At 39.2% G+C, this 144179-nt stretch overlaps 1 protein-coding gene across 1 annotated transcript; it reads left to right on the top strand.

The window, feature by feature from the left end:
• The first annotated feature begins 26212 nt into the window (after window positions 1-26212).
• LRIG3 (leucine rich repeats and immunoglobulin like domains 3) lies at window positions 26213-73349 on the top strand. Its single transcript, XM_038379284.2, has 19 exons — window positions 26213-26614; window positions 33365-33436; window positions 33647-33721; window positions 49064-49198; window positions 49898-50041; window positions 52051-52194; window positions 52495-52638; window positions 53050-53193; window positions 54983-55063; window positions 55817-55888; window positions 56250-56321; window positions 59147-59310; window positions 64723-65043; window positions 65718-65999; window positions 67413-67865; window positions 68100-68258; window positions 69591-69734; window positions 69817-70107; window positions 72629-73349. The coding sequence occupies exons 1-19, from the start codon at window positions 26403-26405 to the stop codon at window positions 72874-72876; spliced, it is 3357 nt and encodes a 1118-aa protein (XP_038235212.1). The 5' UTR covers window positions 26213-26402; the 3' UTR covers window positions 72877-73349.
• Window positions 73350-144179: the final 70830 nt, after the last annotated feature.

Below are 144179 nucleotides of genomic sequence, written 5' to 3' on the forward strand. Positions count from 1 at the left end.
CTACAATTAGAGAAACTTAAGTGTCTTTATCTATCTATCTATCTATCTATCTATCTATCTCGGATATGTATTTCTGAAAGAAAAATCAGTCCAAACTCTTTGAAATTACTATCAGTATAGCAAATAAGAAGCATTGAAAGGGTGGAAAGATATTAGAAAGGGAAGGGTTTCTTCAATTAGTATAATTTGGGCTATGAAATTTGGAAGGTGTTTTATATGGGTTTTTGTGGATTTTAGCTGGGCTGCCAAGGTATACTGCATTAATTTTAAGTCTATACAGCACTGCATGGAGTAAATGATTGGGTTTGTTGGCTTTCCAAATTCTGATATGATAGGTGTTTCAATAATTTAAAGATTATATTGATGATAATTAATAATAAATTTTGATGGCAAAGGATCACAAAGGATTTTACAAAGATTAATTAGTGAAACCTCACAACACCTGTATGAGGCAGCAGCAGCTGCTGCTGAAAATAAAAATAGTAAATAATGATGATAAAAATGATAAACATAATAAAGGTTCTGTTTTATAGGTAAATATGGTCCATATTTTATGGATGGGGAAACAAAACTCCAGAGAGGCTGTATGATTCACCTACACTTCCAGAGGAAGTCAATAGCAGAGCCAGGTATAGAACCTCCAAACCCTGGAGCCAAATTTTCAAAAGTGCACAGCATCCACTATTCCCTTTGTTCTCCTTCAAATAGGTGCCTAAATGGGAGTGTTGAATGAAGAGCTCTTCTTGAAAATCTGGCCTCTGACTTCAGGGCTTAATTTGTGCTAGGGCTTGCCAGGGCTGAGTCCTGGCACCTCTGGGCTTGCTGTATCAGTTATGAATGTAAAATAATTGCTTAAGCCCTGACACCTCTTTCATTACAAATTAAGCACTGTCTGACTCCCACTCCCATTGGTTAGCCCCTAACCAAGGCTTCCTCTGAGTTGTATACCACAGTGTGCATTAATATATAGCTTACTAAACTGACAATACATTATACTAACTAAATATGGCTGCAAAGTTGCAGTTTCTTTTTGCCAGACTGCTAGTGATTTTTGTTCCATTTTATGTGGGTTCTTCTGTGTATTTAACTTTGAGAGAGAGATTCAAATGCATCCTGGAATTCTAAGCAAAACTCAGTTGAAACCACCAAGTTTCACTTGGTTTAATGTTAAATCCATGCAAAGCATGATATGTGATTTTCATGCAAAGCATCCGATGAAGTGAGCTGTAGCTCACGAAAGCTTATGCTCTAATAAATTAGGTAGTCTCTAAGGTGCCACAAGTACTCCTTTTCTTCATGCAAAGCAGTTAATGATGTCACTCATACCTAGGTTTGTGAAGTTTAGAGAAGTTTCTAACAAACTTAGCCCAAGATTTAAATAGGTGAGTTCAGACCTAGGCATGAAATTTTGATTGTATTGATCCCACATAATTGATGGTAGTAATGGACAAGGGTAAGATACTCATACTGATTCTCTTAAACCCATCAGCAGCTACTGGCATCATTGACCGTGATCATTACAGTTGGCTCACCTATGGCTTCTTGACAGAATAGACTGAATATCAGATTTGTTCTTTCCTCTCAGAAAGTTCATTACTCCAAACCCTGAGCTCATTCCAGCAGACCATGCTCTATTACCTCTCATTTTAAATACTAAATACACACTCAAATGTATTATAGGTGTATTAGATATATATTGTACAATACACACATATTACTCACCAATGTCAAAGATGTTGCAGAAAATTACTTTAGGATTGTTTAGGGAGATTATAAAAAATTGTATTAGAAATGTTTCTTGTATTTCTGTCCCTGTAAAGCCTGATGCCAGAGGGCATGATACAATGCCCTTTGAAATCAATGGGAATTTTTCCACTGACTTTTGTGATGTTTGGAATCAGCTTGGTTACCATGAGTTCAACTGTACAGGTCTCAGAAGAGATACATTAAAACTAATAAAACAAAACTGACCTTAAAATTATATGCTGACCATACGTAAAAATGTCAGGCACTGCTAGATCTCTAAATTAGTGATGGACCCACTGAAAAGGAAAGACTCTCTCCTTTCCAATGATATAAATATCCTGTCTTTTGGCTCAGAATGATTCTGAGATGTTAGTCTTTGAACTCAGACTTTCAGTGGGAGAAGGGTATCCCTGACAAATTTATTTTATGTACTGTAATGAACGCTTTATTTGGTTTACTTAAAATATTATAAATGGACAGAAAGTAGTTAGTTGTCATTGCAAGTAAGATATTTAATGTAGTGGATAAAGGAGTCATAGTAATGTACTTTACAGATCTGTTTTTAGTCCATTCCTGTTTTCTGTTTTACTTAATGAATAACACCAGGTACATCTGAATCCTTTGGTTCATCTTTATGCACATGAAAGGCATATATAGATAGAAAGCTGGGAGGATACATGAAATTATAGATGAGCTTCAGAGGGACTTTGATAGTGTACAGACATGGCTTCCTTTTAATCATCTGGACAATCATCCACTTGTTTGTAAAAAGAAAAAAACTAGAATTTTTTGGCACAAGATTTAAGTTGGCTGGTATTAAATTGCTGCTGTAGATCAAGTCCCTCAATGGTTACCCCTTTGACTAGAGTATCTAATTTTAAATATTTAAGTTTCCATGTATATGAGAATTTGTGCTAAGAGAGGCACATTGAAACATTAATTTATATAAATGAAGTTGGGGTAAAATGAGGTGTGTTTTATTATTTGAAGACTTGTTACACTTTACCTCTCAGGAAAAGTTTAATACCATAATTACTGTTTCCTCTGATTAAATAAGGTGATACAATCTATGTGGTAATATGATCATCATAAACAGATATGGCTGCCCTATTATTTGCTCAGTAAACTCTGCTGGTTTATATTTCAATGTTCAACAAATATCATTGTGCTTTTCACAATGTCTCAGGATGAATGAACATGGGAATGAAACATTTATTTTCCATGGATACTATTTCTACAAAGTCTCAGGCAATATGAAATGTTAGATACTTAGAGTATTTGACATTTTATCTCTCAGTATGTATTTGAGGTCTTACAGAACTAGTATCAGGAAGAGAAAGCATCAACGAGAAGTGTTCTGTTACATATTCTGTACCCCATGAATGGAAAGAAAATCATCTTGAAATTAATTTAAGAAATAATGTTTGCTAGTTTACGTTTTTTAAAAGGGAATGAGTTACCAGTCAAGAAAATGTTCTATATTTGGAAGTTCAATGAACTCAAAAGAAAAACATGGTAAAAGCTGTCAAAAAGCTTAGCTCCCACCTAAGGCACCACAATGAAGTGGCTCAGTACTCAGCACCTCGCAGTTCTCATTGTTGTCCAAAAGAGCTGCTGGACGGTGAACTCCTTTGACATATATATAAGGGTCTCCATGGGCCCTAGCAAATTAATTACTTTTAAACTTTTCTCCTGATGTTAGAGCACACTAAAAATATGTGTTGAGGACAAAGGACAAATCCAGCTTGCCTTACTTACACAAGAATCCCCATTGACTATTTGTGTGAATAAGAACAGCATGCTTTGGCCTTGGAAGAGTTTGTGACAAACCCTGAAGTCCTTACTCAGAGCTTAATTGGGACTGGGTCGGCAGAAACTAAAGAAACTCCATGTGTACAAAATATATCAGCCTGCAAGTTGACAAACTTGAGTGGACTTCACTAGTTTTGCTTGTGTAGGAATGTCAAGAATTGGCCATTTTTGTAATTTGCTAAGGGAAAGCTGCTCTACCATGGACACAAATGCATAGGTGATTAATACTTACACTGCAGCATAATATGTACAGTACATATAACTAGTGTCTTAGTAGGCTTTACCTTCAAAAATTAACCACGAGGGTATGTTCTTAGTAAAAGGTAAATCAGTATCACATGATAATATTATGAGCTGAGTGAAACTTTAATGTGAGTTGAGTTAAAACCTTGTTGAAATTAATGGGTGTGAATGTCCCCTTCAGTAACATAACTGTAAGGATAAATGAATCACAAGCACCCACCTAAGACACCTAAGGGTTATGTGAACCCACCCAGGAATTGTGGAGGGATTTTTGCTGAGTATTGTTTGGGGCAGGGGTCAAAACTCAGAACCACACAGAGACAATCTGAAGGAATACAAGCAAAAGCCTGTAAACCAGGTGTGGACCTGAAGAGAGAGTGCTTTTGTGGCTGGGCTGGCTAAAGAGGCTTGGAGCTGTACGCTAAGAAACTACTCCTTTTGCTTAGGTTCCTCCTGAGTTCACAGAAGCATTACTTTGTACATTCCTAGTAAATAACCAAGATTGCATTAAAGAAAATACAAGACTCTGTCACCAATTTCTACTTCCATCTGGAACATCCTCAAGCTCCTACCTTTGACTAGCTGCTCTGGTCAAAAGGGGCAATGGTAATGACAGAGAGAGACAGCAGCCCTGCTGCAGAAGATGGATAGTAACGTGAGCAAGGGTGTCTGATGAAATCATTTTAAAGACAATTTGGAAATGTTTCAGGCTAACATTTTTAGAAAATGGTTCAACTTCTTGGCCCCACTCCATACCATAGAAAATTGCCCCAACAGTATGATTAGCTCTACTTGATATAGAGCTAACCACTCTCAGGATCTAGGGAGTGTAAAGCTGCTCTTAAGCCATTTATGCCTTCCCCTTATGTCCTGCCCCAAGCACAGACTGGTCAGTGCTGAGGATCAGCCCGACTTTGCCTGGCCAGTGGGGACCACTGTTTTTATTTTATTTTTGCAGAAGGCTCCCTTGTGTTGCCCTTAGGGAAGTTGATTGGAAAGTGACACAAGATTCTCTCAGCTTAGAAAGATGTCTTCTCAGTTCTCCCAGCTTCTCCTTCCCAGACATCTCAGGACTGTTCTTAGAAGCCACATTTGGATTGCTAAACATATCCCATTTTAGATTATTGACGCTACTAAGTGAATCAAAGACAAATTTGACACAACCATTGAAGACTCAGAGAGGAATAAAAAATATCTGACCTACAATACAATGTTAAACTGAATGGCAGAAAGGTCATGATTCACTTCATTTGTTTGAAAATATGATTTTGGTCCAATGCAGAAACTTGGATTTACAGAGTAACCTGTGTGTGTACAGTATATAATGTTGTACAATGGCTAGCTGAAACATTAAGTTAGGAATATGGTGCTGAATTCTGTCTTGGATGCTTATGCATAATTTCAACTCAGGTCAGTGGGAGCAACAAGGGCGCATCGGAGGGCTGCAGTCAGCCAACTGAAGGAAAAAAAAGAAGTAAAGAAAACTAGAAAATAGCTAATAAAAAGGCAACTGCTCATGAAGATTGTAGGGAGGGACTTCTAAATAGGTAATTCATATGTTTCCTCCACAATACTATTTTTTTTCTAAATCACTTTCTCTTCAAGAGTAATTTAACCCTCTTCATTCTAATCAAGGGAAAAGTAAAAGTTTATTGATAGAAATGATTGAGCTGTAGTACCATAGGATGCTCTTTGTCATTGCTACCAATGGCTCTTTTGTGTTCACTGATGTGTTGTTTGAGTTGCTGATTAGTTTTACTTAACTAGCCCACATGGGGTATTTGGTATATGCAGAACATTATTTGCACAGTATGTAATACAATCTATAATGCAGTAGATTTTCCAGATGGTAGTTGGTGAAAATTATTCATTTTAATATCACTGCTCTGAGGGACAACACACCAAAAGTCTAGATTCACACAAGGATAACTTAAGAGCAAAATAACAACATTGACTTTGAGTCTTTCCCTCTTCCAGCCTGTGGAATTACTGTATATTTACACTGAGTTTCATTCTAAACTGAGCGCAGACTTTGCCCTGATGTATGGTTTAGATCATGTCCCCTAGATTCATACACAGAGGGAACTCTCTACACACATATTTTCCACAAGGAAGAGTTAGGGAGAGTCAGCCATCTCGGTGGTACTACCCTCAAGTCCTGCTGGTGCCTCTCCATGGGTACCTCAGAGAAAAGCGTGAAGTTAGAGTCTTCACAGGCTTGTGCTTGGATACATTGTTGCTCCACCAATGAATATATCTCCAGACTTTCCTATCTTTCCTGTGGAACAGCCACCTTCCCTTCCTCCCGCCGCCCCCCCCCCTTCCATCCCCCACACTCTTATGGCCAGGGGACTGTTTACACTTGCATTTTGGGGGAAATCTTTCACCGTTGGGTGCAACTTTACAAGTGGCCACTCCCATGGTGGGAGTGCTAATGTAGGGGACTGCGGAAGACTTTGTTACGGCCTAGCTAGGGAACTTCCGCTTTCTCGCGCTGATAGGTTATTGTAGGACATAGAAACCCAGCTAGACCGGGCGGTCAGCCGGTTACAACTGCTTCGCATGGCCCTTTGCCAGGTAGCGGAAAACCCCTTTTGGAAAGTACCTAATTCTATATTCATGAGCTGTTTCTGTGTAGTGCGTATTAATGCTGGCTGTTTGCCCCTCCATCAGACTCCGTCCCAGGCAGAGCTCCGGTGTGCTGGGTTCCTCGCCTCCGTGACTGCAATGCTTGGAGTCCCCGTTGAGAGTGTGTCACTAACCTTCAGTAAAGCCAATAACACACAGCTGTGTGTAACCCTCGTTTTTTCAGAGTACTCCTGCCAGGCCTGTGGTGCTTCGAACACCTTGGCCCAAAGAGCTAACCTATACTGGCCACCAGTGCTTTTACCGCCATGTTATTTAGACGTACTAGGATGGTGGTAAAGATGTTGGCAATCAGTGTACCATTGCTATAGCTGGTGGGAGTGGCAAACAGAGGGGAGAATTGCCAAAAATTGCCCTTGCAGATGCAACTGTGTGGGTAATACTGAATACTATGATGCATGATATCAGCCAACAGGTCATAAAATTACATGACCATGCCAGAAGGAGACAGGCAAGGGATATCTTTTAAAATATATACTAAAAAGCACTGAATCTCATCATACAAATTGCAGGAAAGGACTCACCTAAACACCCATTTTATTGAAGAGAGAAGTTACCTAATCCTAATCAAACTAGGTCTGCTTCTAACACTACATGGACACATGAAAAGCTGCATATACTTCAACCAGAGCCATTAGCTTCTTATAAAAACATCTTTATCACAGTTCTGCTTCATTTTGGACTTAACTCATACAAGAAAATGGAGCTGAAAGTACAGAGCTGGAGCAAAGTTACATTCTAATTGCACAAAAGAAAAGACCAGAAAAAAATTTTTTTTCCATTCTCCTATATGTGGACTTTAGAAATCTGGAAAGTGAAAACACTCATGGAAATTTAAACAACTAGACAACTTGGGCAGTTTAAATCCTTAGAGATTACTGTTCAGGGAAAAGTATTTCCACATATTTCCAGGATCAGAAATTGCTCCTTTATTAAACAAGTTCAAATTTCATCTCAGCATTTCTAAACTTAAACAATTGGTCTAAAGTGTTGTTTCCCAGAGAGGAAGACAACTGACAATATGCTTTGTCAGAATAACTCATTTTACAAAAAATGAAACAAAACAAGCAAAATAAAAGAAAATAATATCCATGAAAGCACAGGCTGCATCAACTCTGCCTAACAAAGCAACAGCCACTCTTGCCTAAGAAACTTAAAAGTGTGATGCTTAGAAAATAGAACCATAACTGCTACATATGGTAGTTCCATGTACCATAGCATGGGTGAATCTGCCAGCCTCCTATGGAATTACAAAATGCTTTGGATGATACCAAAAGACATGCAGTTCACAGTACTTGGTTTCTCCCAAGCAGCTCATGGGAGCACTTTATATTTCAGAAAGAGATGGGCAAGAAATACATAATTATGTAAGAGGTAATGTATTGCTGATCACTCTTGAAACAGTGGGAAAGATTTTACCAAATAATGGGATTCATCTGGGGGAGAGGGAGGCTGCCTGACCCACTTTTGAAAAGCAATATAAATTATTTTTGCCAAGGGCCAAATTCTTATTCCTTGCACATCCAAATTGTAATGTCTCCAGCTGGTTTCTTGTCTCTTTTACTAACCACAAAGGTCAATTGGCAGAATCATGGATGGGAGCCTTATTGCTTTCAAGGCTTCTTCTTGTGTGAAAAAACTGAATTCTTAGCAGGAGGCTGTTTTATTTCTGGTCTTGCTCTCAGCTTATTGGTTTTGATGGCATATGAAACTCTGAGGCTACTATAGATGCAGATGATCTCCTTTATGAAGTAAAATAATTTATTAATATTACTGATTCATTTTTTTGGATTACAGTAGCACCTACATGCCCCATTGAGATCAAGGTTACGTGTAGTACATGCATGTAAGAGATAAGCCCTGCCTCAAAGAGTTTACCGCCTAAACAGACAAGGGTGGGACAAATTATCACCCATGGGGCATTGAGGCATGCAGAGATTAAGAGGCTTGCCCAACGTCACACAGGAAGTCTGTGGAAAAGCTAGACATTGAACCTTGCTGTTGAATCACAGGTCTCCTGACTTCCTGTCCAGTTCTTTAACCAAAAGACCATTTCTTGAAGTAAGAAGTGCTGTGTTCCAGGGTTGAATGGAGGCAGTGATATGCCAAGTGATTCATAATCCAGAAATTCTGCAGGTCATGACTTTGCTGGCCTCATACGGGTGTAGAGATAGGTTCCATTTGCCTTCTTCATGCCAGTGCCATGCTTTTGTATAAACTTTTGCACCTCCTGAATACTTTTTACTTCACTGAATACTCACTGAGTTTTCCCTTTTAAATAATTTTGTAAATATAGCTTCTAATGCACAAAGGTTTGTTCTAGAAAATATATTCTTAAACCCATTTTTGCTTAAGAATACATCATCCTCTCCATCTGCATAAGTGGAGGACCCTCCCCCAGTGCACTGAATCTTCCCTAGGTTGTGTAGCAGTGATGCAGAATCCATAGCGTTCTCTCTCCTTGCCCTGACACTGTCATGGAGCCCTGTGTGATGCTGGGATGCATGGGATTTGGGGGGTGAAAGAAAGGGGACCATCTTCTCTCTGTAGCATCTTTCCCTGCTGAGACCACACAGATTTTCCAATTGGAAATCCAAGCAAGAGTTAATGCTGCTTCAAGTTGATGCTTTAGGCAAGATTAACTCCCTCTGGGGCCCTAAATGATTATTACTGAATAGCTGCCAGGGCACTCAGCATGTGGCAGCCAGCTTGTGAAAGATGAAAAGGAGTACCCGTGGCACCTTAGAGACTAACAAATTTATTAGAGCATAAGCTTTCGTGAGCTACAACTCACTTCATCGGATGCATTTGGTGGAAAAAGCAGAGGAGAGATTTTCCACCAAATGCATCCGATGAAGTGAGCTGTAGCTCACGAAAGCTTATGCTCTAATAAATTTGTTAGTCTCTAAGGTGCCAAGGGTACTCCTTTTCTTTTTGCGAATACAGACTAACACGGCTGCTACTCTGAAACTTGTGAAAGATGGAGCTGTTAGGCTGGAGAGGCTGAGCAGGGCAGTGTGAGGGGCTGATCCTCCAAACTGGATACAATCCTCACTCCTTGTTGTGCAATGATGAATCCCGAACTACCTGCCTGAGTTTCCTTATTTTAAAAAGTTTCATTTTTATTAATCTTAGGGAAAAAAGATTTTTAGGAGCGACCTCCCAAATCACCAATCTAACCAACTTCCAGGCAGCACCATTGGTCTCAGTTCAGAAATCTTTCTCATTAGTTATATGCAGGTATCAGCCACAGTATTAGTTATTAATTAAGTATTATTTTTTTATGTATTTATTTTGGAGAGGCTATAATTAAACCTGCAACCATTACAAAGCCCTTTTATTAGCCCCCTTTGGCTTGGCCAGAAAATTACCACATTTATTCTGCAAGCAAAAAGCAATGTTTAATTTACTGAATTTCAGCTCAGGAACAACATAGGCAGTTATTATTCTTGTTTTAATAGAAAGAGAGAAACAATGTATTTGATGAAGAAAATATTTAACGCAGACACTATTAGTTACAAAATGTTATGTTCAGTATTGCAAGATAGTTTCAACAAATTCCCTGTGGAATCTCTGGCTCTAAAGGACTTTATTTAGCGCCCCTCCCTTTCCCCACCCCCTAACAAGCTCCCCCCACACAGACCATTATACAGGCATGGAATGCTGCTGAAGTCAACGGGTCTCTGCCTACACAGAGCTCATCACAGGATTAGGACCTCAGGATTTATTCTCTATTTTTTGGACAGTTATTTTCCTTTCATATTAATAGGGTATATGCTCATGAAACAGAGAGAATAGGCCTTATGTAATTTGCACTGAAGTATCTGAAAGTCACTTACCGGAATCCATGGTAGTATTTGATGGTTTATTATGGCTGCTTCTACTACCAAAAATCTGTGTGTTCTTTTCACATTATTTAAACTTAAAATATTGAATGTGCCAGTTCTTTTCTATTTCAATGTTAGGCACTTTTTGTGATGTCGTGGTGGTGACCATAACACCAAATGAACCCATTCCTTGGTGATTTCTTACTATCTCACTCACGCATAGGATGGCCCTTTTACAGGAATTTTTTTCCCCAATATGTCTTTCTTGGGTTTTTCTTCAAAATTTGGCAGAGCTAATCACCTGCAGCCCTAAAGTGATCATTTTGCAACTTGTAGCAGCCTCCTTCTCTCTTTCTACTGGTTATATTTTGCTTCTATCCTGGAAAAGTCAAATTTTCTCCATTTTACAATGTCAGAAGCCAATCAAATAAATGACAAGATTTTTGTTTCGTACATGTTTTTCTTTATCCTTCTTTTGACTTCAATTTAAACATTTTTCCATACTTAATTTCTTCATTGTATTTTCCTGCCAATTTTTGTACATAAACTTATTCTAAAGTCATTTAAAATAAAATTACATCTAATGAAAACTATTTAAAGAAAAAGTTGTGCCTAGGAAATAAGCATCTTGAAACTCCTTAACCCGTTTCTTGTTTGTCTAGTTACAACACATCTTTATTCTTTCAAGGAAATAAAGGTGCAAACATCTCAGTACACTAAATGCTTTTCACTATGTCAAGCTGCAGGAGTAAACAGACTTGTAAGCTGTCAGCAGACAGTCTGAAAAAGTAATTACCCAGGGGTTCTTTAAAAGAATTAGTACCCTGTAACATGCTGATTAATTGGCTTTTAACTAGTGAATCTCCTTGAGTGGGTCTTTCCAAGTGAATGGAAATTAAGAAACACATTTCATTGCTATTTGATGTATGATAAAGGCATTTGAAAATCAGTTGTGTGAGATATGCAAAGTGCATTTAAGTGCACAGATGTACAAATAGAATTTAATTGGGGGGAGAAGAAAGTGCTGCCTAAAGCTACAGAAACTGACAGTTTGGAGCTGCCCAGTTGCACATTTAATTTAGGGTCTAATTTCACTTTTACTGAATTCAGTAACAAAATTCCTGTTGATTCCAAGGAAAGCACAATTGGGAGCTTAATGTCCCCAGACTATACACACAACAGATTTTCAACAAATGCTGGGAGATGTTTTGTACTTGCACTTGTATGCTTATATCCTGCCCTACCCACTCAATAATGGCCTTAGTACAAATTGCTGAGCAACTTCAATCCTCTTGACTCCATAAGATAGGGGGACATTGACCTGAATCTTCAAAGGAACTTAGGCATTGCAACACTGAGCATTGCAATGCCTAACTTTAAGCACTTAAGGTTGTCCACACTTAAAATGCTACAGTGGCACAGGTTGCACTGCTGCACCTGCGTGCCACTGTAGTGCTTCAATGTAGATACTAATTATATCACAGGAAGGGGTTCTCCCATTAGCACAGGTAATCCACCTCCCCAAAGGGAGGTGGCTAAATAAAAGGAAGAATTCTTCTGTTGATCTCACGCTGCCTAAACGGGCTCTTCGGTCATCTTCAATATGCTGCTCAGGGGGATGAATTTTTCACACCCTGGGTCGACATAGTTATGCTGACCTAATTTTCTAGTGTAGTTCAGGCCTCAGAAAATCGCTAGAACAGCAATGGGGTTCATAAAGCCTGAGTTAGGTGCCTAGACTTCATATGCAATGCCTGGGGACAGAAAGGAACCTTAGAATGGGTTCCACAAAAGTCAGCATGCTAGACAGGGAGCCGCCTAAACTAGCCAGAGGGAGATGTCAATTACAGGAGTGTGTCCTAAGTCCAGCCCCTCTTACAGAGGTTGGTGCATCCGCCGGGGCTCATAGACTCATACTCTGCTTGCAATCCACAGCTGGGAACCCCTCTCCTGGAGTCAGGCCGCTTAGGCACCTTCACCATTTCTTGTGAGAATGGGTAGGCACCTGCCTCCCCCCACACCACCAGAGGAGACAGCCTCCCTTATAACTAGCCTTATAACTATAAGGATTAGATTTTTTTTATCAGTAAATGTCAGTAAACATCAATTTCACCATACACCCACAAACCACTGAAAAAGCATTTCCATCAGTGATAATCAATATTTACAGATAGGCAAAGTAAGAAAAATGCAGCTTGAGAATTTAGAGTCAAAATCCCATGATTTAAACTTTTGAATTGGGTTTGTTATAAATGGACTAGCAAATGAATAGTAAAACCAGGTATGATTTGTTGATTTAAGGATATTTACTTTCTATATTTTGATGTGTGATGCTGACTATTTGTGTTTGAATGGTTTATAAAGCTTTAACTTTTTGAATCTCAGCAGCTGTCATTAAATGATTGTCTCACCTACCCCCTCAAATTACCTGCATCAGTGAAAATTTAAATTGATAAAAATCTGAAAAAAATGCTTTACATGGATATTATCCGTTGAAATTATTAAAAATTAAATTACTTCACTCTATAACCTTTGGCCCAGTGTTTAGGAAACTCACCCAAGATGTGGGAGGCCCTAGTTTTACTTCCCCCCCTCCACCTGATAAGAATATATTTCAAAAGGGGTTCGCTACCTTTCAGGTGATTTCCCTGATCACCTGCACTGCTCCCTCTAAGCCGGGCGCGTGGGCGCGCGCACATAGATCTGAAATCCCGCGCACATGGTGAAACACCCGTGCGCACTCCCAGCTTTGGCGGCGGCTTTTCTTTTCTTTTCTTTTTTTTTTTTGCTTCGGCGGCGGCACAGAAGAATTTTTTTGCTCTCACGGCCTGTTAAAAATTAGCGGGAACATTGATCACCAGGCTATACAGTGATTCCCACTCTCTCTCTGCCCAATTACAACTGCTTGTACATTATGTCTGGGTCCTTAATTTTTAACTGCAATCTTCTTTTAAAGTTGCTTTTCTAAAAGCAAATAATTTAGCACCCATGGGGACAAATCCTGAGTCCATTAAATTCATCTTGTAAAACTCCCATTATCCCCTTAACTGAAGCTTAAATTTTTAGATGTGAGGGAATAGCACATTATTAATAATTATTTGTATTATCATAGCACTTAGGACACCTAATCCTGGACCAGGACCCTACTGTGCTAGGCGATGTACAGACAGAACAAAAAGACTGTCCCTGCCCCCAAAAAGCTTATAATAAAAGTGTGAGATAAGAGACAACAGCTGGATACAGGCAGACTGACCTGGGAGTACAAGGGAACAATGAGACACTGCGGGTCAGCATGATAGGCTGTGGTCTCAGCACCCCAGCAGCATAACTGTTGTCAAGTTTTTGTAGGCATCATAGCAAAGGCGAGTTTTAAGGAGAGTTCTGAAGGAGGATAACGAGTTAGTTTTGCAAGTGTTTATGTAGAGCTTCTCCCAGGTGTGAGGGGCAGCATGGGAGAAAGCTTGAAAGTGTTTGAAAATTTAACAAGTGGGCAATGAAGGCTGACACCATGGGCTGATCGGAGGCAGGACTTGACCTGTATAAACAGGAGAATTTCAAGTAGGAGTAGGGAGATTATATTACCTCTATATTTGGAACTGATGTGACCACTGCTGGAATACTGTGTCCAGTTCTGGTGTTCACAATTCGAGAAAGGTGTTGATCAATTGGAGAAGGTCCAGAGAAGAGCCATGAGAATATTAAAGGATTTGAAAACATGCCTTATAGTGATAGACTCCAGCAGCTGAATCTGTTTACTTTAATAAAGGGAAGACTTGGTCATATTCTATAAGGAATTACATGGGAAACAAACATTTGATAGTGGACTCTTCAATCTAGCAGACAAAGATATAACAGGATCCAATGGCTGAAAGTTGAAGTTAAACAAATTCAGACTGGAAATAACACTGTTAACAGTGAGGGTAATCTTCTTCTTACTGGTTTCAGAGTAGCAGCCGTGTTAGTCTGTATTCGCAAAAAGAAAAGGAGTACTTGTGGCACCTTAGAGACTAACAAATTTATTAGAGCATAAGCATCCGATGAAGTGAGCTGTAGCTCACGAAAGCTTATGCTCTAATAAATTTGTTAGTCTCTAAGGTGCCACAAGTACTCCTTTTCCTTCTTCTTACTGTATGTGCAATGTGCCTCAGGTGGCACATGACCAGAATTCATCACCAAATTTGGTCAGCTGGTTGGATTCTTAGTTTCCCGGGCTCTGGCTGGGTACTGATGGGGAGAGCATGCCCCTAGTGAGGATAAGTAACCATTGGAACAACTTACAAATGGTGATATAGATTTTTCCATCAATGGACATTTTAAAATCAAGATTGGATGTTTTTCTAAAAGATATGCGGTAGTTCAAACAGGAATTAATTGAGGCAAGGCCTATGGCCTATGTTATTCAGGAACTCAAACTAGATGACCACAGAGGTCCCTTCTGGCTTCATAGATTCCTCCATGAATCTATTAATCATTAATGCTGCAAATATACATAGCTGGATGGAAAGATTTTCAAACTTCACATAATTCCAGAAAAATATCATTGTATTAGAGCACTGTGAGCCAAATGCGAACTGCATGACTCTGGACAAATGTCTACAAACAGTGTAAGATGATCTTGACACGAATGCCTGGATTATTTCACTCTCTAGGCATGTTTAATTGGGTTGGGAAGCACTGTTAGCAGTGCCTTCATTGTTAACCAGGTTTAAGTCACACTTCTAGTTATAATGGCTCTCGCAAGGTTCTCCAGGCTAGTTTAGTTGGATCGACTGAATCAATATTTTCAGTATTTTCAAAAGTCTGTACATGTAGACCCCAGTTCAGCAAACATCCTTATTCAGAAAAGATGCTTAACTTTAAGCATGTGCTGAACTCCCATTGAACTAAGTAGACATATATCATGTGCCTAAATGCTCTTCTGAATGGCAATGTGCCTAAGTGCTTTCCTGAATCAGCACTTTATATCATAATCTATTACAGCTCTGAGGGACTCATTGTTTGTAGGCCGCTAAATAATGGTAAAGAGTCCTTGTTTGCATTTACACAAAAGTCAGTAATGGCTTCTATTCAATTTGTCACCTCTGCAAACCTTTCTAAGAATGTATTGCAATGTCATAAGTATACATGTAAGTCAAAAAACATCTGTTTAAAAAACCAATAAAATAGAATCTAGCAGGAATACTTAAAAGTCTAAACCACCACTTCATCCTTACCTCATGCCATTTTCCTCCTCTTTTTTAAGCAATGGTGTGATGAGTTCAAAGGCAGAGTCAGAGCCTACATTTTTAGCCTTAACTCTGAATGCCCTTGTTTTGTTGGTTTTAGTCAGGTGGTTATTTTAACATATTTCTATGGTTTAATTTTATACAGCTATATAAAATATATTTATTTATTTGTAATGTAAGGGATTATTTCCTATATTATCTGAAATATAGAAAAGGCTCACTTTGTTTTGTGATTCTATTTTTAAATTCTATTATATAACTAGAAAGATGCAATTCTAAGGGTTCAACATGACCCTTGGGAGAATTATAATCTCTGTGGAACACACTGCTCATAGCTGCAGTGAAATATCCATCACTGAAAATCTCAGCACTTTTAATTCCATCTCAATGACATCACTGGGGTAGCTGAAATATTACTCACATGTGGGAAGCAAAAAGAAAAGGAGTACTTGTGGCACCTTAGAGACTTAACAAATTTATTTGAGCATAAGCTTTCGTGAGCTACAGCTCACTTCATTGGATGCATCCGATGAAGTGAGCTGTAGCTCACAAAAGCTTATGCTCAAATAAATTTGTTAGTCTTTAAGGTGCCACAAGTACTCCTTTTCTTTTTGCGAATACAGACTAACACGGCTGCTACTCTGAAACATGTGGGAAGCAGTGACTGTATATGTGAAATTATCAAAATGACTCACTCAAAGAAAAACTCTACTAAAGACAAATCTAGAAAGAATTACTTTGTGTTTATCATTAGCGGGTTTTTTTTAAAAAGCTCAGAGTGAAAAATATTAGGATGAAGTTGCTTATATTTTTTGGATATTTAAAACAAGATGCAATTCTTCAAAAGTTTTAAAGGCCACAATCCGCAAAAGTAGTTAGGCACCTACGGGTACACTTTACGGCTACACTGCACACTCCTTATGGTGGTGTGTAGAGTATATACACTGCACGCCCCGCTGCTGCAGGTATAAGAGCAGTGTAGATGGTGAGGCACTGCTTAAGTGAGTAAAGACACACATGAACTCTGTGGGTATGTACCCAACGTGGCTGTCTACATGCTCAATAAGTGCCTCCTTTGTCTACATTGCCATTTTTAGCAGGGAAGACTCCCACCGCCAGAGTCTTTCCCTGCCACAGGGTGCTATCGGAGCTCTTCCCCACCGCAGGAAACGCTCCAGTAGTGGGGAAAGGCTTTGGCAGCAGGAAAAGGTTCTGGCAGCTCCCCTCTGTTGGAACCTTTCCCCACTGCCTCCCTCCACCAGAGTCTTTCACTGACACATGTACTGTGTAGCTAAAGACCACATTGTGGACACAGCCTGTTTTTCACTGCAGCATGTAGCTACACATACAATACTCCCCACTGCAAGTGGTGTACAGTGTAGACATAGCCTAAATCTCAGGTGTAGGTGCTTATGTCACGGGCGTAGCCTAAAGTGGGCTTGGGTGGACCATGACCCACTCAATTAGAATCCAGTCTCACCCAATTTTCATTCACTCCTGCACTCCCTGCCTGCTGCCCATTACTCTTCCCCATGTGTCCACTGCCAGGCAGAAAGGAAGGCATGCCTGGTTCCCTCCCATATGCAGCCAGAGCTGGGCTGCTAGGGCTCCCATCCCAGCTCCGACCTCTCCTCTTGGCAGACACACCTGGCCAGGCTTATGGCAGCTCCAGAATGCAGATGGCAGGGAAGATGCAGAACAAGGGCAGAAAGGGGAGGTGTTTCCTACTCCAGATACCTCGACAATTCCTACACCCAACTCACAGGTGAGTCCTGCCCACAGGCCTGTGCATAGGGAAGGTGCAGTATTTGCTTAGCTGTGAAACGCAGGGTGCAGCCCAGCCACAGCTTTAGTTTCCAACTCCAACCCATCCAGACTTGTCTTGTGGATGGGTCTTTCCCCGTCCACCATAAGTTGGGGCCCACCCAAATTTCTACTTCCAGGTACACCACTGGCCTAAGTCTCAGATTTGGACTCGTTGTGACCTACAAAACTCCCACTGAATCCTCTAGGCTCCTTAACTCACCTAATATAACCTAATTTTTCAGGGTAAAAGTTCCCTCAGTGCCTATGTTTCTTCCTCTGAGCGTGCACACTGCTCCCTCACACTAGACATCCAGATGACCATCTCTTCCTAGGCTTCAGAATGATCCATGGACTGGGGGAGATAGACAGACGAATGCCTGTCTTGGGGGGGGGGGGAAGAGGGTGGGCGCAACCTGGCAGGTGTGCTTAGAGGCTGCCTACAGAATTTGGTTCCATTCAAAATCCAGCTACTGGAGGAGAAGGTGATGGTGCTCACCTTATAATTTTTAGCCCAGTGGTTAGAAAACTTGCCTGGGATGTGGGAGACTCAGGGGCATAGGATCCTGGGTCTCCCAACTTCTTAGATGAGTGCCTTAACCAGCAGGCTGCAGAGTCACTCTCTCTGTCCCACTTTCTCTGGCCCAATGGCGGTTCCACTGTGGATAAAGAGAGAGAGAGAATGATTCTGTAAGCTAGTGATTAGGGAACCCATGTGTTGCCTCTGGCAACAAAAGCACTACCTTCCAGGCCTCCATAGGCCTCGCTCTGTCTGTACAGGTTAGCAATAGACACACCAACCGCGAGTCCTCTGAGTGTTCCTTGGGAGTGCTCAGCCCTTGTTCGACTGAACACTCTCAGAATTCTTGGATCTGCTCTTCCCAAAGGAACAGTACACACCAGCTTGTAACATTCACCTCAGGATCACCCCTTTACTTAACACATAGACACACATGCATACACACACACACACATATACACACACATACTGAAAACAAGAATAAGTTTATTATCAAAGACCAGAGATTCCAGTGTGAGAATATTGGGGAAAAAATGGTTACATATACAACAAAATCATAATGTACGTTCTAGAAACTAATCTTAACTAACATGGCATTCCTCTTTCTCCTACCAGATAGCTTACTCCAAGTTCTTTCCCCATAATTTCAACCAGTTTGTTTGAAACCCCATAAAATCGAGTCTGCTGGTAGCTTGTCTTCACAGATTAAAAGAATGCCAGGGAAGCTCGCTGTACCTCCAAATATATCAGAACAAACCTTTGATGTTCACCTAAAAATAGGGTCCCCTTTCACCCCCACTATATACCTCTTTTTGTTAATTTTCTTCTGAAGTCTATGCCAGCTCTTTATTAGCATTTGACTTAATATGCTAATAGACTCCTACTGTATAGCAATGGCTCCCCATGAAGATAAATGTCTCCAACACTCTGTCTGGAGAAGTTTGTCTTAAGACACATTACTTTTGAGTGATCTGCTTTTAACTACAGACCTAGAGAACATATTTTTTGTATATATGCATAGCTCCTCACATTTTCCATGCATACATCTCACAATGATTATAATGGCCAATGAGACACAGGCTTTCAGTAGAGACCTTACATGACTCCTTTTGGTGAACTCATGGGATCTCTGTGTACCCCTGTGTGCTCCGCCTGTTGGCATCAAGAGGTTCTTGGGTCACATCTCTTCTGCCCATTTTGTGTGGAGCAAGGCAGGTGACTAACTCATTCCCACAAGAAACAGCATAGATGCCTAAACCACCTAACTTCTGGAGAAGAGTTCCTGTTCGTGGATTGCTGAACAGAGATAGGAACCACACTATAGCCCAGAATAAGGTTCTATCTCTGTGAGAGGGGCATGGTTTAGGACACAAACCTCTCATCAGCATCTCCCACTGGCTAGTTTAGGCAGCTCCCTGACTAACATGCAGGCTTTTGTGGAATCTATTCTTAGGTGTTTATATCTCCTTATTCATTTTATAGTGAGCCTAGGTGCCTCACTCAGCTTTGTTTCAGAGTAGCAGCCGTGTTAGTCTGTATTTGCAAAAAGAAAAGGAGTACTTGTGGCACCTTAGAGACTAACAAATTTATTTGAGCATAAGCATTCGTGAGCTACAACTCACTTCATTTGGCTAAAGGGTGCGCCTAAATTTTGGACTTAGACACCTAAAGTGGGGGTTAAGTGCCTAAGTCCTCTTGTGGTCTGGGCCTAGGTGTAAAATGCTTTGCAGAGGTGCAAGTAACAACACAAGGTGCAAGACAGTGGCGAATCAAGCATTATGAGATCAGACCAGCTGTCTCAGAGGGTGAAAAAATGATATAAAAAAACTTTACTACGCAGCAGAAAGTCAATACTTCAGAATCCAGTCTTCCTGGACTTCCCAAGCTATTGACAAACACTGTGGCTTTCCAACTGTAAAGCTGGGAATCCCTACATACAGTCATGATGAATTGTGAGATACAGGACCTCAAACCCAGCAATGGTATAGATCATCATCGTCATCATGTTCCTATTACGCTGCTGGCGTTTAGGGCAGTGACGAAGCTCCTCCACTCCTGGCTGCTTCTGGCAGGACTGAGTATTTCCATTTCTAGTGTTTAAGGTAGTGTGATTTTTAGGGAAGACATTGAAAAATTAGGGTTAAAAGTAGAAAACACTTCTCTGACAGATTGACTTTAATAAAATAAAATAAAATAAAATAATATTTCAAGTGTTTCAAGCAGCTCAGTTGTCTGAAATGGTAGAATAAGTCTCAAGGAAGATAGATTATTGTACAGGTAAGACAGTCAGAAGTGCATTATCAATACACAATATCACTAATTTGCATATACCAACTATATCTAACCATATCTATACAGTATGTTTTACATATTATATACATGTGTGATATATTTATAACAGGTAAAAGTGGACAATGTGGCATTATTACTTATTTTTGTAATATATTTAATAAGTATCCCTTATGGAATTTGTTATCATTGTAGACATTCAACAACAAAACTACCTGTTTAAGGAACAATGTCAACTTAGAAAAAAATCACACTTCTGTGAAAATTTTACCTGCTACTGTTACAAATAGCATTTAATATTACTGTAACTGTAAGAGATTAGAGAAAGAGATAGAAGCATTGTCTAGTCAGCTTTACTGTTCTCATTGTCAGTCAATCTATTTCTCCTGAAGTTTTTGTGGTCTTTCACATAGCAACACACTTATAAAAATAATAAAACATCAGAAAAAAGAAATTGGTGGGGGGAAGGGTAGGCATATTATTTATTTATTTCCAATATTATGGAAGCACTTACCTGAAACTACTTTTAACTTATTTTTATTTAAATTGACTAGATTTCAACTTGAGTGTTCTTTAAAGATTTCTAAAAGGAAACCTTTTTTTCTTTGAAGTTACACAATTAGAAAACACAAAACAAATAGAAAAGGAAAGCTTATGCTCAAATAAATTTGTTAGTCTCTAAGGTACCACAAGTACTCCTTTCCTTTTGGCAAATACAGACTAACATGGCTGCTACTCTGAAACCAACAATTGTAAATGTTGATTGTTTAATTGATGCTCCATTCATGCACTTAACTTCCCACTTAGCCACATGCAGGACATGACTTGAAGACATTAACAATCATTACTACATGTGGATTGCCTTAGGATTCAAGTTTATTTGTAAGGAGGCAAATACTCTGCATTTGGATGAATTCTATAAAAGCTGAACATTTTCTGGTCAAGGCAAAGCTTTCCAGCTTTTTGCTGGTTGTAATGAATAATATGCACTCAAATTATGCATAATTTGGTTTTCACCAAATTTATTTGTGTCTTGGAGCACATAAAGTCAAGTATAATTACTACCAAAAAGGCGGCTTCTACATGCACTTTGGGACATTCATCATGGACTTATGATACACCAGAAAGAGATTCACAATTACAGTACAGTACTAGGAAATTATTTAAGAATGTTTATTGTTTTCCCTCAAAGGCATGAGAAATTGCAATGAGCATTCACAGAAACTGCAGTAAATGGTCATCAGGTTTTAGTGCTATTATAAACTAAAACTAGTATCAGTTGATATTCATATATCCATGGGGGGAGAATTACCCTTTTAATCCCAGTCATTTCCCACAGTAAGATTCCATAAAATGGGATTCTTGAAGTCCCCCAAGAGCTATTGGAATAGGAGAGGCAGGAATCTTCTATGTTCAACAAGGCATTCTGCTGGAAGTCTCTAGTTTCCAGACAGGTGCCTGGGGCAAACAGTCTCCACTGTCTGCTGCAATCTATTTTGTGTATGTGAAAGATCTCCATCTCCACCCACAAGAAGACATGTATGTTTTTGTTTTAAAACTAAAGCAGCATGTGGACTTTGCTGGGCTCTTTCTCCCCCAGTTGTGACCACAGAAGAAGTTGCTTTAGCTCTAGGGCTGTATGAACTCCTGGGTTTTTTTACATACAACTTAAGTAGCCAGGAGAGAGGGAGACTCCAGATAAGGAGTGTTATGTGTAGTAGTCTTCAGGGTGTGAGTTCTCTGCCCTGTACCCCAAACAGCTCTACTAATCAGCCGTAAATTGTCCTTTCTGCTTTAAAAGCCACCAGAAAAGGCTTTCTGCAAAGAAACTTCAGTGAGAATTTCACTGCAAAGATTCCCTTGCATGGTTACATTAAGGATATATTTCAGAGTAGCAGCCGTGTTAGTCTGTATTCGCAAAAAGAAAAGGAGTACCCGTGGCACCTTAGAGAATAACAAATTTATTAAGAGCATAAGCTTTCATGAGCTACAGCTCACTTCATCGGATGCATACCAAATGCATCCGATGAAGTGAGCTGTAGCTCACGAAAGCTTATGCTCTAATAAATTTGTTAGTCTCTAAGGTACCACGGGTACTCCTTTTCTTATTAAGGATATAGAGTTTAGTCCCCTTGGAAAATCTATTCCTAAGATGGCAGATCTTTCAGGATCCATGAGAGGCCAGGCCTAGTCACATGGTAACCCTGTACATAGGAGAGAGTTGGCTTTCTTTATTCCTTGTGTTGGGCCAACCTTCTTTTGAATAGGTTGGCAATGAGTGCAGTCAGCATGCATATGCATCCTAGGAATTTTGTGCCCCGAGTCCCTTTTTACACACACACACACACACACACACACACACACACTCATTTAGAAAATGAGTGACACTATTGATTATGAGAGGACATAGCTTCATTTACTAGTGTGTGTGTATATATATATATATATATATATATATATATAAAGAGATACTAGTATCTATATATCTATATATATACTAATAAATGGAGCTATGTCCTCTCATAATAGTGTCACTCATTCTCTAAATCATTTTATGAAGCATTGATGAGTGGAAAAACTGAAATATTTGATTAGTGTAGAGATTAGCTGTTAATACAAGTTTGTGGGGAAGCCTTATCCCCTATTTTCCCATACAGGACATAACCTTTGGTGGATATAATTGGTAATTCTTTTTGATGTTCTGACATAAATCCCAGCAGATATAACTATGCTTCTGATGGTGCAGTAGAGTCCTTTGAAAATGGACTGAACAGTTCAATTTAGAAGTGAATCAACCATTATTAGTTATGTAAAATATATGTCAATTGCGTCAGAGGATACTGCCAATTCAGTCAATGGCAAAAATTGTGCTGTATTTTAACTTGGTTTCATTTAGTATTAATAAAGAGGAAAATATCTGACATCCGTCTGATTTAGACTCAGCTCAATTATGTTTATGTTAAAGCAGTATCTTAATTTAAATTAATTAATGCTATCTATAAAATTTTAGGTTTCAGAGTAGCAGCCGTGTTAGTCTGTATTTGCAAAAAAGAAAAGGAGTACTTGTGGCACCTTAGAGACTAACAAATTTATTTGAGCATAAGCTTTCATGAGCTACAGCTCACTTCATCGGGGGGGGGGGGGTGGCATCCGATGAAGTAAGCTGTAGCTCATGAAAGCTTATGCTCAAATAAATTTGTTAGTCTCTAAGGTGCCACAAGTACTCCTTTTCTTTTTTATAAAATTTTACTTAAGCACTTTGTAGATGTTAATGGACCTTTCAAGAAATACAAATTAAAGACCCAAGCCTGTAAACCCTTGTTCAGACTTAAATGAAATTATCATGGCCTATACAAAGCCATTTGACTTCCCAGCTACAAGACCCAAGAGTCACTATGCAACTTTCTTTTCCTTGCTCCAACCTACCCCAGACTCCTGTGCCATATCAGATTGAGGAGGGGCATAGCACCTGAAACTGGATCTCAGCTTGGGGGGGAATAGATGTATCTTGTTAGACAGGAAGAGGAGACTCAGATGTACTGCAATCAGAGCTATGACTAAAGTCCACCATGAACCCACCTCTCTTTTATTTACTCGTGTGTAGTCTGAGCAGTAAACATGAAACTAGCATTGGTGAGAGAACCCCATGTGTCCCTATCGGTGGAGTCCCAGGCTCTTGCAGGTTTGACAGCACTGGCTGAACTGGCTCTGGGGACTACTGAAGAGTAGGAACTAGTTATGTGAACAAAGGTTTGCAGTAGTAGGCTCTGTATTAATAAAAGCAAGGGCTTTGAGATCCACTGATGAAATGTGCCATATAAAAGCTAGATATTATTACTTTATTTTACAATTCATAATATGAGAGAGACAAACACAGCTATAACAACTCTGCCAAGAAAATACATAATATGCTAAATTTTAAAATGCTTTAGTGAGCATTAAGAAAAATAGAGTCCACAAAAAATCCAACTGAATAATTAAATTAGAAAGTAAAGAAATTAGGAAAATTAAAGACATTTAATGCATTATTTAACACTTCAACTGTATAAAGTTTTCTTAAGACTGTGCACTGAAATAGTGGTTTTTTTTAAAATTATGCTTAATGACCCATACAATTGTTACATAAAACAGTAACACTTGCCCTCTGTAGTATTTTAAGCTGTGTTTTTTATGCTTTACTTTCTCAGTTCAACTATCTCTTTTCCTTTTTAACAGTTTAACAGCACTCACACAAAATATATCATTCAGTGTTATGATAAAATAAGTACAGAATGTTTTGCTTTTATATTTCCTCTTGGATGTTAAAACTGCCAGCTTAACACTTCTGTTACTACTTATCTCTGAGTCACTGCCCTTGCCAACACTCAAGATAAGACAAGCTCACATATTCCAAACATAGAGGCATTTGCTGTTCATTCTGGGAATTGTAGTAAAGTGTGCTACCGAACTGTTCATATTCAATTTTATTTTTAATACACGCATTTGATAATTCATTATGATAGAGACAAAGATTTTCCTCTTTAAACAAGATTTAGATTGCTTTAAAGAAGAGACAAATATTAAACTATGTAGTTAACCATGGAATGTGTGGACGTATTTTCATCTTAATATGCCAGTTTCACACATCTGTGCAGTGCAATCCGGGCCCCATTAAATTAATGGAAATTTTACCATTGACATGAATGGGAGCAGAATTAGGCCAGTGGTGAGTGGTTTTAAAAATCTTGCCTGTGGTGTCCTGTCAGCCTTTTCCCACTGACTCCGCTGCCTACCATTACACCAGGTACACTCCAAAACAGTTGTCTGGAGAATAATTTGCACTTGAAATGTTTTCAACTTGTATGATTTAAGTGCTGATTTGGGTAGTATTAGGTATTAGAAAAGAGTTTTTCACCACCATTTTAACACATTTATGCCCCATTCACAATGGCATCAAAAACATGACAACAGAAGGTATTTTTCCAAATGAGACTACCGCTTGCTTTTTGTACGATAGGTGGGGACAAAAACAATAAAGACAATGAGCCAAATCTTGGCCCTTCCCTGCTGTGCAGTAGAGCCACCAAGCATACAAGACCCTCTTGGTTTCCTAGCTGCAAAGCTGCAGTCAGCTCCTGAGATGGCAACTATATATTCAGGTGAATATTATTACTCAGGTGAGTGCTAGAGGAAGCATATAATTTACATGAGGCCTCCAACCTGGAGTTGCTTGGCACTCTGCTTCCAGGGAGTGGAATGTGGTTTAACAGATTCCATTGTAGGATCAGGGCATGTGGGACTTCTGAGCAATAATTAAGATTGACTTATAATATATAGGCTACCTCAGTCTTGGGAAAGAGATGGGGAAAATATTGTCCCTATCTCATTTCCATGTATTATCCAACCCTGAACAGTGAATAAAGTGGAAGAAATTTGGAGTGCTGATCGTTGTGTCTGGCCCAGCTACACTGGACCTGGCTGGGACAAAGCTGACCTGTCACCACCTTTTAAGTTCCTCTGACCCTAGGACTGACTGAGAGATGGCTTGGACTCTGCCATGAGCTGGAGCAGCCCCAGAGTTGCTCTAACTGTGCCAGTTGGTGTACTATCTGGAGGTCCTGGAGCACAGCACTATGCCCGTTCACGCTCCTTCCCAGGACCCCTCCGCTGAGGACTGAAGGGCTGGTGTACCAGGGATTCTCCTTTGGCTGGGGGAAATCCTCAAGGGGTGATGTAAACCCCTGGAAGGGTGGGGGGGGGGGGTCTTAGCAGGGGCTAAGCACCTGGGCCCATTACCTGATCATACCTTTCCTCTGCATTATGGGGCAGCCTTTATCTTGTCGGTACCTAGGCAGGAGGGCTCTGGGTGCTAGCCAAAACAAAGGGTGGTAATGCATTTCCCCGGGGGGGGGGCGCAAGGCTTCTTAACACGGGATGGGGTGGGAACGGTCGGGTGCAGGTGAAATCACACAAGTGGCGGTGACTTCGCCGGGTTTCTGTCGGTGCCTGGAGCCCCCCCCCCCGCGGCTTTACTCTGACTGCTGGGCCCCTTCGTGGGGCACGTCCCCCCTCTCCAGGCTTGTCGTTGTCACGTGGCCGGGGGAGGGGGCTCCGGCCGGGGGGCGGGCCGGGCTCAGCGGGAGGAGGCGGAAAGTTTCGTGGAGCGGCCGGGGCTGGCGGAGAGTGCGGCGGGCTGGGCGCTGTCTGCTTCTGCCGGCGGCCCCGGGGCATGAGCCGGACTTGCCGACCGCACCGAGAGCCGGCAGCTTGCGCCCGGGCGAGAGCGGGGCGGCGGCCCAGGGAGCCCCGGCCATGAGCTGCCCGCTCCGCGCTGCCCCCGCCGCCGCGCTGGGCCTGGGGCTGCTGCTGGTGCTGCTCGGCCGCCCGGCGGGGAGCTCGGCCGCCGGCGGCCCCGGCTCCCCCTCGTGCCCGGCTCCGTGCCGCTGCTTCGGGGACCGGCTGGTCTGCAGCCGCCTCAAGCTGAGCCGGGCGCCCGAGCGGCTCCCGCAAGGGGTGGTGCAGCTGTGAGTATCGCGCGGGGCGGCGGGGGGACCCCAGCACGGCTCCTGCGCAAGGAGGGGGCTGGGGCTGGGGCTGCCCGGGGGGGACCCTCAGCCCGCTCCGGGCTCCGGCAGGGCGCGGCGGCGCAGCAGCCCCCGAGTCCCCCTGGGGGACTTGTTGCTGGGCTGGATTTGGAGGGTCTGGCCCTCCGGCTGCGGGGGGAGGGGAGCTGCCTCCCGCCCTCCACGCCCGTAGGGAGTGGCGTCCCCAGCGCCCCCCTCTGCGGCCCCTGCCCCTCTGGGCAGCGTCGGCTCAGCCGGGCCATGGGTCACCTAGGGGAGCGTCTCACCCCGTACCTGTGACCTCTGCCTTCCTTATCCATCACCCCGCCGGCCGCCTCCATCCTCCCACGCACTTGTCCTGACTTGCGGGGGGCATGGTCCTGATGAGAAAATTGCCCAAAGGAGAAGGGGTGCAAGGGCCGCTGGTCACTTGCGAGGGGCTGATTGCTAGTGAGGGAGAAAGTTTTTATAGAGGCGAATAACGCGGGGAACTGGAAGCTATGGGGAGCGACTTGTTCTTTCGCAAGTTGGGGCAAAGTCTGGTATCCTGCCAATAGTATGAAATAAAACTGATACCGAACTGAAATCTAGAAGGTTGTATTGGAGGGAGGGCTGGGGAGGAAGAAAGATGCTCGGATTGAATGGCTGTGTCTGTTTTAAGTATTTAAAAAAAAAAAACCCAAAACCTCTAAGAAAACTGATGGCTGATAGAAAAGGAGTACTTGTGGCACCTTAGAGACTAACAAATTTATTAGAGCATAAGCTTTCGTGAGCTACAGCTCACTTCATCGGATGCATTTGGTGGAAAAAACAGCGGAGAGATTTATATACACACACACAGAGAACATGAAACAATGGGTTTATCATACACACTGTAAGGAGAGTGAGCACTTAAGATAAGCCATCATTGAAAATAATTGGGCCCAGAAAAGTTGCATATTGCTGTTAACATCACCAGAATGCACCCGCCCCCCCCCCATCTAATGAATATTCTTTACAATTACATTTTTGCAAAGCATAGTGTATCTTTTTTAGGTAGTGTCAAATTGCCATGTTAGCTAGTATGGGATTTATATCATCTTTCCTATTGATCCTTTTTTCTTCTCTAGTGTTCTAAGAAATGTATTAAGAAGACAGCGTATATCAGTTAATTTAGCAAAACAAACTTGAAGACTGCTTAGTAATAAATATTAAAATGTCATATTTGGAATACTTAATTTTAGTAACAAACATTTTCAAACAAATTATAAGATATTGAAATTTCCTAAAAGGAAGAAAAAATTGGTACGATCTGGAACTTTTTTACATTGATTCTTAATTTCTTTTCACTCATTTGACTTCTATATTTATCTTATTAATTTTCTGTTAAATTTCAAAAACTGACAGAGATAAAGACTAAGGTAAACAGGAAGGTTTTCAATTAGTTTTGACTAATTCTGTTCAATTGCCTCATCTGGAGGTCATCCTTCTTTATTCATGAAACATGGATGGCTGTATTGACAACATATGGAACTGAACATATGAATGACTTTGGGAGGTGACTATTTCCATGAGTAGTATTGGAAAGTATCCGTGAGAGAAAAGAAACTTAAGTTTTCCTTTTGGTTGATATGGTTAAGATTTTTCAATTGTATACATATTCAGCAATTCATTGTGCTTCCTATTGAATGTTAATCCTTCTGGTTTTTTTGAGTTGTCTCAGTAAGATAAAATAAATCTTCTGACAAAACTTGTTAATATGTCAGAAAATTAGCATTCCTTTGCCTTAGTGCTGTTAACTTAACATTTAGCTTTAACATTACGACAAACTAAAACTAAGGGGAAAGCATAGAACCTTTAACTGGAACGTACTTCTAAAAGTTGTCTTTAAAATATATGTTGTGTTAACATAAATAACCAAACGTGTTGCCTTTTGCATTTTAGTGATAGACACTAAAATTACAGAGGGTTTTCTGGTTAGCACAATTGGAAGTGTAAATTGTTTTTATGTAAGTTCACATTCCTTTAAAGAAGTGAGAGAAAATAAGTTCCATTTGTATAAATAAATACTGGGCCTGTTGTAAGACATCCTGCTGTGATCACTCATTGGACAGCTGTGTCATTTGGTCTTAAACTCAAAGGAGTACATCTTTGTAGGTGTCACCAAACCATGTGATTTGGCTGCTTTTGTGTAAATGTTTCTTTTGTTTGTGTGAAATGCCTTAGAAGTACCCATGTTTCTTTCTTCCTTCCCTTCCCCTTAATAAGAGAGTGCAGAAACATGTGGCATTGTCTGTTTCCTCCTCCTGTTTGGTATTTGGAATTTTGACTGCTCAAGGTGCAAAATAATGATTTTCAGCTTCAGGTAGTCAATAAAGTTTGAGTTAATGTGATGATTATTACTCCAAACTATTTACTTACAAATAGTAACAGATTTTGTGTATTTTGTTGACAAATAGAAGAAAATATATATAATCTTGAAAGGCAGTAATTTAGTTGAAAATCTGCCAAGCCTTATTGGAAAATATTGTAATATCCATTAGACCCAATTCTCAAGACCTTACTAAGGCAAAAACTCCCTTGTGGTTTGGGGGGAGTTCTTGCTTGAGTTAGAACTTCAGGACTAAGCCCATTTTGAATGTTTTCTTCTTCTCTTCTGTCTCCCTATCCCCCAGTGCATCCAAAAAGTCTACTGATGTAAAGTAATATCTAACATTATGAAGTGATGACTCGGTCCTGTCTCATTCAAAGTTCTCACAAAATTAATTGAATGTTGTGGGTGTTCAAAAAATGCTGGATCGGGGCAGGCTTTATGACTACAGACAGTGAAATTAAGAAAACAAGCTTCATTGTTTGAAGGTTGAGTGTTTGCATTCTGTTACTTTGCTGTCAAAGTTGTAGTTGCTTCTTTGATACAGAAGCAGTCTCATGAAATATAGTGTAAATAGGGAATTTTGACCAGCTTTATTGGGGATTTAGAGTAAAGTGCATCATCTTCCTTAGTGCCATCTTCACATAATGTAATGAAAGTCCATTGAAAACTGAAAACTGATAAATATTTGTAGTGGCTTTGTATATAAATATCCTTAGATTTCAGTTTACTTCTAGCATATGTGCTCTGAGATTGAAAGAATGTTGCTTTGTTAGAATTAATGTTTCAGAGCCAGAATTGGGGGAGGGAAAACAAATACTTGCCAGTGCTTTCAGTATTTTTAAATTCTATTGGAATCTTAGAATATGTCTTACCAGGTTCACCTAGGAATGCCAAAGCTGTCAATGAGACAGAAGGGAACATCTAAAAGATGGTTTCAGCTAGTGTTTGTACTGCATCTTTAGTATTTACATTTTATAAATCCTCTAGTTCTTTACCAGAATTGCCAGAAAAAATTCCTTATGGTTTTCACAGCTGTTGTTCAATATTTTCCAGACTAAAACTTTAACATAGCAAGCTGATTTATGAGTCACTTTGGATCAGTGTCTTAAAACAGCTACAGCCTGGCTTTTTGTTTTTTAGCTTTCCTGATTTCTGCTGAATTAGCAGCTCTGAAGGCCCCAGTGGGATTGATTAAGAAGCTGTTGCTGGATTTGCATTTTAAAATTGCACTAGACGCTCAGGTTTCTGAGTTCTCAAAGGGAAGAAGATGATAATTGCAACTGAATGTTGTAAATTAAGTTAGGGTCTAAAAATTGTATTTATATAGTGTGTGAAAATGGAGAGGTACCACCTCTTCTGTGTTAGGCTTTCTCTTTTTGGTTTTTCATTACATGACTATTAACACTTTAAAGTTGCAGTTCAGCTTTTCAGTGAAGAAGCACAGTATGAAAGATTGTTAATGCAAAAGTAATTGAGTATGAATAATTTTTCTTTCAGATGTTTCATAAAACAAGTTCTTAAAGGACAGGGTCAAAAAGGCTTGAAACACTGCAGCACATTATAAGTATTACTGTTCTGTTACAGTATAAATTTTTAAGTGAAGAGTGGACGATATAGTTTCTACTGTCTAGTAAGAATTTATTACATGTAAATTTGGTGTTCATAAAGTGTCTGAATTTTGTCCCCATTATATCTTTCATGGCTCTTAGAACTCCAGTAGTAAAAGTAACCATAGGAGAGATTTTCTTTCTCCATTTAATATGGCTTTAGTTTGGAGGAGTTAGATTTGGGAGGGAGAATTAAAAATGGAAAATATTTTGCAACCTTAGTATTTAGTGTTGCCCACTCCTATTTCTAGGTAGATATAATAATAAAAAAAACCACTTTCTTATAAGTGGATTTTAATTCAAGGGCAGTAGTTAGATTTTGTGGGTTTTTTTTAAAGTCTGTATCTTAAATTTTTACACCTAGGGCTCATGAGAAACTGTAAGTTTAAATTTCACTTAAAGTCAGCAATTAGAAAATGTATTTTTCTAACTGTAGTTGATTCACATTCAAAAGTTCTGTATTCACTCATAGTTCACCTGCAAGGAACAAACTTCCCCATAACATTTCTAAAAAAAGATTAACATTGAAACTGTGGCCTTATTAAATGCTTTTTATTTTTATTGTATGTAATGTTAAAAAAATTTATACAAGTATGTGTGTTTGAGAGACAAGGCTCAGAATTAATTGATTTTTTTGTCCTTTTTCAAATAGGAGATAAAAGTAAGTAAATCAGTGTGGAGTTTCTGGATGTATATATTTTAAAAAATAGATACCCACAAATTTTGCATGTGGCATCTGCAGCGTTAAAGACACACATTTTGTTTGAAACAAAATTTAAGTTGTTACACTCACAGTTGCCTTGATAGACTCCAGATGGATGTGAGCTTGAGCTATGAGTGAAAGTGTCTGGCTCCAGAGTGGTGATCATGCACAGCAGTGGTTGTAATTGCAGGATTTTTATAGTTTAAAGACTCTGCCAATTTTTTTTACATGTTATAACTCTAACAGAACAAATCTACTCACGTCTGTTACTGTCTGGTGGGTCCTTAGGCAAACATGTTTTAAATAAACCTTTTGCAGGGTTTTTAGATGAAATGAAGAAACGCAAGTTTTTAGCAGTGATGTTGAAAGCTCTTTGTTGAAATAATTGCTGATTCCTAATTCTTGTCTAATGATGATGAACAGTAACATATTAGGCTCTAACAGCCATGACTTCATAGAATTTTGACTGTTTATTTGCATACTTCTCATAATCCCTACAGACAGACCAAAGCCAAATATTGAATTAAATTTAAGGTGGTGGTGGGAGTCCTTAATAACTCTTTTAAAGTAAAATGTTTAAATTAGGTCACTTTTAAAATCTATTTCTTTGTTGTAGTAGACTTCTTCAAGATTTGTTTGCGAATGTAGGGGTGAAGATGTCAAATTAAATATATGTGCAGTTTTTAAATGTAAAATAAATGGATTTTTCTCAGATCTAGGGTCTGATAGATGGCTACTCTGGATTTTTAAACAGTGAAAGAATTAATCTTTCAATTTAAGTGTGACTAACCTTTATTTACAGGAGAACTCAGTCATGCTAATAAGACTAACATTTGTAGGCTTTTGAAAATGTTAAAACTGAACTGGTTTCCCATCTTCCAGATGAATCTCCTTAGGTGCTTAGTCCATTTGCTGTCTCTGGACACAGCATACACTGCTCACTCCAAGAGGACACATGTAGAACTTCACTGACATCATTTGCACTTTCTGATTAATAAACCATGCTAACATGTAGCCCTCTGGGGTTCTCAGTCTGGCATGGAGAGAGCTGGACTTTATGGCATGAAGTTGTTTCCTTAAATACAAGTTTTTATGCTGAAGTTTTGAGTAGGATATAGACTGGCTTTTAAATGTGGGTTGGTTTCAGGCCTATTTGTCTATTTACAGCTGCTGATACTACATATGATCAGGTTTCATAGTAGCAGCCGTGTTAGTCTGTATTCTCAAAAAGAAAAGGAGTACTTGTGGCACCTTAGAGACTAACAAATTTATTAGAGCATAAGCTTTCGTGAGCTACAGCTCACTTCATCAGATGCATCCGATGAAGTGAGCTGTAGCTCACGAAAGCTTATGCTCAAATAAATTTGTTAGTCTCTAAGGTGCCACAAGTACTCCTTTTCTTTTTACATATGATCAGTATTAAATTTGCATACATGAGAATAGGGTTCCAAATCAAATGAAAACCTCAATTCTATTTTCATGCTTCCTTGCCTGTTGTGTCTAGGCTTTGCACGTTGGTTTAGATTATTAGGTTAAAAACTATAAATGAAACTAACACATCCTATTCTTTTGAGACTATATTGGAATTTAAGACTTAAGTGCAGCTCTATCTGTGAATTTCTCTCATAGTAGCCAAGAAGTTACTTTTCTTACACTTTTTTTTTTTTTTTGGGTAGGCCATGGTTTTCTTGACAATGTGTGTATATATGAAGCTTCCCATAGATGTTAACTCTTTTGTGCTATTGCCTTTTTAAAAAACAAAAGGGATTGTTCAGTCACAAAACATCACGTATAAACTAAAGGCCTTTCTTTCCAGTTATTAGCAGTGGTCAAAGCATTTAAAATCACCTTCCGTGTTTTCCCAAATCAATACTTGAATGAGTTTCTATTGTAATTTTATTGACAGCAAAACTATAATGTAGATTTTTTTTTTGTAGTTAGTGACTAATTAGATCGCAGGTTCAGTTTAAATATGTATTATGAGAGCTAGTAAAAAATATACCTGATATTTCAAAAGTGACATCTGATTTATTTTTGTAATCTCATAGGGATTTAAGTCACAACAGATTATCTTCAATCAAGGCCAGTTCCTTGAGTCACCTTCATAGTCTTCGAGAAATGTAAGTCATTTGTGGTTTTTTGGGTATAAAAATGTTTTTTCTGTAGGATGGCTGTCTGAAAGACACAGGTGTGCACTCTTATAGTGATGTGCTGCAATAAGTGAGTTTATATTTAACTTTGAATTTTACGGGGTATTCAGCAATTTAAAATATATAGAGTATGCACTCCTTGTTTATATTGCAACAGACTTCCTTTTTTGATCTTGACAGAAAATTGAACAACAATGAACTGGAGACCATACCTAATCTGGGACCAGTCTCTGCAAATATTACTCTTCTGTCCTTGTAAGTAGATTTTGATGGCACTCTTTCTAACTGTAAAGATGAAAAATATAGTGGAAATGTGCATTGATGTTAAAGTTTAAAAAAAAAAATAAATTGGAAGTTTATCAAATTGTGGCTAGGAAGTTGCTTATGTGATGTTGCATCAGGTTGTTTAAAAATGTGTGTGTATATACACACGCAAAATTAAACCTAATCCTAGTAGTTTTTGATGCTTCCCTAAGATATAGACAGACTGTACTATTATTAATTTGTATTGTGTCAGTGCCTGCAGACCCCAACCACAATCAGGACTCTGTTGTCCTAGACACTGTACAAACACTAGTAACTAGTATGCAAAAACTTGTATAATGCAGGCCTTCAAAACAAAAGTTTGTGTATTGTGGTTGAAATCCTGCCCTCTTTCAAGTCCGTGGCAAAACTCCCATTGACTTCAGTGGAATACAGTGGAATAGGGATTTCACCCCTTAATTTTAGGACACACATATGATTAGACTAGGATTCAGAATAAATCATAGGTTTCAGAGTAGCAGCCGTGTTAGTCTGTATTCGCAAAAAGAAAAGGAGTACTTGTGGCACCTTAGAGACTAATGAAGTGAGCTGTAGCTCACGAAAGCTTATGCTCTAATAAATTTGTTAGTCTCTAAGGTGCCACAAGTACTCCTTTTCTTTTTGAGAATAAATCATGTGCCAGTAACTTTACTACAACTTGTTTGGTCTATCGTGTGTGTGTGTGTGTGTGTGTGTGTGTGTGAGAGAGAGAGAGAGAGAGAATTATTTCCTGTTGCAGATGTTACACAAGCTTTTGTTTGCTTTAGTTTGCATGCAATATGTTTATAATGAATCATCATATTACTAAAAGTATGTCACCTGTGATCAAAGGCAGAATTTGTACATTCAGGAAAAGTGGATATCAAGTTAAAACAAAGGGTCTCAAAACAGAGATTACCTGATTTTCATTTTAATGGGAAACTTATGTAATGCTTATGCAACCATGAGGCTTTTGATTAGCTTTCATAAAATGTGTGTGTATGAGGATACCTAAAATAGTAATGTCTAACAACATTTTAATTATTTTTTCATAAACTGTCAAATACTTAAATACTAAAACGTGGGTTTTCAGCTGTGGGTTTACCAGCAGGATTTTTTAGTGTTAAAGCTAGTATTATTTAGCCCTATTCTTAATACAAATTGCAAGCTGCCTTGCAGAAGAGGCCTCTGAAGAGTTAAAACAATACAGTAAATTTTGGGAAGCTGTTCAATTAATTAAATTGATCACTATTCAATTGCTTACATCTGGTGATTTATAGGGGGTTTGTTTTTACTCTGATCCTAGGTCAGCTAAGTCAGCTGGTGCAGCCGCTGTGTCTGCACTGCTCTGTTTGAATAAGAATTAGGTGACATTTGATACTGATGTGGTTTTTCTACAGATCAGAATCAGAAAAGAATGAAAGAAAAAGCAGATGGTGTCTGACAAATAACTACTGAATTTAAACACTCTATCTACTTTCATATTACATTAGTGTTAACACTTTTTTTTTACAGTGACACATCATTCTATAGTTTAATCATTGTGTTGAGTCTCAAATATACATTTAACTATTAAGTTTCATTTTTTTAAAGGTCTGTTTACCATGAGATTAGAAACCTTTGCATAATAAAGCATTAGAAATCTTCCCTGTCTTGTTTCAAAATGTATGCAAAGTTGAGAGTTTGTCCTAAAGCATCCTCAACCTCTTTCCATGGAAATTAAACTCTAGTTCAGAGGAACCTAAAATTATCCTTTTGCAGCTGTGAAAAGAATTTTTTGATAAAATGAATTAATCCAGCAGGGGATATTTGTCCCACACCCATGGATCACTAGCTTAGTTTAGTTTAGTTTACCCAGCTGGCCAAACATGCAGAAATCTTTATTAGATTTGATTTGTGCACTGTATTCTGATTTTTTTTTTTAAGTATCTTTTAAAAGTGTTTCAACTGCCATGTACTGAAGGTATTGCTTGGGAACTGGCTGGTTGCCATTCTGCTTTGAAGCCATGCCATGCCAATGTATGATGTCAGGAAACTCCTGAGTATGTTCAGTGGAGCCCAATTAATGTTACTAATGTTTACCATAAACCTTATGACCACTGTGGAGAATCATTGGAATTAGAAATGGAAGAGACCTATGAAGCTATCTAATGCATTCTACTATCAGTGTAAGGCTAATTCTTAGAGCATATTATGTAGTGCTCAGTGGGCATGGGTAGTCAGAACAGAAAGCTAGAGAATGGTATTTCATGGTTCAGGGGAAAAAACTCTCTTGCCCCCAAGGGTTTTCACCCAAAAGACACCTCACAAGCTAGGGATTGTTAATGGCACAGAGGTCACAACTTCATTAAATAAACTAGTATGTAAATAAACAGAGGAATGAACATGCTCTTTGCAGCAGTGGATGACTATAGCTGGTTGGTAGTTCTATAAAAGAATGTGCAATATATCATTGTCACACATCAACACATCAGTCTAATGGCATAATTTTTGTTAGAGATAAAGAAACAGACTTTTTTTCTGATCCTAAATTTAGCTTGCAGTGCTGGCCGTTTAATTTTTTTTTTTTTTTTTTGGTAAACTGGGCTAATTTGATGTATATAAGTCAGTGGAAGGGAGCAATATGATGCAACTTTTTCAGAGATGGTTTTCAGAGAGTGACTGCTTGAAGCAAACTTCTGATGAACTCTGTAGGAGCTTAGCTTTCATGGAAAAAGGAGATTGTGAAGTCTTCCCAATGCAAGCAACTATTGTGTTCCTGAGCCTTGGTTCTTCTCAATAGCAGAAAAAAGGGCGTGTGAATTTACCTTAATGGGAGTTATCCTTCTGATTTGATTACATTTCTCCCAAGATGCACAAAAAAGCTAGCTATCTTGTTCAACAAGTCTTTTAAGAATGCTGTGTAGGCTGCCCTGATAAGCTTTTCTTTCCTTGCCAGACACTAGTGGCCCAGAATCTCTCTTCCAAGCAGTGAAAAGTTCTCCCTAGCAACTGTCAGTTCTGAAGCTTTAAAATTCTACAGAGTGAATTCCACTGAGAGTATGTCTATATGTACAGTGCTGCAGTGGCGTAGCTGTACTGATACAGTTGCGCCGCTGCGGCGCATCTGGAGAAGATGCTTTGTGCTTACAGGAGAGAGCTCTCCCATTAGCATAAAAAACCCCACCTCTGAGCGGCAGAAGCTATGTTGGTGGGAGAAGCTCTCCCACTGACATAGCGTTGTGCACTCAAGTGCTTATGTTGGTGTAATCGTGTTGCTCAGGGGGTGGAATATTCATACCCCTGAGCGACATAAATTTTGCTGACATAGCCTGAGTAACAGATGCTCCTTAACCTGCAGGGCAAATACAGTTATAAGGGCTCGATAGGCAATGTAAGGCTTGACTTAACTAAGACTGTCTCAAGTAACTGCTGAAGAATATACTGAAAATATGTAGTAAATGCCCTTGTGTGGTACAACAGGACATTACTTGGCATACTGTGATGTTCCTTGAGAAATCCCTGAGGGGACCTTTTATTAGCAATAGCACCCTTTAACCCAACTGTTTCAGGTTTCGTTTTTGAAAAAATGACCTGGTTTAAACCAAAAATGGAACTGACTTCTCTGACCTACTGTTGGTTGTTTCTGACTCTTCAAATTACACATACAATATAATTTATTTTTTCTGCAGGAGAAAAATGAGCTCTGCATCAATTCAGTCCTTAGTTTCCTGCACACATGCATCCGATGAAGTGAGCTGTAGCTCACGAAAGCTTATGCTCAAATAAATTTTAGTCTCTAAGGTGCCACAAGTTCTCCTTTTCTTTTTGCAAATATAGACTAACACAGCTGCTACTCTGAAACCTGCACATTTGGGTAATCCAAAATTAACACCTACCGATAGTCACTAGAATTTAATTATTAAATATGTAATGTTAACTCAATACAATGTAAACATTTTTGGGTCTACTGGATTTAACAACTAAATTACCACAAATATTTACACTGACTATACATGGTAATATAGCCTCATTTATCTATCCCTAGAACTAAAATATTTTAGATGTTTCCTTATTTGCATTCCTCAAATGCTTGTAAAGCCAGTTACAGCTAACATAGCACTGTTTTTAAAACTTGTGATAGTTTCATGTTACAAAATTTTGAAATTTTTGGGGAAAAAAGCAAGTTATATTTTAATTATTGTTGGCTGTTGATCACTTATGCTATTTTGTCAAGCCTTAGAAGTGAATGCTAAGTGCCCCAACAGTTAGGGACATCCCTGAATAAAATTTTAAATAAGTTTTTGTTCTGAATTGCCTACTGTCCTGCTGGTTCTTGCTCTACGTGGCACCCTGAAGTGGACTAAACTGGTGGTGTCATATTAATCAGTCTGTTTAGTGAGGGAGAAGGGACCTGGTAAATGTCTTTTAGGGCTTGTTTTCATTGCAGCATTTACTTGAGTAATAATTCAAGTGATGTAGATAACTTGAGTTCTGTCCTCACACAAAAACCCTTAACGTGAGTGTGGTGATGCTTTTAACTTGTATTGGTTGGTCTGAGTGGGTGTGTAGGTTAAAACTAAAGGGAACAAATTTGCCAGCTAACACAACCACTCTGTGTGGACACAGGCTAGCAACACTCAAGTGCTTCTAGTCCTCCAATATCTTCCCACTATTCCCCTTCCCACCTGTGCCCAGAAAGGGAGATACATTTTCCAACAGTTCACTGGGAAAGAATTCATAGACTAGCTCAGCTTACTGCAGTAAGGATGTGCAGCCAGCAATCTGTATTTTTTCTCAGTGTGACTGAGGTAGGTTAACTGAAGAGAAATAATATGAGCGTTGATAACTTGAGCTAACTCTGCAGTAACTATGTAGCCAGAGTCTTGCATGATTTTGCAACATTACTTTTTAATTCTCAATTCTGTACCTAATGTGGTGTGAAACTTTGAAATTAAAAACTGCAAAAACATAGAGGTAATCAGTTTTTAAAATGTCACTTGGCCACTGTCCTTCATAGCATGGCTCCCTGCTCTAGAAGAGCCTTATGGTTCATAATGATTACTTAGGTTGGTATAACTTTAATCCCAAGGGATGACAAACTTAAGATGTAGCTAAGAAGCTACTTCTGGGGTGACGTATGATGTTTCAGTGCATAACAACTTTATGAAGCAGTTCAGGAAAGGAAGGGAAGTATACCATATCCAACTCAATAGACACTATATAAGTAGGGAAACTCCAGGCATGCAGGATATAATTTGGCCTCAACACCATGGTATAATAATTTTCATGTGTTTGAAAAAAGTATGTGATATTTAATTACCACAAGTGGTTAGGGACCTCTATCTTTATATATTAATATTGTCTGAAAAATTAACTTCCATTGGTTTCAGTATTCCCTCATAAGGAAGAGGACCATCTGTGAAATTGCAAACACTTCTGCAACTCCTATGTTTTCTTTGAAGATATCAAAAATATTGACCAAACTGGAGTCTACTTTATTCATATAAAATATAGCCTATGGCATTACAAGTGTGATGTCACCAGCATAGGGTATCCTTCAGTACCTCAGAAAATGAAAGGCAGATATCAGTGGCTTTGGAGACCCTGAAAGACTTTTATTGTGTTGGGATATCGGGGGTATTTTTTTTTTTTTTGCCTTAAACCTGTTATACCTAAACTTACAAATGGACTTCGAGCTTCAAAAAACAAAACAAAACAAAAAACCATCAATATCAGAATTATACTCTAAGACCCAAAATGTGAAGGGTCTTTCAGGGACTTACAAACCATTGATATATTTTATAAGGGCTATCGTCTCTCACAATATGGAAATCACACGTTCTGAGATGTGTATTGTATATAGCTTAAAAGACTCCAATTAGAATATCTTAAAATAATGAAGTCTGAAATCTTAGTGAAATTCTTTAAGTAGTAAGCTTAGATTGATTGATTTATTTGTACAAAGCAGATGGGAAAATTCTTGAAACAACCATTGTAAATCACTGACCTGTACCGAACAAAAATTAAGTTTGGCTAAAGCTAGACTGGAAAATTAAAAGTTCCGACAAAATGTGAAGTAATTTGTAGACTTTTGTATGTCTTTAGTGTCTCCATAGCATTGGCAGGAATGAGAAAATACTTGATTCAAGTGGAATAATATAGAACTTGTGAAAAGCGCCATAATGACAACTCTAGAGAGAGTGAAATTTTTTGTTATATCCATAGGATAGGTTCAGCATGGACTGCATCAGCTATGCAATTTGTCAGACTATGTTAAAAACATTCTTTGTGTTCTGGGCAGGGTACCTTTAGGAGGAGGTTCAACTAATTAAATACCTTGGCCATTAAATTCTGAGCTTTGTGGTGGCCCAATAGGGTGTCAGTATTGATGAAAGTTCTTGTGATGTAGCTACTTGTTTTTACTAGGCACTAGACTGAAACAACCATGGTCATTTTTCTGAAGGTTATCAGACAGCCTTCAGACTGCAATTACTTTGAATTCATTACCCAGGGTTGAAAGATTGTGCATCCACAGATTGCCTCAATTACCAATGTGCTTGACAATGTTCAGTATTAAAACAGGTTTCAGAATAGTAGCCGTGTTAGTCTGTATTTGCAAAAAGAAAAGGAGTACTTGTAGCACCTTAGAGACTAACAAATTTATATGAGGCATAAGCTTTCGTGAGCTATAGCTCACTTCATTGGATGCATTCAGTGGAAAATACAGTGGGGAGATCTATATACATAGAGAACATGAAACAATGGGTGTTACCATACACACTGTAACGAGAGTGATCAGGTAAGGTGAGCTATTACCAGCAGGAGAGTGGGGAGTGGGGGAGGAAAACTTTTGTAGTGATAATCAAGGTGCGCCATTTCCAGCAGTTGACAAGAAGGTGTGAGGAACAGTGGGGGGGTGGGGAATAAACATGGGGAAATAGTTTTGCTTTATGTAATGACTCATCCATTCCCAGTCTCTATTCAAGCCTAAGTTAATTGTATCCAGTTTGCAAATTAATTCCAATTCAGCAATCTCTTGTTAGAGTCTATTTTTGAAATTTTTGTTGTTGAAGTATTGCTACTTTTAGGTCTGTAATCGAGTGACCAGAGAGATTGAAGTGTTCTCCGACTGGTTCTTGAATGTTATAATTCTTGATGTCTGATTTGTGTCCATTTATTCTTTTACGTAGAGACTGTCCAGTTTGACCAATGTACATGGCAGAGAGACATTGCTGGCACATGATGGTATATATCGCATTGGTAGATGTGCAGCTGAACGAGCCTCTGATAGTGTGGCTGATGTGATTAGGCCCTCTGTCCACATATCTATTCAGGGGACACCATCAGAGTTGGCAACGGGCTTTGTTGCAAGGATAGGTTCCTGGGTTAATGATTCTGTTGTGTGGTGGCTGGTGAGTATTTGCTTCAGGTTGGGAAGCTGTCTGTAAGCAAGAACTGGCCTGTCTCCCAAGATCTGTGAGAATGATGGGTCGTCCTTCAGGATAGGTTGTAGATCCTTGATGATGCGTTGGAGAGGTTTTAGTTGGGGGCTGAAGGCCCCTCTGCCATGTACATTGGTCTCTACGTAAAAGAATAAATGGACACAAATCAGACATCAAGAATTATAACATTCAAGAACCAGTAGGAGAACACTTCAATCTCTTTGGTTATTCGATTACAGACCTAAAAGTGAAAAGGAGTACTTGTGGCACCTTAGAGACTAACAAATTTGTTTGAGCATAAGGTTTCGTGAGTTACAGCTCACTTCATCGGTGGTATTTTCCACCGAATGCATCCGAAGAAGTGAGCTGTAGCTCACGAAAGCTTATGCTCAAATAAATTTGTTAGTCTCTAAGGTGCCACAAGTACTCCTAGTATTAAAACAAAATCCTTTGCATTCCAGATAGTATTATTAAAATAAGAGCTTTAGATCAGTTTACTGAATGTACTGAAATTGTATTTAAATACAAACATTTTATTTTTAGGCATATTATGTACTTTTGGGAAAATAACTTTTGCTAATTTGTACTACTGTGTGCATGTTGTTGTTTTTAGCCCCAACCAACAGTGATCACAGAGAGAGATAGAAGGTTCAAATTTAAAGTTGGTTGACAAAACTATTCCAACTTTCTTGGCCCAGATCAAGTCAAAAGTTGTACTTTCTTGTCAGCTGCTCTAAAATTCTTCTAATTATTATTTTTTTGTGTTAATAGGGCAATTGTTAGTAATGGTGACATTAACCTAAAAGCCAAAATCAATTGCTGTGTTGGAAAAATGTAAAATGATTGTATTTTGAATGCAATCAAAAATTTTGCAGCACTCTATTTTTTTTTTTTTTTTTTTAACAAATACTGTCTGTTGCTCAGCTTTATAAATATATATTCAGAGAGAGAGAAATCCTAGAAAGTTGTGATGGATCAAAATGATGAGTTCTATAAATGTGGTTTTTCTCTCATTGCTTATACAGCCTGTGTACTTTCAGGGCATCTTTAGGTTTCAGTCTTTATCAGGCCCGGTGAGTGACTTTTTGTGAAATTTAAAAACAAGTTGCCATCAGTATGGAAACTAAGCTTTGACTAGGAGGAGCCAAGGTTGATCTTTGTGCATGTTAGATGTTTTTCTGCTATCTTGCCTCATAGCTAAAGTCAGAATCAATGGCAATCACCAAAGTCTCATTGGTGTGCAGGGTACTCAAGTCCTTTTTGGATTACACGTACAGATGACAAGGGAACCAGTTACAACATTATTGTTTCTTGTGATGGTAAAAGCAATTGCTCCACTATATGATGTAGATAGGACCTAACTATGTTTTGGCAATCTGAATTTTGCCACATTCTTTGGTCTTTTAAACATGTCAGTGGACAAAAGTATAACACAGTTATATGGGGGTTTTAGAGTGCTTGGGGCCTTTGATGCTACCAACCTAGCCATCTAACCTAAAAAGGTATTTATCCTCTAGCAAGCCTTTTAACTCTTAAAAATGGAGAAGAAAAGCTGTTTCTTATCTGTAAGAAGTTTTTTTGTTTAAATCAGTTAACCAAGTTGCCTGATGTATAGCTAAAAGTGCATACGTTGATCAGTGTTAGTCAGTTTAATTCTTCTGGCTGAAATGAATTTTTAAGGGCCAGGTCCCATTACTGGGAAGAGTGAAAAATGGCTTCTCTTGAGGATTACTGGATGGTTTACTAGCTAGCTATTCTAATCCTTGCTTCCACGTTAAAAATCATAAGGCAATCCACAATAAAAAGTTCACATAATTTCAAGGTATTTGTGTTACTGATTGCCTAGATGGAATACCTGAACAATGTCCTTCATGTTAGAACTTGCATTGTCTCATCCAGGTCCTGATTCATTGAAACACAGCATACTTAAGCACATGCCTAACTTTAAATGTCTGGGTAGTTCTACTAATTTCAGTTAGATTTCTCATGTGCTTAAAGTAAATCGTGTGCTTAAGTGCTTTGCTGAACTGAGTCTCTAATCTAAGTAACCTCCGATAAATTTTTGAAGATGATCTTATACTACTACTCTATGTCCGTTTCATAAATAGAGATGAAAATGTGAGTTAAATATTTTGTTTTGAGACAATGGCCGTTATGCTCCAAGATCTTATTCTCAAATTTAAATTAAGGAAACATACAAAATAGTTTGTCCACCTCCACACTTGCTCAAATGTAGTGTAATGGGAAATGTGTAGGGGCAATGTTTGAATCAGGGTGGTAATTTGATGCCTCTTTGGCTATGTCTTAATGAGGGAATCTTAACAAATGCCTAAAGCAGGAGGACAAAATCATCAAAGATGATTGTCTGGAGGGGATAGGTGTCCGGGAGATCCAGGGCAACAAACTGGCAGGAACCCAGCTCTTTGCCATCTTGCAGTAGCAAAGGCATAGATGGAAGCAGCATCATTTAACATTCCAAAGGTTATCTGTACAAGTACGAGTTCTAGAAATGACTTCTTTAAAATAAAATCTTAAATTCTGTAGCAATTGATATCTTAAACCTCCTCTATTTGCTAGATAATGGCATTGTCTCAAAGCCAGAATGCCGGATGAAAGAAGAGGATTAGGATACGTAGGTTTTCTGGAAGAGTTTTGTTTTGAAGAGGGTAGAGCCATGTCAGACTGGGTTTTGGGCATGGCGTGACTGGGAGAAAATCCCAAGAATGAGAGTGGTGGTGAACTGTGAGTGATGTGGGAAAGGTTATGAGCAAAGAGGTAGACAGGAGCTAGGTTTTGCAGTCACTTAAATTCAATGTGGCGAACAAGGGAAAAGAAATAAAAAGTTTTGAAGAGGAACTGGGTATGATCAGAGTGGCAAACAAGGAAGATGGACTTTTTTGTGGCAGCAATTTGGATAGATTGAATGGCAGGAGAAGGAAGATGCGTCTGGAAGATGACAACTTGTAGCTGAGGTCGAAAATAAACAGAGCCAAAACAAAGGCTTTTGCAAAGATAACAGAGAATATCAAATAGATTTCTGAGATATTATAGAGGAAAAACTGTCAGGATTTAGTGAGTGTTAGTGTTGGAGGACAAAGTGAATATGAAAATTAGAATGAGGCTGCAGGTGTAAGGAATGGGGAGGATATTAATTTCAGTGGTGATAAAAAGGGAGGAAAGGTGATGAATTCATTTGCTGCCCTGTTAAATTTTACTTGATGGTGGGGTATCTAGGAAGAAGTGTCGGATGAGGCCAAATGGAGCAGGGCAAGATCGGGGTGAGATTGTAGATGTGATCATCCAGGAATAAGGCATTAAAAGGAGAAGTGAAGATACAGCCCTAACAAACCTTGACAGGGAGTGAGAAGAAAAGAAGCCCCAAGACACACACTAAAGGAGCAGGTGGAGACAAGGTGGACATAGAACCAGGAAAGCACACTGTCTGAAGTCCAGAGAGAGGATAGTTTGTGAAAGGGAGAAATCTACTGTGTGGGGAAATGAAGAGCTGTTGCTACTTAGTGCTAAGTCAGTAATGACTGACAAAAGCAGGTTCAGGGAGTAGGGAAAGGGTGGCACCAGACTATAGTTTAGCAAGGGAAAAGTTTAATATTGTAGTAAAGCATTGCTTTCTCTGATAGGGTGAAAATATAGGGAGTGGTTTTGTTTTCCCCTCATCCTTTTTTCTTTGGCCACTTTTCCTGGTTTGTGTCATTTCATAGCTCCTTTCCCTTCCTCCCCTCATTTATGCCTGGCTTGGGCATCAGTAAACCTCTCCCTTCCAGAAATTCATGGCCACTCACATGACATACAACCCTCTCTTCCCCTTCCTTCCTAAGAAGGAGCCAGGGTCATTCAATAGACTAGCATGAGAAAGGAGGGGACTTAATGTTAATTTTGTACTTTTGTGCCTAGATACCACAAATATAGGCATAATAAAAATGCATAGAGCCATGCTGCTATGAAGTGTGATCTGAAAGCCTGTCAAGAACATCACAGAATGGCACTTTGCAGTGGACTGCTGGGAAGCAATCTTTTGCACAAAAGATGTCAAACTTGTACTTTTAGTACTTCATTATGTCAAGATATAGGATATTGTTTGATTCTCCTCTGAGATGTTAGCTAGTCTTGTGTTTTCAAAAATGTTCTTTGTGACTAATATCAAAAATAACTTGGAAGATAGGAGTTTGATATAATTTACTGTTTAATTTGCTACAAGGATTATAAAGAGTAAATCAAATTAGAATGGTTCAGTAAGCTTTCAGCACTGGATAGTCAGTCTCTTTCCCTCACCCCATATCTTTATTTTAGAAGTTTTAACAGGTAAATATCAGAGACAATACAGTAATCATTACAATAGTGAGACATTATACAGTAGTATAATCATCGGATCTCCATTTAACAAATGTTGCCGTGTTACAGAATGAGCAACTTTACACTACCCATTACATATTGTTTCTAGTGGGTTTTTTTTTTTAAATTAAATTGAGTGAAATCTCTGATTACATACACACTTCACATACCAGGTATGCCTATAAAATGTCAATATTAAAAAAAAGTGTACAGGAGTTCTTTTTCAGATAAATATACCCAAGTCCTTTGTCTGTTTTTCTTGGTATGTAATTGACACATCAATTTATCCATAAAGAATGTATCCTATATAATTACATATATAAAAAAATATTTTGGAACCATTGCTCTAGAGTTGGACAATTTTTTTTTCCCCCAGTGGGGAGCTATCAGCCTAGCAGCTATTAGCAGATGAAAGATTAATTCTTCATTTCCTTTTGTATGATTGTTCCTGCTAAGAAGCCCCAGGAGGGATTACCAAAGGATCATTTGGTAATAAATATCTAATATCTAATAAATATCTGATACTTGGTTACAAATTCATCACAATAATGGCTGTATGTGTCTACCACATGTGCATAAAATCTTCTTTGACCACAGTTTCTCCAACATTTATCCTCATTCAATCTCTCTATATATCTATAGCTATAACCTGACTGGTTTGAAGTACCATTTGAAATAGCATCTTAAAAATGTTTTTATTATGCTGCAGACTAAGTTAGCTTAGTCATTTTTTCTAGATATAACCCCATTCCTTTGCTGTAATTTGTTCAGGTAGTTTTTAATTCACTGTTTGTTTGTTTGAAGAGGGAGTTGGATTAAGAAGTGGAGGCAGTCAGTAGTAAAGCATTCATATATCTTAAAGTATATTCCACAGTCAAGAGGCAACATAATGCATAGTGGGGTCTTAATTACTGTGTCTTTGACCCCACATGAGAGTTGTAATAAAAACACTGATGTGTGTCCCTATTTTCGTGAACAAATGAGTTTACTTTCTTCCCCCTTTTGTGACTTCACTACCATGCTCCTCACCCCCACCCCAAAAAGCAAACAAACAGACTTTCTGCATGCTGGTCTGTGTCAAGTAATGGGCCAGTTAGTTAAGGCAGTAATCTGAAGATAGTGTTTGGGTTTTATTCAGCTCTATTAGAAATGAGTGAACTTTGTGATACAGGGGCTATTATCCTGCCAGTTGTAAGGAATTTCTGTTTTATGAGCAATACTGACACAAAGACAGCACTGTGTAAGCCATGTCTATAACTGAACACTTTCACACTGCAATTTAGGAGGCGTGCAGTTCAGGAAATTGCTGGCTTCTGCTGGAGCACACTTTTACTGCAAGGAAAACTTTATTCATCACTCAAGTAATTGGCAGTTTTAATACCTAGTTAGTAATTACCTTATAAACAAACTAATATATAAACGAAAGGCTCTATGACCTGTTATCTAAATCATAGCCTTATTTGGCCAGTGAAAGTGACACATGATGGTTGTGGTTGTTGTTGTTTTTTATTAAAGTAATTTGTTACCATTTATTATAAATACTTCCAGCTAAGAGGTTTAAAAAAAATGCAGTGTACCTTTACCAGAAAGCCTGAGGAATGAAACATGATACAGGAGAGCAATGTTGGAGAGGCTGCAGGATCATTTACTCTTAATGGAAGGGCCTATTAATCTATTACTTCTGATTAAGTTTTTGAGTCTGGATTTTTCTGTCCTAATGAGTAGTATCCCCTTCTCATGTGCATAAGCAACCACCCCAGAATCTGTGGCCTACCACTTGATGCAAGGCCAGTATTGCTAATGTATTTTCAGAAACTATATACTTGTTCATGTCTTAACTTAAGCTATGTGGCATGCAATCTCTAGATCAGGGGTCTCAAACATGCAGCCTGCAGAATTATTTGCTGCGGCCCGCCAAGCTCCCTGCAGTCCCCCGCACCCGTGCTTGCTCCCCCGAGTTATTTCCTGCGGGCTACCAAGCTCCCCTTCCCCCACAGCGTGGTTCGTCCCAGTTCCTCTGCCTACCTCCAGGCGCTTAGCGCTTTTCAGCAGGGAGGGGGGAGGAGCAGGGAGCTGCGTGCTCAGGGGAGGGGGCGGGGATTTGGGGAAGGGGTTGGAATAGAGGCAGGGAGGGGGTGGAGTTGGGATGGGGACTTTCGGGAAGGGGTTGGGATGGGGGCGGGGAAGGGGTGGGCAGGAACAGGGCCTCATGGAAGGGGTGGATTGGGGGCAGCGGTGGGGAGCGGGGGTTGTCAGTGATGCGGCCCTCTGGTCAATGTACTAGTCCTCATGTGGCCCTCCTGGTGGCTTTAGTTTGAGATCCCTGCTCTAGATGGTGGGGGGGGGGGGAAGATCCCAATTTTTGAACACTGCTAAAACTAGGTATAGGAACTACTTCAACTAGACCTGATTGAGGTAGACTGGAACCTAACCAGCAAAGAGCAGATGCTGGCAGATGGTTGCATTCCTATAAATAACCATTTCAGCTCCATTCTCCCCTTTACCTCCCCAGCTCTGTACTGTGGATATCCCAGAATGTATTACCCTGTGTACTGTTGCTTCTGATCTCTATGCATGTCTCTTGGGCATGCTATCCCTCACTGAAGCGGTATAGGATTGCTGCTCAGATTTTCCTGGAATAAACCAATACAAAAAGAAGGTTAGGTAGAATGGCAGGTACGAATGCAGAAATATGGTTATGATAAAAGAAAAACTGTTCCTTGTGACAGGCTATGATGCCAATGTCTCTAACCAGTTGCAAAGTTACTGTTGTAGTGTGCATGGAAACAGGAAATATCATTCGTTGTGATGACCACACACACAATCCCAGACTCTCCTATATGGGTTATATGTACTAGTTTTGTTTCTTAATTACTTGAGATGAATTGAAATATCAACTCCACGTACAAAATAGCTGCTCTCTCTCAGTGGTGGTGCACGGTGATCAATCTGTCTTCTAATCTAGCTCTTTGTCCTTTTTGGCCATTTAAGTGGATGAATGTTCCTGTAACACTTATTTTAAAACATTTGTGGTGTGACTTGGTTAATTTAAGCCTTGGCCTGATTTCAGTGCAATGCTGAGTGTCCTATTGCTCAATGTCAGTACTGTATAGCTTTAAAAAAAGATGTGCTCTTGTTCAACCACAAGTCTTTTGGAAATGATGCAGGAATTACTGGATGAAATTCTATATAGCCTGCACTGTGGAGGTCAGTGTGGATGATCACAGTGGTTTCTCTAGGTCTTAAAACCTATGAATCCCAGTAATCAGATTGTAATACAAGTAGATTCTTTTTCTGTCTTGGCAGTGTCATTAAGGAAATACAGATAAACAAGTTTCTTGAGAACATGCAGAATTGTAACTTGGTATATAATGTTAGCTAGTCATTTTACTGAAGAGAACTTGCTGAATAGTATCTCTTCTCCAAAAAGTTAATTTCTCTGTGGGAGAGTGGAGAACTAGTTTTTGCCAGGTTGATGTGTAGTTTGCAAATGTTTATCACCAGAATGGCAGAATCTTTGACTAATATCCTAAAATTGCAGGACCAGTAACAAGATTGGGAGCATCTTGCCTGAACATCTGAAACCATTTCAGTCTCTAGAAACTCTGGACCTGAGCAACAATAATATTTCAGAGTTGAAAACTGCATCATTTCCTTCTTTGCAGCTCAAGTATCTGTAAGCAAAACTTCATTTTTAAAATTTTTTTCCAAAGTGCTTTCAAAATGTTGAATATGCCATCAAATTATCTTAGATATGATTTGCAATGACAACTATCCTGCCTCTGTGCTGAGGTGGTATTTTTTTTCAACTTGATACTAACTTTAAATATTTAGTCCCATCTTTATCTGTTCACATCATAGATCATTGGTATAGCCAGCTAGACTGTTTCAATGGAGCGTTTAGTTCATGGAAGATGAAAAGTCAAAGTACTAGGACTAAACTGGTTAACAAAATATCTCTTGCTGAGGCCTAAAAATGTTACAAAATAAAGTTTAAAAAAAAATCTTCAATTGGGTTTAATTATATTGAATTACATTTGGAGTTTTATTAATTTCTTGAATCTTTACAGTATAATTGATTTGAGAATTCAGTTAACCCATAGCTGCATTTAGTCAGCATAGTTAAGGGGCGTATTTTGATAATACTTGCCAACCCACAGTTTTCTGACAGCAGCGGACTCTTACAGAATGGAACATAACTCTTGGCCCTCCAATTCCCAACTGGTGAGACTGTGGTTAGATCGGTAATTAATCTGTTAAATTTAAGTGTTGTTTACCCTGAGATAGGCACTGTATGATAATTATATCATACTGCTTGGTATTAAAATTCTATTAAATAATTGTTTATCTAACCTCCTAGACATTGTCTCAACAGGTATATTAACAGTAATCGAATAACTTCCATGGAGCCAGGTGCCTTTGACAGTTTGTCTAGCACACTTCAAGTATTGAAACTGAACAGGAACAAAATTTCAGCCATCCCTCAAAAGATGTTTAAGCTGTCCCATCTGCAGCACCTGTAAGTGCAACCTACAGTTGGCTGATTGTTTTCAGGTCTTGCAAAGAGCTGGCAGCGCTTGAACTTTAGCCCTTAATTTAAGCAGACGCTAAGTGAGGCAGACGCAGAGAACTTGTATTGCAGCTTCTAGTAACTGCAGCTTTATAGTGAAGAAAATACTCTCACATATGGGTGAGATGGGACTAGTCTTTGTGCTAAAATTGGATTTGCCTGATAAAGAAAAATATACAAGGGCAGCAAAAATGCTCCATTAATTAGACACCTGAGGAGATACAAAGTGAACTAAGGGCTTGTGAAAAAACATCCCCCTTAGTGCAGCAAGTTTCAGTGCTGTAAAGCATCAGTATAGACAGTGCACCAGCATTGGGAGCCGCGCCCTTCCTGGAGGTGGTGTGTTTTTGTTTTTGTTTTTTTAGAGCTCTGGGAGAGCTCTTTCCCAGTGCTCTGCTGCGACTGCACAAGCCATGTTCAAGCGTTGCTGCAGCAGTGCTTTAGCGTTGCTGCAGCAGTGCTTTAGCGTTGCCAGTGTAGACTAGCCCTAACTATACATAATTTGGAGACAAGATCAGCCTCTACATATTTTCTTGGCAAAAACAGATGCAGGGAAATCATTTGCTTTCAGAAAATGATAGGACAGGGAGCAATACCCTAAAGTTAGATGCCATCATTTTGATTGATGATACACTTTTGCCAGAACTTTTTTTTTTTTTTTTACCTTTTAAGTAATATCTAAAACTATTATAAATGAAAGGAATTAAAGGGGCTTTTTTGTTTTCTCTGAGCATTTGATAGTACTTTGTGTTTAGGGAGTTTTGGTGTTTCTCCTGTATAGAGAGAGAGTTCCACTGCTGTGTGGGTCTCCTATATGTCTGTCTTAGTTTGCAAATATGACTTTGAAACCACAAAAATTGACGGGGGGGATTTACATGAGACCCACAATAACTCTTAATTGACTGGATTTCAAATTGAGAATGCCTCTTTAAGGGACAAAACTTCATTTGATTAGCTTTTAAGAAAAAATATGTAATAAATAATAAAGGCAGCTAGGCAGGAGGATACACTGTGAAGGAAGGTGGTTGCATACCATCCAGAGACATTGAAAAGCAGTTTAAATCAGATCTCAATGGAAGTGAAAGTAGACCTGAAAATTCAGGGTGTGTTTATGATCTCCATTGTCTTCTCGATCTTTAGATCCATCTGAAACTGTCATTCTTACCTGTTCTGATGTGCAGGGATTCAGATGAATGGAAAGCCAATCCTTATGCAGGTGGATGTATTATCTTAGGTGGTGTGTTTACTTACCACTGCAGAGGCAAAGGAATTGTGACTGTGCGTGATCTCATAATCATGTCCACCTTGACTTGCAAAGCTAGGCAGAGGAGGAACAGGGAAACACCAGCGTGTCTGCTATTAAGAGTGGCTCCATTAGGGCTTCTGTGCATTAACTCCTGATGCAGAAGTGGGTGATAGAGCAGGTTTACAGGTTTGGTGGTTTAGTGCCTGAAAAGCTAAACATTTGAAAAATGAACTAGGCTGGAGGTGTAGGGTTTTGTGCCCCAGAGTGGGAAGGGTGTAGAAGCAGAAATCTTCTAAGGAGATTGAGGCAGCTTGGCAGATCAGTAGTCCTTATGGAGAAAACAGAGGACCAATCTTGGTCCCTTTATAAGGATCCTTCTTTATTTAAACCCCTGATTACACACTAATTGCTACTAACTAAACATCAAGAACTTAAAAATGAATGTAAACTTCAGAAGGTGATTCATTATCTCCTAAACCAGCTTGGACCTTTTAAATTTAAAAATCAGTGTAATAGCAAACACATGTCCTTCTATAGCTGAAATACATTAAGATTAACTGTGCTAAGACTATTCTGTGTTACAGTAAAGAGATCTCCTTTATCTTCTTTACTTTGTTGTATGTGTAGTGTGGGTGTTTAAAGTCTGATGAAGAAATGTTACAGGCATCCAGGTAAACTTACTCTGTTGTAACTGTAAAATTTATTGATGCAGGGAGCTGAATCGCAACAAAATAAAAAAAATAGATGGGCTTACTTTCCAAGGACTTACTGCTTTGAAATCACTAAAAATGCAACGAAATGGAGTAAATAGACTCATGGATGGAGCTTTCTGGGGACTAACCAACATGGAAGTCTTGTAAGTATAAACTTTCAGTCTTTTCAGAAGAGACATAATTTGTGTAATTCAAAATAAATAGACATGCTTGATCAAATTTGAAGATATTTTCAAATTAAAATATTTTGGTTTGACAAGTAGTGAGCATTAATAATTTGTAAATGCAGTTCTCGCAACTCTGCATGCCCTTTTTTATATATTCATTCTATGAAAACCAGGTATCTAGCCAGTAATATCTCTCAATCAGTTTCTGATCCATGATGAAGCATGCACTGCATTTATTTTTTTTACCCTAAATTTTGTCTGTGTGTGTTTTTGTAGGCAGCTGGACCATAACAACCTAACAGAGATTACCAAAGGCTGGCTTTATGGCTTGCTGATGTTGCAGCAGCTCCATCTCAGCCAAAACGCCATCAGCAGGATCAGCCCCGATGCCTGGGAATTTTGCCAGAAACTCAGCAAGCTGTGAGGAGCTTTTATTCTATTCCAGTACTGAGAGCAGGGTACATGCCAAAGCATGAACTGCTTACCACTGATCTGAGAATTTTTCATAACAAAGTTTCCAAAGTGACAACAGCTTTTTTTTTTGTGTGCAAGATAGTCTTATTTTGTTGTGAAAAGTTGACGCCAACCATGACCGCTTCAGTTCTCCATGGCAGTTGTCCTAGGGCTTTGACACAGCAATTTTTAAATGAAAGAAATCCATTTGTGAATAGCGGGAAATAATACACAAGTTGTATAATAACCAAATTTGTGTAGGAGGCTTTGTGATAGCTGCAACTAAGAAGATTTTTTGTTCAAAAAATGAAGAGGTAGGGAGAAATGAGTAATAAATACTCAAACATTGAAACAAATTTTTCCATCTTGAACTTGCAGAGATTTAACATTTAATCACTTAGCAAGATTGGATGATTCAAGCTTCGTTGGTTTAAGCCTACTAGTTGGACTGTATATTGGGAACAACAAAGTAAACTACATTGCTGATTGTGCCTTCCAGGGACTTTCCAGTTTACAGACTTTGTAAGTTGACATAATTTATTTTAAGGTCAGAAACCTAGGTGGTGCGTAAATATCCCCCTGCCCCTTTTTTTTCTTCAATTACTTTTGTTTTGTTTTGAAGGAAATGTAAAACAAATTTTGTAGTTCTAGTCTTTCCTAGACCTTAGTAGTATGGTTTCTTTTTTTGGTAAGATTTCATCCAGGGTAGTAGTCTCTGTTTTTTCTTGCAATACAGGTTATGTACAAATTTATACATTCCCAGACCTTCCTATTTGTCATAGTGATTTCGTAAGGAAGCTTCTTAAGGGAGAAAAGGAAACTAATAAATGGCTGTTTCTATTCTCATGGCAGGGAGCACAATACTAGCTTTCAGCAATGGCATCGTGGCACCTGTTGTACATGTGCACCCCAAACGAGCTATAGGCACATGGGTGGCCCTACTAATTGGCTGGAGACTGGAGGTGGGGGACTCAATCCTGCTCACTCCCCCACATCCAGTTTGTAGCACCCAGAAACATTCTTCTCCAGGCACTGCTTGTAGGGGAATGTGGAGGTCAGTAAAACTGTCCCCCTGCCAACATTGCTCCCAGTCCCTGTCCCCTCCCCACAACCTCATGCCTTTTTAAGGGAAGGATTTGTGAGGAGCTGTTCTGTCAACTCCTGTGTCCCTTGACTTTGCAATCTGACCATCCTCTGTCCTGTGTCTAACCTTTTTAAAAAGTTGCCTTTAAATCTAATGAGATGAATACCCTAACTGCTAAATGTCATAATTTGTATCTAAAGCATTAATCTGCCATGCCCCAGAGACTCTTGCAAATCCTAGTGGAGCTAAGAGGGAGTGGCAGAAAGGCTAAAACAGCACTGACCGCTTAGGCACCATGATTATAGGTTCCTCCTAATTAAATAAGTTTCCCTCTTGGTAGATGTCATGAGGGTAGAAGCCTAAGCCCAGACATAGATATATTCAGAGGGTCATTAAAGACTAGGGGTTGATGATTATCAAGGCTTTGGGTTATTTAGCTTTGTCATCCTTTAGTATTTGTGTGAGTACTGTCTGGAAATAATGATGTTTTACTAAATTTGTGAATGGGGGGAGAGGTGAGAAGTGTGTGAATGAATTAAAATTGTAATACTCTGGAGGATGTTCAGCCTCGGTGTGTTACTGACATTTCCAATGGCCAGAACAGTAAATTAGAGCTTATTCCAAGGGCTGGGAAAGTGTACATTAAAATTTTACGTCTAGGATTCAGACTTTCTGTGTATTCTTCTCCTGTGACATGGTTCTGAGTTTCTTTTCTAAAATCCTGTCCTACAGAATCCTGATTCTCTGCTCAGACACCACTCCTCTTTCACAGATCTGGTCGCACACCTTTGCTGTCATGGCCCAAGGGTGTGACACTGGTTCCCTTTGACATCCATCTGTTGTCATATTTAACTGACTCTTTAAAGCTTTTTGTCTTAGATGTGGTTTTATTTTGATATGACAACTGTTGGCCCCCTCGTTTCTTACCATCCCCACTTTCCTTTTTCCCTTCTGGTATTTGAATGCCCTTGAATTTCTTTTAAATAAATTGATTCTTGTCATCTTTTAAAGTAGTGGTGAAAAAGGTCAGGCCCTTGAACTTCAGACATTCTAGAAAAAGAAACAAATTGGGTCAAGCATCTTTTAAAATTGATATTAATATTGCACAATGTTCCTTACACAGACCATTCTAAAAATTGCTTTAAATACCATGTACTACTGAAGAAATGTATACCTTGTTTTGGGGAGGAATTTTCCTTTTGTGATTGGTCTGATCTCTTCAACCAGGGATCTGAAGAACAATGAAATCTCATGGACTATTGAAGATATGAATGGTGCATTCTCTGGACTTGACAAACTTAGAATACTGTAAGTATGACTGACCTCATTTTGGATTTTCTTAGTTATTTAAAAATATATATATATTGGCCTGAGCTCAGATAATATATACTGTGAGGGAGCCCAACCTTGGTAATCTTATTAGTCTCTTAAATTTGTGAATTCCTTACTGTTTTGCTCTTCATTGAAGCCTTCTTTTCTAGAAAACAAAACACCAGCTTTTTTGTCAAACAAAATCTGAAGACTGATCCTTCTTGAATGTTATCAATATGGAGATTTATGTAGTTGCTGCCTAGAAGCCTTTCACACAGAATTAGTATTGCTCATAATAGGAAATGAAAGGAGGTGTGTTTTCAAAGATTACAAAAGCACAGTGCCTAAGGGAAGTTTTTGATAAAGTAATCCAGCATCTAGTGGCAATGGCTCTGCTATAATGCAAAGATGTCATTCCAAATATACAGCTATGGAATGAAAAGATTTACGTTTATAAATAACGCTTACGTTTATAGATTTTTTTAAAAAACAAAATTCCACGTTATTGAACTGTACACATTAAACATCTTTGAAAATCATATAATCATCTACATTGCTACTGAAGCAGAATAAATGGGTATATTTTAGAGATGAGGTAGTTTGTTGCAACAAGAAAGGCAGAATGGAGAATGTTAGTCACAGTTTAGTAACAAGTGCCTAAAAAAGCAATTGTATAAGATTTTCTTCATAGTTCCAAAAAATGCTCCCATTTTACTGCATCTGTTTTGCATTAAGTATTTATATTTCCAGGATACTCCAAGGAAACAGGATTAGGTCCATTACAAAGAAAGCATTTTCTGGTTTGGATGCACTTGAACACCTGTAAGTAGCTGAAATTCATATTTAACCCAGCAGTGACCAAAGCAAATATCAAGATTAACCAAAACAAATATAAAGCTACCAAGCTTACCTCATGACTGTCTGAATGAAGCAGATTTACCTTGTTCATCAGTAGTGTGGTACGTCTTAACAAGAACTTTCTGTCTAGGAATTCTGCTCCAAGTGCTATATTTTTAAGTGAACATCAGGATAGTATAGAAGCTTGTCTTTGTTCTTTTGTTTACTGAGCTGATAGCTCCATTCTGTACTGATAATATAGAGAAGTATAGCTTGAATCTTTATTTTAACCTTATTTGAGCTAATAAAATGGATTTTTTTCTGAATTTTTTTTTTCCCCCCCCAGAGATCTAAGTAACAATGCAATCATGTCAGTGCAAGGAAATGCATTTTCGCAAATGAAGAAACTTGAAGAATTGTAAGTTCTTGCCCCCAAAATCTCCATATTAGAAAATATGTAAGCCATATAAGATACCGACAGATTCAGTATTAACCTCTCACTGCAACAATTCTGAAGTCATGTAATAAATGGTGCATCAGTAGATTTTTCTCTGTAGGAGCTGCATATAAGCTAGGTAGGATCAGGCAGCAGGTGTTCATTTTCTATTCCATTTGGTACCTAGAGTCCTGAGTTAAACTGGTTAATACCTAATACATGAGATAAGAAAGACTTATTAATGTACTGTAAAATGAGTACTGGTATCACTGAACTACCACTTACTGGATCAGTAAAATGCCATGTCATAATTCTTTAGCAAAGACCCATCTGCAGATCCTTATTATTGGCTCCCTCTGTCCTGAAGCAGCAGAGGAGCAGTTGAAAGTAAAGTCATAAAAGGGCTTCTCTGAGGGAATGCTGTAAAAGCTCTTTCTCTGTTGAGCTGAGTGCAACAGCTGTTACAGCTAACTCTTGCTGAAGCGGAAAAGACCTTTGTTTTCTTTCCTTGAGTCACAGCTAATCTTTTGTCTCCGGTGCTCCTGTCTCATTCCTTCTCTAACTTTTCTTGTCTCAGCCCTGCCCGGTCTAGTCTCTGGAAACAAGATTGTGCAACATGACCAAACCGAATAAGTCAAAAAGAGAAGCTGCTCTTTCTGTAAGGAGAGACTACCTGAAACTTTGCTGGGGAACAAATGTGTGTTCCATTGTGGCTCAAGATTGCTATTCTGGGTCAGACTCAGAACTGCTTAGAGGCTGTCCCTCTTCTTCCTTCCCAATACCTGACAACATTTCCCAGTGTTCAGGCCTTGGAGAGAAAGCAGTCAGCAACCTTCAGACAGTAGCATCCACCAAGGGAAGTAAGATGCTTAATTACATCGTGCTCAGGGAAGTTCTGAGCCCTGCAGGGATGTGGACATTCCCTCTGTTTATAGAGCTTTTTCTAATGTCTCCCATGCCCACGCCCAAGTGTGCATCTGTCATGGCTGGTAGATAACTGGGCAGATGATAGGACGTGCTTTCCCAAAATTGGCTGAATTAACTCCTCGTAACATGCATTCCCAGCAATTTCACCCATTCAAAAGACTCTAGAGAAGGTTAGCATGGTGAGGGTATGACTGATGTTCACTGCATCATGGTGGTCAAGAAGGCCATGGTTTTCTTCCATCCTAAGAATAGCAACAAGACCACTCTTCGTTAAAAAAGACCTGTTTCTTCTGGATCCAGTTCTGCCTGATGATTTGGCATTTCTAGGTTTTGAGCACAGAGCACTTGGGTGGAAAAACTTGATTGAAAAAGGAAAGTTCAGATCTGGTAACATCCTCCTTTTTTGCTGCTGGAAAGTAGTTAGCACAGAATTTCTGTACTAATAAATTGGCGTTTCACTCACTACAAGCACATATATTTATCCCCCTGGACACACACAAATTACTACTGTCTTTCCTCCAACAAGGTAACTTTTAAGACTTTTATCATTAGCTCTATCTAGATCCAAATACTTATGAGTAGTCCTCAGGGGGAAGTTTGATTTCTCGCTGTTTTTGCTCCAGATTTGTAAGAGGTCTCAAATTAACTCTTCCAAGAATTCCAATTTTTAGTGGAAGTTTAAGTTGGTCTATATTCACTCACAGAATGTTCTTTTGAAACTATTAGTTTGGTTTCTTTCCATTTCTTCTTTTTGAATGTTGCCATTCTTCTAGGTTTGGTAGTACTATGAATGGAGGACTAAGTCTGCATTTGTGGTCCTTCAAATATCTTCCTAGTTCCTTTCCAAGATGAAATGTAATTTCCAACACTCCAATTGTTTTGAGATCTGTATTTTAGCGCTAATCCTGTGGAGAAAAGATGCACAAATTGAATATTTATGGTTCTAGTTATTTGAACTGATGTGAAGCTGTGAGTTTTTAGTGCTGTTTCTGACCTTGATCTGAGATTAAACAAAATTTTGTAATGTACTATCGGCAATTGGATGCCTTTGCAGTTCAAATGCTTACAAAACTGGGTGTTCAAGCTCCAGCAAACGTTAAGATTCAGAATACAAGATCTCCAGCAACATCTTAGGCAGAGAGGGCAGGAGACTTGGTTGAAAGCCAGGAATCTGAAGTGAAAATCCAGGCCTAATGAAGTCGGGGCAAAATTCCCAGGGGCAGGATTTTACTTGTGGTCTCATAATACATAGTATCAGAAGATACTGCAAAGTGGATCTTTTGGTCTTCATCTTGGCAGCAGAGTTCTTGAGGCCATGGGGATGAGTATTTCTCCTGTTCATATCACAACATAGGGATTGGTGTATACCTGCTACTCACATGAATACCACTGTTACCTTACTCATGCTTCTTCTTTTGTCAGTCCTCGTACAATTCTTAGATAGCTGACAGACCTCAGTTGGGATACAGCTTGTAGTTGGGCTGAGCTTTTTTTTTTTCTTTTTTCCACAGAAAGTTTTTCTTTTGTGAGGGTATTTGAATTATGTAGTTTTTGGAACTCCTCTCTTCTGAGTGTTCTCTCAGGTGCCCTCTTTACATCACTGCCCTGCCCCTTTATGTAACTGTCCTTGTCCTGACTCAAGATGGAGAAGTGCAATTGTAAAGGGTCACAAATGTGACTTTTCAAAGAACAGAATAAGAATGAAAATGTTTGCTTTGTAGACCTGAAGTCCAATAATGGTGTCATATGAACTGGGTGACATTAGTTTCTTTTATAATAAATCATTTGTGTTTAAGTTTTACAAAAATCCTATTGAATTGTACTGTTTGGGTGGATCTATGTTTTGTATAGAAAAAATGTAATGTAATTGTTTTCCTTAGGCACTTAAATACATCAAGTCTTTTGTGTGACTGCCAGCTAAAATGGCTACCACAGTGGGTATCAGAAAACAACTTTCAGAGCTTTGTGAATGCCAATTGTGCCCATCCTCAGCTGCTAAAAGGCAGAAGTATCTTTGCTGTTAGCCCAGATGAGTTTGTGTGTGGTGAGTATAACCACTTCTCCTCACCTTCATAGGTTTTGCTTAGTGAATTTATTTTACACTGGTTTATCTGGCATGTTTTGATTTCTCTTGTTGGACTGAGAAGGGTTAATATTTTGTTTTTAATGTTTTGTCCTCAGCTTCCCAAACTTTGATCTGCAGGTACTCAGAGCTTGTGGTTTCATTCCAGATGGGGAGTAACATTTTTCTGACTTAATTTCATGTATTGCATACTTGCATGTTGTGTACAAAGGAAAGATCAGTGGTTTGTGGTGGTAAATTTATGTGCTGCTAGAGTTAAAATATGGATACTGTTTAGGTAAGCACCATTTCAAAAATGTGGTGCATCTTGGTGTACTTTAACTGACATGCCTATTAATATATGCAATATATTGAATTATATATGCAAATTGCATTGGTGCTTTATTAAATCTGAGATTAATTGCACTAAAGTTAAATATTGAAGTATAGTTCCCATGGTAACCTTGACCTTGTCTATGTGGGCTTTGAAACAATATTTTCAACTTTAAAAATAATTGTGACCGCATATACATTTCTTGTTTACGTTACTAACACCTCACTCTTATGAATAATTTTGATTTTATTAAAATCCAATTCACTTTTCTGTAGTTACATCTTTACCTTTCGCATTTCTCACAGGTTAGACAATGAATACTACTTAGAAGCAGTTTTGTTTTCAGGTTTGTAGTGCTGCAAATACTTCAGGGTAGCTTTTATTTGTTTCCTGTCAACTTTGGTTTGAAAGTATCCCTTCATAATAGTCTTTAGTATGTGAATTATACAATAGCTTACCACATAACATTTTGTATTAATATGCATTTGCAACAAAAGTGCTGTTCACAGATGCTAAATACTGCATGTCAAATATTGTCACTTTGTTGTCTAATCATGTAATGAAAGACCCTATTCTAATGCACAAAGTGGGAACCTTAATTCTTAATTTCTTGACTGTTTAAAGATAAAAAATTTGGTACTTAAACTGGTATTCATATATATATTTGCTTGCAATTTACATTAATAGAGGAAAAATTAAAGTTTACAAAAAACTTTTTGTCCTGGATTTAAAGAGATAAAATGGAAATTTCATCTTTCTTCACTATAATTTGTTACCACAACAAGTTCAACATTGCTTAATTTTTATTAAGCCTACCCTTTTACTTATACAACCTCATGGGTCTTGGTGGGATTGCCTAGGTATAAAGGAGCACAGAATGTGCTTGGTGTCAGGGTCTTGCTGCTGTTTTAATAGCAACTGTTAACATTTACCATCTTTTATAAAAGTGTTTAATATTTCAGTATTAAATTAAGAGTAGCTAATGTATAAATTTCTAAAGCTGATGTGGACAGAACATAAAGTAAACAAATTAATAGGCAGCTAATGAAGGACATATGAGGAAATCATTCCAGCGAGGAATTTGACATCTGAAAATAGCACTATCTATTAAGAACATCACATAAGAATGAGCATAATGGGTTAAACCAAAGGTCCATCTAGCCTAGTATCTTGTCTTCCAACAGTGGCCAATTCCAGGTGCCCCACAGGGGATGAGTAGAACAGGGGAAATTATTGAGTGATCCATTCCCTGTTATCCAGTCCCAGTTTCTGGTAGTCAGCGTCTTAGGGACACCCAGAGCATAGGGTTGCATCACTGGCTAGCTTGGTTAATAGCCATTATTGGACTTGCCCTCCATGAACTTACTTAATTCTTTTTTGAACCCAGTTTTACTTTTGGCCTTCAGAATATCCCCTGGTAATGAATTCCACAGGTTGACTGCATGTTGTGTGAAGAAATATTTCCTTATCTATGTTTAAATCTCTTTATTTCATTGGGTGACCCCTGGTTCTTATTATGTGAAGGGGTAAATAACACTTCCTTATTCACATTCTCCACACCATTCATGATGAGACCTCTCTTATATTGCCTCTTAGTTGTCTCTAAACTGAACAGTCCCAGTCTCTTCAATCTCTCTTCATATGGAAGTTGTTCCATAGCCTTAATCATTTTGGTTACCCTTCTCTGTACCTTTTCATAACTGCATGCAGTATTCAAGGTGTGGGCATACCAGGCATTGACATAGTGGCATTATATTTTTTTTTAAGTCTTATCTGTCCTATTCCTAACATTCTGTTAGCTTTTTTGACTTTCACTGCACATTGAGAAATTGTTTTTAGACAACTGTTTACGATGATTCCAAGAACTTTCTTGAGTGGGAACAGCTAATTTTGAACCCATCATTTTTTATGTATGGTTGGGATTATGTGTTCCAGTGTTAATTACTTTGCATTTATCAAGTTGAATTTCATCTGCCATTTTGTTGTCCAGTCACCTAGTTTAGTGGGATCCCTTTTGTAATTCTTTGCATTCAGCTGTGGACTTAACTGTCTTGAGTAATTTTGTATCATCTTCAAACTTTGCCACCTCACTGTTCACCCCCTGTTTCCAGATCATTTATGAATGGATTAAACAGCTCAGATCCCAGTACAGGTTTTTGGGGATCACTGATATTTGCCACTCTCCATTGTGAAAACTGACCATTTATTCCTGTCCTTGGTTTCCTACCTTTTAACCAGTTACTGATCCATAAGAGGACCTTCCTTTTTATCCCATGACTCACTTCAGAGCCTTTTGGTGTAGGACCTTGTCAAAGGTTTTCTGAAAGTCTAAGTATGTTATATTTACTGGATCACCCTTGTCCATGTTTGTTGACACCCTCAAAGAATTCTAACAGATTGGTGAGGCATGATTTCCCTTTACAAAACCAAGTTGATTCTTGTTCTTGTTCTTCTTCTATGTTTCTGATAATTCCATTCTTTACTGTAGTTTCAGCCAATTTTCTGATACTGCAGTTAGGTTTACTGGCCAGTAACTGACAAAATCACCTCTGGAGCCCTTTTTAATAATCAGCATTACATTAGCTAGCCTCTAGTCATCTGGTACAGAGGCTAATTTAAGTGACAGGTTACATTTAACTAAAGGTAATTTTTATCAGTGACTTAGTAGTTTATAGCTTGATGCCAGCTGTGTTAGATTTCAAAACCTTTTAAAAAAAGCACAATAGCCCTTTCCCCTAAAAGGGTAAAACCTAAAAGGAAATTAGTTTAAACAATAAGTTTAACAAGAAAAATAAATTGTGAAACAGGAATAGATGCAATCCTTTAAATAAATGAAGTGGTGTGTGCCAGTTAAATCTTTAAAATGCAGCAATCACAATGTCTCTAGATATGTGTTCATAAAAAGACACAAAATTAACACATTAATTGCATGAGATTATTAATAATAGGAATAAAGAGACCCCTTTTCACATGTCAGATAAAAGTCAGGATAAACGGAAGGGGTTTTTTTTTACTGTGCCTAGAAGGTTGATAAACTTGGCCTTTATTGGACCAGGAAAAAGAAGAAAGGGCAAAGAAATGAATCTTTTAGTACGTTGCTGTCCTGCTTGTCATGTGAAAGCACACAGATGAAATCTTAACTTGGAGGGCAAGGCCAGTGGAGTTGGTGATTGAGGCTGTTGAAATGGAGATGCATTTGTACCATTGGCCTACACTTTCAACATCCAGCTCTTAAGTCTAAAGTTGCAACACATTGTGGCCCCTGTAATTTATGGCATTTATGTGTCTGCTCTATCTGTTCTGTAATATTATTTTCTTAAAATTGTATGAATTTCTGGTGATGAACTAAAAGGAAAGTTATTGTTGCAGTGTCCTTTCCCTGAATACAACTTCCAAATTGAATAGAGGCCACCTTGTTTGTCTCCGTAGCATATTTGTTAAATTAATGTCTCAGTGGGAAAAGGTGCATTTCTGCCGTGCTTAGTATTCTATCAAGGTGTGCTTCTTTCTTCTCCTTTTGTATGTTTCAGATAGAATGATTACACATCTGAAGAAATGCTCCTTACACAACAAGTTATTTTCTTTAACTTCAGAATGATGTACGCTTTGTATGTTAATTTAAAATCTTCAGTGCCAAGTTGGAATTTTGAAAACAGAGGAAAAACATTTAAAATTTGTTAATGGAATGGACATGGGATGAGTGGTCCATTATAGTATAGCTCAAACATGGCCAAATTGATGTACTTCACACTTTCTAAAATTATGCCTTTCAAGATGAAAGAAAGCATGAATAAATTCAGGCCAAAAGTAAACTTTTGAGAAAACTGTTCACAATTAAAAATAGGTGCAGAAGTGACCTGTATTAACTGCTTAATTATACAATAGTCTTACTATAGCGATTTTGTAACCTAATACAACACGCTTAATAGCTGTCTCTTTTTTCCATTGCTGATAAGTCAAGTGCTGAAGTTAATGGCTTGAAGAAGATGAGAAATATCCTTCACGGATTTTATTTTAAAGTGTAGTTCTACTCTGAAAATGGGCTATGTGAAAATGGGAGAATCTTACTCAACAGATCAGTACCTTTTGTATATTGTATCACATCTGCTTATTTTAGTGCCTTCCCTCCCCCAAACAAATGTTTTTAATACTTTTAACGTCTGTTAGCAGAGCATAGACAGCACAGCCACAAGAGAATGAGCTGCATCCTATTCCACCTCTCACATTATCAGTATAAACATTTTAGTATGTTTTGGTAAATTATACTGATGCAAAACCACTGAATGCAATGTGGTGACGTAGACGTCACCAAGGACTAATTTGGCTTGTGGAACTTATTATAGGTATGATGCACAAGAAAGAAATAACCCAGCAAGACTCTCAGATCCCAGGTTGCATTTGCAGGATTGGCTGTAGAACACATTTTTACTTGTAAAATTAAGCACGTTTTTACCTGTAAATAATTGAAGGACAATAAACATGGAATCCCACAAAATACAATTAAGTGCACACTTGATCATTGTATAGTATGCTTAGCAGATTTTCAGTACTGCTGCATTTGAAAATGGGAGCAAAGGACTGCAAATCATTGGAACCACAACTTCTGTGTGTGGGTTGGGGGAGAACCCTGGAGTGTCTGACAATCTCTGGTGGCAGAAAGAACGATGTTTTAATGAAGAAAAACTTATTGCAGCCTTAGGTGTAGAAAAAAGGAGTCTTGGCTTCATGACTGACAGTCAAAGTAGCTTTTACAGATGTTAAACTGTAGTTCTCTCCTTTTTATATATAAACAGCACATAGTCTGCTTGAGATGTGCTTTCTCTTCACTAAGAGAGGGCTTAGCATAGTAAACTCATAAATATGACATCTTTAAATGCATGGAGATAAATGAAATCTAAAACTAAACCACTGTATCTCTGCTTTATAAATACTTGTCTGATTTCTCTCAAACCTATAAAACAAGGCTTACAAAATCTTTTTCTAAGAAGAGTCCTGGGGACCCGGGTATTATCCTCTTTTCATCAGTGTCACAATTTTTTCCCCTTTGCCCATCTTTACAGATGATTTTCCTAAACCACAAATCACTGTCCAGCCAGAAACTCAGTCAGCAATCAAAGGCTCCAATTTGAGTTTCATATGTTCGGCAGCCAGCAGCAGTGACTCCCCTATGACTTTTGCATGGAAAAAGGACAATGAATTACTGCATGATGCTGAAATGGAGAATTATGCACATCTCCGGGCACAGGGCGGTGAAGTGATGGAATACACTACCATACTTCGGCTACGCAATGTTGAATTCAGCAACGAAGGAAAATACCAGTGTGTTATTTCAAATCACTTTGGTTCATCCTACTCTGTCAAAGCCAAGCTCACAGTTAACAGTAAGCATCCTGTTTTACCTGTGCATTTGAAGAGGAAATCGGTGTAAAGCAAATTACAATATACAGTTTTCTTTTCCCACTGCATTATTTTTAGAAAATGCTTTATATCCTAATTTCAGCTCATGAAAACATGCTGCTTCCAAGATATGTTTGTTTTGTTAAAGTTACACCTAAAGGGCCCAACCAGAATCTGTCCCTATTGTGTGAGGTGCTGTACAAACACAGTTAAGAAACACTCCCTGTCCTGAACAGCTTGCAATCTAAATAGACTAAGGAAAGGATAGGAAAGGGAAGAACTCCTGTCCACCTCTTACAGGGGACAACAACCTTCTCTACTGAGGTACACAGACTGTGACTTGGCAGAGGTCAACTCTGCTGCAGGCTTCCTGAATGAGGATGAAACCCACATCTCCTGATTTAAACATAAGACCATCTTTTCTCTAGCTACAAGTTTTGGTCTTGTGAAGTTTTTTTCTGGACCTTCATGCACCAGATCCTATCTGCAAAGCCTTGCACATCGCTGTTGTTGAAACTGGTATAAGTGTAACACTTGCTGGAGTTGGGTGTACTGAAATTAAGAAAATATTGTGCAAAGGAGGAAAAATAATTTGCCCCAAAATTGGAAACAAACCTACTTGTATCTGGTTAAACTTTTTGTTTTGTTTTTGCTTTAGTGCTGCCTTCATTTACAAAGATGCCCATGGACCTAACCATCCGTGCTGGGGCAACGGCAAGATTAGAATGTGCTGCAGTTGGTCATCCAGTACCGCAGATTGCTTGGCAGAAAGATGGTGGCACAGACTTTCCCGCAGCACGCAAGAGACGTATGCATGTCATGCCTGAGGATGATGTGTTCTTTATTGTTGATGTAAAAATTGAGGACACTGGAGTTTATAGCTGTACAGCTCAAAACACTGCTGGGAGCATTTCAGCTAATGCAACACTGACAGTATTAGGTGAGAAACTGTCGATATGTAATGATATAAGTCTTTTCTATTGAAGTGGTGTGACAAGTTTTGCCATACTTTTAAATGTTACTTAATAAAATGTGTTATAGGGCTTAATAGGGAGATGTATCAATTCACTACTAATGCGTGCTTTTGGAGGCATGTGTTTAGCTGAAAAATGTCTTTTCAGATGAGTTCTGTGGTAATGTATTTCCTGAACTCATCATTTGTGAATCAATGGCCATTGGTTAGAAATCCATACTTATAATTTTTAACACACAATCATTGTTCTAATAAATAATAGTTACATTTTCCATTTAAATGCATAGTTTAAAATAGTAATGATTTAGTATACACAGAGAAAGGAGGAGGTTGCTGGGATATTTTCCTGAGAAATTTAGTAATAGAAAAAAGGAAGAAGTGATTGATTTTTTTTTTTTTTTAAATTCAGAGTTGGCATCTCCACTAATAATATATTCTAGAGAACACTATGCTAATCTGTAACCTATTTCCTAGGGTTTTTTTCTTTTGTAGGGCTAGTGAGCATCTAGTTGTGATCATTAAATGAGCTGATGCCAATCTTTTAGCTCCGGCTCCTGGAATGTGTCTCCCCTTCTCCCCCACCAGTGGAATAACTATAAGTATAATTAGGCCTTAATGATACTTTCAATTTAGTTAAATCATTTTCCAAAACTGTTAGCTACCTCAGTGTTTGTGTAGAAATTTGCTTCTAGAATGGAGCTTGGCAACACCCTAGATATCTTGTCTTGAACATTTTGGGGTGATTGCAAAGAACATGTGTATTTAGCAGATGCATAACTGTGTAGTCATTTGCCTAACACCGGGGTGGCCAACCTGTGGCTCCGGAGCCGCATGTGGCTCTTCAGAAGTTAATATGAGGCTCCTTGCATAGGTGCTGACTCCGGGGTTGGAGCTACAGGTGCCAACTTTCCACTGCTCAACCCCAGGCCCTGCCTCCATTCCAGCCCTTACCCCAACGCCCCCGCCCCTTCCTGCCTTCTCCCCCAGCATGCTGCACCCTTTCTCCTCCCCCCTCCATCCCAGAGCCTATTGCAAAACAACTGAGTGCGACGGACAGGAGGGAGGGGGAGGTGCTGATCTGGTGGGACTGCTGGCGGGCAGGAGGTGCCTGGGGAGAGGGGGAGGGACTGTGTGATGGGGGCTGCTGATGTATTACTGTGGCTCTTTGGTAAATTCTGCCACCTTCTCCGGCTCAGGTTGGCCATCCCGGTCTAAAATATGCCATCTTTCTAAGGGTTAATGTTTAGAAAAACACAAATGTTAGAAATTTTGTGATTTTAATATTACCCCAACTCGTTTGTTTTGTTTTGTTTTTCTGTGGATTTGGTTGGAACCACCTATGCTTTCTTATAAAGGTAATTTAGAAATTTTTTTTTCTAGAAACACCATCATTTTTGCGGCCCTTGCTAGACCGAACAGTAACAAAAGGTGAAACTGCAGTCTTGCAATGCATTGCTGGTGGTAGCCCTCAGCCTCGATTGAACTGGACTAAGGATGACAGCCCGTTGGTGGTAACAGAAAGGCACTTCTTTGCTGCAGGCAACCAGTTACTAATTATTGTGGACACAGACATTGAAGATGCTGGGAAATACACTTGTGAAATGTCTAATACGCTTGGAACAGAGAGAGGCAACATTCGTCTAAATGTAATTCCCACTCCCACTTGTGATTCTCCTCAAAACATTGCTCCATCATTGGATGATGATGGATGGGCCACAGTCGGCGTAGTGATCATAGCAGTGGTTTGCTGTGTGGTGGGCACTTCCCTTGTGTGGGTGGTCATCATATACCACACAAGGAGAAGAAATGAAGATTGCAGCATCACAAATACAGGTGTGTAAACTGGAGCTTGGCAGTGCAAAGGAGTCCTCAAGTGTGTTTGTGGTTGTTCTCCAGTAACTTTCTTCCAGAAAGGTTTGTGTGTTGACTCAAATTCAGAAGGGTGAATCATTTGTTGCCTTCAACATGTTGCTGGCTGGTTTAAAAATATTTCAAAGAAGCCTAAAATATACTGATGGTTTTATGCATATTTCTCCCCCCCCCCCCCCCCCCCCGCTTAAATTACAGATGAGACCAACTTGCCTGCTGACATTCCAAGTTACCTGTCATCCCAGGGAACATTAGCTGAAAGGCAGGATGGGTATGGGTCATCAGAAAATGGAAGTAATCATCAGTTCATAACTTCTTCAATGGGGGGATATTTTTTACAGCAAAGAGATAATAATGGTAAATACTTGGCACTGTTTTGGTTACTAGAAATCAGACACTACAATTCATTACGTTAGTTAGTTAGGAAGACAATGACAGAGTGAAGCATCTTTATTGGTTACCATGTAGGCCCTCTGACTGACTTACTGATTGCTTCAACCATTAAAATAATATTTGAAGCTGAGATTTTACTATGAAATACAGGAATGAGAAATGCTTGTGCTGATAACAGAAACTTGGTTTTACTGATCTACTTGAGGTATATTGAAGAAGCTTCCCTATGTAGACAAGGCCGTATGTCAAGTGTGTATTTAAACTGATTATACTTACACCAAAACAAGATGAGTCTACACAGGAACTCTACGAGTGTTAGAGTACCTTTTTTGTTGTTAAAAAGAAAAGGAGTACTTGTGGCACCTTAGAGACTAACAAATTTAATTACATGAAGTTGACAGATTTCCACTCTATACAGCTAAATTCAGTGCCTTGCATAATAACAGGTTTCAGAGTAGCAGCCGTGTTAGTCTGTATTCGCAAAAAGAAAAGGAGTACTTGTGGCACCTTAGAGACTAACAAATTTAATTACATGAAGTTGACAGATTTCCCTAAGGTGCCACAAGTACTCCTTTTCTTTTTGCGAATACAGACTAACACGGCTGCTACTCTGAAACCTGTTTTTTGTTGTTGTTTCAGTTATGTCTCTTGGAAAGATAACTTAAGCTATATCCCTCCTCTTCCCCCAAAAGCACTCTTTTATACAGGAATAGGAGTGTCCATAGGGGGCATTATATTGTTTTACTATATGATTTAACCAATGAAACTTTCCCATGTAAGCAAGACCTTAATTTTTGAAAGCATCTCAAAATGATCATTGTGTTTTAGAGGAGTAATCTACTCTGTAACACTTGATGACTTGTAGCCATTATTTGGACTTCAGTATTCAGAGCAGAATCTTTTGTTGCAAATGAACTCATTGCGTGATTTTATTTATTTATTTATTTATTTATTTATTTATTTATTTTAAATGAAATCCTGGCTCTTCTGGTATTTATTTTTTATACTCCTAGAAGATAAGCAGGCCAACAGAGAGGTGACATACTGAGAAATCTTGACATCGTCATTCTGGAGAGGGTTAGAGCTAAGCTGTAGCAGCCTTATAAATCTGTTTAGCTGAACTCTTGCAAACTCCTGCCCCTCCAGGAAAAGTGTGCTTAAATTCCATTGTGGGTTTCATTGCTGTAGTTGCTTTATTTGCAGAAGAACAAAACTCCACTAGTAAAACTAGTTGTGTAGGATGAAGCCTAGGAAAAAGGAGTCTGTTAGCTGATACATCATGTCTTTATTTTTAAGGCATTTGTCATCTAGATAATGACAGTGAAACAGACCTGGAGGTTGTTACAGATCCATTCTTATGCCACTATCTGGGGACTTCAGGGACTGTGTATTTAAAAGGGAATGCTTATGGCTCTGACGCTTTTGAAGCATACCATACAAGTAAGTCAAGTAAATATTTTAGTCCTGTTTCACTCTTGCCTTATAAGATTCCTAGTAATACTGATTTCTCCTTTTTATTAAGGCTGCAGCCCTGACCAAAGAACAGTGTGCATGGACCCATGTGACTCTAGTTACTTAAAGAAAAAAGAATGCTATCCATATCCACTTGGAACATTATCACATTCACCAGAAGATCCCTTTGACCTGTATGTTGGCAACATTGGAATGCAGGCTACAAGTAGCAAATTGCTTAACTCTACTTACATGCCAAGTGAAGGAATTGGAGTGAAAAGCTTGACTCTAAACTCCGACATTTTTGATTTGAACAGAAATCAGGAACCATCCTCTATTACCACTAATAGCACTTTCATGGGTATGTTTCAGCTACTGCATTTCTTAAAGCTACAAACATCATTTGTATACACATGTTCCTTATGACTTGCAGGTACTAGAAAACATGTTTATCCTTTTGTCAGAACAGTAGTTCAGGGTTTTACTCGGTGATTGCTTATATGATTGTTGCATATTGTGAGAAACGTAACTAAAAGCTGGTCACATAAGTAGCCTAACTTTTTTTTTTCAGAGAAACTGAGCACATGGAGTTGCCACTGAGTTCAGTGGGATACTACAGTTTATATACTGTTTGAAAATTTTGGCAATTTAACCAATGAAATTTTCCCGTGTAAGCAAGACCTTAGTTTGTGAAAGCTAACTTTAGTATTCCCTCTTTTCCTCCATTGTTTATGTACTGCCAGGAGCATGCAGGACACTTCATACTCAGACAAGGCCTCTGAATAGACAGTGCACCAACATTTGCGGGGCTCAAAGGCAGGGCCAGCTGTAGGTTTTTTGCCACCCCAAGTTCCGATAGTGCAACTACCCAAGCAACAATATAAAAAAAAAAAGGGATGGTCAGAATGGTGCTCCTGGAATTCTGCCTCCCCAAGCACATGCTTGCTTTGCTGGTGCCTAGAGCTGGTCCTGCTCAAAGGAGAAACCAAAAGCAGTGTGACTATATGGTGAAGTTATGAATAACCCTTTAGTTTCTTGATTATTATTTTTTTGATGGATTTAAAAAAAAGATTCCGTACATTATAAAATGTATTTTACTATACAAGGGGAATAACTTCTGCATGTATTGCTTAGTTGATAACATCACAGTTTCTGGGTAACAGCCCCTGTATTCCCCCTCCATGGTCCCTCAAGGGCACACTCGTAAGGTTTTCTGCTCCTAGCTGTCACCTTTCTTGGGTGAAGACCCACACGTGTCTCCCTCCTGACTGGAGTTTTAAGGCTTCACATCTCCCTGCCTTGCACTATGATATTCCCAGCAAGCCAGTCTGCTTAAAGACTAGTGCCTGAGCTTTGGCTTTTTTTCCAGTGGCTATGAAAAGTGTATTGCCAAAGGTTACAAGCTATCACACAGCTCTTTCTAAGCAAGCACACTTTTTCTTAAGATAAAAGCATTACAAAAAATAAAAATAATAATAAAACAATAAACAGATTTAAACACACACTTAGCATACCAGGAATCACCCATCAATCTTATAGGGCCCTAGTAGGCTAGTGTCTTTCCAGCCCTTCCATGAGGGCCTCCCTTTGTCCATTTGCTGCATCAGAAAGAAGCCATAAGTCAGTTTAGGCTCATCCTTTTATATCAAAAGCTCTTCCTTTGTTTCCTAGCGTCTGGAAAACCCAGCATGAACTGGTATATACAAACCACCCCAGGGGATGGAGCATCTCTGGAGTAGTTTAGTCTCAGTGACTCACCTTAATCATCCCCCACTGTTTTTAGTTCCTGTTGTAGCCAAGGTAACCCTCCCCCATGGAGTAGAACACAATCATGCATGAACAGTTCACAACTGTAATACAAGAGAGTGCGCTTTTTAGGACCATCTGTCTCAAGCAGCATTCAGTTACCTCTCAAAAGACCTGAGTTTGGGAATGACTTAAGATAGACCCTTCTTCGGTAAAATGCAACTGATTACAACCCTACTTCAAACCTGCCATATGTTTTTAAAGGTCTACATAGCATAACTTATTGAAGCCAAGTGTCACTAGGAGCCACTTTTTGGGGGGTGGTATGTGTAAGTGTGGTACCTTAATCAACAGATCTATGCCATGTGTCAGTCATATCTAATTACATTTTCTGTCTGTGAAGAAAGTGAAGACTTTCAGTATAATGGTGTAAGCTATGGAGCCTCCACATGGAAAAGGGAGAAGAGAAAATGTAGTATTTTCTGGCTAGTGCATCAACAGAATTGTTTAATGAAGATTCAGTTGAATGCCAAATTCTACTTGGCTTACTCCTATGCTAGCCAGCTGAGAGCAAATGGGGTATAAATGAAGGCAGCATTTCACTGGCAGGATCTTTGTTACTGATGTGTGACACAAGCCAGAAAGAACACTGTCTGACGTTCAGATTGCAGGCTGTGTAGTTCAGTCTAGCTAAACAGAGTGAATGTTTGAGTCACTTTTCAAAGTACACCAATCCAAAAAGCATGTTGAAGAGATTGTTCTTGGTTATGCATTAGAATGTCTTTGTGACTTGTTTTCAGGTTTTTGTTTGTATTTTGTGTTTGAGAATGAGGAAATTCATGAAAACATAAACAAGGAAATTAAAGGGGATGGGTTCTTCTGAATGGTTATCAACCAAGTTATTTACTTTGGAAACACTTTTAACAACTCATCTAAGAGTTTTAAATGGGTACATATGAGTATAGAGGGCTTTTTTTTCTTTTGGGTGGGGAATAATAGTATGACTTAAACAAAGCCAAATCTCATTTCAGAGAACTTGAGCTGTGTCCTTTGCTTGTATTCTCGTGTACAGCTGTTGGTAAGACATAGAGCTGTTAACACCAGCATTTCTTTCCTTACAAATTTCTATCTTGCAGGAACATTTGGAAAGTCTCTATGGAGGCCTCAACTAGACTCTTTTTCAAGCTGTATGCAGCCAGCAAGTTGTCAACCCAAAATCTTCCATAGTAATAATCCTCAAGCCTCATTGGACTTTGACTCAGAGGCAGAGGAAGATGGAAAGGACAGGACGGTTTCTCATGAGGAAAACAGCATTTGTACTTACAAACAGGCCTTTGAAAACTTTAGGACTCCTACTTTCCAGTCTAGTGACCTGAATACATAGCTGCTTTTGGACTGGCCATTGATAGATGGAACCAAAGGAAATATTTTTGACATACTACCTCAATGTGGAGCTTTATTTAAAAGGGGAGGGGGAATCCATGTTTTTAATGGAGCTATGAAATCAGAAAGAATGAATATGTTTTTATACAGATAAAACATAATTGCCAAAATGTTATAAAATTTTATACAGGGAATACATTCCTTAGAGAAGTACTATATTTCTAATTATTTTATAGCTTTGTTTTATGCAAATGGTATCTCTTGTAAATTAATGATGTAAATAATACTATGTATATTTCCTGTCAGACTTCATTTTATTGAAATGAATACTAAAGCATCCTAAACTTTTACCAATATCTGTACCTTTTTATGAATGGACGTTCCCTGCTGTTTGCAGGTACGATGCATCTTATTTGCACATCACTTTTAATAAAATATGCTGCCTTGTGGTCTTGAGACACAATAGAGTATGAAGAATGCAAGATGGAGGTATGTTAGAAATTGAAAATATATGTTGTGTATATAACCCTCTGGCCCTTACCTCATCGGTTTGTCTAAAATGTAAAGCATATGAATTTACTATATTAGATACCTGCTGCCCTTAGAAGTAGTTCTGGTCATGCAGCTTCCCCAAATTGTCCCACACAAGACTGGCTGTATAGTCAGCTGGCTAGCCATGTGTGCATACAGATGACTTGAATGTACACATCTGGTGGTGGATATGCAGATTGGACACACACATACACAGCAAGCAACTTAGTTTAAAAAAAATAAAAAATCAGGCCCTAGACGTTTGCCTGGTAGTATCATTCTCCTCTAAATGGCTTGAAGATTAAATATTTCCCAAATATTCAGTGCAAGTCAGAGTCTGTGTTTTCCCCTATGTTTTCTCGCCTGCTCCCCCAGTCACTTCCACCACAGCATAAAAAGGTAAGCAACGTACAAGATAATTCTTCTTTGCTTTAACTTCTGCTGCTTTTCAATTTTTGTCTGCTCTCTTCTCCATATAGATAAATGTGAACTGTACTTCATTCCTCACTCAAGTTGAGCAGTTGCTGTAAGTTTAAATTCTTGCTAGATTAAATTTAAATTGAGGATCCCAATATTATTAGCCACCCTATACCAAAGAAAGACACTTACTATGTGATGGCAATTAAGACTAAATGAGAATTTTCCCTTTTGTTTTCCTTGATACTGATATCCAGTATTTAAAAAAGCTGTGAATTCTATGGTCAGCAATGTATTAAAACAATGTGCCTCCACAAGTTTTACTATTAAAGGACTTACGTTTTCAAATCTGCTCACTTAGAAGGCGCAAATTTATATAGTTGTCAAACTTACTTTTAAACTAAATTGAAAGCAGCTGTTAGACCAGAACATCATAGATGGTTTTCAGAGGCTACGTCTGGAGCAAAAGGTTTCCCTGCCTAAAATAGTTGAGTTAAGGGCTTTTTGTTGTTTGTAGCCAGAAACCTGGTACGCAGATTGCAGAGTAATTTCCCTCCTTTAATTTAGGCGCCAGTATTAGAGACAGGAAGTTAATCCATCCTTAATCACTGGTGGTCTGAATGTAGAGAATGGATTTTGCATGCTTTAGTTTATCATATTGCCAGATTTTTGATCTGATTGTTAATTTGCCTTCATTGCAGCCAGATGTGGCAATGTGGTGACAGACATTGGTATGGGTATTTGATGATGATTAACTGCATTTTTAAATATATTAATTTTTCCTGAGTTAAGCACAAATCTCTAAGTCAATAATGCTTAAAACCTTAAAGTAGATTCACTCACTAAGTCAATAGTTTTTTCCCTTCTCTAGTTTTTCTCTAAGTGTCATAACTTGGATCTCTAACTAGATATCATTTCCCAAATATCTAGAGAAAGAAAGTAAAAAAACGCAACTCCTCTTAATAAGAAAAGGAGTACTTGTGGCACCTTGGAGACTAACAAATTTATTTGAGCACAAGCTTTCGTGAGCTACAACTCACTTCATCGGATGCATGCAGTGGAAAATACAGTGGGGAGATGTCATATACACAGAGAACATGAAACAATGGGTGTTTACCATGCACACTGTAATGAGAGTGATCAGATAAGATGAGCTATAATGCCATCATGTGCCAGCAATGCCCCTCTGCCATGTACATTGGCCAAACTGGACAGTCTCTACGTAAAAGAATACATAGACACAAATCAGACATCAGGAATTATAACATTCAAAAACCAGTCGGAGAACACTTCATTTCAATCTCTCTGGTCACTCGATTACAGACCTAAAAGTTACAATTTTTCAATAAAAAAAATTTCAAAAACAGACTCCAACGGGAGACTGCTGAATTTGAATTAATTTGCAAACAGGATACCATTAAATTATGCTTGAATAAAGACTGGGAGTGGATGTGTCATTACACAAAGTAAAACTATTTCCCCATGTTTATTTGTGCCCCCCACTGTTCCTCACACCTTCTTGTCAACTGCTGAAAATGGCCCACCTTGATTATCAGCACAAAAGGCTTTTTTTTCTCTCCTGCTAGTAATAGCTCACCTTACCTGATTTCTCCCATTGTTTCATGTTCTCAGTGTATATAAAATCTCCCCACTGTATTTTCCACTGCATGCATCCAATGAAGAGAGCTGTAGCTCACGAAAGCTTATGCTCAAATAAATTTTAGTCTCTAAGGTGCCACAAGTACTCCTTTTCTTTTTGCGGATACAGACTAACACGGCTGCTACTCTGAAAACTATTCTTAATGCTGTTTAGTACAAAATAAAATGTTATGTTTAAAAATCCAAGTTAAAAGGCTGTGACTAAAAATAGTCTTTGGAAGCATATTTTTTTTGTTTGTTTTGTGTTTGGTATGTACAAAATGGGAAAAAGACAATATTCCTTTCCTTCTCCACTACTTCAAATATTTTTATGAATTGAACGGTTAGAATATATGAATGCCCCAATCCTGCAATAACATAGAACTCATTATCGGGTCCATGCCCACATTTAATGCTTCCCATCTGATGTAAAGATATTTCAAATGGTATCCTAAAAATACAGGTATCAGTATTTGTGGTGTCGTCTTTTTTTTTTTCTTCTCGGTAACTTAAATATCACTGACATCAGAATAAAAATCCTTGTCTTTGGTCTTCCAATGACATGAGTTTAAATGTCTAGGATGTTGACTATATTTATGGTGGTGTAGTGAAATGTCTCATGATATACTGACATTTTTGTAAATTGCAAGATACAGTTTTTAATTGGTTTTAATGTTTAGAGGTGTAACCAAACTGGGCATTCAGTGTCTGCAGATGTAGTGTTCATTCTGAGATTCTGCCTGTTTTTATTACCCACTTAGGTTCTGGATTCATTTGGAAGAGCTTTGGAAAACTTGCCTCTCCTGGCTAATCAAACAGTAGTGATTGAGTCTGTTGTCATTTGAGAAAGTTAACACCACCATTCAGGGCACGGTTTCAGTTTCTTTCAAAATAACATATGTCTAATTGCTAGTCCTGAGGATTATAATCCTGTCTGCAGTCTTAATTTCCCACAATTAAAAGGGTTGAGAAGGATGTGGTGGAAAAATAGTCACTGATTTCAGCTGGTTTCCTTTATCTACATTGGTGTGGCTTTTGCCCTGGGTATAGAACAAAGATTCTTTGTGGCCTCCATAGCTTAGTGATGGAAAGAGGTCAGGTGTCCATGCTGATTTCTTCTAGATTTTTCAGCAGCTGTTGATAATATCTGACCATGACTTATTTGTTGGCCTGCCTGCAGTCCCCAAGAAGGGAAGATAGTGATGATTGTGTGGTTTGGTTTGGTTTTTCCCATTCTCTGCAAGATAAGAGGTTGATTTGGGGTAATTGCTCATCTGCCTCAAGGGATCTTGTACAAATTCCTGCCAAATTTTGTTCTCTCTTCATCCTGGCCAGTGTGCGAGACAGACCATTGAGGCTGCACTGCTATCAATCTGCAAATGATGCATTTGTCTCTTTTTTGCTAAATGAAGAAAATCTGCTGAAAGCAAATCTTGGATGAGAATGGGTGCCTGAGGCTCAGTCTAGATAATACAGGAGTAATGCTGATTTGGTGGCAGGAGACAACTAGCTTGTGGCAGTGATTGTGTCGAAGGAGGTTTATTCTAACAAAGATTGAAGTTTAGTGTTAGAACTACTTCTGGAACACCTCTTCCTGCTGGTATCCCAGATAGCCAGAAGTATCTTTACCAGCTGCCTTTTGCCATGAAGATTTTAATAACTGTATTACCTATGTCCATGACTAGCTCCATTGCTGACAACATTTTGTCTAGCACAATGGATATTAATGTTCATCAGCCACTACCTTGTAACAACAATAAATTTTATTTCTTAGGGTGAGGCATTAAGATTTTGTGTAATGGTTTTATAAATAATTGTGGATCATTAACACCACTTTTACTTGGTTAAATGTCAGAAGAATCCTGTAAACAAGCCAAGCCTCATTTCTCTTTCTCCATTGTAATTAGCTACTTTGCTGGCTTAATCAAAATGAAGTGCACTTTTACAGATACGTCCTGTGTGCTTGTATGCCAATATCATTAATATCGTTTTAGGTTCCAGAGTCTGGCTTCTGCCATATCCCAATGCTATTTTTTTATTAGTGTAAACTGCTTTTTCCATTAACCTTCCCCAAGGAAAAGGAAAATGTAGCCCTCAACATTAGGGTTGTGTAAGCACCAGCAGTCTCCTAGAGATTTGCTGTAAACAGAGAAAATTTAGTGTACTCTGCCTTGGCAGAAGGACAAAAACTGTAAAGTGGCATTTAAAATGAGTTTAATTTTACATAAGTATGGCCACACAGGAGGTGGAAAAGTGAAATGGTGCCAATGATGGGAAATATTACTAATCAAGAAACAATATTAATCCCAAGGCTAAAATATCTTGACTTTATGGTCCTATAAAGTGATGCGCTGGGTAGTGGGGGTTGGTGGTTGTTTGTTTGTTTTTTTAAGTTCTAATGTACCTTAAGTACAGTTGTATCCTTAACCCAGAACATTCTCCAGAAACTTCATCTAGAATAACATTCTTACTTTGAAATTAAACCTAGAGTGGCTATAGTTGTTCCAGCCTTGCAGGAAATATTTAGAATGATCCATCTTAAACACAAGAGCCGAACTGAAGTAAGAATGGTATATTGCACAGTCCTCTCCCAAATTGGCCAGCTGAGAAAACTACATAAATTTCATAAAGCTTAATCTACCTGAATTGCTTTTTTGTGTGTTTTGTTTTGTAGTAAACTGCTGGGATGATGTCAATCTGATTTGAGCATTCCCAAGTACCATCATCTGTCGGTGTCCCCCTTCTCTCTCCCCCCACCCCGCCCCCATTTTCTTCACATTCAAGTTAAGTTCCAGGGAGAGAGAGATTCACAGAAACTGAAGTGAATAGATCTTGGAAGGATCTCTCTCCTCCCCGCCCCCCTAGTCTTCACTCTCTGTCCAACAGTCTTGCACCTCTCTCCTCTGACAAAACATTCTTGTATGGAAAAGATGGATTTGTGGATATGTTTCTCAGATTATAAAAAATCTACTGTACAAACCTGGTGAGACATTTTATTTTATTTTTATTTTTTATTTTATTTTTAATGAAGCCTTTCACAAAGGAGGAGTTTTGAGTCTGTGGGCTTCTTGTATAAGTTTTTCATAATTTCCTCAGGAAAAAAAAAGTCTGCTTTTCTAGGGCCAGGTGCTAGATACATCCTAAGTTACATTTACTGTCCCTTCTGAAAAGTAATAACTTTTTTGTGTGTAACATTATCTTATCTGTATGTTTAAGCATGTTGCTTATTTCCAGTTCTTTGTAAATCCTCCACAGCCATATGCTATTTGGAAACAGTGGAGTCTAAAGTGGACATTGGTTTTTCTCGCTTCCCCTACCATTCTTACAGATGTTGCAGTAAATCAATTACAGGACTGACATAGCATTTGGCTGCATGACAAATGTTCCATAATAATGCAGCTCAGTAAAATGTGGAATTTTTTTGAAGTACTGTGTGTAACATTTTCAGTCCAGTTGTAAATTCCTAGCCATGTCAGCACAGGTGGAGAAGAAGTTGTCATAAATAAAGTTTGTGTGCTCTTCCTAAAGCGTTCCCTAGCTGTTGACCGGTTCCATGATTTAATTCAGCCACTTAAACATAAAAAAAAAAAAAAAACTTGATAAAATAATAATCTTGCCGGCAATATTTGAGAAAGAGAATGTGCTGTGCAAACCCAAGCAACTGCAGGCATACCTTATTTGTTTATAGAGATGAATGGGTCCAGGCTAAACCTTGCTAAACTTCCTGGAAACATATTGGGTAACTATTGTATAGCCATTTCAGTTACCTGCAATGAACTTCAGCATGGCAAGGAGTATGATAAATAATAAAATGCTGTCTTAATGTTAGTATTGGTTTACATTGGTTAATGATAGGAATTATCTTATCGACTCACTTGTCTCAATATAAAGCCAGTTCTTGCAGCTGGATCTGCGAAGATGGACCCTATTAACTTTAATGCATCTATGCGCTGATGTAAAGGTCCATTGATGTGGATCTCTGTCTGGGAGTGGGGTGGGGCCTAGAATAGGCAGTAAATGATTTCTGAAAATCTTTTGTTTTTCCCTGCTACCTAATGAGTTGGGAGTTTGAATTGTAAATGATTTCTGTATTTCATGTTATCAGAGATGGGCTGCCACACTCACTTATCTGTAACTTTAAGCAATCAAACAGGATTGGAAACTGACTTCAGCTGTGAAGTTTGGAACCAAATAAAAACTTCCCCTGAGTTTGAGTATGTGTGGCTCACCAGGATGTGGTTCAAAATGTTATAAGGAGAGAAGTATGTTCACTTTGGATCTAAATGGGACTTCCCCAGTCCACAGACAGGAAGGTTGGGTCTGGGGTACTGATGTAGACTCCCCCCATCCCTTCTTACAATTGTCACTAAAGAAATATATGGCTAAATAGCTGAGCCAACATTTCTACTTAAGTTACAACTAAGTCTTCAATTTTAACTTTGCCCTTTTGTGTATATGCATTATGTTAAAGTCTTCAATTGCATGATCACATACCATTTCTTAAATACAGTAGAATGCTATTTAATGGACTAATTCAGGATTGAGGACTCGATAAAATTGAACATCCAAAAATTGCAGTGCATAAGTTAATTTATTAATCATTCAGGGATACTGTACCTAATGAATGGTAATTATAGGCTGTGCATGATTTTTCTTTGAGATCTGCATCTTTTCTGTGTCATCAAATCTGTGTAGCCACTTGAATATTGGCTGAAGGACTGAAGTCGCATTCAGGAACAGAAAGATGACTTTGGTGGCAGAAAAATAGTTCATGTAACAATCTTATGAACAACCATTTGTAAAATCAGGGTGTTACTATAGAAAAAGTGTGTAATACAATGTTTTCTACAACCTTAGGTATGCATATGTAACATCTTGCTTTTTTCTCCATTGTTCATACGTGAGCTTTAACAAATTTTATTTATAATCCTGAATATATCTGACTTGTAGCTTCATTTTAAATTGATTGATAGGCTTTAAAGATTGTATAATGCCCCTGCTCACTTGTTAATTGGAAGAGTGGAAAAGTGAGTCAGTTGAATCTCTATCTACTGTTACACTGCTTATCACTGCTACAGACAAAAAAAAATCAGGCCAATGTTTCAAAAAGAGGGTGTGCCTAAAGTTAGGCACACAACTGGCAATTTACCTCCTTTAAGGGAATATTCTTAAACCTTAGCATGCTTCAAGATTGAGCTACTCTTAAAAAGGTATAATTACATTAACTTGGGTCCTCTTGATGGCTTCTATGTAACTTTAATTAGTTTTCCAACATTCTTTAAAAAAAATCCTCTTAAAATTAAGTAAAAATAGTTAAATTAAATTTACCCAACAAGATCTCCTTGTGTTCATTGAGTCTTATCTCCTCTAAGAACAGCCATACTAAGTCAGACCTATGGTCCATCTAGCCCAGGATCTTGTCTCTGACAGTGGCCAGTACCAGAGCTTCAGGGGGCGTGTACATAACAGGGCCGTTAGAGTGGTCTACACCTGTCTTCCCAGCTTCTTTCAGTCTGAGGTTTAGGGTTGCCCCTAGCATAGGGTGTGCATCCCTGACCATCTTGGCTAATAGCCATTCACAGTTATGAATTTAAGTTCCCAGGTTTGTTTTTTGAAGTGCAGGTTTCCTTTCAGGATGAAGACTGATAGGTCAGGTATAGACTGATCTCGTTGTGAAAAGGGTTTGCACACAGGTGATAGTGTTGTTTTTTAGTACTTTTCTGTGAAGGACCTCTCCTCCATAACCTTAGCCAGTTCTTTTTTGAACTCATTTATACCTTTGGGTCAAGAACATCCCTATTCCTCAGTTTGCATCCTTATAGCTGCATGTGCCAGAAGGCCCCTACTCCTCCCACCTCCAACATCCTTTTGCAGAGTTCATCAAAACACTAGGAGGTGTCCCTCAGCTTTTCCTCCATCACTCTTTTTATTGGGTGGCTTATTTCAGGGGGTTATTCCCTGGGATATTGGCCTTAAATATTATATATATTGAATATCATGTAATATTACTCAAGTACTCATGTATAAGAACCTCTACTTACATCCAGTTGGTCTGTTCTCAGTCCTAAATATAAATCAAGGCCAGATGATAGCAGGTCATTCTTTGTCAAGGATCCTCTGTTGTGGAACTCTTTAACAGAGCAAGGATGGTGAATATCTCTGGCTATCTATATGACATTCCAGCAGACGTATTTTTTTTATCATTTTTTTGCATTAGCTACCCTATTTTTCTGTTTTCTTCCTAATAGTTCTGATTTTACAGAGTGGTTGGCTTTGCTCGAGTCCTGTCAGGCTAGGCCTTGAATTAACTGACTGGATATTTGTTACTACTTTATACATTTTTAGCATGTTAGTTATTTTCACTTGCCCTTAGATTCTTCACAATAGGCACACTCTAAACGGATTAAATATATTGCAACAAAATGTCTTCAACACCTTATACACTGTTTTAACAGAAGAAAAGAGAAACTTGTAGATCAAGAACAGAACATTTGAAAATCAATGAGATAAATTTGAAGAGAAATTTTGAAGTTGCCACTGAGTCTTAGCCTTGTTTAGTTGTCCTCAGACCTGATGGACAGAATGCTTTTTCATAATATAATATGTACATACAGGAATATTAGTATTATATACTGAGTTTTAAACAGCTCTTATTTCATTATCAAACTGGCTAAAACTGCAAAAAAAAAAAAATTTCAGCATGACTATGAAAACAGGCATGCTTTTTCAAGTACTCCCCCAAAGGCATAATATATTTCTTTCTACTATGTAGTTTGGGAGGAGAGTCCAAGGAGCATGAGGTGTAATTGAAATTAATTCAGTTTGTTATAAAATGCTCCATTATGTAAGCATTTTGTAAGTTTGAATGGGATAATTACGTTGAACTGCTGGAAACTCTTATGACTTTATACTACCACCCACAGAAACAAGTAAGAGAAGGTTTATATTGTATATGGAGACCATATAGAGATTGGCAAACACTTTACATAGAAAATATTGCTCCCTATCAATAGCCTGAAATACTGATCTGTAACATTGAGGCAGTTGCACAATGCAAAAGATGGAATTAAAAACAAAATATTGTTTTGCTGCTAAGAATGAAAAAAGTCTGAATGACAGGTTTCAGAGTAGCAGCCGTGTTAGTCTGTATTCGCAAAAAGAAAGGGAGTACTTGTGGCACCTTAGAGACTAACAAATTTATCTGAGCATAAGCTTTCGTGAGCTACAGCTCACTTCATCGGATGCATATCTGAATGTTTGCAAAGGGCTTAGTTTCCTTTTTGTGAAATCTTAAGGGGCCTAGTCTCAACATTCTTTTACAACAGCCAAAATCTCCTTATTTGCTAAAATAGATATACCTGGTGTCCTGATGCTTCAGGAGTTATTTACTTGCAATAAAATCTTGGCCTGCCTTAAAGGTTACAAATATGCTAATTGACCACACCTGGACAAATATGCAGGGGATGAGGGAATAGCTGTAAAGATATTTTTTTGGTCATGGTTTCACCCCTTTTTATTTACCTATCCAACAACATTCTGTGGAGGAACTAATGCCATGGCAGTGCTCTTTGCTTCCATCTTGTAGTCACCTGTGAAATGAGAAATGAAAAACAAAAATTGTGAACATTCTCATTCTCTTCCCACCTCCCACCCCCATTCCATTTTTTTCTGGCCATCTCCAGGCTATACTTTTTCTGGTTGGTAAGTCACTTTTTTTTCTTGGATACAAACCTGTCTCCCTTCATCCATGCCTTTATCCTTTCCAGATTAGATTTCTATCAGTGTGCTCTTAATGGAACCAGAGGTGGAAACGAATTCCAGATTCATGGCCCCATACGGAGAACACCCTGCCTGAGGAGGACTTCAGCTGCAGGGTTGGATATGCCTACCTGACATCTTGCCTCTCTTACTGTGTGATATCTTTACAATTGTAATCCACAATGGAGCATATGAGGGAGCTTTTTTAGCACCATAAATTTTCCATGTGATGCCATCAATGTGGTATTCACTCCCACAGCTTGGCCTTAAATACTCTGACTGTAGAGTGTGCTGCAAAGCCTTGCTATTGACATAGGCTTTTAAGGGGAGGAGGGTAGAATGACATGAGTCAAGAGGGTACAGTTTGGGTTTGACCTTGATTACTGGTTGGTTATTTTCTAGCTGCTGATTTTATCTTTAGTCATATTTCTAATTTATATGTCAGGCACCTAGGGTAAAATCTTGGTTGAACTGAAATCAATGGAGGTTTTGAAATTAACTTCAGTGGGACCAGTATTTTGTCTGTTGGTGGACAATTCTTGAACATGCAAAAAAGTGAGATTCAGTGGGCTAATTGTCTCCAGGAAATAATTTGACCAGCTCTATAGTTAACTTATAGTTAATTTGACAAGGAAAGTGGAAATAGTTTCTCTAGTGTAGAATCTTCTTTGTTCTTCCTTTCTTAAAATGTACACAATTTTTATTGGTAGTAATTTGATTTTATTGAATAACCAATTTATTACTGAGCATATGCTATATTGCTTTTCAAACTTGTGGATACCTATTTCTTTTACGCATAACTCTCTTAAATTTATCAGCTCTTAAGAGCACATAAGCAACTGTGATTCAATTAAACCCATGATCAATGGCTGAGCCTGTGTTTCTCACTTGGCTGATAAAAGAAAAAGATGGTCTATGTTAGAATTATTCATTGACTTCGGTTTGTTTATGGTTTTAACCTAAAAGTCTTTAACGATCACTCTAAATTTTTGTGTGTGTCAAGTGCTAATCTAATAGAACAAAGCTTGAAGTGCAATCCATATTGGAAAAAGTTAACAAAATGCCTTGTTCTAACTTTTTATTTGTTTATGTTAATGAATTTAGAGTTCACAAAAGGTGACACTGTGGCAGCTTGAGAGAATGATGTCCTTTCATTATGGACACAAAAAGGTCACACAGAAATTGGGGCAAAGTTGAAAAAATCCGGTTCTCCTGATTTCTGTCCAGTGCCCTAGCCTGGACAAAAGCCCACACTGTCCTCCTTACTGATTCATTTAGCTAAGTGAAATTCAGAGAGGATGCAAGGAAGTTCTGAGTGACCTAACCAAGCTAGGCAAATGAGTAACATGATGGCAGATTAAATTCAATATTGGTAAGTGCAAAGGGATACACATTGGATGGAAAAACAAAGCTATTCCTACATCTATCTGATTCTAACTAAGCTCCTATGGGGTGTTCAGTGGGAAGATTAGGGGTTTTTTTTGGGGGGGGAGGAAGAGGGAAAATAAGGCCACAGTGACAGGCGAGTTAAGGAATGGTACTTGGAGGCAGGCACATGCTCGGCCACTGTGCTGCTGACTTTCACAGATTCATCAGGTTGGTGTGTCCTTCAGGTGATCCATCTGGCCCTGTTTTTAAAAATCCTAGCAAACACTTATTTTCTAAAACTAGCTGGGACATGGGGAACTTTTTCAGGGATGTGATTATTCTATCAACAGCTACTGTGATTCCCTAGAATCAAAAAGAGAAGAGTCTGGCTTGTATTATGTTCTGGGTGAGGTTCCTGGACTTACCAAACATCTGTCTTTCAGTTTATTGTGCTTTCTGCCACAAGTGCTGAGAAGGGGTCAGGTGCATTCAAAGGGAAAGGGGGCACTAACAAAGGCAGGAAAGAGCAGTGGTTGTAATGATGGGAAGAGAGCTGGGGAAAACTTTCCATCAAAACATTTTTCAATGGAAAATGGCTGTTGTAGATAGAATGGGAAGTTTCATTAAAATGTCAATTTGTTTAAGTTCAGGTTTTTGATGAAAACAAATGTTTCTGTAGAATTGGGGGGGGGGGGGGAATTGGAGAAATTCTTTGCTGGGGAAAATCCTCTATTTCCTAGCCAGTTCTAGATGGGAGTATTTTGTGAGGAGAAGCAGAGTAGTAGTGGTTGCTTGGATGGAGGACATGTGAATAAAGTGCTAGTTTGGGGACATAGAGGAAAAGAAAGCAGAGATACCAGGTGAAAGAAACCACTTCTTAAGGAGGTCATCCCTCAAATCTTCTCCAAGCCTCAGTTTACTTCATTACTGTTGTCTCTAGCCCTCTAACCATCTTCAGGAAGTGGTCAGATTGCTGGTCTCTTCAGGAATGCTTGGGTGTCCGTGTCCCCATCTTTAGTAGCTATTTTAGGTAGTTTCCACCCTGCCCAAATGAATCTCTCAGCTGTTGTCTACTTGCAACAGGCAGAGACTGTAGTGGGTGGGTTTCCCAGGTTTGAGGCAAAATCCTTTCTATGTCTGTTAGATTTTTTTTTTCTGCCATCACATGCTGGAGTCTGAAATTTCTATGTTTAAGTATGAGACTTTTGTACCTGAAATTTTGAATCTGAGTACTCTTCATCAGAAGTACACTAACTTGCATGATGGGTCTTTTAAGGGAATTTGATCCACTGTAACATATATCAGCTAGCTGGTTAAGTCCTGCTATATGTTGTATCTGCATTCAGTGCTGTAATGCAGTGGTGACCAACCTTATTACACAGAAGGGCCACGTAAACCTAGGTACAACCTTGTGTGAGCCAAACAGATTTCTATGTATTTTAATAAGATTTAAAGTCATCTGTATTGATTTATATTTTGAGTTCATCTTGTTTGGTATGTATTTAGATAAGTTCTATGTACAGCATTGCCTGTTTACACACTTATGCAAACAAATGATGTAAACATGATAGAGCACTAATGAATCTGCCATTAGTATGTTGTGTTGAAGCAGGCTACAGACTTTATAAAATGCTCTGGTGGGCCATGAATGACCCAGGGTCTGTAGGTTGGGCACTCCTGTTATAACATATATTGTGTCCTTATCTTCATCTTGCCATGTAACTCTGAGGCTCAGTCAGCGGCAGTCTCACTAACACATCAAGATATCTACCAGTGGCCACTACATGTCAAAGTGGAAAACTGCTTACCTACCACTCTGCTGGGTTTCTTCTTCACTTTCTCAGTCATCCTCAGCTCCAACCAAAGCTGCATGTCTTTGTCAGGGGCAGGGACGTGGACATCAGACTCTGCAGGTAGAGGGGAGGTAGTGTTGTAAAATGAAGCAAGCAGAGCAAGAGGTGCCCAGGAACATACCTTACCCCACAATGTTAGTTACCCCATAAGAAAGTTTTTGGTAGAACTTGGCTGAAAAATTTGATGAAAGATTTGAACACTGAAATATAAACTTGTTTGGTTCAGATTTTTTATAATAAAATATTTCATGTTTCTGGCCCCATAATCAGTAAGATTGTTTGCTCTATTTACTGGGTCTTTCCTATATTTTGACACTGTTCTGGTTTTGGAGCAAGCAATTCTGATTATGCTCTATATTATCCTATGTATTATATTGCTGTTTTCTGTCTGTATATTCTGTCTCTAATTTTGTACATAGAGCAAAATACAAAAAACCCCAAACAAAATACCAAAATGTTATCTTTTGCATCTCTTCCATGCTTTTTGTAGATGATATGCACATAATTTGTACTGCTGCAACCATCCGAGTTTCAGCAAACTACCTTTGGGATTGTAATTCCTTTATGATCTTTTTCTTTTATTTTTGATCTGAGTAAGTACCTTGATAGGATCCCTTGGAAAAGCTACAGGCATAGGTATTTAAGCCAAATTTCTGAGGAATTAACAAGAGCCATTTCATGTATCACCGAGTACTGGGATTATACATTTTCAGATAGCAGATGTCCCTTTTTGAGCATAAATCTCATGAATGTATTCTCCTTTGCAACTTCCATCCTAGCAGGCAGCAGGGCAGACACTGTTCTCTTTGGAAAGTTTCACTATTGGCCTATAGTACACTGGCAGTAGTTTGCATAAAATTAGCCTATTAGATGAATCAATTGATTATACCTATCTAGTTACTTATACCATGCTTATCACCATAGTTTGAGTGCCATACAAAATTAACACATTTAATTTTTTCCTTTGGCTCTCTCATATGGGCATGTAACTGACAGTTTCTTAGGGTTATAGTTAGAATGGGATATAGGGGGCATTAATTATAGTGGGAAGAGCCATGGCAAAGACATAGCCCTGATGCTTTGAAGTGTATTGGACGAAGAGCTGAGATTACACACTATACCAAACACTGTTTAAGCCAGTCTCAAAAGAGCTCTCTTCCCTGGATGGTATTTCAAAGGAAGATATCACAGTAACAGACAACCTGAAAGCTTACACTGTCTTTGTGGTGCTAGTATCGTTCTAATTAGGTTACAAACCATGGCAGTTCTCATTGTTTTGGAAAAGTGGCAGGTAGTGAAATGTTTTCTTGTACAAATGAGTCTTCAGACTTCCTGTAAGGAGAGAGCGCTAATTTTCCCCCCAGATGCTTGCGTTGAGGTCTGCAGTTTAATGTGTGTGCAATATTATACAGTATCTGTGTAAGTGAATCAGTTAGAGAAGCATCTGCTACATGATCAGTGGGGGGAAAAGGGTAATTAGCAATGGTTGGCAGCTACATTTCCTTTTTGGAACCAATTTTTGTGTGCATCATTTTCTTAGAGCCAAAAGCAATATATAGTGAAACCAAATTTGGTTCCATATCTGCAGTTTAGCCAGGTAGGTTTGAGTTGTGTACAACACTGTATTGAATTAGTCATTCAGATGCTTATATGTACTCATTTTCAATACTATTTTCATTCATCTATGTCAGAGTTTTAGAAGGAACCCAGAATGATGAGGCAGAGTTTGCCTATAGTTGCAACATAGCATATCTATACTGAGGTAATGTAGGCATTGATTACTCTTAAGAAAAGATCCAGAAGCTGAAAGTGCAATACAATAAAGATGGGGTCAACAATTGTGTGTCTGGTGTCATCTGAATTATTTATCTTTCATGAGGAACTGGAATGCTGGGGAACCAAGTCACAGTGAGCTACATGTGTTATCAACGCTTGTCAGGAGACTGGAGAGGACCATACCAGGAACCGGTATCATGGATTCTGTATACTCCTTGGTAAAGCAGGGTCAGGTGATGGGGTGGAGATGAGATGGTTCACCACACAGTGCTCTATTTACTTTCTGATTCACTGTGGATGGTGATGGATCTACTCCAAATTTGGGAGCCAGCATACATGAGCACCATCTTTGTTGCCTAGACACTATTGTTTACTAGAGAAGGCAAAGATACCAAAAGATTGACTAGAGTATGGGATTTCTCCCATGATGTTTTTTACTAGGTTGAACAATCAACTTAACTTGGCAGGTCTTCACCCTTTATTCCCTGCTCTAATTCTATTATCTTTGCAATCTGATATCCACCTGTTAAGAACATAAGAATGGCCATACTGGGTCAGACCAAAGGTCCATCCAGTCCAGTATCCTGTCCACTAACAGTGGCCAATACCAGGTGCCCTAGAGGGAGTGAACCTAACAGGTAATGATCAAGTGCTCTCTCTCCGGCCATCCATCTCCACCCTCTGACAAACAGAGGCTAGGGACACCATTCCTTACCCATCCTGGCTAATAGCCATTAATGGACTTAACCTCGATGAATGTATCTGGTTCTCTTTTAAACCCTGTTATAGTCCTAGCTTTCACAACCTCCTCAGGCAAAGAGTTCCACAGGTTGACTGTGTGCTGAGTGAAGAAGAACTTCCTTTTATTTGTTTTAAACCTGCTACCCATTAATTTCATTTGGTGACCCCTAGTTCTTATATTATGGGAACAAGTAAATAACTTTTCCTTAGTCACTTTCTCCACGCCACTCATGATTTTATATACCTCTAATATCCCCTAAATTTCTCGTCCTGGCACTCGACTTGTTACTGTTATCAGGACAGGAAAGACAGCCAATGAGGCTACAAACTTCCAGATTCCTCCACTGTAACTTGTTGCCCCCAACTAGGGACAAGCCAAAATGACTTAAATCCACATTTATTTATTTATTTATTAAAGACAGTTGACTAGCTAAATTTATTTATAAATGCCAAATTTTAGAAATAGTGGTGGCAGGAGTAAAAAACAAAAAAACTTGGTATAAAATGATCTCATTGCTGCTGGCAGTTGAGTTCAGAAGAGAGATTTAGTTTTAGATAAAGGGTTTAGCTTGGATTTAATCTTTCTCCAATCTCTCACTACCAGTGTAACAAATCTCCTGGCCATCCATTCCTTCAGATTCTAGACCAGGTTGCAAAGCAGATAGTATCCTCCCGTGTGTCACATTAAAAGTGATGTGACCTTTCTCCTGCATTAGGTTATTGCATGTGATCATGATTTTAATCAGTTTGAATCTAAATTAAGCAGGGTAGACTTGATCCAGGCCGTAAAAAGGTACATTTAAAGTGTGTAAGCCAAATCCTCAACATCAACGTTAAATACAGTGGATCTATTCAGGCTTATGCCAGCTAATGACTCTCTGTGTATGTGAGAGTGAGTGAGGGGAAAAAAGAGAATTGTCATTGCAATATCTATCAGTGTTAGGTCATTAGTCACTCCATTACCTATTGTGGAGACAAAGACTCCTATATTAAAACAAAGGGCCCAAAAAACCCAGAATGGGTAATTTGAAGGAAAGTATACTTCCCATAATGGTCTGTAGTTTGGCTCCTTGTTTCTTTCTCAAGTACCCCTGAAAAGAATTCTACAATTTGCCTTAAATGTTGCAGTATTTTTGGAAAATATACACTATGCTATTAATGATGTCATAGGGATGGGCCCGGTGAAATCTATTCCCTGAGCAGATTATAATCTTATTTTTGTCTGTCGTCTTATTCTCAATTAAATTCTGAAAACACAATGTCTTTGCCTAATGCACATGGAAGTAGGTTCTGAGACATTGGGGTACCTCAGGGGGTCATCCCCAGTGCTGATGATTCAGGAGGGAAAAGGAGAGAAACTCAGCAAAGTGGAAGTGACAATGTCAAGGACTGAACTATAGAAGTGAAGTACATTTGACCCAGAGGGAGCAAAGGCTGGGTCAGGATAGGGGGAAAGAGGATCAAGGGCACTATCAGTACATGCAACACCAGACCTCCATCAGGGGGATGGAAATGGAAAAGCCAAGGGCCCTAATACATTTCTGTCTCCTCCTGTCTTATCTAGCAGTCCCTGTATGTTCTCTATCCATCCTCCATTAGTCATAGATTCATAGATACTAAGGTCAGAAGGGACCATTCTGATCATCTAGTCCAATAGTCAATCACATTCTTACAATAGCACAAAGTGTACCGGTTACGGATCCTTGTCATGCAAACCATAGGCTCTTTCCTCACTTGACCCTCTCTTTAAGTATGTGATTGTATTTATTGCATGTTTTATAGAATACATTTTTTAACTGATAAACTTGAAGCGGTTCCCATCATATATAGGATTTAAAATTTGGTTCAGTGGCTCTCAGCACCCCCACTATACAAATTGCTCCACACTCCTGAGTAAAGGAGCATAAAAACAGAACTGTCTTCAGCTAATGGATAATGATTACAGTTATTATAACAGATGGTCCCAGGAGGAGTCGATGGGCAGGTCTACGCTACCACTGAGGGGCGTAAAAAGCCCCTCCCCATTAGCAATGCAAGTTTCACGCTATCCACACTGGCACTATATTGGCAGGAGACCCTATCCTACCAGCATAGCATCTGCTTCTTGCTGAGGTGGAGTAATTATGCCAACGAGAGAGCTCTTTCCCATCGGAATAGTGTGTCTTCACCAGACACGCTACAGTGGGGCAGCTGCATCAGTGCAGCTATCATGTAGTGCTGTAGGGTAGACTTGATTTTATTTTTTAAGGAGCAGCTACTGCAAAGGATAGAGCCCTTTTATGAATGTGAATACATCAAAGGAAATAGTAAAAGTAGTAAATAAATCACAACGGGCGAAATTCAGACCTAGTGTAACTCCAGCAGGCTTAAGACTGGAATGGATGCATTGTGTCATCAATCACTGAAGCAGCAGGTAGTACCAGAATCCAGTGTATGTGTAACTTCAGATTCTTTCGTTTGCCAAAAAGAAAATTTCATTTTTTCAGTCAATCGTTTCCTAAAGCCTTGTAGAACTTGCAAACAATATAGAATCCTTACTATAGTTATGGAACCATACACTTTGTAAAAAGAAAAGGAGTACTGGTGGCACCTTAGAGACTAACAAATTTATTAGAGCATAAGCTTTCGTGAGCTACAGCTCACTTCATCGGATGCATTTGGTGGAAAAAACAGAGGAGAGATTTATATACACACACACAGAGAACATGAAACAATGGGTTTATCATACACACTGTAAGGAGAGTGATCACTTAAGATAAGCCACAGATACAATTTGTATTAGCACTTCGCACTTTCTTCTATTATTAACATTCACTTTTATTAATTTGAAATAATTAGTTTTTAAGTGTAGGGTGTTAGAAATGGATTTTGAGTTATCTAATTTGTCAGATTATTTATGCCTCACTTGGGCCCTTGAAACATTCCAGTAAGAGAGAGCCTAGATAAGGTAGCCAAACCTTTACATGTAAACAGAGACAGAGTCTAGTCAAGTCAGCAACAGAACCATCACAATCATAACCATCAAGCTAAATGTTACCAGCAAAGTAGATTAAAGAGCTTGGTTTATGAGCTCCTCAGCTGCCAGGCACATTCTGTGTGGCCGTGAGTATAATAATTAGTTCCTGGTGAAGGGAAAAACTGGTGCCAATGTTAGCATGCAATGAAAGAATAAGGATCTTTGGCACTGTGTTCCCTCTCTCTCCTGTTCTGACAATGCTGTTTGCAGCCCGTTTAGCCAGAAAAGGAACAGCAGCCGCAACACCAGCACCAAGAATTACATTACGCTACATGTGGTCAGGTTCCGTTGTACACAATGGTCAATGAGCTTTGTAATTAAAGTGGCTATATTAAAAAAATCGTTGGGTCCACATTCTGCCCTCAGATACATGTGTGTGGCTTCCATGCCTCAATGGGAGCTATGAATGCACATGTGAGGGCAAAACTTGGCTATGTGTGTTGTGAGGAGGAGAAAAAAATAGACTATGGAATCAAATATTCTTTAGCCTCCCACTTTCAAATTGAACCAAACCTCCTTCTTCCAGTGTTTGTGTGTGGAGTTTTGGAAATATTAGCGTTCAGCAATGTTCTCGAAAATTGCAGCCCACCCAGTGCTAGGGTGAACCCATTCTGACCAAGTAAGGATGGCACCAAGTCTTTGTCCCAACCTTGAACTGAACCCGAGCCTGAACTTTTCAGAAACATGACAATAGTTTGTTAAATTTAAAATAAAATAAATAAAAGACAAGGAAAAAGAAGAAAAGAAAAAGATTGAAGATTTTGGTGTTGTCTGTGACAGGAAATAACAATACTGAAATATCCCAAGAAAGGCTATTCTTGCTGTATTACTGCCCTCCGCCAAAACCAATATGTATTGGAAATCTTTCAAGAAACCCTCTGAGTTATTTCCAGTCTTCCTTCCAGGCCAGTGAGGCTTGGATACGTATTCAAAAGTTTGAATATTTATCTGCTCCTTCTTCTTCCTCTGGTCTCTCCCCATCTACGAGAGAGCCTAAACTAATCAGCAGCTCGTTATTGATGTGACATTTCCTCAGGAACTATCTCTGACTGGTTCTCCACTCATACAGGTCAGCCATTTGGAAGAAAAAGTTCATGAAGAACTGAGACTAACTATGAGAGTGACTCATGGCTTAACACTTCTCTTAAAGGGCTCACTTCTAAGCAAAAACACATATTTCTTGTTATTTGCAAGGAGTTAACTTACCATTGGGCAGAGATGTGCACACACCATAACTAAGTAACTACAGTATATTTGAACAAAAAGTGATCTTGTTACTGTAAATACTGGTCTTCCTCAACCTGTTCCCTCTGATGTTTTGTAATTCTCTTCATATCTTTCCTTAAAATTAGATGGTAAAGTTTTTGGAGCAGAGATCATTGTTTTGTATACTAACCTTCTGGTGCTACAGAAATTATTATAGTGGTCTTGTTAACTGGGATATGGGGATGAAGTTCTAGCTAGCTGACTTTTAAATATATTTTTAGATAAGTGCTTCATATGTTATTTTAACTGAACCATTTTGCTCATCTCTAATTATCTTTAAACAAAATGTATTGGCTAGATCTGGTTTGGAAACTTCTTTAAAATGAAAATTTGATGAAAAGCAGAAATGAACATTTGAAACCTTTAATGATGATTTCTCCATTTTCTGACAAGTGCTCATACTAGGATTTTTATTAACAATCAATTTGAAGTTTTGATGTGAAGTAATATGCATAATTCTTTTTGCAACCTAGCTAATCGTTCAGTTGTCATTTCTTCTCAGATAAGTCATATCTCAGTCAAGAGTAGACTATTTAGAGAAGTCTATTTATATAATCTTTTTTGAGCAATCAGAGTTTTTGACAGTTTATCTCACATAAGTTCCTATTCCTGCAAGGAACAGACAAATTTCAAACTATATTTGGTTTGAAATAACAGATGATGAATAGTGTATATATTATGCTTAATATGAGATTTTTTTTGTGCTGTACAATTCATAGTTCATTATGATATGAAGGATTAGGTGAGTTATACCCACAAGATCCTGGGTGTTTAGATGTAAATGATTAGTATAAAAATAATTAAGAAAAGTTTGTAAAGAGCTTTGAGTTCCTCAGTTTCTTTAGATGTAAGCCATGATTGTAAAGTATTAGCATTTATTAATAACCATTTTTTAGTTCTAGAGTAGGTAGAAGACTCCTATTAACATTGTTATAGATTGGTGGTCATGTTTGGATCATATCTAATCTGTATACTTCTGAAAAAGTTATTCAAAAGACGCTGAGTGAAATTCGGGAGCCATTGAAAGCTATGGGAGCTTTCATCTGTATTTTCATGTTTTAGAGTTCATCCTGCATGTTTGTGGCTTGTGCAACTACAGCAGTAGATTAATACATTTCACAGAATACACATCAATGTATTTTAATATCAAAATATTTCAGATTTTTATCTGAGCAGCTGAGGGAAAGTGAAGCCTAAACTAACAGTATAGCTAATAACAGTAGCATGTTGTAAAAGCAAACTGTATCATTTACTAACTATATAGAACTGTTACAGATTGGATTTACACTTTAAAACAAACCCCAAGTTGGATACTAAATTAGAAAGTTAACCTGTTTTCTTCTGTGATCATTAGTTATGAGTTTAAAAGACACTAACTCTTCTTATTCCCAATTACATGCAATAAAACTACAAGAAATGTGATTTAATTTAGCAAGGATTTTAAAAGTAACAGTTATACACATAGAGCATTAGTATGGAATACATCCACTCTATAAATAGACAACAAAATCATGTGACTGAATAAAATACCTAAAGGAATAAAAGAAATCAATTATTTCAAGATGGAAATGTCAGTGTCCTTTGCTACTCATTAACATAATTTATAGCATGGATAAATCACAGAACTAGAAATTGTTATAATAAAGAAATGCACACTAAAACAAAGAATTAGACTTATTTACAATAATGTTGCAGAGAAGCCATCAATAATACATTTGCAGAGAGGTCGATATGCAGTATATAAAATGGCTGTTCCAAAACAAACATGACCACATAAATGCAAGACTGATTTGGAGACTCAGTTTATACACTGTAATCTTGAGAGTAAACCCTATGAGTATGGGCACAATCCTGCAATCCACATTCACAGTAGTAGGTTTTTTTCAAGCTAGTAGTCCCATTGAATTCCAACTGCGACCAAATCCTATTGGTTCTTCCTTTACAACATAGTTGCATTCTGCCCTTTCTTCTCTGTTCCCACTACAAAAAAAACCTTGTCCACTTCTTGGTCATCTCTTGCTTTGACAACTGCCACCAATTCCTTCCTAAGGGCCTAACTATATCATCCTGCTGAACCCACAATTTTCTTCTAAAATAATCATTTTCTCTGGCCCCTCTGACCATGTTACTTCCTACTTTCAATTTTTTGCAGCATTCCTCTAGCCTTCTATATCAAGTTTAGACTTCAAATAGAAACCTCAAAGCCCAGAACAATTCTGTATGCTTTGATTGACTGTCTGCTCTTCCACTGTGGGCACTTGTATGCTCATTTTATATCCTTCTACCACTCTCATCTGTATTGGTTTTCCTTCATGCCGCCACTCATACTTTTAACTCCCTCTTTTCCCTAGTATTGCAAGCAACTAGTCTGTTGAAATACACTTCTCTGAGACAACACCAAAAAAAAAAAAAGTGTCTAAATTATAGCACCATGAGATCCAGCAGTTATCTGATGCATAATAGAACCATACTGTTTGTCTAACTTAGGGCCTGATTCTGCAACTTTTATTTATCTATGGTCACTCTAATGATTCCATTGACTTCAAAGTACTATTCAGATGTATAAGTGTTACAGAACCAGGCATTTGGGGAAAAATATGAGATGCTTTTTGGAGTGAGGACTGTTTTCTTCCACATGTTAATGTTGTGCATGCTGGCATTTGGTCTATAATTATGCTAATAATGATCTATGTATCGAAAAACATGGGGAACTGTGTGCTAGGGCCGTTTGAGATTAGGAAATAAAATGGTCATTTACGATAGCTCTAATTCACTTTGCAAGAGTTTGTTCTCTGACAGTGTAAGGAAGACACAGAGAAGCAGAATTCATATTTGGTCTTTCTCTGAAGGAAATTATAAGCTAACCATAGGTTCAGTCCTCCTTCCATTGATGCTGGTGGCAATTGACACTAATAGGTACAAATTGGGCGTAACCTGGTTAAAGAATGGTTGAAAAGAGGGTGTTATGAGATTAAATATACCTGCTAATAAATATCAAACATCCTCATAAGAGTTCTAGAAAAAGCACATTTTTCTATGAATGTTAACTGCCCCAAGAAGTATGTTAAAAGAAGAGCTGTAAGTGAAAAAAACAAAAACACCAACAACTGGGTTGGTGATAAACTCCCTTGTAACAGCAAAAAGAATGAGGAATCCTTATGGCACCTTAGAGACTAACAATTTATTTGGGCATAAGCTTTCATGGGCTAAAACCCACTTCATCAGATGCATGGAGTGAAAAATACAGTAGGCAGGTGTGTATATATATTACAGCACATGAAAAAATAGGAGTTGCCTTACTAAGTGGGGGATCAATGCTAAGGAGGCCAATTCAATCAAGGTGGAAATGGCCTATTCCCAAACAGTTAACAAGAAGCGGTGAATATCAACAGAGGGAATATGACTTTTTGTAGCGATCGAGCCACTTCCAGGCTTTAGTCAGGCCTAATTTGATGGTGTCAAGTTTGCAAATTAATTCCAGTTCTGCAGTTTCTCTTTGAAGTCTGTTTTTGAATTTTTTTTGTTAAAGAATGGCCACTTTTAAGTCTGTTATTGAGTGTCCAGGGAAGTTGAAGTGCTCTCCTACTGGTTTTTGAATGTTCTAATTCTTGATGTCTGATTTGTGTCCATTTATTCTTTTGCATAGAGACTGTCCGGTCTGGCCAATGTACATGACAGAGCGGCATTGTTGGCACATGATGGCATATATCGCATTGGTAGATGTGCAAGTGAACGAGCCCCTGGTGGTATGGTTGAGTCCTATGATGGTATCCCTTGAATAGGTATGTGGATAGAGTTGGCAATGGGATTTGTTGCAGGGATTGGTTCTTAGGTTAGTGTTTTTGTTGTGTGGTGTGTAGTTGCTGGTGAGTATTTGCTTCAGGTTGGAGGGCTGTCCGTAAGGGAGGACTGGCCTGTCTCCCAAGATCTGTGAGAGTGAGGGATCATCCTTCAGGATAGGTTGTAGATCCTTAATGATGCGCTGGAGAGTAACAGTTCTCCAAACTTGTAAGTATAACAAGAGTTTAAATTAAAGTAAATTGGGAAGTTAAAAATAAGTTGGTATGAAGGCAGAGTGATAAACAAAACCAATATCTGGATTTTCTAACTCATATCAGAAAAATAATTTTTTAAAAGCCTAAAAATGAAAGAATGTTAAGAATTAGAGATGGGTCAAAGCAGTCAAATTCTGATCAGAATCTGGATCCAAATTTTGGATAGTATGTGTGTCCAAGGTTTTCCCGTGGTCTTATATCTACTTAAAAAAAAGTTTAAGGCTCATAGAAGAGTCTAGAGCACACTGTTTGGATAAATTGTGATTTTTGTGACAAAGTAATGCGTTTTCCTTTTCGTCAATAGTAATTAAATGACACAGCATGGAGTTTTAAACATTATCAAATCACTTCACTTCCTGTTGTGATTTTACAACAGTTTCAGCGCTCAGGTGGGTCAGTACCATTTTCTGAAATCAGATAGAAAGGATTTTTTTTAAACTGTCCCAGGTAAAAATCCAGGATGCATGTGATGCAAAGTTAATTTATCTGTGTAATGTAATCTGCAAGTGATGGCTTACAGTCAGTTTGTACAAGGACAGCTAAATTGCTTCAAGAGGTTGAAGTCTCCAAGAGGACTTTTAATCACCCTTTTCACTCCCTGCTGGGTGAATTGTTTGCTCACTCTCTGTCTTCTTTATGCCAAGTACAAGGTAAGATGGGTGGCATCTGGAAATAACCACTCAGAGAGAGATGATTGAACAGCAGCCACTGTTTTTCATCTGGGAGCTCACCATTGAAAAGAACAAGAGAGCTAGAACAGTGGGACTTTTATCTTTTTCTACTATTGTAAGACAAAAATGATATGATCCCACATCATACATTTCATTATAAAGTTCCTGGGTCAGTCTTTGAACTACAGTTAAACTATGATTAACTGAGGGGAATTGGGGATTTTCAATGAATTCAGATAAATGAGAGTTTGGCTAATTCATGGATGTTTCAGTGCATTTAATACACATCAGAGCAGATTAACCTAATTCAGATGAAGAGTGGTTTTTGGATCATTGAGATTCAGATAATCAAGGTTCAATTGTTTTGGACAATCCTATAATAAATAGCACGTCTAAACAGAGAAAGTGGTCCTGGATTGATTAGCAACAAGGTCAACATTCTTATCTTCTTTTTTTAAAAAGACTTTCTGGACTGGATTCTCAGGGAGCAGTGCTTTCTGCACATCGTTGTTGAAAATCTGACACACTCTCTGTACCTCAGTTTCCCTACTGTAAAATGGGTGAAATCTCTTTGCTTTCACTCTTTCCATCTTGCCTATTTATTGTAAGCTATTTAGAGGTGGGGATTTGTCTCTTAATATGTGATTTTATGGTTTCTTCCATAATGGGGAGATGTTTGTCTTAGGTGATATTGTAACACAAATTATGAATATTAATAAGATATATTAGTCCATCTTTTCTATCTAATACATGTGTTTAGGATTTAAATCAGCCCTGGAGGGAAGGAAGCTGAGAGAGAGAGAGAGAGAGAGAGGGGGGCAAACTAGGAAATATTCAACTGACAAAAGAGAAGAAGACATAAAAACTAATATTTACTGTGTGTCAGATGCTTTATATTACATATTTACTGATGCATATACCATACATACATACTAATTATATGGTGTGTGTGTTTTAATTTAGAGGTGATTTCAAATGAGGACGGAGTAAAATGGGGGGGAAATGGTAAAAGGCTACAGCTCTTCAGAGATTCCTTAAATGTAACTTAGAGCAGAATATCCATCACTAGTAGGAGCAGTCCAAAACTTGCTCTTTGGCTCTGTTTACTGCACTATAACTTATCTTTGCCAGCAGTTGTCACCCGCATAACAACTTTAAGTTTTCCCTTGGCTTCATTCTCACAAAAGCAATAGTAGCCAGGGAAAATGATTTACTGTGTCTACACAGGCAACACCAGAAAAATAGATTTCTATTACAACAGCACTGTGACAAACACCATGTGTTAATTTCACAGAGCACTCCACCAACCTAAAAGAATTATTCTCAAGAGCCTATTTGACTGGTAGAGTAACTTGGGCACTACAAATATTGTTCAGAGTACAAGAATAGTAACACTATTGTACACTGGCGCTAATTTTTGTTTTTGTCGGTGGGTATTTTTGAAGAAGTGTGTTTGGGCAGTGGCTCTGCCAGTTTTGGTGGGAGACAATTTTCAGTATAGTTGTACACTTTTTTCATATTCTAATTATTGAATGTGTCTATCACTGGTATCTTAACCATTTAATCGTTATTAAAATAGCAATGAACTACATAATGACCTTACCATGATGACATTATATTAAAACCATTGTACTCACCTTCAAGCTGTCTTCACTAATGTCTCAGTTTAAAGACTTACTATGTCTTACTGTAGCTTTCTTGGTGAAACTGTCAGCAACACTGTCCAGGCTCGTGGGTGCTCAGTACAGGGTTTACAATGGAGCCATGGCGACAGGCTCACAGGCAAAAGGGGCCCCAGCAGCTGGACCATGGCCCCATTTCCCGGCCCCTTCTCAGCCTCTTCCCCATGAGGCTGCACCCATTCCTCTCTGCTCCCTTCTCGCTCCTCTCTGCTACCCTGTGTGAGTGGTGGGCAGACCCTCAGGGGGAAGAGGCTGAGTGGGGGCAGGGCCTTGGGGAAAGAGGCTTAGTGGGGACAGGCTTTCAGGGTAGAGCATGGGCAGAGCAGGGGGTGGGGCCATGCTCCAGGTCCCACCAAAGATTAATCGAGCCCCCCCCACACACACACACACACCCTTTTTTTTTGGTGTGTGCTTGAGTCCCAGAGCACCCATGGAGTTGGCGCCTATGCTATGTAGGAGCCTCTGATGAGGCCTGAATGTACTTTTATAGCAGAAATGTATCCTGACTTGTTTTTCTTTTTCTTTCTTTCTTGTAGAAATAAAAGAGGTGAAGTAAATGTGGTTGCAGTATTACTTGTGACTTTATTTAGGTCCAATTATGTTAAACCACAACAATTTCATTGAGTGCTACACTAGTATAAATTCTGTGGTGTTACAATACCTATTGCCACACAACAAAACTACATATTATATTGATGCCCATGATAATGTAGTCTATATTACCCCAGTATGGATCTTTGTTCCCCTGTACTGGATGGACCATATAAATGTTTTTGTGTGTGTTGTTTTAGCCTTCTACTTCCTTCAGCTAATGGACTTAATGCTTTTGCTTGAGCGAGTAGAGGTATTTCTTGAACGACTGCATGGAAAAGTACTTCAAGGATGGAAGAGAAGGATGTTCTTATGTACAGCTCAAATCCAAGAGTTCTGGATCCAGTCAAAACAATTTATATTTTTAAAATTGACTACTTGCAACAAACTGCTGTGGATAAACCATAATCTGAGGATTAAATCATTCTTAATAATTAAAAATGTTGAGAACTGGAGTCTCTTAACAGAAAGATGCAAAATTCAGTGAATAAATAAAATATTAATTACAAATGATTCACTCAGCTCTAATCACATTAAACTTTCCTTTATTTTAGTTTCCTTTCAATATTTGAGTTGTTATTCTCACTGTGGGATTTCCTCACTATTAAAAAGAGCTGGTTTGGGGGCAAAACATGACACTGACTAAATATTTTGGAAGATTTATATATTGGGGCCACCATTCAACAGAGCATTTAAGAACAAGCATAACTTGAAACAAATTTTCCTATTTGGCAAAACACTTAAATCCTGTTGCTATCAAAGGAGTTTAAATACATGTGTGACGTTATCTGATTAAAATATGACCATGTAGATCACTGTTGCTACCACTATTATATAAACACAACAAATCTTGTACAAAATAGGTCATTGTCAAGGTTCCTTCCCCACTCTGAACTCTAGGGTACAGATGTGGGGACCTGCATGAAAGACCCCCTAAGCTTGTTCTTACCAGCTTAGGTTAAACACTGCCACCACCAAAGTGTTACACAAAGAACAGGGGAAGTGCCCACTTGGAAACATTTCCCCCCAAAATAACCCCCCAAGCACTACACCCCCTTTGCTGGGGAAGGCTTGACAAAAATCCTCACCCATTTGCATAGGTGAGCACAGACCCAAACCCTTGGATCTTAAGAACAATGAAAAGCAATCAGTTTCTTAAAAGAAGAATTTTAATTAAAGAAAAAGTAAAAGAATCACCTCTGTAAAATCAGGATGGTAAATACCTTACAGGGTAATCATATTCAAAACATAGAGAATCCCTCTAGGCAAAACCTTAAGTTACAAAAAGATACAAAAACAGGAATATATATTCCATTCAGCACAACTTATTTTATCAGCCATTTAAACAAAACAGAATCTAACGCATATCTAACTAGATTGCTTACTGACTTTTTACAGGAGTTCTGACCTGCATTCCTGCTCTGGTCCAGGCAAAAGCATCACAGAGAGAGAGAGAGAGAGAGAGAGAGAGAGAGAGAGAACCCTTTGTTTCCCACCCCCTCCAGCTTTGAAAGTATCTTGTCTCCTCATTGGTCATTTTGGTCAGGTGCCAGTGAGGTTATCTTAGCTTCTTAACCCTTTACAGGTGAAAGGGTTTTTTCTCTGGCCAGGAGGGATTTAATGGTGTTTACCTTTCCCTTTATATTTATGACAGTCATATAAGGTGTCTATGGAAAAGTTATGATTTGCTCAATATGATTATCCTGTTTGTATGCATGCATCATTTTTGTATCTTAAATTATGAATATTGACTATATACCTGTATTTCAAATGTGTTTGTTCCTGTGGTAACACCCACAAGGTACTTACATGTAACAAACCTGCACATGGTGAAGGGATTATGCAAGTTGAATGGCCCATCAAAGAACACTTAACTCACAATGGGCCATGAAAGAAACATATCCACACCTGATGGATCTTCTTGAGGACATTTTAGCTAGAGTATGGGCAACGGCTGTCCTGACTCATCAAAGCACGTGAGGGCATGTGATTAGACCATGTGACACTAAGCTGCATCATTTGTGCCTGTACTTTCCCACAAACTATGCTAAGGGCTTTGCCTGGGACAATACGTTTCCTTCCACATGGCAGAAGCTATAAAAGACCCTGGGAAAATCTCCATTTGGCCTCTTTCCTGCTCTGATTTCTGGATGATGGACTTATACTAATGGGAGGTTTCTAACCAAGGGACTGAGGACCTTCCAATTAATTGGGAGCAACTAGAGTCTTAACCAGTAAGTAGTTTATACCATCACTGCTTTAAGCCTGATCCCAAAAATCTTTGCAATTATTGTATGTATTTGATTCCTTTAACCAGTTTTAACTCTCATGTCTTTCTTTTTATAAATAAACCTTTAGATGTTAGATACTAAAGGCTTGGCTGTAAGCATGTATTTGGGTAAAATCTGAAATATTGGTTAGCTTGGTGGGTAATGTGTCCGATCCTTTGGGATTGGTAGAATCTGTTATATGATGAACAAGATTTTCAATAATCTTCATCACATTTGACTTGGCTGTCTGGGAGGGAGCCCAAATGCTGGGTTGCTTTAAGGGAACTGTGTTTTGGCTTCTGTGTAACCAGTAAGGTAAAAACTGTTTAGGTTGCTGGCTTGGTAAATCCAAGTACCGGAATAACCACCAGTTTTGGGGATTTTCTTGCCCATTCTTTGCAGTTTGTCCTAACTAAGCAATTGCAGTGTGGTCCCCTGGAACCCCAGTCACACATGCTTAACTACTTTCCTGAATCTGGGCTTTGGTAGTCAAAGCTGTGTTGCCCTAACATTTACCAATTGCTCCACCGATTTTCTTTATGCAGTATATAGAAGAGGGGAATCAGAAACACCACAGTTTTTATTCATATAAAATGGCCTGCAGCTACATGGCTGTATTTAGAGTGTTCTCTTCTCTATGGTGAAATTCACCACCAGGCAGAGGGCCGGTAGAAGTTAATCTGCACCTCTTAAGCCCTTCCCACAGAATTTTAAGTAGCAGAGAGTGAGTCTACCACAGTTCTTTATTCCAAGTGAAATGGACTCCAGCTATGATTCTCTATTTTCTGTACTGTTTCCTTTATGGCTGAAATTATCCTTCACTGGGATAAAATGGTGCATTAGGGAATAAAGACTCTTGTAGTCTGTCTGCATGGGGTGAATTTCACTCTGACAAACTACAGTTGTGTGTGTTACAGATGACGAAAGGTTAAAAATGGCCCCCCACTATTCCAGCTGGATACAGTAAGGTAATTTCTTAAGGAACTGCGATCAGTAAGAAACTTATTAACCTTTTTGAACAGATGCTGTTGACAGCTTCTTCAGACAGTGCTGATTGCAAGTAGAGTATTTTTTCCACTTGTTCTGCACACAGATTAGCTTTGCTGATTCAGAAATACCTGATTTCTGATTACTATACAGACAGGGCACATCAGAAGATTTCTAGGGTCTGACAACAATTTATTGCTAGAGCAACAAGAAGCCATCTGGATTGCTTATGAGTATAACCATGCCAGTCAAGTACCAAGGTGTTATCTGGAGTGGGATTCATACTTTCTTAGGCTTGATCTATATGACAGAGTTAGGTCGACATAAGCTGCTTTATATTGACCTAATTATGTCAGGGTACACACTACAGCCTAGCTCCCACTGATATAAGTGCCCTACTACACCAACATCATAATTCCACCTCCATGAGAGGCATAAGGCTTTCGCTGTCATTAGGGCAACATGGTGTCCATGTAGACACTGTATTACTTATATTGGCTGTTGGCAGTCATTCTTGTCATCCCAAGGTGGGTGGGGACTCCAGCTCGAGCCCAGTTGATCCCTGAGCTCCCAACTCCCAGCCAGATTGCACCCACCCCACTCTGAGCTGGCTGCCACTGGGGTCCATGCTCTCCCAACCTGGCTGCTGCTTGGGCTCCCCACTCCCAGCTGGGCTGCACCCACCATGCTCCCTGCTCTCCGCTCCCAGGTAGGCTGTGCTGGGAGCTCCGTGGGGAGTCCGGGAGCAGCCTGGACTCCAGGCACAGAGTTCCCCACCAGGAGCCCAGGAGGGCAGCTGAGCTCCTGGCAGTGGGAAGCAGGAAGCCAAGAGCCTGGGGGGGGGGGGGGAAAGGGGGCAGCTGGGCTCCTGGTGGCAGGGAGCTGCATGTGGAGCTGAGATCCTGGATTCTCAGCCTCCCACACTGCCCATCTCAAGTCAGTGGCAGTGCACCACCAACCAAAGGAGGGTAGTGTGGATATGAACCACTGAAGTGGTTGTAAGTCAATTTAACATAGGCTGACTTAAATTTCTAGTGTGGATATGCCTTTAGACTTGAGACCACAAAGATTTGATTTTTGGAGCTTTCCCACAATATCAGACATAAGTTTGAAGGCCTACTGTTTCATCTCTGTAAATGAAAGGTCTTTTTATGGTATTGTAATGTAATGGGTACAATTTTGATGAAGAGTTGTTTTTCACAAGCTAAGAGGAGGCTGAAAGTAAGACCTAACTCATACCATAACATTCTATTAATTTAGAACAAATATGTTTCTATTTTCTTTTAAAATGGGAAATAGAAGGGGAAGGAAAGGCAGAACATGTGTCTAACATCTGGAATGGAAAGGAGAGAATCAATCCTTTAAAAAACAAAAACAAAACAAAAAACAAAACAAAAAAATCACCTCTATCTCTTCCCCCTCCCTAAAAACCAAACCAAAATGAAACACTACAATATATAACAAACCAAACCTTCATCATTAGAAGAGGACAAAAATTCTCATATTTACTTTTTTTTTTCAAATTTTTGACTCAAAACTCAATCAATCTGACAGCTCTGTATTTAGTTTAGTTCATGGACAAAAATGCAATTTTGATTTACAAAACGGCTTCATTTCTAGTTAAAAGCCCACACTAGCTTTGATTATGTATCCTTCATTGCCCATGAATCTGGCACTAACCATGTGAGAACTGTGTAAAGACCCTTGAAAGTATGTATGTTACGTGTAATATATGCATGCTATTTGGTAGAATTCAGTATTATGATACAGTATTATCTCTAAGAAGCTGCATAAATTAAATGTGCTTTTGAAGTCCATGTTGCCTTTAATATTCCATATACTGGATATATGCGGCATATCGCTTTTATTTGAGCAGTTAACCTTCCCAGAATCATTGAATCATTTAAAATGCCCATGTGACTTGGAATTTAGAAACTTGTGGAAAATGTACCCTAAGTTACATGTACCCTGAGCTACTAAGGCCAGATTTTAAAGGTATTTAGGCACCCGGAAATGAAGATGACTGCCTAGTGGGATTTTAAAAAATGTAGCCCCTAGACTCTTTGGAAAATATTACTTTAAGTGTTTTAGGTCTCAGGTGCCTAGGTAATTTTGAGAATGGGTCTGAAGTCCCTATATCACTTGGGCACACTACCATTTTATCTGATTCCCATTTTCAGAAATGACTTAGCCACTTAAAAGCCTAAATCAAATTGAAAGTGAATGGGATTTAAGCTCATAAATCACTTGGATGCTGTTGAACATATTACCCTTTGTCATAAAGGGTGTTAATCTGTTTCATAAGCTTTTTATAAACCCTTCATACTCTGCCTCTCCCATGCCAACTGTAAAAGACTTTCTGTGTTTGTTTTTCTCTTGAAGAGGATCAGAAAGCTGGGAAGAAATTGTGTAAAGAAATCCATTATGAAGAGCAATGTGTTGAAGTAATGGTGCTTCACCTAACCTTAAGAGCAGAATTCACACAGTAAGCTGGAACTTTGAGTATTCATGGTGAAAATACCTACCCTGTTATTGGACAGATGATGGTTTTCAGGTGGTTGCAAAGTTTTGTAAGACTCATTACAATATTTCCATAGGAACACATTTCTTCCCAATGAATGGTCTAACCTGTCATGGAACTGCAAGGTTTTTTAGCATTTACTGAAGAAATGTGGGTAGTGGCATCACATCACTAGCTGCGAAGCTTGACAGTGGGGCAAACCAAGTCAGATGTTTTACTCAGCAATTGGAGTTGAACAAAAAGACAAGTCATTGGAGCAGACTATTTTCATGAAAAATAGGGGTGGTGGATAGAGGGAGGGGAAAAATATAACTTCTAATGTTACTATGACCTGAAGATAAATTAGTTGAGTTCCTGCTCACTTGGTTTTTGTCTCAACCCTGAATATAGATGTATAGTGAAGCCAAAATCAAGCAATGAGGTCATTCACTGGCTTGCCTGCTACCAAACATCAACAATTACTGGAAAAAGGAGTCTTTTTAAAAGACAGGAAGAAAAGGGGGTACTGAAAATGTTTGGATAACTAGGTATTTATCAGGAGGAAATATTGTCCTGTAGGTTTTATGAAGAGCAACAAATGAAGATCAAATAATCTTTAAATATTTCCAAGCAATAGGTTAACATAGAATGGATAGTACATAGATCCACTGTGTTTGTGGTTATAGCATGTTTGTCTGTATACTCTGTCTCTAATTTCTAAGATTTTATTACAAACGCCCACTTCTTACATACTGAACAAAACAATCAAAAACAAATAAGCTGCATACATTTAATCTTTCCAGATTTATGAGCTGAAGACTTTACTGCATTCTTTGAGGTTAAGTAACTTAAACATTATTTTTTATTAATAATCCATGTTTTCAGTGTTCTTTTTTGTTCTAATAAAATTAATATTTCAATTTCAGTTCATGATTAAAAATTGGCAGGCTGTATGAGGCAGACTGAGTGGCTCCACTTCAAACAATATAATGGAAATGTTAAAATAATATCATACTTCAAGGCTGTATTCATTATAAACTCTGCTTCTGTAGGGATTGGCCATGTACAATGTGGGCTTCCCCAAGGTACTTGAACTTGCTTCAGTCTCATGAAGCAGTCAGACATACTTGGTCTCATTTTCCGAATCAAGTAATGGAAAGCCAGAGTGATGTCATTTCTAAACCTGAGAGATCTGTGAGAAGACTCCTTTCTGCTATTCCTTCCCTCCTGCGTGCTTCATAGCACTTCTAAGAGGGCCAGCAAAATAATAGCTTGAACCTGCAAACTACTCCTCCAGTGAGTAAGCCCATTGCAGTCATGGCTTATGTGCTCCCCTGTTCAAAAGTGCAGGGGAGGGGCGAACAAATTAGAATCAAAATCCCAAGGCTGCAAAGCATCTCAGAATCTACCTATTCTCTCCCGTACTCTGTGGAATCCTGGACCTCAACCTTTATGGATCTCAGTCAGTGCCATGTGGGTATTCTTGTGGTGGTTGGCCTTGCAGCTAAAACAACGCTGCCATTAGTGGATGGATCCCTGTTGCACTATGGGAAACTGGTCGAGAGTCACTATATGTAGAGAAAGTTAATGTCATTAGCTTTCAAAGTGTTCTAAAGAGCAGCCTGCAGTTCCACTCTTGTGCTAGCTTTTTCCACGTAGCCCAGGGACCACTGATACTGGGCAGATTTTCTGGGCAGTTTTGCTTCCCTCAGAAATGTATTCAGGGAGGAATAAATCTTTGGGCTTACTCACTTGAGCAAGAGTTTGGACAATCAGGTTTTAGGTGCAATATGGCAGTCTTTTGAAGCAGCATGAGTTTCTAGTGAAAGGCAAGTTAAACTGCATGAAACAGTGGCTATGGGAAGCTAATCACTCATCTCTACGGCCTTAGTAGCAACATATTGTGTTGATATTGATGGATGTTTCTAGCATCAAACTCACAAGTCCCTCAGTTTCATATTGCCAAGTTCCACCTCAAATATTATGCTAAAAAGCTGCAGCTCAGCCAGTGATATGGAGCCATTCATACAAGATATGAAACATTATGGATAGGATCATATTCACACAACAAACACTGATATGGACAAAAGGCCAATGAGATTTTAGGGCAATCATGGTGCTTCAGGTGCTAACTTTTCCTGCTCTAAACCAGTGATATCAGGAACATATATCATGTATTTAAAAAAAAAACTTTGACAAAGAGCACACAATAAACCAGTTCCAAAAGTAAAGGACTAGTTTAAGGATATATAGTAAATAAGCAGAGCATAAAAAGGCCTTTTTTCATCTGCTTCATTCAGCGCACAGGGAGGAAGCTGCACTCTAAATGAGTAGTATTCAGTATTCCTTTTTACCCTATAACATCTGCTGCCATCCTGTGCACTGAATGAGGAGGGGTCCCGTGGGAGAAAGATGATCTTTAATTACATGATCACATAATATGTCAAAGTGTACACATAAGTGGGGGAAATTAAGAGGGAATGGGCAATTCTAATCGTGGCATTTCCTAACTTCTAGATCTTGATTTTACAGCATTAACATTCTTTTAATACAGTTTGTTTGTACATAACTAAAATATGTAAGGCCTAGATGTCCTCCTACTTACTCTGGTTTTACACTAGAGTATAATTTCATTGACATCAAAGGAGTGACTTCTGAGTGACGCTACTGAAAGTAAGAGGCGGACCAAGTCCACAGAACAACTGTCAGGTCCATAAAATTTAGATGATTTGAAAACCAGATTAATTTTTCCCTCCCAGTCATGAATGGTTGATTGCGCTGGACAGCAATACAAGTACAAACTCTATTCACATTATCTTTCAAACTCAGTCTGAATATAGTAGGCCCGATCCTCCAACCAGCTACACCAGTTTCACTGTAATGCACTGTATTTCACCGGTATGCTGTATTGGTGACTCTGAGTTACATTGGTACAACACTGGGTTGAAGTAATGGAGAAATGGGCTCAATGAGGTCAATTCCTCAGACAGACACTCAGCCCCTAAACCTATCCCTGGAGCTCAGTTCTAGGATGAGAGACTATTTGCTTTGTTAGCCACAAATGGGGGGAAGGGGGGCAGGATTGAACCAATCAAATACATGCCCTGTAAGAGGTCATCCAACAAGAATCCATGTTCAAGGACCTGACTAAACACTCAGACTGAAGAAGAGAGCTGTATGGGAAGTAGACCCAAGAAGACCCAAACTCCAGGACCCTTTTCTGCGGAGAGTGAGCAGAAGGAAAGGTTTGGACATAAGGGTTAACTATATGTAACTACTGGTAGGTAGGTGTTTGCCATGGCACATTACATTTTTCTAGCTTACAAAAAGATTTACATTCAATCAAAACGTCCACTGCATTAACTTTATAGATTGAGGATGCATCAATATATTTATATCTATCCCATTTTAAAAACTCCTGAAGATACTTCCCTGTCACAGCAAGTTTTCTGCTGTTGAACCTGCTGGATACAGACACAAAATCAACATCTTTCTGTGTTGTAGAAGGCCACAGATTCTTTCCTACAGAGTAGTGCCCTAAATGACTGAACAGCCACCGAGGCTAATGCATAAAACGATCTGGAAGAAAATAATGAACATAAGTGTACAAGTGACCTGTTTTATGTTTGTTTCAGAAATGTGCAATGAGTTGCTTAATGACTTTGACCCATCATCACTAATGCTCATGGAAATATTTCTAACACACAGGAGAACCAGAAGAAATGAATTTGAATTTCACATTTCTCTGTGAAATGTTAAGTTGCATAAAATAATGTGCTTATTTGCTATTTTTTTCCTCAAAAGAAATACTTGCATATTTACTTTTGATTTACTAGTCTAATTTGCATTTCCACTATCAACTTCCACTATCAGCTGTATTTATGGTTTTCCTTATTTATCACACAGAAACTTGTAAATACTAAATTGCAGCTCACTGCAATACAGAAGGTTTTTATTTAATGATGGAAGACCACTGACTAGTAATACAGTCTGGCATTTATTGTTGTTTGTCTTAGAGAGAAATTCAATGCATAAACTTTAGTGAGATTGATCAATTTACATACCGACTGAAGTTATCTAGAAATTCAAAGTTAATGAATGTCCAGGCTTTAGAGATGTTATATTTTCTTCAGTACTTTCTGAAGAGAATTTCTTACCAATGTTGTTTCCCATATAGTAAAAGGCCCTTCTGATAAAGTTTCTAAAGTATTTTTAATAATATTTACAGTGCAACTGATCTATTGGAACATCCCTTTTTGAAGCTATTTAAATAAACATTATAAAGAATGTTATTAACATATGGTGCTGATACAAGACGAATATTTAATCCACTGTGTTATTTATGTAGCAAACTATCTTAATGGTTCCCAGACTAAGATGAAAAGCTGTTGCGGCACCATCTGTGTATTAGATAATGTCTTGGCATTTTCCCTGTTACACTGTTATAAATAAATAAATATAATGTGATTGAAAGAGGGTGGTTGGGTAAAGATGCATTCCCAATATGTTCATGTTTCCAGAACAGATTCATAGGGCTTCTATGCCATTCAATGCGAATACATGAAGGCGTTGAGAGCTGCAGTCCTGTGCAATATCCCCTCCTCCGTGTCTTAGAAGTGTATGTGTTGTGGGGTCCTGACTGATAGGGCTGGGGGGAGGGTGAAAAAAAAAAAGGAAGGGATATTATTTATATTATGGCAGTTCCCAGAAGTCCCAGCCAAGATCGTGGCCCCTTTGCATTAGGCTGTGTGTACCCATAGTCAAATACAGTCCTTGCCCCAAGGAGCTTAAGTTTAAATAGGCAGAAGAGACCGGTATTATTATTCTCATTTCACAGATCAGGAACTTGGCCACAGAAGATTAAGGCACAGATGTTTAAAGGCATTTAGCCATTGTTTCCCTCAAGGTTGCTAGGCCTAAGTGATTTAAATGGCCAAGGAGCCTTAGGGAACGTCTTCACTACCCGCTGGATCGGTCTATTGGGGATCAATCTATTGGGGATCGATGCCTGTACTCCACCTTGGCAGGAGGAGTAAGCAGAGTTGACAGGGGAGCCGCCACGGTCGACTCATCGCCATGAGGATGGCCAGGTAAGTCGAACTAAGATACTTTGACTTCAGCTACACAAATAGCGTAGCTGAAATTGCGTATCTTAGTTCGAAACGTGCCCCCCGCATGTAGCCCAGGCCTAAGATCATTGAAAGTCTTAGGGTGGGAAACACTGACTAGAGTAACACCTAAGTACCTTTCAAAAATCAGGGCCTAAGGACACATAAGAAGTCTGGGGCAGGGTTGGAAGTTGAACGTCAGATCTTCTTAGTCTCATACCATGACCTTAACCACAAGGTGATCTTTCTTCTGGGTGAATGATTAGCAAAAAGTGTCTCTTCTGCCCGTTTGTGTTGTCTGTAGAGCTGGTCAGAATACTTTCAATAAAATATATTGTCATCAGAATGTGCTATTTCACTGAACCTGAAATGTTTTATGGAGAAGTATCAATTTTGGTGAAGTTTTCAATGGAAAGGTTTCTGAGATCCTGGGCTCTCTGGTCACTTCTGACCAGAGAGAAGAGAAAGATACTTGAATAAAAAAATCTGACCTTTTTTGATCAGAAACCAGCTGTTGTGACACAGTTCTGTTTCATGAAAACAGTGGAAAGGTTTTATTTTTCTTCCAGTGGAGAATGAAAACAAATTTTGAAACCTTGCCAGTTGCCATAAAATTGAATTGTCATCCCCCAGCCAGCTTTAGGTATTGGAAAACAATAGTTCTGAAAGATAAGCTACCCCACTGCATGCTAGCTCCAAGATTTTTCTAAGAAGATTTAAAAGGTGTGCTTGTTTGTCGGGGTGGAGTGGGAGTTGAGGTCATATAATAGAGAGTGATATCACCTTAATGTGTCTGTATCTATTATTACTGTATTGATTTATATAGCAGTGTAAGGGATTTGGAGAAATAAATATGTACAAACCTAGTGATCAAATAATGCAAATAATGTAATGAAAATGCTTTCTCTGGGTGAGGACGTAAGATATTTATTACAGGAAGCAAATTGCTGCAAATAAAGAACTTATTCCAGGGGGTACTTTTTCAGTTAGAAGTAAAACTATCCCATGCATGGAAAACTGTGCTAAAGTCTGTACATGTTACCATGGGAAATGATCTGGATACATTTTTTGCCACTGGAAAACTATATCCTATGTATTTTGAAGGTTATTATTTTATATTGCTATCTAAGCCCACCTTGTATAACTTGGACCATATGTCTGTCTTGTTTTGCAATTTCCTTTTTTCTATCCCTAACAGTTATTGTGAGATTTCTTGAGCTTCCTTTTCCCATTGAAGAGAGTGGGTATTTTGCCATTGACTTATATCATGGCAGAACTGAATTATACGTTTGTTTATAAAGGATGCAACGAACAGAGCTAGCTTTGTTGCGATACATGCTCCTGCTCAAGCAATGCTCCACCAGCCGTTCCTTGTTTTGTGCTTTGGGGCAGGGGAAAGAGGAAACCTGATATTTGATTCTCTTCTATGTGTGCTGTAATCAATAGCACCTTCCATGACTACCTGGTTCAGACTAGGATTTAGACAGGCTCTGTGAGGTTCCATTAGGTAGCCTAGACAGGATTTAGTTAATGAGCTAGAGAGCCAGAGAGAACTACAGGGTCCTGACCAGTGGTGCTCGGTTCCCTTTGTATTCAGTACAACTGGGTCACGTTCATTCTCTTCCACAAAGGACACTGCACCATACTAGTGCATCCACTATCTCTTGGGGACAGACAGCAGACTAGTCTCCTGCCTACACACTTCCTCCATCCCACCACCATATTGCAGATCTATTTCTCCTTCAAAACAGTCACTCAAGCTTGCGCATGCACACTGACATGCTTTTTTCCTCTTCTTCCTTCCCCACCCAGCCCTGAAACACCCTAAGCTTTCATCCCATCCTTTAAATCTAAACACACATGCTACCACTCAAGCTTGTAATCCTCATATGCAGATACTGCCACAGCTTTGGTCCCCCTAGTTACTAGAAACTGCAGAAGAGTGTTTTGGGTCTAGTATTTCTAATGGGCAGTACTAGCTGTCTGTGTTTGTACAGCACCTGGTACACTGGGGTTTTGGTCCATAACTAGGGCTCCAAGGCACTACAGTGATACAAATAATAATAAACAATAGTAATAGCAGTGGGAAGCTGACTGATCTAAGACTGGTATATGCTACAACTTTTAATCAAATTTGATCAGTAATGAGTACCTACCCAAATTGTCCAACAATGTACAGATGCACACACAAAAAAAATCAGCTGTGCAGACACAACTATCATGTTTGAGTCTCAAGTCAGATGAGCCTGCCACTATCTCATTATAAAAACACATTTGCATTTATAGTGCAGATAGCCCCTAAGTCTGAATGGGCCTCTTTCACTGGCATTCAGTAGTAAGGATGCAAGAACTATTTCACAAAGGGAACAGAATACAAGTTGTTCATTCTGACCATTTACCAACTGCTTAAAGTTCCTGCAAGGGAAATACACATTGCATTACTCTTGGTATTGCTCAGTGCTTTTAATTAGCTTTCAGTTATACTTTCAACCAGAACTGTGTGTTAATTAAAGGCCTGGAGCAAAGCTGTATTTAAAGGGCTCATAATTCTCCCAGTAGTGCTTAGGCAACAATCAGCTCATCATGCAGGTGCTTTGGCCCGCACATTTCATGCAGAAACTGTTTTTCATTGCACTGTTCAGAATTATGTTTTTCTAATATTCTAAAACAAACTTTTGCTTGATAGATGATGTTTTAATATAAGAACCTAGACAGATTCACATTGGAGTAATATCCTTTGATTAACTCCCTCCAGCCCCTTCTTCCCATATTTAGGAACAGGGTGAATTCAAAGTGAATGTGCAATTACACATGTTATTTCAAGTTTCAAAATGCAGCATTTATTCTAATTTTTCTGATTGCTGAAGAGTTAAGCTTATGGTTCTCTATTGAATATATTACTCTTTTCCTTTAGGCAAAAGCATAAAACTTGAAATCAAACTAATAGCAACTCTCTTTTGCCCTTTTGGGTTATGTGCTATTAATTAAGTGCTAGATTGTGGCTCCTAGACATGTTTCTGCACTCAGGGTGACAGGTGGGGCAATGCTTCTGGAAGCAAAGTCCAAAAACAAAGTGCCAACGGGGGTTTAGAGAGAGAGCACTGGCAGGCAGAGCAAAGCCTTTATTGCTCACACAATCAGTCCCCCTTTCCTGGCTGCCAACTCTCCTCCTTCTCCCAAGTGCTGATACTGGCTCTTTTTTGTTCTCCTAATTCCTTTGCCGGTTCCTCTCCAAAGCTGCCAAGCTTCCATCAGAGACTCAGAAGAGATTTGCACAGGACCGGCAAGACAATTTCCTTGATTTAGCAAGCTGATTGGGAGCAGAGAGTTCACTTATGTTGGTGTGCCCAGCATCATGCACTAGAATGTAAACAGGGCCCTGGCTGCAAGCCTGGGCAAATGCAATGGTAACAATGCCATGTATGGTTGTGACCATGCTCTGTGATTTGTGCAATCTGCCAACTCTCATGCTGTAAAATAGAAAATGTGGTGAGAGTAGATAGTAAACCTGCAGAGCAGACGGACCCACTCTATCTTCCTTGGCCTCTTGGCAGGCCGGCCCTTTTCAGAGAAGGCTTAGGGAGGGTGATTTGTCTCTGCAACCTTTGTGAACTCACATAGATGAGTGTCATTGGCCCATCTCTGTCTCCTACTCCACTTTCTCCTTTTATTTATCATCCTTCAGAGTGTCTCTCTCACCCCCCAACTCTTTCTACACTGCTGCTTATGCTCCTCCGCCACTAATCCTGCAAACCAAATGGCATCTGTAGCCATCTGAAATGAGACTTGCCCATAAGCTCCAAAATCATTTACACTCATCTAAACAAATCTTAGCTCACCTGAATGTTCATGAAAAATGTCTGGAAACAAGGTGTGAACATAGCAAATGAAAATTTGTTTGGAATATTTCTTCCCCATTATTCCTCCATCTCTAACACCCATGAGCTACTTCATTACAACTGCAATACTTGGGTCTGATAAGAAGCTACAAATAGCTGCAAGGGGCAAATACCAATGAGAGACAAGAATTGGCATAACTAATGGGTATAAACAGAATTAATGCGATCAAAGTAAGAAAGGTAACACTTTAGGCTGAGTTATCAGGAAAAACCTATATTGCAAAGTAATCTCCCAGTGGAGGTGGTAGAAGCCTTACTGTTTAGCAAAATTAAAACTAAACCGGGCACAACACTTTGAAATGTATGGATGATAGGGAACAATCCTGCAGTAGGAACTATAAAAGAGGAAGGGGGCAAGGAGAGTGCCTGGCTTGGGACTTCTGGGAAGTGGGGGAGCTATGCAGTTCTGGTGGAACTTCCATGTGTTTAGAAGTGAAACTCTGGATAAAAATCCCAATTTTTTAGGGGATGTTTGAACCAAACAAACCCCCTGTATTCCTTATCACTATTTTTGAGCCAATTCCAGTAGTTGCCCAAATAACAGAAACATGCTTTCATTGTGCTGTGTGTTTTGAACAAAGGATGTGTTTTTCATGGCTGAGCATGGGTGGCACACCTGGGAAGGGGGATCTTATCCACACCATTATATGATCTCTCTCTGCCCTGGCAAGTGCAGAGCAGAAGGAACACCATTCTGTCCCACATTAAAAATACACCTCAGGATTTGGTTACCTTCTGTCACCACCTCATGTGAATTCATCCATTTCCATCAGACTTAATAAGATGGGGAGAAATATCCCAGCATTGGTACTGTAGTTTTTCTTTTCAAAGGAACATGTTAAGCAAACAAAATTGACTTAAAAACTTGAAACTAAGTTTAGCATAACAACATAAAAATAGTAAAACTGGAAACTATTTGTTTAAGACTGTAACTCTGACAATTATCAAAGGTATCAGATACATCCAGTGAAAACAAATCTCATGCGCAGAAATGTGGTTAACCCATGACTCAGTTTAAATTTAAAACATGGAATAAAATATTCACCCTCCCCACCAATCAACTTTCATTCCAGGGAAGAAAAAGAAAAAGGAGAGATCTCTTGCCTAAGGTTCTCTTCTTAGATCTGTTAGAGGGCAGAATTGCTGTGGAATACACAGTGGCAAACTTCATAGAGCAAACACCCACCAAAAAATCCCACAGGGCCTGAGTTGTCAAACGTTTATGTGTTTGCAAATCCCATGGGCTTAAAATGTAGTGCTTATTTTTTCAGGCTGGGAGCAGCAACGTCGGTGACTGCTCTGTCTTTGGCCCACAGCAGGTGCAGGCAATTGGGGGCTGGAAATTAAGATGTGACACGATTTATGTCTGCAACCAAGGAAAAGATAGCAGGGAATGCCAAAACGTAACTAACCCAATGTGCTCTACATAGAGCATATGCAATATCTGGATTTGTAGGCATTCCATAGTGCATTGGGCCCACAAGAGGGTAGCCAGGATTGCTTTCCAACCCCTTCCCCAAAGTCCCTGCCTCAACTCCACCCCCTTCCTGCCCCTATTCGACTCCTTCCCCAAATCCCCGCCCTGGCCCCGCCTCTTCCCCACCTCCTCTCCTGAGCGCACCACGTTCCCGCTCCTCCCCCCTCCCTCCTGATGCTTGCAACAGCTGTTTGGTAGTGGCAAGCACTGGGAGATAGGCGGAGGAGCAGGGATGTAGTGTGCTCAGGGGAGGAGGCAGAGGTGGAGAAGTAGGTGAGGTGGGGTGGGGCAGGGAAGGGAGTGTGGCTGCCGGTGGGTGCAGAGCACTGACTAATTTTTCCCCATGGGTGCTCCAGCCCCTAAGCACCCACGGAGTCAGCGCCTATGATTAGTTAAATAAAAAACATCAAATAATCTTACTGGAAGCTTGCAACATAACATGACTTTATTTCTTAGAATCCAGAACAATAAGCCAGTTATCCAAAGAGACAAAGCAAGCTGTTCTAAGGCAGAGAAGCACAACTCACCCCACCTTGTTCTAGGTTGGTTCTTTGCAGACTGATTCCGATCGCACGCTTCCCTGCAGTATAAAGCACCCAAACCTGGAAGCAGGACCAGGAAACCTGCTGCCCACTCCCCCATCCACTCTCTTGCTCTTAAAATGATAGCTTGCGATTCCAGTACGGTTCTTAAGACACCACATGGGCAGCATGTCCCCAACGTACTGGCTGGCACAGCTGTGCTGGGTCAAAGAGGGATATAGACCATGCCTGGAAAAAGGTGAGTGCCTCTTACCTCTCTCATGGAGCACAGAAGAAGCAGGACCGAGTCACAGTTTGGGCCCTGCCCTGTTTCCTGGGAATGTGCAGCTATATTTTGTCCATTGGGCTGGATTGCAAGGTGCCAAGCCAGCCCCATATGAGCACTTATTTTGGAGCAGTATTTTATTCCCTGAATTACCACTGCATATGAGGGTTAGTAGATAAGAGCAAAACCCACTTGGTGCAAACACAGATAGCAGATTCTGCCTTTGGAAAAATGCCACTGGTAAATGATATTTCCGACGGAGGGAGAGTTAACTTCTATTGTTACAGTGGATATGCCTATGGCTAGGGGCCTGGATCACAGACTTGTATCATGTTGCACATGTTTATAGTCTATTTAAAAGCCTGCTGAGGATTGTGGTAGGTTGGAGTAGAATGGAAATAATCTGAAAATAGTTTTTAAAAATAAAGTTATTGAATTATATTACTTGAGCCAAACAATGCAGATGTCAGTTTAAAAACAATGCTGGAGAATGTCACTCACTAAGGTCAAAGGAGTGTATCCAATTTTTAAAAATGACAATACTATCATCTGGTTCCAAGTTTTCTGTTTTTTATTCCAACATTTCAGTAAAGTGTTTGAAACTGATCAACACCTCTCTTTTCCACTTGTCTTCTTTACGTTCACTTTCTTTTAAGAAATAGAAGACAATCTTTTAAAAACATCTACACAGTAATTTCCATATTGGATCAAAATGGTGGTCCCTCTAGTCCAGGAGAGAATTCTGTCTCTTACTGTGACTGGATGTTTCTGAAGGAAGGGGTAACCCCAGCTACCTTTATAATGGACAATTTTTCAATAGGGAATTTTTTTCTCATCCCATCTCATCTCAGTTGGTTAACTGAGGCTTGATGCCTTTCTATAGTTTTATGCTCCCTAATGCAGGGGTCGGCAACCTTCGGCATGTGGCCCATCAGGGTAATCCACTAGCGGGCCACGAGACATTTTGCTTCCCTTGACCGTCCGCAGACATGGCCCCCCCATCTCCCCGTGGCCAGGCAGACCGTCAACATAAACAAAATGTCTTGTGGCCCGCCAGCGGATTAGCCTGATGGGCTGCATGCCAAAGGTTGCCCCTGCCCTAATGCAACTGTGGATGACACTCTTCCTATACGTGAACATGTATTCTGGGCCATCAAGCCACCACTCCTGTCTTCATTCAAATCTTTGTTTAAAGACTTGCATCTTCTATGACACTGACAAGAAGAGTGACCAAATTAATATTATTAATATAGAGATAGGGCTTCAGCTGGTATAAATTGGGGTAGCTCTGTTGACTTCAGTCTCTTTAATGCAGTAAAATCCTAGCTGGTTCCTCCTCTTCCCAGTGCATCCTTTCTATTCTGCATCCATCTCTTTTATGCTGTAAGTTCTTCAGATCAGAGACTGTATTTTGTGTCATGCACATGATCAAGGATGCTATTGATGCTCATCAAATAGTATAGAATTCTACTGTTCTTTTCTCTATTTTTTTTTTACTAATAGTGTTTCTCTTTTAAAAAGAAATTCTGCCTTTCATCTGATTTTCTTCTCTCTCGTCATTTTTGTCTTGAATTGAATTCAGATATTTCTTTGCTGGGTGGTAAATTGAATTCAGTTATTTCTGGGCTGTGAAGTCAATCTGGCTGCTTTTATTAGTGTGGTGAATGAGGCCTGCAGCCCAACCTGGAGGAGAGTGGGACAACATTCCTGCAGCATCCACAGAGCTACGGCTTGCTTCCAGGTAAATGTAAGGATCCATAAGGTTGGGGGTGGGGGCAGGGTTCAACTCTGCCTATGCCAAAGGCTCCAAAACACAACTAGTGTGAGGGGAATGAGCCTCATAGAGAGTTCTGTCTCCTCTGTTACATTCATGTTTGCTTTTTCAGGGGAAGCTTTATTTGGTCCATTGCTATTTATTATCACTGCCATCAGTGTGATAGCTACTCTTTTGCTTTTTGCCTACATTGGTAAGTTGAACAGGTTTTGGTCCAATGTCAACAACTGTTTCGTTTTTTTTTTACTGGGTTCACTAGTACAGATTCTCTTAGTTTTGTTAACTAAAGTACATAAACTTCAGTTGCAACTTGCATGGTTATTACATTTAGACTCAGAAGATAAAAGATACAATATTAATTCTTCCTTTGACAGGACAAAATCTGTCTACCTTCGGTCTACTTATGTGTCCCCATGATTGCAGTATCTGAAAGCCTCACAATCATGAATACATTTCTCCTCATCACCCCTGTGTGATTAGGTTAGGGGGGGAAAAGGAGTGAGAGTGAGGGATTAAGAAACAAAGTTATCCATGGAAGATGGGAGAGATTGTAGAAGACTGGAAAAGGGAAAATATTGTGCCAATCTATAAAAAGGGTAATAAGGACAACCCGGGGAGTTACAGACCAGTCAGCTTAATGGCAGTACCAGGAAAGATAATGGAGCAAATAATTAAGCAATCAATTTGTAGACACTCAAAAGATAATAAGGTGATAGGTAACAGTCAGCATGGATTTGTCAAGAACAAATCATTGCAAACCAACCGAATAGCTTTCTTTGACAGGGTAACAAGTCTTGTGGATCGGGATGTGTGTGTGGGGGGGAAGCTGTAGATGTGATATATATTCTGTGATATATACTCATTGACTTTAGTAAGTCTTTTTATACTGTCTCATATGACCTTATCATAAACAAATTAGGGAAATACAACCTAGATGGAGCTACTATAAGGTGGGTGCATAACTGATTGGAAAACCAGTCCTAGAAAATAATGATCAGTCAAACTGGAAGGACATAAGAAGTGGGGTCCTACAGGGATCAGTTCTGGATCTGGTTCTGTTCCATATCTTCTTCAATGATTTAGATAATGGCATAGAGAGTACACTTATAAGTTTGCAGATGTTACCAAGCTGGGAGGGGTTGCAAGTGCTTTGGAGGATAGGATTAAAATTCAAAATCATCTGGATAAACTGGTGAAATGGTCTCAAGTAAACAGGATGAAATTCAATAAGAAGAAATGCAAAGTACTCCACTGAAGAAGGAACAATCAGTTGCACACATACAAAATGGGAAATTACTGCCTAGGAAAGGAGTACTGCATAGTGAATCACAAGCTAAATATGAGTCAACAGTGTAACACTATTGCAAAAAAAGGGAACATCATTCTGGGATGTATTAGCAGGAGTGTTGTAAGCAAGACATGAGAAATAATTCTTCCACTCCACTCTGCACTGATTAGGCCTCAACTGGAGATTGTGTCCAGTTCTGGGTGCCACATTTCAGGAAAGATGTGGACAAATTGGAACAAGTCTAGAGAAGAACAACAAAAAATGATTAAAGGTCTAAAAAACTTGACCTATGAGGGAAGATTGAAAAAATTGGGTTTGTTTAATCTGGAAAACAGAAGACTGAGAGGAGACATGATAACAGTTTTCAAGTACATAAAGGTTGTTATAAGAAGGAGGGAGAAAAATTGTTCTCCTTAACCTCTGAAGACAGTACCAGAAGCAATGGCCTTAAATTGCAGCAAGGGTCATTTAAGTTGGACATTAGAAAAAACGTCCTGTCAGGGTACTTAAGCACTGGAATAAATTGCCTAGGGAGATTGTGGAATCTCCATCATTGGAGGTTTTTCAAAGCAGGTTAGACACGCACCTGTCAGGGCTGGTCTAGATCAGTGGTTCTCAACCTATTTACCATTGTAGGCTGCATATGCAGCTCTTTATGTGTTATGCGGGCCACATCCACACAACTTATATAATAGTTTTATAGCCCTGAGGATGTCACATGGGTCACAGCTGTGTGCTGATTGGGCCGCAAGTGGCCCAAGGGCCACGGGTTGAGAACCACTGGTCTAGATAATACTTAGTCCTGTCACGAGTGCAGGGGTCTGCACTTGATGACCGGCTGCGATTCCTTCCATTCCTACAAGTCTATGATTCACTCATCAGGGATAAATGGGGGAATATCTTTGTTTTCACAGAACTGATTTACTACTGCATTACTCCATTTTTACATGAGTATAACTCATCAAAATCAATGGAATTACACCAGGATAAAAAGTGAGCAGCACAATGATAAATCAGACCCCATAATGTCTAAATCTCTTTGTGAAAATTCAATAGAGAACATAGTTTCTGTTCACCAATAGATGAGAGCTGCACAGGAACATGAGAGTTCTAAGTACAAAGGAGAACACACACTGCAAATACAGCTTTTTTGCAAATTACTCCCTTCAGAATCTGAATATCTGCCTCCTCTTGGCCTCACTGTAAATAACCTAACCCTTTCTGTAAATGATCCATACAGTATAACCAACTCTAGTTTACTGTAACTTCTAACATAGCAAGGAAATGTATTCTTCTTTTTTTTTACTTACATTATGCTAAAGGATATTAAAACATGTTCAAAATAAAAGTTCATAAATTGTATTTTGAAAAGCTTGTACCTTTTTAATATGCAGGTCAACTCAGTGGCATTTGATAATTTTGATGATTTTTAGTAGTATATTTTAACACAATTCACTGATCTGTGTTCATCTATCCTTGTGCATATACTGTGTATCACTATCATCTTTTTAAATCATTTTCATGAAGAAAATTAGTACAAATTATGTACCTTAATATAAATATGTAATGGCAATTTAAATGCATCATTTATTTTATTCTTATAATTTTCATAATGACTTGCAAGTTTTAATTACTGTGTGTTGTACCGTAGGAATTATGCAACTTTTGCCATTTGGAAAGAATACATTTAATAGCATATGATAGGGAAAATATTATAAGCATATCACAATATGTTCCAGTAAATATTAACTGGCTCCTGTCTACTTCATTTGTTAATTTATGTAACTATAATTGTTTTAATTGTTTACTGTTAAATATATTTTGCATATATTTTATTTGTATATTTTTCTGGAAATAACCATCATTATTACCAACAGTACTGTTTTATTATTAAAAATGCACACTTATAGTACGTGTCCTACATAGGATTTTTATTCTAGCTAGGCATCCAAGCATCTAAAAGGACTTAAAAAACTGTTATAGCCAAAATGTGCCCTGGTGTAAGTGGGTGTAACTCCTTTGACTTCAGCGGTGTTATTCCTGCTTCTAACAGACCACATGTTTTTCCAACAGGGATAAATCCCACCTTCATAGAAGTCAATGGGAGTTTCACCATTGTAAAATGGCATCAGGAGCTCGCCCTAACTGATCAACCATCATGGCATCACCAAAGTAGGCATAGTAGAGAGAAAGAGAAAACCCTGTGGTTAGAGCCCTCATTTGAGATCCAGCCAGTCCTGATTCTATTTCCTGCTCTCACAGACTTCCTGTTTGATCCTACGCAAGTAAATTAGCCTTCCCATGCCTCAGTTTACCCACTATGAAATGGAGATAATAGCTCTGCCCTACCTCACGGGGGCATTGTGAGGATAAATATGTTAAAGTTGTAAGGGGCTCAGCTATTACAGTAGGGTGATCAGATGACTCAATTTTATAGAGACACTCCCAATTTTGGGGCTTTTTCTTATATAGGCACCTATTATCCCCCACCCCCTGTCCAATTTTTTACACTTGCTGTCTGGTCACCCTATATTACTGTGATGGGAGCCATATAAGATTATACTGATAAGGAAAATGGAGCACAGAGGGAATGCTTCTCCACTGCTTTACATTTTGGGTAGTCATTTACCCTAGTCCAAAGTAAATGTAAGAGTCTACTGTTAGGTTGTGGTAGCTTTTCACAGTCATTTGCATTTATTTTTCACAGCTGTAAATTACTATGCACAATATCAACAGTGTTTGAACTGACTTGAGGGGTCACCTTGGGAAAGCTCCTTAAAGTTTCTGAGTTAAGAACAGAACCAAGCTCTTTCGACCTGAACCTAGGCCTGGGCCTTAATTAGATCACATTGCCTCCTTGAAGGGGATAACTTGAACATACCTTTGTTTCTCCTATAGATTCTGGATTGGGGCATCTCTCTTGTTAATTAAGGTCCAGATTCTGACACTGCTAGTCCGTGAAAAGTTTTACTGAAATTCATGGGGCTACTTATCTAGTAAGGTGTTACTCAGTATGAGTAAGGGTATTAGAATCTGGCCATGTGTAAAAAAAGGCCCCAATTCTGCAAGCTGCTCTGTGAAGGCCAATGCTCCCTGACTTCAGTGAAACTCTGTGTCAGTGCAAGGGTCTGCTTGTGTGGATCACTTGAGTGTAACAGGAAGAATAAAGAAAATAAATCTTTACCTGTGTCTGAGGTGGCACCATTTTGTGGGCCAGATCATCAGCTGGTATAAATCTACATAACTCCTTTGCCTTCTATGGAGCTGTGCTGATGTACAGCAGCTGAGGGCCTGGCCCTGTATCTTAATACCCTACATAGATTCATAGATACTAAGGTCAGAAGGGACCATTCTGATCATCTAGTCCGACCTCCTGCACAGCGCAGGCCACAGAATCTCACCCACCCACTCCTACAAAAAACCTCACCTATGTCTGAGCTATTGAAGTCCTCAAATCATGGTTTAAAGACTTCAAGGAGCAGAGAAGCCTCCCTCAAGTCACCCATGCCCCATGCTACAGAGGAAGGCGAAAAACCTCCAGGGCCTCTCCAATCTGCCCTGGAGGAAAATTCCTTCCCGACCCCAAATATGGCAGTCAGCTAAACCCTGAGCATATGGGCAAGATTCACCAGCCAGATGCTACAGAAAATTCTTTCCTGGGTAATTCAGATCCCATCCATCTAATATCTCATCTCAGGGGATTAGTCCTATTTACCCTGAATATTTAAAGATCAATTACTTATCAAAATCCCATTATCCCATCATACCATCTCGTCCATAAACTTATCGAGTAGAATCTTAAAACCAGATAGATCTTTTGCCCCCACTGCTTCCCTTGGAAGGCTATTCCAAAACTTCACTCCTCTGATGGTTAGAAACCTTCATCTAATTTCAAGTCTAAACTTCCTGGTGGCCAGTTTATACCCATTTGTTCTTGTGTCCACATTGGTGCTGAGCTAAAATAATTCCTCTCCCTCTCCTGTATTTATCCCTCTGATATATTTATAGAGAGCAATCATATCTCCCCTCAAACCTTCTTTTAGTTAGGCTAAACAAGCCAAGCTCCTTAAGTCTCCTTTCATAAGACAAGTTTTCCATTCCTCGGATCATCCTAGTAGCCCTTCTCTGTACCTGCTCCAGTTTGAATTCATCCTTTTTAAACATGGGAGATCAGAACTGCACACTGTATTTTAGATGAGGTCTCACCAGTGCCTTGTATAATGGTACTAAACCCTCCTTATCCCTACTGGAAATGCCTCTCCTGATGCATCCCAAAACTGCATTAGCTTTTTTCACAGCCATATCACATTGGCAGCTCATAGTCATCTTATGAGCAACCAATACTCCAAGGTCCTTCTCCTCTTTCGTTACTTCTAATTGATGCGTCCCCAACTTATAACTAAAATTCTTGTTATTAATCCCTAAATGCATAACCTTACACTTCTCACTATTAAATTTCATCCTATTACTATTACTACAGTTTACAAGGTCATCCAGATCCTCCTGTATAATATCCCGATCCTTCTCTGAATTGGCAATACCTCCCAGCTTTGTATCATCTGCAAACTTTATTAGCACACTCCCACTTTTTGTGCCAAGGTCAGTAATAAAAAGATTAAATAAGATTGGTCCCAAAACCGATCCCTGAGGAACTCCACTGGTAATCTCCCTCCAACCTGACAGTTCGCCTTTCAGTAGGACCCGTTGCAGTCTCCCCTTTAACCAATTTCTTATCCACGTTTTGATGTTCATATTGATCCCCATCTTCTCCAATTTAACTAATAATTCCCCATGTGGCACGGTATCAAATGCCTTACTGAAATCTAGGTAAATTAGATCCACTGCATTTCCTTTATCTAAAAAATCTGTTACTTTTTCAAAAAAGGAGATTAGGCTGGTTTGGCACGATCTACCTTTTGTAAAACCATGTTGTATTTTGTCCCATTTACCATTGACTTCAATGTCCTTAACTAATTTCTCCTTCAAAATCTTTTCCAGGACCTTGCATACTACAGATGTCAAACTAACTGGCCTGTAGTTACCCGGATCACTTTTTTTCCTTTCTTAAAAATAGGAACTATATTAGCAATTCTCCAATCATTCGGTACTACTCCTGAGTTTACAGATTCATTAAAAATTCTTGCTAATGGGCTTGCAATTTCAGGTGCCAATTCCTTTAATATTCTTGGATGAAGATTATCTGGGCCCCCCGATTTAGTCCCATTAAGCTGTTTGAGTTTCGCTTCTACCTCAGATATAGTAATATCTACCTCCATATCCTCATTCCCATTTGTCATGCTACCATTATCCCCAAGATCCTCTTTAGCCTTATTAAAGACTGAGGCAAAGTATTTGTTTAGATATTGGGCCATGCCTAGATTGTCTTTAACCTCCACTCCATCCTCAGTGTTTAGTGGCCCCACTTTTTCTTTCTTAGTTTTCTTCTTATTTATGTGGCTATAGAACCTTTTACTGTTGGTTTTAATTCCCTTTGCAAGGTCCAACTCTACTCGACTTTTAGCCTGTCTCACTTTATCCCTACATGTTCTGACCTCAATTAGGTAGCTTTCCTTGCTGATCCCTCCCATCTTCCACTCCCTGTATGCTTTCTGCTTCTTCTTAATCACCTCTCTAAGATGCTTCCTCATCCAGCTTGGTCTACAACTCCTTCCTATGAATTTTTTCCCCTTTCTTGGGATACAGGCTTCCGATAGCTTCTGCAGCTTTGATTTAAAGTAATCCCAGGCCTCCTCTACCTTTAGATCCATAAATTCTTCAGTTCAATCCACTTCCCTAACTAATTTCCTTAATTTTTGAAAGTCAGCCCTTTTGAAATCAAAAACTCTAGTTGCAGATTTATTTTTGTTAATCCTTCCATTTAGTTTGAACTGAATTAGCTCATGATCACTTGAGACAAGATTGTCCCCTACAACCATTTCTTTTATGAGGTCCTTGCTACTCACCAAAATTAAATCTAAAATGGCATCCCCTCTACTCGGTTCAGCAACTACTTGATGAAGGAATCCATCAGCTATCGCATCTAGGAAAATCTGAGCCCTATTATTATTACTAGCACTGGTCCTCCAGTCTATATCTGGGAAGTTAAAGTCTCCCATGATCACGCAGTTTCCATTAGTATTTACTTTATTAAAAACATTAAAAAGGGCTCTATCCATATCCAAACTAGATCCCGGAGGTCTATAGCACACCCCAAGCACTATCGTAGGAGAGGCTTTACTAGTTATCTTCCCCAATGTAATTTTTGCCCAGACGGACTCTGTCTTATCCATTGCATCGCTTCTTATTTCTTTACATTCTACCTCATCATTGATATACAATGCTACTCCACCACCTTTACCTTTGCTTCTGTCTTTCTTAAACAGCACATACCCTTCAATACCTGTAGTCCAGTCATGACTACTATTCCACCATGTTTCTGTTATCCCTATAATATCTGGTTTCACTTCCTGCACCAGTAGCTCTAGTTCCTCCATTTTGTTACCTAGACTCCTTGCATTGGTGTACAAACATCTTAATTTTTGCTGTTTGGCCTCGCTCACATTTTGTACCCTATTAGGCACAGTCATTCTACAGCCAGTATAACCTATTAGACTAGTATCCACACCGCCCTCGCTCCTTATATACATTCTCCTACCCACGGCTGTATCCTTTCTTACTTCGTCTTCTTCCCTCTCAATGCTAAAATCTGGCGTGGAGATTACCTGGACATCTCCCAACCATCTCCCCCTAATTCCTAGTTTAAAGCTCTCTTTATCAGTTGTGCCAGCCTTGATTCTAGAAGTCTATTTTCTTCCCTACTCAGATGAAGTCCATCCCCAGAGAACTGTCCTCTGTCTATGAATGCCTCCCAGGGGCCATACATCCCAAAGCCCTCCTTATAGCACCACTGCCTAAGCCATCTGTTGACAGTCATAATCTTGTCACACCTTTGTTGCCCTTCTCTAGGAACAGGAAGGATCCCACTAAAGATCACCTGAGCCTCAATTTCCTTAAGCGTCTTCCCCAGCCTAGCATAGTCTCCCTTAATACTTTCCAGCGAGAATCTAGCTGTATCATTTTTTCCCACATGAAGGATAATTAGGGGATTCTTTCCCGCTCCCTTTAGGATCCTTTTCAACCTCAGGTCTACATCCCGTATCTTAGCACCTGGAAGACAGCACACCCTTCTATTCTCTGGATCAGCTCTAGTTACAGGCCTGTCAATCTTCTCAATAAAGAGTCCCCGATCACATAGACCTGCCTTTTCCTGGTGACAGTGCTATTCTCCAGTCTCTCCCCGTTCTCTCTGGCTGCGAGTTCTTTCCATTCCTATTTTCCCTTATAATCCTCTTCACCACATCCTGTATCCTCCTGGGGCTCATATTTGGTGTAGTCTCCCTTGACTCTTCCGCTTTTCCTATAGGACTAGCCTCTCTTCTCTTCTTCCTTACCCTTCCACCTTCAACAAGTACCTGCTGAGCCCCTTCTTCAATTTCCAACTCTGCAAACCTGTTCCTAAGCTCTATTTCTCCTTCACTAGCCCGTCTTTTCCTCTGCCTGGTCCTTTTAGTCACATGTTTCCACTGACCACTTTCCTCACCCAGTCTCCCCTCAGAATTCCCCAGCCCTGCTTCCATCTTTGAGTCTGAGCTTTTCCCTTCAGATACCTCATATCTTTGCTCCATCATCTGCTCGAACCCCTTCCTAAACTCAACGAGACTTTCCGCCTGCATCTCCAAACTTCGGATCTTTTCCTCCATCAGCTCTATCAGACGGCATTTCATGCAGAAAAACTCTTACCAGGTCCCCCCTCCAGGATCATGTACATACCACTGCTTTCACATCCAGTCATCCTCAATGTGTCTTCCACTACAGGAATCACTCCCACTGCTGCCTCCGTATCTGTCATCACCTTCCCACCTAAGTCCTGTTAATCTGGGAAACACAAGCCACACCAAAAAGACCACCCCCCACAGCAAAAACAAACCTCAAACAAGCACCACAATACAAACTCCCCTTACAAACTCCCACTCAAACTCCCCTGTTTACAGCTCTGTTTGCTAGCTCCTGTGCCGCTGCAGCTGTCTGATGATAATGTATAATGTATAATGATTGGGTACTGCGCATTAGTGATTTCATATAATATGGGTCCAATAGTTTTAATCATGTTGTGTCTATAAAAAAACCACAACTCTGAGAGGCTGCATATGAAAACAATGTTCTTTCCATTAATATGCACTTTTGTCTATGATTAGTTCATTTAAATTCACACACTGCAAAAATCACTGATTTAATGCAAAATAATTTTGCTGTTGACTGAATCTCAGACATGATAAATTTATTGTAAACGTGAACTGCTCGGAGTCCATTTTTCCTTCATGTTGGCCTTACAAGTGGCTGATTTCTCTCAGTCCTTTTGTTTTTCATTTGGTTACACTAAAAATCCTTTGGCATAATATCTTCTTTCGATACATTAGAGTCCTTGAGAGAAATGCCTGGAAAATTAGTTCCATGTACATTTTAGGAAATCTTGCTAACAGCTGCATTTTTCCATTAGAAATGGTTTCAAACGCTACATAAAAAAACAGAGCCAAGTGAGGCAAAGTTTAAGTGAGAAAACATGTGTGTAACATGAAGCCAAGTCAAGGGAACAGAGTCACATTCTTTGAGAAGTACAGAAACTCTCTCTGCAAAGCTTTTTAAGAAAAATATTAAGAACCCTGGGCCAGCTTCTCAGCTGGTGTAAATGTTTGCAGCTCCTTTGAAGTCATTCAAGCCATGCCCATTCTTGCAGGCTGAGGGTCTGGCCCGTTTTTAACTTCTGCCTAAGAGAGAGAGAGAGCTCCCAGTATCAAAAAATGTACTGGCCAAATTCATTTACTGGTTCAGAAAATGCCATAACTGCATGATATTCAATGCTTGGTTGTGCACAGAGCACTGCAAATGCAAAAATAACTTGGAATGTACCAAAAGACAGGGAATAAAAATATTACAAATAAATTTTGACTAGCAAAGGAAAAAATAGGGTTGTACCTTTTTTTTCTCCTTTGTGATGTTTGAAGAAAGCCTGATCATTTATTTATTTATTTTAAATCTACTTATTTTCTCCCTGGAACTCTGTAGACAGCTGGAAAACTAGGATTAAGAACTCACAAGAGGCTGAAACCAGTAATTCACTGGGGGTTGGGGGTGGGAGGGGAGTCTTTTTGCTGATCAGATTCTGAGCTGTTTCATGCCAGTGGGCAGCCCAGGGGTACCACAGGGTATAAATGAGCTCAGACTTTGGCCCAGAGACTACACAAGGTCAGATTTGTACAATATGTCCTCCTTTTATGTATTCACAATCTGCAGGCACAGACAATGTCATTTAAATGTTTAACAGACTGGCTGCACCCGCTTTTCTTTGTCAGAGGTGTCAACTTATTCTTTTGAGACAACAGAATTCCATTTTTATTTATGGCCTATGAGTTAGTGTATAAATTTAACACTTTATAATAACTTCAGTCCACATCAGAATTCCCACAGATATCAAGATGCAGCTTGCACAAAAAAATGAAGGTTATAGCCTTTGTGCAGTAACTAAACTTTTAGTTTTTTATTTATTTATTCAGTATGTTAGTTTTTGCATGCTGCAAAATGACCCTGGTAATGATCCTGCGCATGTGCAGAATTCACGTCCCCCTGCAGATTTCTTTGTTTCCCTGCAGAAAAACGACTTTCTGATGGAAGCAAAGGGAAGCTGCAAGAGCAGTCACACACCACTCCCTAGCTGTGCAGGTAAATCATTTCAGGCACCCGGAGCAACCAACAGAGAGGTAGATCACTGAGGTGCTGGGGATACCCCAGCCAGTGGCTCCTACCCTGAGCTGGGATCAGCTGCTAGTCCCTCCTGGGCTGGAGGCAAGAGAGGACAGGACTTCCTCTTCCCCTGCAAGGAATGGCTTTCTGTGTCAGACCCACCCCTAGAAACCTCCCCCAGCTGCAGGAAGCTCAGCATCCTCCCCTGCTTCCTGCCCCCATCACTCCTCAACTGTGAGGGGAGGGGTCATTGTATGGGGAGCTGCTCCCCCATCCTCCCAACCTCCGTGCATCTGGACCTTCCATACCCAGACACCTCTGCCAAGCCTCACCCCATACACACAGAACCTCTCTAGCACTCCATACTGGAACCCCACCCCACTGAACCTCAACCCCTGCATCTCGAGTCCCCCTGAACCCAGACCCCTTGCCTCTGGACCCCCTTGAAGGACCCCATGCACCTCAGACCACCCCCACTGAGCTCCCTGCACTCAAACCCTCACCCTGATGACCCCACCCCTGCACCATCCTGAGCCCCCACATCCAGACACTCATGCCACTGATCCCCAACTAACTTCAGTCAGCCCCCCACCACACCAAGCCCCACTCCTCCAGCACCCAGACTCCCCCACTGAGACCCCCACACCCACTCCTCTGCTGAGCTCCAACCACCTTCACCTGGAAGCCCCTGCAGAGTCCCATTGCTCCTGCACCTGGAATCCCCCCCCATGAGCCTCTGTGCATCCAGATCTCCCAATCTGCCTGCACCCAGATTGTCCCACACAGAACCCACTCACCCCACACCTGGATCCCCCCCCCACACTGAGTCCCTTCACAATTGGATCCTGCCTGGTTAAGCCTGCCTGGCCCTCACCTAGTGCAGAGGTGCAGGGCACCAGGATGTTTCTGGGGCAGGCCCAGGCCTTGTGCTGTGTCAGGGTTGGGTGCAGTCTCACCACTGAGTCTGTGTCCCATGAGTGAGGGTTGAGAGACTGCAGAGTGATTACCCACCTTCATGCAGCCAGTGGCCTGTGCTCCCCACTGCCATGCTGGAGCCTCTGCATTTATTTATTGACAAACAAAGCTTGCCGAATTTTGCAGAACTTTAAAATATTGTGTGCAGAATTTTTAATTTTTTTGTGCAGAATTTTAATTTTTTTGGCACAGAATGCCCTCAGGAGTATTGTTTGAATAAACAAGTAAAAGCAAAGTGAATATTTTTCAAATATCTTGACTGTTTATTCAGCATTTTGGTGTTTTTTTGAAAAACACAAAATTTCTATCAGCTCTATATAATGAGAGAAGGGGAATCTCAACAAAATTTATTGATTTTTTTTTTAAATAATGAATTTTTTGAAAAATTAAAATAATTCAATCAACTCTAGAAAAAATATGCCCTTTAGGATCATCAGTATTTCTGCCCTTTGTTTCTCTTCCTTTTACATACTCCTTTCTCTGTTGCTCTCTCTCATCCCTGTTTGTCTCCTCTATTCATTCATCTGCATTTTCTTCGATGCAACAAGTCCCAATTCTGTGGCCTTCACTCCCACCTCCTCACCCATTTAATCTGCCAACCAGAAATAAAGTTAATGCATCTATTAAAGTGTTGTCATTACACATCAGGGTTAGCACAAGAGCTGGGTGGGAACTGGAATTTCTATCTCATGGGAAATTTCACATTTCAAAAAAAAATTCTCATTCTGGTTCAAGAAAAAAAATTGAAAATGCAAAATTTCTGGTGGAACGGGAAATTTTTTAAAAAATTCCATTATAGAAAAAAATGAAATGGAATTTTTCTAAAAACTCCAGGCCTAGCTTGCTGGCAGACAGGCCATTGTAGGGCTTGGAGCCTGAACTGTATGGCAGCTTGCCTGGCAAACTGCCTGAGAGCTGAGGGTCCAAAGGCTTCAGATAGGTTGTCCAGGAGGTGGGAAGCCCTGGGGGTCAGATCCTCATCAGCTGCCAGGTGAGCTGCTGAGGAACCATATTGGTGGGTGAGCTAGCAGGGAGTCAGACAGGCAGGCAGGCAGGCAGGCTGCTGTCAGAAATCTGCCTTGTTCCATCAACATGTTCTTATTGAACATTTTGATTTCATGAATCAGCATTTTCCAGGAGAAAAATGTTCCATCAGAAAATGTCTAATTAGCTCTAGTTATCACCCAACTGAGGAGAAATTCACCACTCTGAGTCATTGTTCCAGGCTGTTTTCAGACTCAAGAAAGACTCACAGCATCTATTACATTTGTCTTGTGTTTGGGAGGCTTTTCTTTTCAATTAAATCTTCCATATTGTGCATGCTGTATGTGGGCTACATAAGTACACCCAATACAGCACAGCAGCTGTTTAAGATGTTAACAGATTGGTTCTTTGCAGGAAGTTTCAGGTTTTCTTTCCTTTACAATTTGCTTTGAGGCAGTTACCTGATACAGGATCACACCAAAATAAGCCCCCTGAGTATTAGAGCTAAGCACAGCAGCAACTCAGTGAAACCAGAAATGGAGAAATCGAAGCTAGAATTTTGCTCCCCCCGCCCCAAAAGTCTAGTTTAAGAAATAAATGTTAAGATTATTATTATAAATCTCTATTAATCAGCATTCTTAACAAAGCACATTGAAGATTATACTGCTAATTTTCTTTGATTTCCCATTTCTTGTGAGAAAGTAAAAAATTTCCCATTGAAAAAAGCACAGACAAACTAAAGAGTACATATTAAGGTCTAAGACTTATCAGCTGTGGAATCTCCATTTTATAGCATAGCACATTGCTTCAGAGCACTAGTCTGTGAACAAGTTCTAATCCAGGTTCTTACTCTGAGGCCTGGAGCAATTCTCTCTGCCTCAATTTTACCAACTGTAAAATGGAGATGATAATACTTATCTTGGTGTTGCAAGGGTTAAAGGAGTTAATGATTTTGTACTAGAAAAGTGTTAAATATTATTATTACTGTTGAAAGCAGAATGTTCAAACCTGCCTCTCTTTATTCTCACTGTGTATTGGAGGTGTTTCTATTGCATTCAACAATCTCAGAAAAGGGCTGCTATCACTTTTTCTTGGGAAAACAATACTGTTTAACTTTTGTTTCCTCAAGTTGTATTCTCCAGAACATCAATTACAGGTGCAGATGTTCTGTGCACAGGATTGTTTTCATTTTAAAGTTGTTTTATAACTGTTATCTGGGAACCTTTGTATTATGTCACTATCCTTATTTAATAAACGGAGGCTCACAAATTGAAAACCATTGTACACTTCTATTCATGTTAAATTAGGAAAGGAGCACAGTGAGTTTCCCTAAAGCATTTGGAGGGATTTTCTGTCTGGTACAGGCATGCAAATAGGAGGGGAAGAGCTGTAATGTGATCTAGTGGATTACAGCAACTAAGGACCTGGGCCTGTAATTTCAGTTGGGTTGCTTAGGGTTTAATTCAATACAGAATTTGATCAGACAAATATTTTCATATGCTGTAACTGCGCCTGGAGCTTATTGGACACTTATGGGAAGTCTTTGAGTATAACCGTTAGCTTCAATGGAGCTGTGTTGCAGGATTAGACAATATATTGTGGGTCCCAGAGAACAGTTTTCCTGGTGGAAGATGCCAATGTTTTAAAAATTCCACAAAAGTTTCAGTACTGCTAGAAGCTGGAGCAGCATCAGGCTGCCCTAATTAAAGTCATGTAGGAATTATCATGTTGGCTCAGACCATCTAATCCACTATCCTGTTTCTGATAGTGACCAGCACTGTGCTGGCTTTTAACAGTTCCCTGGGCCATTAGGCTGATGGGGATTGCTGGAGTGCAATTGCTGTGGAAGTACCCTTCTTGTTTCTAATTTGCTCTATGTTAAAGCTGAGTGGGAAATAGTTTTCCCATCCAAGGAAAATGTTTGCGATTTCAGAAAGTGTTCCCATCCTGCACCAGGACAAACAGTTGAAATCTCAAAAAATAAATAAATAAAAATTGTGAAAAAAAGAAAAAAAAATCCTGTCAGTCAAAGTGTTTTGTTTAGATAATTTTGAAACACTTTATTTCAATTTCTACCTTTTAAAATGTTTTTAACATTGTGTACTATCATTAGTTTAAATTTTGAAACAGAGTCATTCAAATTGAAAAAAAAAACAGAATATTTTGTTTCAAAAATTCCAAAATGGGACATTTAGACAACTTCAAAATTTTTTTTTGTTTAAATGAGAAATTCATTAAGACTTACCCATCCCGCAAACAGTTTCGGTTTTGATGAATTGGCATTTTCCAGTGATAAAACATTTTTATCAAAAAATCCCTGACCAGCTCTACTCTACTATCTCTGGAGATTCTCCTGTAGCTGTTAAGGCAGCCTCTTAATTCATTTGTGCTGCATCATTGACAAAAGGCACTGGAATGGGTATGTGGATTTGGCTCACAGGGTGTAAGTCAGAACAGAATTTGTCCCTTTGTATTTCTTTTTATTAATTATTATGATTATTATTAGTAGTAGTAGTAGTATCTGTTTTGTTGGTGAAACTTTCATTTCCACTCTGGAATTCATTGCCTTTAAAATAACATATTCTAGAAAAACTATGTCTTTAGCTCTTCTAGTTATAACAACATACACACATATCAAATTATTTGATTATCATTGTCCATTAGCTATGGCATTTGAAATAATGGTTCTTCATTTAATTAGTGCATAACCTAATACACTTCAAGATTTTCCACCCAGAATGAACCAAAAATCCTAACAACAATTTTCTCAGGTGGCATTCAGCTTTGACCAAGACAAGCCATTAAATATCACAATGCATATGGACTAAGGATTTAATCAGATTATTTAGCAAATTGATATAAAAGCCATCAAATCTGGCTGAAGCGTCACATACTGTGACAAATTATTCCACTTCCTTGAAGCCACACACAAACAGGCTCAGGAACATTTATCGCTGAGGTTCTCTTATCTGGTAATGTTAAATGTAGCAATAAAGCAGAACTTTGTGTTCTCAGTGAGTTAAAATCTAAATACATAATCAGGAAATGTACTTATAAAAACTAGAATTCCCCAGATGATATTTCATTATTTTTCCAATATTTCAGCCTCTATTTGAATAACTCTGCCAAAACTTGGGTTTTGTGGGGCGGGGAAGGGGGGAATCGAGAGAGAGAGAGACCTCAATTTGCCAGTGTTTGATCTCTCATCATGACAGACACTGGGCATGTTCCTTGAAGTATCTCAGTTCAGTATCCCATTATATGCTCTGTGATAATTCCATTACTGATTTAGGCTATGTTGGATAATAGAGAGCTCATTTTACATTGCAATTCAAGGAGAGTATAACAGAAAGAATCAAGGTACCATTGAAAGAAGTGTGAACTTCTCAAATAAAAATAATACACTTAAACCTATTAATTTATATACTTTATACATACCCTATAGCCTGGGATGGGCCTACTTCAGAGACTGCCTTTCTCCCATGCCATGTTGGCACAGCTTCAGTCAGCAAGGGCATGCCTACACTGCAATGTAAGGCCACGGTTAGTGGGCTTGAGTCAGCTAAAATTGGGTTAGAGAACCCACGGCTTGAGCATCTACACTGATCGTCAGCCCTAGGTTAAGAATTTTCTAAATCAGGCTTGAACCCAGCACTTTGGGGGTCCACACTGCAGCATGCAGACCTAAGTCAAACAAATCATATCCCAGACTTCCTCACACCCTCCCATAATCTGCTCTAGCCTTTTGACCATGATGCAGTGTGGGAAAACTTAACTGTCCACCCTGAATGTTACAGGAAGTTTGAACAACTTGCCAACACATTGTGCCAAGCAGTCATTTCAGGCTCTCAGCACCTGGAGCCAGCAATATGGAAGAGTCACCATTTGAAGAGCTTATCTCACCTGCACTTTTACTCCTGTTTCAGGAAACGGGCAGAGCTTCCATGAGACAGTGGTGGACATTTTGGTGGTATTTTCTGAACCACCAAAGGCACCTGACAGAGCATATGATGGAGACGGAGGTGGCATGGGAACAGGAAGAGGAGGAGCCACAGACATGGCAGATTCGAATTGACTGATACAGCTTATGACACTCAGTATGGCTGCTGACTCCTCCTAGTGGACCAGCACTCCAGGTGCAGAGCCACAAGCACAGACTGGTGGGACTACAGCATCATGCAGACCTGGATGACCAGCAGTGAGCCAGAACATTTGCTGACAAGGTCATTGTGCACTACCATTGGCTCTGTGCTTAGCACAGTACCAAGCACTGGGTCAGCTCCTCATAAAACTGGTATGATGTCTATAAGTTGCCCGAGATTTGATTCTGGTCCCTGGTTTTCCAGTACTTGCTCTTGAGCCATTTAATTTGCTCCCTGCACTAGTCACAGGTCTGATATATTTCCAATACTTCCCACCTTCTTTGCCATTTGCTGGTATGCATGGTCATTCCTAGTAGTATTACTGAAGTCCACAGTTTTTCTGGCCTCGCACCAGAGATTAACCAAAACCTGGCTGTGCTCCTGCGGCCTTGAAGCCACACACTTTGCCAAGGACTTCTTCCAGTCAGTCTCCACTACAAATGCAGAAAGCTCTCTGATGGTGTGTTTGCAGCTCGGCAGTTAGAAAACAATGGAAGCATTAAACGCTGCGCTGCTGACCTATTGCACTACAACAAGGGGAGTTGCTTCCATTTCCCTGGAGTTGATCGGTGATTCTTCGGCTAGAGAGGACAATGGAAGTTGGCCCATGTGATTGTGGGATACCATTGGTGGACTCCCAGGACCCAACTCAGAGAGGCTATGTCCACACTGCAAAGCAATAGGGCTTGAACTCTGGATCCCAACTTGACTCAGGTTTGAACCCTCCACACCTGCGGGGTTCTAGGACCCTGGATTCAGGGCCAAGTATGAGAGGTTTGGGGATAGACAGAAGGGCATTGGGCCTTAAGCCTGAGTCTGAGCCTGAGCTTACATTGCAGTGTAGACCCTAAGAGTGCTGAAGCTGATTACTCCTCATTATAAAAGAGTGGAAGTGGCTCAGAGGGCATTCTCTGTGAGAGCTTGAGACTCTGGAACTTGTCCCCATCTTGGTCTCAAGTAGCCTGAATCTGGTGACCCTTTAGGCACCCTGCAAAAGACACCAGTTTGAGAGGGGTTTTGAGAGGGCTGAGAGTATCCTGCAGGTGGCTGGCTGAGTTCCCATTGAAATAATTACTTTTGTGCTGCTGAGATTTAATTGTGATGTTAATGGTGTGTTAGAGGCTTGGATAGACATCATGTTTAGTTCTTATTTAAATCAAAATAAACACACGTAAATATATAATAGCTAGATACGTTTTTTTTGTCAGAAATGCCAATGTTGTCAACCTGTCCAGAGCAGTTCCTGTGCTCACTGACCATCCAGCTGGATTTGTACCTATTTATCATAAATGGTCACATAAAAGTGGTATTTTCCATTAACAATTCCTTGACATGGCTTCTAGGAATGGGAGGTGCTCAAACGTCATGGTGGCACATGTGGTGTAGGAATCTGAAAAGAATAACGTATGGCTTGGAATGGATTCATCGTTGTCAACATATGAAGAAATTTGATAGGAAGAGCTTTCCAAAGACATGAGGATGGGGATGTTTCCATTCTGGTGAATTGTAGGTAATATTTTCTTTGAAAGTGAGAGAAAAATAACTTAAAATGTGCAGAAGGCACTGGAAACCATCTGGCAGCTCCCAAATGCCCTGCTATTTTTTTTGAAAACCATGCTTGTAAAAATATTGCTTCCTTCTGTCTCTATTGCTCCTCCTAGCCCTCGTATTGTTCCCACTAAGATCTCATGGCTCATTGTTCTCCCACCATTTATTCTCCTTCAGCATACTTTCTTTCATGGCTGCTTCTCCACCTCTTTTATCTTTTCCATCTCTCTATTTGGCTACTTTCCCCATCTTATCCTTCTCTCCTTTTCTCCTCCCTAGCCATATTCTCTCACCTTCAGCTAATCTAGTTGGAAGGATTAACCTGATTTCAGTTACTTCTGAAAAATGCACTTGAGTGATTTGGAATCACATTTGCCTTGCTATTGGTAAGAAAAATCATCCTCTCCCAATGGGAATATGAAATGCTTTCTATCAGTAGTGGTACTGTAATATTTACCCTATGGTATGCTTTGCAGAATTTGTGTGTCTTTCAGAAAGAATTGTTCCATCTATATAGAAACTCAGCACAATTAGAATAAAATCTTAATTCTATGTTTATCCTGTCATAAAGTACACATATCCAGCTAAGGGCATTCTTTTGACACAATGCATCCATTTCAGTGACTCTGCCTTAATGTATGTGGCCCCAATTATGAAGTGATCTATTTCTTCTCTTGAAAGCTATGCTAATTATGGATGTGCCAGGATTGTGATGGACCGATGACTAATGGAGAAAAAACAAAGCTAAAGTTGCTTCACATCAGAATGTTTCAGCTAGTGTACAGCTAGTCCAGAACTTTGACTGGCTCGTGATATGAATCTTTTTTTAGCTGCATTTTGTTAGCACCAAGGTTTATTGAAATTAAAAATGTCAGCTGAAATGTGTGTCAAACTGTGTCAGTCTGGTCTATTATATGGCATAAAACAATATGAGTGCAAAAAAATGTATGTGTCTTAGACTACAAAACATATAATTGAAACATGACAAAAAAGCATAGATTTCCTCAAAAACACAGTTCAAGCATTTCAACAATTTCCACCCTACCATCAACCTCAGCCTGGACCAATCCACACAAGAGATCCACTTCTTGGACACTACAGTGCAAATAAGTGATGGTCACATAAACACCACCCTATACCAGAAAACTACTGACTACTACACTTACTTACGTGCCTCCAGCTTCCATTTAGGACACATCACACGATCCATTGTCTACAGCCAAGCCCTAAAATACAACCGAATTTGCTCCAATTCCTCAGACAGAGACAAACACCTACAAGATCTTTATCAAACATTCTACAGTACCCACCTGGGGAAGTGAGGAAACAAATTGAAAGAGTGAGATGGGTACTGAGAAGTTAGCTACTACAGGACAGGCCCAACAAGGAAAACAACAGAACACCACTGGCCATCACATACAGTCCCCAGCTAAAATCTCTCCAGCACATCATCAACAATTTACAACCTATCCTGGCAAACAATCGCTCACTCTCAAAGACCTTGGGAGGCAGGCCAGTCCTCGCTTACAGACAGCCCCCCAACCTGAAGCAAATTCTCACCACAACTACACACCACTCCACAGAGACACTAACCCAGGAACCAAACCATGTAACAATCCTCATTGCCTACTCTGTCCCCATATCTACTCTAGAGATACCATCAGAGGATCCAACCACATCAGCCACACTATCAGAGGCTCGTTCACCTGCACATCTACCAATGTGATATATGCTATCATGTGCCAACAATGCCCCACTGCCATGTATATTGGCCAGACCAGACAGTCTCTACGTAAAAGAATGGACACAAATTGGACATCAGGAATGGTAACATACATAAGCCAGTAGGAGAACACTTCAATCTTCCTGGACATTCTATAACAGATTTAAAAGTAGTCATACTTGAACAGAAAAACTTCAGAAACAGACTTCAAAGAGAAACTGCAGAACTAAAATTCATTTGCAAATTAACACCATTAATTTTGGCTTGAATAGGGATTGGGAGTGGCTGGCTCATTACAGAAGTGACTTTTCCTCTTCTGGAATTGACACCTCCTCATCAATTATTGGGAGTGAACTACATCCACCCTGATTGTATTGGCCCTTTCAACACTGGTTCTCCACTTGTGAGATAACTCCCTTCTCTTCATGTGTCAGTATAACAATGCCTGCATCTGTAATTTTCACTCCATCCATCTGAAGAAATGGGTTTTTTACCCACGAAAGCTTATGCCCAAATAAATCTGTTCATCGTTAAGGTGCCACTGGACTCCTTGTTGTTTTTGTGGATACAGACTAACATGGCTCTCTCCTGATACTTGAGTTCAAGCTACTGTTAGTTATAAGGAAAGTGGCTTTTTAAAGTTGTTTTTTTCCAAGTACTTTGAGTATGGATATTGCAGAGGTGTATTATCTTGGATGATACAAACGTGTATTCTGGTCTACTCTGGAGCTTTTTGTGATATCTTGTACTCATTATTTTCAAGGTTTTTAGTTTCATAGGGAATAAAAGGCTGCAAACACATAAGTTGTGAGCAGGGTTATGCTCAAAATTAATGCTTATTATTATCGCCTTGGATACGTCAATCAATTTCGAAAGTAAATATTTCTGCTAACTTAAAGGCCACCTTTTTGGACGTTTGTGGGTAAGAATGGGATATGTGTTCTCATAGGGACAAAAAATGATTATTTCCCCTCATGAGTACATCGCGTAGTTGGCAGTGTAGTGCTTTGTCTTCCCCTTTGTGTCTAGACTACAGCCCTTTTTTTTTTGAAGAATAATGTTTGATTGACAAAGGTAATTGTGTTGAAATAATATACTTAGATTTCTGTAAGTCATTTGGATTCATACTGCAAACATTCTGATTAAAAAAACCTAGCAGTATACAAAATTGATGGAGCACATATTGAAATGAATTAAAAACTGTCTAACTGATAGATCTCAAAAAGTAAGTGTAAAATGAGGAATTACTATCCAATAGTGGTCTTGCTTATGTGGTCCCACTTGAAATGTTCTTAGTCCCTGCTATTCAATATCTGTATCAACAATCTGTAAGAAAATATAACATCATTGCTACTACAACTTGTAAATGTCACAAAAATTGTGGGGTGCTAAATAATGGTAAAGACAAGTTGATTTTACAATCATCCAGATCACTTGGTTATCTGACCTCATGTGAACAACATGCATTTTAGTACAGTTAAATTCAAGGTCATACAACAAGGAACAAACAATTTAGGTCACACTGGCAGGATAGGGGACTATATTCTAGAAAGCAAAGACTCTGAAAGACTTAGTGACCCTGGTGGATAACCATGTGAACATGAATTCTTAGTGTCAAGCTGGATGAATAAATAGGAAATATCAAATAGAAGTGGGGAGGTGATATTACCTCTGTATATGGTATTAGTAAGACGAGTACTGGAATACTGTGTCCCAGTTCTAGTGTCCACATTTCAAAAAGGTTGCTGACTAATTGAAAAGGGTTTGGGGGAAAAGCATGAGAATGACTCAAGGTCTAGAAAATCTTCCTTACTACAGTGTAAGACTCAAGGAGGACAGTCTATTTAGGTTTCAGAGTAGTAGCCGTGTTAGTCTGTATTTGCAAAAAGAAAAGAAGTACTTGTGGCACCTTAGAGACTAACAAATTTATTTGAGCATAAACTTTCGTGCATCCAATGAAGTGAGCTGTAGCTCACGAAAGCTTATGCTCAAATAAATTTGTTCGTCTATTTAGGTTATCCAAAAGAAGGTGAGTTGATATATATGTACATACATGGGGAAAAGATTTCTGATAGTAGTGGTCTCTTTAATCCAGCAGACAGAAACCATAATGAAGTCCAGTACTGGAAGCAGAAACTAGATAAATTCAGACTAGAAATTCAGATTACAAATGTTTAACAATGAAGATAATTAACCATTGGAACCAACTTACCTAAAGATGGGGGTGGGTTCTCCATCATTTGACATCTTCAAATCAGAATGTGATGTGTTTCTGAAAAATGTGCTATAGTGATAATAATGATAATAATGACTGTGAATAAAAAACACAGCCCTGTTTGTAACTCATGTGTTCACAGCCTTTGATTTCCTATGAAACTTAAAAATCTATGAAGAGTAATGAGAAAGCTTAATGGGAGTCAGGAACTTTTTCAGCCATACCATAGTCATGAGATTTTTGGGAAAACCTACCAGATGAGCAAAATCTATTTTAGTATCAGTTAAGATGTGTATTTCGGAGGAATATCAGAAATGCAAAAATAGAAATAAGAGATGACGGAGATAAATGGAGAAGGATGACATTTTTGTAGTTAAGGGGCTGCACTGAGCCTCAGGAAAGAGATCTGGGTTCTTTTACGGATTCAAGCCAGGGCTGTTCCCAGGGCAGGATAAGCAGGGCAGCCGCCTAGAGGGGAAAGCGATGGGGGTGGCTCAGGCCAATGATGCCAGGCAGCTTGGGGCAGCGGGGTTTGGTGGGGCTAGCCCCGCACAGTGGGGTTCGGGGAGGGAGCACTATTCCATCCCCTGACTCACCTCAGTGGGCCACCCAGCCTATCTGGGGTGGGGGAGGCACAACCAAAAAATCTGGGGGGTGGGGATATGACTCTACATGCATGCCCTCCCATGCCTCTGGTAGGGGATGCAAATATGCTTGCTTGCCCTGGGTGCTAAAATGCCTAGTTATGGCTCTGGTTCAGCCATAGACAAGAAGTGTGACTATTCAGATTGTGTCTAAACTGGCTGTAAATTCTTAGATTGCCTGTGTTATGATTATAAGCTCCTCTCTTACTGTGTGTATGTATGTGTATACATGTAGCACAATGGGGCCCCTATTTCAGTTGGGGCCTCTTGGCACTAGTACTGTAATACAAACGATAAATGATTATTTACAGTTGTGAACATAATATAGAATTTGACAGATAGTGAGTATGGGCCATATTGTCCCTGACCCTAGCACAAGGAGCCTCTGTGCTACCCACCACTACCCAGGCAAGGGCCAGAAATGATTATAGTTCCAGCACATCCATGCAACCATAACAGTTCCGCTGCTATTTTGTACCTTCCATCTGCATTGCACCAACCATACATTTGCCTTCTGCTTCATGCAGAGGAAATCCCGAAAGGCCAGCTTCCAGCATAGATTCCTGGTGAACTTTCAGTTGAAAAGGTCATTCAGAAAGTTACAATGGAGCCTCAGTGAATATACATGGTGGAGAGTCCAGGTCTGTGATCTGATAATGTCCAATATCTCATGCTGAATATTTTTCAGGGGAATTTGCTGTTTGGGGCATCCCGGGGAGAGCTCTGCATTCCTTACAAATTATACCAGCAATAAAAAAGTAAAAGAGTCTGCCATAATATCATAGTATTTCCAAAATTCTTTTATTTGAAAGGCTTTTGTGACTCCCACTAGATTATTTTTCTACGCCCCTTTAAATATATTTTTGGATATTTTCCAAGTGGAGTCTGGATCACTGGATATTTCCTTGACATGGTGTGTTCTTATTTTCTTTATTATCTGAGGTTTTTAATCTCTTACTTTTTTCTTCCTACGTCCACTAGCAATGACAGCACTGTATAAACAACAAAACAAAAATAACAATAAAGTAGATCTCTGCCTAGCCAAGCTATTTTTCAGTGAGCAGCCAGCATCATTACATCTGCCATTACTTGCAGAGATAGCCATAGACGTTTGAATGTAAAAGAACAGGGAATGTGCTTCTTTTATGTTTGAAAAGCACCTACCCCACTGAGGGATGCTTCTAAAAAGAAATAAATGATGATGACATGTAAAATTGATTACTCCATGGCGATGTTACTGCTACTCTTCTGATTGAATGAGATTAATGTTGAATTATAATTATGATAGTAATAACTAATGAAGTGATATTGCTCCTCAAGGTACATAGCTTCTGTTCAGAAAGAACAGCAAGTTGATATACCCACCACAATCAATGTATTTACTAATGAATCAGGTATTCATCGGACACTCATAGGGGTAGTTTGACTGGTTGGGTAGTCAGCCACCAGTGTATGTACCTCTGTTCAAAAGTGGTACTGCTCAGAATCTGATGGTTAGCCACATATTCAAAACAGGACTGCAGCTAGGCCAGAGTACTGGGTACATCTCCCATTTCAGATCTATTTAAACATCCTTTTAATTCAGAAAAATCCTTTGGATTATTCAGAAAAATCTCTTTGCTTCCCATTCAGAAATTCTTATTTCTGGAACAAAACAGACTCTCAAGATTGGACAAATGACCAGGGAAGTGTATAAAAATATTGCTTGGGTGAAAGTGAAAGGAGTGAAATCAGGAAGGCCAAATCACACCTGGAGTTGCAGCTAGCAAGAGATGTTAAGAGTAACAAGAAGGGTTTCTTCA

The sequence above is a fragment of the Dermochelys coriacea genome, chromosome 1, assembly GCF_009764565.3.
Source record: "Dermochelys coriacea isolate rDerCor1 chromosome 1, rDerCor1.pri.v4, whole genome shotgun sequence".
NCBI lineage: Eukaryota > Metazoa > Chordata > Testudines > Dermochelyidae > Dermochelys > Dermochelys coriacea.

Coding starts and splice junctions, on each gene's coding strand:
- LRIG3 (XM_038379284.2), top strand. CDS start 26,403: ATGAGCTGCCCGCTCCGCGCTGCCCCCGCCGCCGCGCTGGGCCTGGGG. Junction 52,639..53,049: donor TGCCAGAAACTCAGCAAGCT/GTGAGGAGCTTT, acceptor TTGAACTTGCAG/AGATTTAACATTTAATCACT. Junction 59,311..64,722: donor CCCAGATGAGTTTGTGTGTG/GTGAGTATAACC, acceptor CCATCTTTACAG/ATGATTTTCCTAAACCACAA.